At 37.4% G+C, this 144,179-nt stretch overlaps 1 protein-coding gene across 12 annotated transcripts; it reads left to right on the top strand.

Moving 5' to 3' along the window:
- The first annotated feature begins 28,676 nt into the window (after nt 1-28,676).
- Nucleotides 28,677-104,742, top strand: LOC147636788 (uncharacterized). Of its 12 annotated transcripts, XR_015266229.1 has the most exons (5): nt 28,677-29,074; nt 32,218-32,272; nt 68,680-68,780; nt 95,572-95,787; nt 96,008-96,244. XR_015266229.1 is itself a non-coding variant. In XM_086800321.1 (3 exons), exons 1-3 carry the CDS (start codon nt 28,956-28,958, stop codon nt 104,725-104,727), a joined length of 306 nt encoding a protein of 101 aa, XP_086656447.1. In that variant the 5' UTR covers nt 28,685-28,955; the 3' UTR covers nt 104,728-104,742. The 12 variants fall into 12 exon arrangements, 10 of the variants coding, with proteins under 10 accessions (XP_086656447.1, XP_086656448.1, XP_086656449.1 ...); XR_015266228.1 differs by lacking the exons at nt 95,572-95,787; nt 96,008-96,244 and adding an exon at nt 35,099-35,141 and having other exon boundaries at nt 28,730-29,074; nt 68,680-69,008; XM_086800321.1 differs by lacking the exons at nt 32,218-32,272; nt 95,572-95,787; nt 96,008-96,244 and adding an exon at nt 104,642-104,742 and having other exon boundaries at nt 28,685-29,074.
- The last annotated feature ends 39,437 nt before the right edge of the window (nt 104,743-144,179 follow it).

Below are 144,179 nucleotides of genomic sequence, written 5' to 3'. Positions count from 1 at the left end.
ATTTCTTTATGCATCTTTCTATTCATAAAATAAATTTTAATGAGAATAACACTTTTGAAATAAAAATGATTCCTTTATGCATCTTTCTATGCACAAAAATCAATTTCGATGAGAATAACACTTTTGAAATAAAAATAATTTCTTTATGCATCTTTCTATGCACAAAAATCAATTTTGATGAGAATAACACTTTTGAAATAAAAATAATTCCTTTATGCATCTTTCTAAGCATAAAAATCAATTTTCATGAGAATAACACTCTTGAAATAAAAATAATTCCTTTATGCATCTTTCTATGCATAAAATTCAATTTTAATTAGAATAACGCTTTTGAAATAAAAATAATTCCTTTATGCATCTTTCTATGCATAAAGATCAATTTTAATGAGAATAACGCTTTTGAAATAAAAATAATTCCTTTATGCATCTTTCTATGCATAAAGATCAATTTTAATGAGAATATCGCTTTTGAAATAAAAATAATTCCTTTATGCATCTTTCTATGCATAAAGATAAATTTTAATGAGAATAACACTTTTGAAATAAAAATAATTCCTTTATGGATCTTTCTATGCATAAAATCAATTTTAATGAGAATAACACTTTTGAAATAAAAATAATTTCTTTATGGATCTTTCTATGCATAAAATTAATTTTAATATTTAATATCAGTGATATCCATGCATATTTATAGGTGAATATGTACATGGAGTAATCAGAATATTTCTTTTAGATGCAAAAATGGTGGGTATTACTCTTTTTGGAATAACATAAAAACAATCTTTCTTTTCCACAAAATTCTAGAAAATTTTACCATAACCTCCTTTGTATGGCTGACCATTTCTCATTTTTATCATTCTTTAATTGACTTAAATTAACCCAAATTAGATTCATAGAACTCTAATCTACACAATTTTCTAAATTCAAGAGAGTAAACAATAAGAAGAGTTTAATTAATCCTTTAGTTAATCTTTCTAGGATTAAGAAAAGCTAGAATGTAAAGAAGAGAAGGGGGTGACCTTTTCATCAAGGCATAGTATTTGAATTTAATTCAATTTACCGCAAAACATAAAAATCAAGAAAACCATAGATTTAAAATTAAACAAGTAAGAAAATTAACTTACATAGAGCTTGTAAGCTCTACTTTGGCTTGAGGGATTGAGGGTTCTACCCTTGTTTGAAGCAACAGTGGCCACCAATTCACTTTGGAGAGGATCAGGCCAAAAACAATTGAATTATTAAAAATTTCAATGCTCAGGACAGGAGCAGAGTAACAGTGCATAAACACCATTAAGCTTTTACAAAGGGGAAAGGCTTTTATTTATAGGAAAAAGTGAGCCTCTAACCAAGAAGACTGATTCTAGAATTTTCCAGATCAGTTTGGTCAATTTTTGACCATTTTTGGGTCAGTTTAGCTTACTTTTTGGATCTAGTTGAAACAAGAGAGAGGAGAGATAAAAATATCTCATTACTTTTTAGTTTAAAACTCCTCCACACATGTGAAATAGGTGCCTCCTTCATGATGGGAGATCCCCACACTGAGGTGTCAAAAATGCATCATTTCCTCTAAATATCTCTTAATGTTTAACCAATAAACCTTGTACTCAATCAACTCTTCATCTTATGTGAGCATTTACTCATTTTTGGGGGTTTTTCTTTTATTTTTTAATTTATCTCCTTCCTAAATTTGGATTAATCTTATTGGTCCATAGGAACCTTAATTGGACCATAATCTATTTTTTTTTGAAAATATGGACCCCTTAGGCTAAGGTCCTTTTTACCTATTTTCAATTAACTCCAATTGCACATTGGAAAGTTCTTTTTGAATTTCTGTTTTAGAGGAAACCATTTTAGACACTAGGAGGATTTTTATATCTAAAAATATCTCAAATTTGAATTACCTCTCTCTAGACATTTTCTCTCTCTAGGCCAAAACACGGTAAAATAGGATCTTTCTTTTATTTCAAAGAGATGAATAATTATAAGATCAGAAGGGGAGGTTCTTATACCTGCACACCTTAAAAGTTGGAGGGAGGAACCTTACAATGCATAAGGCCTCATGCATGCTTTATGCATAAGCTTTAGCATAGCTTGCATAAGGCTTAGGGCTTGCAAGGAGCTTGCATAGCGGCATAGCTTGCATAAGCTTTTGTATGTATGCATTACTAATCTTTTCCTCACCCTTTTGTTAGTTTTTAGGTCCTCTAATCCTCTCTTTCAACATCACGAAAAAGAGATAAGTTCTTTCATATCTTTCCTCTATTATTATTGCACCCTTGGGTGCTGGGGATTTTTTTTGTAGGTTTGCGCATAAGCTTTATGCTTGCTCATGCATGCTTTATGCATAAGGCCTAATGCATAATGCTTTATGTAAGGCTTGTGTAACGGCTTGCATAACACATAGTGCTTTAAACATAATGCATAGTGTTTTAAGCTTATGCATAGTACTTTAAACATAATGCTTGCATAAGGCTTGCGTAGCAGCTTGCATAGCTTATGCATAGTGCTTTAACCATAATGCTTTCATAGCGGCTTGCATGTTTATATAGCTTGCATATAGCGGCTTGCATAGCGGCTTGCATAGCTTGAATAGCGGCTTGCATAACTTGAAACAACTGTCAAATAGGCAATCCCAAATACGACGCAACGTGAACGAAGGTAAGCCACAACCAGCCTGTTGTAGTAGCAAGGAGTGGAAGAAGGCCAAGAAAGATTATGAGGAGGGAAACAAGTGCACAACAAATGGCGGCTGCCCATACGCGACTAGAGAAATTTGGTCCATCACATTATGGATCGGGCTGAAAGAGTCTCTTTTGCGCTAAATTCGTAAGTGACATTATACTTTACTTCGCTCTTCTTAACAAAAAATTTATTTTGCTTATTTATTTATGTGATTTTATTTTGCTTTCTTAATAGAAAGCTGAGGTTGGTCGCTCGCACATGAGAGATGAGCTTTAATATCGCTATCACCACGATGAGGCGGCCACATGGGCATGGCTTATGCATACGGGAGTGATAGCAAGAGAGCCCAAGCAGCCCAAGATAGGAGGAGGAAATGTAAGTATAATCTTATCTTCAAGTCTAACACAATTCTCTTTGTTATGCTTATATTAATAACACCTTTATTAATAACTTTTGTTTTGTGATACAGAATGATGAAGACAGTGATAATGAGGTCGATGAGTACGATGAGTAGTAATCATCGTACTAATGTATACATTTTTTATATTAATGATGGGCAACCATTTTGTGGTTGCATTTCGTAATTGCTATGAGCATCTGGTTTTTTTGTACCAAGTATGGATAATTTTACAATTTAATATATTATTTTATCTTTTTCTTTCTTTGTCTTGTTAACATTTTATTTGTACTTATAAATAATTTTTTTGGCTATTTTATAGATTTTTATATACTTGACCTCAAAAATCACAAATAACCAAGGTAGGCCTCTTTTTACACGCATTTTATGTAAGGTGGTGGTTGTTGCATTGTCTATGTATTAATTCCCAGGGTCATTTGACTTAAAGAGCCGGGACTAGTTGTTTAATTTTTTTAAAATTTTCTTGGTTTGTTTATTTTTTTTGTCTTGGAGAATGAGATGATTCCCGGGGTCAATTGACTTAAAGAGCCGAGAAGTCTTCATTTAATAATATTTGATTTTTTTTTGGTGTTTTGAGGAATGAGATGATTCCCAGAGTCAATTGACTTAAAGAATTGACTTAAAGAGCCGAGAAGTATTCATTTCATAATATTTTTTTAATATTTTCTTTGTTTGTATAGATGTGGCATGGGTCCTCATTCTCTTGTCCCACACAGACCCATAGGTGCAGACTCTCATCGAGTCTCAATGATGATTTGCTAGGGAAGTAGAGGGCATGTTTGGCTATACTCCCACTCCCAACAAATAGTTGGCAGCCTATACAATAGCCCTTTACCATCAGGTCTGCCCAGCCCAACAGAGTCCCTTGCCAGGCACTTCACCTGACTTTACATTCACTCCTCATCCGTCAACCCCAGTTAGTGCTACAGCATCTCCTACACCTACACCTTCAAGATATGTGACACCTCACAATTATCATGGCTCTCATGAGAGTGGCAGTCATCATCATCCTAGGGAGGGTAGTCATGGAGATAGTGGCGGTTGTACCTCACGTCGCACTAGCACTGAGAATGGAGGTAAAGGAGATAGAGAAGATAGAGGATGCCTAGGGTAGTGCTTTGGGGGTGGGGATAGTTCTTCAGAGTCACCACCACATCATGGTGATATATCATATTATGATATCACAGATGTGGGTGACATAGTTGACGACTCTCGTGGAAGGATGTGGTAAACTACTTGCACCAAGTACTTTTTGCACACTATAAAGAGTGCTTTATACATTTTAAGAAGCAAAGGGAGAGCCTAGTGGCCGATTGCATTAAAGTTGTCCACAGGAAGTATCCTAATCCTCAACGACCAAAGATTTAATAGTAGATGGGCGCGCGACACAAAATCAAAGACATACTTAAGAATAGGAGGTCTCTAGTAAGGAGACATGCAAAGGGGGAGAAAGCCCAAATAGATGCCGATCAAAATGGACATGGTAAGCCATCTACTGCTCATAAGGGCAAGTGGAAGAAAGCCAAGAAGGATCTCTTATAAGGAGTAGTGAACCAACAACAAAGAGAAGCGCGGCGAATACAAATGGAGGGATATAGATCGTCGCACTTCGGATCTAGAGGTCGTGCATCATGGGAGGCCGAGTTTGTATGTATAGTGCAACTTCATGTCTTTTCTTTGTATGCCCTCTATTTGAGTTGTGTTATAAGTGTTGTAATGTTTGTCTTGTGCTGTAGCATGACATTGTGGGGAGATCCTACCCCACCAGAGACTGGCTACCATCGTCACCACAGTAGAGGAGATACATGGGATTACCTTCACGATGAAGGGATCATCTCCGAACGAACAATACAATCAAGCAAGGAGAACACCAATGCAGGTAATACTTTTTACTTTTATTTACAAAACATGTTTTGACCTTTATAATACTTTCTATTTTTATTTATATATATCTTCACTTTGTGTAGGCACAAGGTGGACAAGAAGACTCAGAGAGTGATGACTCCTCCGAGTAATCGCCTGCTAGTTTTTCTTCATGTTTAGTTTTGGTTTATGCAACTATATTTCTTTTTCAAGCCTCATGTGGCTACCATCATGTATGGAAAACTTCTTGGATATAAGATGAAATTTTTCATCTTCTTTATGTATCTATGTTTTTATTCAAGAAGCCTTAGAAAAATTTTTGGATATAAAATGTAATTTCTCATCTTCTTTAATCAATATTCGAAGTGTGTTCACAAATCTTTTTGTGCATATCTTTAATTTAAGTTTTTATGTTTATATCTTTGTTGATCTTGATTCGTCTATGTACAAGTAAGCAAAACCTTAAACCAGAGAGCTGCCTGTGCAAAAAATGCAGCTGTACATCTGCACATGCAGCTCTCTGGAAAAAAAAATAATTCCAGAGTACGTCTATATGCGCGTCTATTATGCAATATAGACGCACTTATAGACGCGCATATAGATGTTCTTATAGCCTCTATTATATACACATGTCGATAGACACGATTTTAGACGTGCTTATAAATGCACCCGTAACATTTTAAAACGTTGTTAAAATGCGTCTATAAACGTACCTACGGTCGCTTTTCTTGTAGCGTAGGAGTGGTACTAGAAATGTGCTTGTCCCGTTAGAGTATCCAGTGACATCCTTTTGTAGCATATTAGTGTCTTGGTCCATGTATGGATCCAAGTGTGTCATACTATTGTGGACCTCTTTTGCTTCTTTCTCCTTGGCTTGTATAGAGTTGCCGCTTCTTCTTCTTATGTGAATGGGACTCTTAGTCTGACTCAATTTCATCTTCCACATTTTTTAGATCCCTCATATTAAGATATAAAGAAACCAATCAACCCTATATTAAACAATAGGCTGGTAGAATTCAAGCCTTTATTCTTCCCCTTATATCTTGTACACTGAGGCTTGTTTTATTATGGATAACAGACGAGAAGTAAAGGAAACTTTCATGTGTGTGTTAGAAAAAGATGATGATGTGTATTCTAGATCTACGATGAGATCTTTGTGATAGTTTGCATGTATTTCATCTTTTTAATTTTTTCCACCGTGAAAAACCAAAGTTTTTTCATGGTGCTACAAAACTTATGTTTTAATCATTCATACCTCATGCTTTCTAGGCTACTATATCATCTTGGGGGGTTGACCTAAAAATATGTAAGTATACCACGTGAGTTAAAATGAAAGGGTTTTTAATTCAAAAATTTAAGGCAAATTTATAGAAATACATTTACACAAGGGGTTTTTTAATAGATTAAAAAAAACTGTAAGTCCAATGAAAAAGGGGTAATTTTATCTAGGAAAAATTTATAGGTAAGGGGTTTTTTAAATACCCCTTGAATGCACGTGATACGTAGGGTTTCTTAGTAGTGTACCCCCCAACTATATCATTGTAGACCATATGTCTATCTTTGAGATGTTTCGTGAAAATTTACTTTGATGATAAAGTAACTTGTTGTTTTTCTTATTTTTTAAATTCTCTATTACTTTAGGGAACATCTGAGGGTACTTTTGCATGCTTTCTAGAATATTTATAGCTTTTGTAAAGTGTTTGGAATTAACCATACATTGAGAGATATAAGAACAGGACTACCAGCTTTTTGGCTCTTTAAAACACTTTGAAGTTGATTTTGACACTTTTATAGGAATGGTGGGTAACATGATGTAATACAACAAAGAAACAGGGTCCATGACAACCCTCCCAAACTTTGAGTTTAGAATGAAATACCAAGTTTTTTTTCTCGGCATGAAAAACTATGAGAGTTAAAGACAAGATTTTAGCATGGAGGAATTTGTTATTTCAGAGGTTCAACTTTATGGTTATGTGGTCAATTGTGATTTTGGACCATTTTTTATATGAAAATATTTTGGCTTGAAAAACTAGTTAGGTTCTTCACGACATGAAAAATGTGATAGGTCTTTCATGGGAAAACATGTAAGGGTTTTTATTGATTTTTTAAACTTGTGAGTAATGTATGGGTGTTTTTATGTGATTTTACCCATGAAGAAGAGTGGTTCTCTGGGGGTGGTAATTTTGGATCAGTTTGACCTTACTATTATATGTGGAATTGCCATTTTTGGACATGATGTGTCCCAACATTACCCTATGCTTTACCCAAAATTGGTATTTCAAGATGCTTAAGAATAGCTGATATAATTAACACCTTAAAAACGCTTTTCTTAGGCAATCGAGATGGCCTTTATATTTCATGTGAGCTTACGAGTAATCTATAATAACTTCTAACAACTTTTGTAAGTAGTTCTTAAATGCAATTTCTTAAATGCAATGCACGTCAATTATCATTTTGAAACATGGCAGATCATTTCTTAATCAATCGAAAGGGTATGGCTCTATATGAGAATATTCCACCTATTTGTTGTAAAGCAATCTTATGTTGGTCTTTGCAGACAATGGAAACTTGATTATATCCCTATATAAACCATCTAAGAAGCTATATAATTCTTCTTTGACCACTCATTTTAAAATATGTTCTATGTATAGTGGTCTTTACATGTTACAGCATTAACATTCTTTAGGTACACACATACCCTCAATTTATTTAGGCACAATGATCATGGAGAAACTCGATGAGTCTAGACCCTTCTATGATAGTAATGGTATGTTGCAGCACATGTAATGGAATTGACCTTCTATCCATGTAAGAAATCCTTGAATTCCTTCGAGATATCAACCAATTCTTTTTCCTCTTCCTAGGTCAAGTCTTTCATATCCTTGTACTAAAGCAATCCTTGAATTCCTTCAAGAGATAAAAAAATTCTTTTTCCTCTTTTTATGGCCCTAGAAATAAATACTGGTTTGCGATCCTCACTCCATTATTTGCTAAGTCGATATCCTTAACTTCAATAGGCCCATCATATGATACGCCTTCTTGTCCCTTTTGGAGCATTGTGCTCTAAGATGAACTATAGACCTTTCATCAGTCATATATGATTTGAAATGGTCAAGAATCAATCTTACATCTAGCTCATCGTTATCTTTCTCAAATGAAGGGGGCTACATCTATTATGTCCCTACCTGTGTACTTTGTTTCTCTTGTAGGTATCATATCAATGGTGGTCTTAGTACATGCATCTAATTATCTCTAAAGTTAAAAGGAAGGAGGGATGTGCTGTTGGAAGCTGGGTGGGGGGCCAAGTCCCAAGAAGTCACCCATCCTAGTTTTGTTCACACCAATGTGCCTTTAACTAAAGGTTCCACAAATTATTCTAGTCATCCAAACTCCAAAACATTAAGGTGATGGAGGAACTCTGATCTATCCATTTTGTGGATTTCTCCTAGTGATATGCTTTAGCACCACTTTTCTCAACAATCCCCCCTTAGTGCAAACTTATCCACTTTTTCTAAGCTTTGATGAGGAGGTTGAGCTTGTTCATGTTTTCTTATCTCAAATACTTAACTTGGCTTCTTTAGTGGTGCAAAGGTCAAAAACCCATGGCACTGATACCATGCTAGAAATGGGGGGGAGGGGGAGAGTCCTAGAGAGTCACCCATCTGAGTTGTGTTGCTTGATGAAATCTTGGTCTTTATGATTTGTTGTTCCATGGTGGGATTTTCTATATAATCCTGAGAAAATAATAACCTTGAGAAGGAAATATCATCTTCATTCACAAACATTTGTGCTATCAGATCATCCCCTAAGTCATGATTAGAGCTAATCTCTTTCTCCCTTTTCTCAAAGATAGACTTAAGCACATTTAATCCTCTTCTCTTGGCATGGATATAGGTGCATTTCTAGCCCTTAATTTCTCTTTGAATTTCACTTGAAATTTTTATAATACAAATTTAGTTGTTTTTCCTACTTCTAAATTTCTCCTTTAGTGCTTGAATATTTATTATCGACTCCTCAAGGTGTGGCAGTTTTGTCGTTGTCTAGGTGATTCTTCCTTTTAGGATCCACCATCATTTCTTGCAATTACATGTCCTCTTTAATGGACTACGTTAATGCAAAATCTTTGGTTCGTTCATATGAACCATCTTAAATGTGGACCATAGTTTTGCCCTTCCCTAGTTTCTTAACCCACCTTCTTCTCCTTCGTTTAGAGGTGGAGATTTAAAACTAAAAATCTACCTCATTATTTCTCTATTGTCAATTTTGGAATGAGTTAAAACATTTCACGGGGTCACTATATACACATAGGTTGAACACTTATCATGTAAATAATTATGTTAAGATTGGTAGAAGTTCACACATATCCGCTTCATTATTTAGACAAAAAAAAACATGACTAGGTGATTCACTCCACATTTGGAACATGTATAAGCTAGAATTTTTACACAAGAGCTTGTATTTAGGTTGGCACACCTATCTTGAGTGGGCATTCGACCACTTGGTGGAGGTGGTTTAATTTTGACTCGCAACAAGGATATCCAATTTCTTCTAATGGTTCTTTCATTAAATCCTAATTGAGTAGTGCAAGATTAGGTGGAGGTAGTTTCCATGGTAATATTATGGTGGTATAGGTACGTTGGGTACTCTATACATACCCCTTGGATAGTTTTTCACATTTTGTATGAGGCTAGTAGCAACGCTAGCATGAACAAATGATGTTGGTATAGCCAAAGGTTGCCTTCATGAAGAATGAAGTTGAGCTATTTGTTATGGTCGAAGGAACCTACACATGGTGGTATCATGATTCCCTAAATACATATAATAAGCATAGTAAAACATTTGTCTCGATCACTAAGGTTGCCTTCATGATGGAAGTTGAGCTATTTGTTATGGTTGAGGGACCCTAAACACAGTGGTATCATGATTCTCTAAATACATAAAATGAGCATAGTAAAACATTTGAGAACTTAATGCTCATATGACTATGTATGCATATCAAACACCAAATAGATCTCTTCTTAAGAAGAAGTTTTCCTTGCGCAACTCTCTTACCTCTTTTAAATTGATATTTTCTAGCCATGCTTAATTTGTCAATGGTCATATTGTACTTTTTTTTCACATATTCAACATAGTCACAAGTCTCCAGATCCAAGAAGGCAGCCATTGATGGAGACTTTGTATCATCCGAATGGGGTAACTCCAACATGTTATCTTCAAATTCTATGGCTATTTTACAACATATATCCTCAGAAACTGGCGTGGATAAGAGTAGATAATCATGCATCTTTGGGTCTCATACTCTTTTATAGATTGTTGTGTTATATGGTCATATTGTTTTGGGTAAGGGAAGGTAGTGTGGATAAGAGTAGATAATCATGCATCTAAAGGTATCATACTCCTTTATAGATAGTCATGTCAGTGCTCATGTCATTATGTGTGCATATCCAACATTAGAGTCTCTCTCTTCTTGGGAGTAGAGAAGGATGTGGCACACAGTGGCTCTCTACAGTGGCTCTCTTACCTCTTTTAAGTTTGGTTTTTCTAGTTTGGCCATGCTTAATTTGTTGATGAGCATGTTTTCTACTTACTTTTCACGTATTCCAAAGTCATGATAACCCGAGATTTGAGAAATTGTAACCATTGATGGAGACTTTTTATCATCCGGATGGGGTAACTCCAACATGTTATCTTCAATTTCTATGATATTTTTACAAAAGAAGCTGGTGTGAATAAGAGTAGATAATCATGCATCTTTGGGTCTCACAGCACTTTACAAAAACATGATAATAATTGGTCATCATCGGTCAACATCTCTCAAGTTTTATGCAGAGAGTTTAAATGTTTTAGTCGAGAGACCAAATCTCCCATAGACTCATGCTCTTACTAATGTTATGGAGATGTGCCACTGGGCTGAGTGCAGTTACACTTTATCCTTAGGCTTTAAGGTTCTATACCATTGATGACACTTTCCATCTTTTCCCTAGTGACATTAATGTTAAGAAAATAGAATGAATCTCGCCTATCGGCAAACAAGGTTCATAAGTTGCCTCAAATATTTTTATCTGTTTAATTGAGTCTCCATCACCCAAAAATCTTTGTATCAATTTTGCAATATGATATAAATAACTTCGTTTGTGTGGATTTTGGTCAACCTTTTACATGCACAAGGTTACGATGAAGAAAATAAAGAGGTTTGGCTACCAAAGTAGAAGGGAGATAAGCCTATATCGCAAAACTAAAAAGAGCGATGCCACCAATGACTTCACAAAGAACACAAGAAAACTAAACCAAGTCAAAACTCTTAGGTTCCAAGATCCATAAGCTAGCTCCATGTGGAGCAGACTCATGCCAAACATAAGCAATCTATGAAGTCATGAATATGAAAACCATGAACCTCTAACGATGTGAAAAACCAAGAAATACTCATGTCCATGTGTATCTTCAGTTTTTTATGCCCAAAAAAATCATTAGGAAAATTATGAGCTCGTTGTGGGAACCTCTAAGTAGTTCCATGCTCTTTCTCTATCTAAAAAATGGGGCCACGAGGAAATTTGAGCACATCATTCCCAAAATTTTCGGAGTTTCTAGATTTAGAATGTACTCTTCAAGATCTCTCTACGGGTATATAACATGATGGGATTCTAACATAGGATAGTGAAGCTTCCCAAAAAGTGGTTTCAAAAGTGATGATGTGGCATGTAACGTTACATTTTGGCATCTTAAATGTTGTTTGTGGTGTATTTTGAGCATTACTACTTCAAAGTTGTCGGAGATTTTATATTTGAAATCTAGTCACCATAAGCTTCTAAATAACATGTAACATGGAGGGGTTCTGACATAAGATTCATAGGGTTCACCATGGCCACATTTTTTAGAGAGAAAAAGAGCATGAAACTCCTTAGAGGGTCCCAAAATGAGCTTAGAATTTCCCTAATGGCATCCAATAAGAAACAAAGACATACCTAACATGTAAGTAGGGTACACGACACAAGAAATCATTTCAAAGAAGAAAAGGCTAGGATATTCTTTGATGTGAAAAAACACGTGATATCCATGACCTTGAGTAACTTGAGCTTTTCACACAGAAAAAAATCGGCTCATTAGCTCAAGGGCAATAAAAATTGTACATGATGCTTTTCAATATGACATGGGAATTGAGGATATGAGCTTAGATTAACAAAAAATAGAATATTCTTTGACATGAAAAACAAGAAGATACTCATAAGAATGAGTAGCTGGAGTTTTTCATGCCAACAAAAGTTGCAAGGAAAAAAAATCATGGAGAAAGTGTTAGTGTAACATGAGAAGGCATAAGCTCAACTCAAATTCATAAAAATTAGAAGGTTTTTTGAAGTAAAAAATGAGGAGATACTCAGGATTGTGAGTAACTTGGGTTTTTCATGCCTTAAAAAGTACATCAAAGTGACTACTTGAGGTAGAAAAAGAATTTCAGAGGGTACGAGAAAGCTTTGCATGAGTTCAAAATGAACTAAAATGAAAATTTATTGGCGTAAAAATTTAGCTTTTTCACGTTTATGAAAAACCTATGTTTTCACGCCCGTGAAAAAACTTTCACGAACAAAAATCTAACCACTCAGATAGCTGACACATGTTGCTAGCCCCCTATTAATGGCTGAGTTGCCCATACTTGGCACTTATGGCTTATATTTAAACCCAATTGTTCTTTCTTTTAACGTATCTATTTTCAAATCTTTATGTTGCTTCTTGCTCTCCCTTGCCTGTGCATCACTTATTTCTCTCTATCGCTACCTCCATCGCTTACACGAAAGCTCCTTGACCACAGCAAGGTAAGGGTTCAACTCTTGGTCCTTCTATTCTCTTTGTACTATTGGTAATGTCTTATGTTGTGTGTTTGATGTCTTAATTTATTATGTTGTGTGTTTAATGTTTCTCAAAATTCAGCATGTCTTTTTATGATGTGTGTTTAATGTCTTAATGTCTTATGCTATGTGTTTAATGCTTCTCAAACTTCAACATTGCACACAATTGAAACTTGGGCTATGTTAATCTCCTCTCACATATGCCTTTATGTTTTACTATCCCTTCAACCTTCCTTATATATAGGCCAAAACAACTTGACACCTTGTCATTTTTGAAATGTTGAAGGGGAAACCCTAAAAAATATGCACCCTACTGAAACCCATAAAATCTCTACTTGCCAAATCTTAACTACAACCTGCATTCTTTAAGCATCATAAAACTACTCAAATAATATCTATGTGAAAACATGTCTTGGTCGTGAAAGATCCGATACGTTTCTCATGTTGGTGAAAAACCAAATTGGTTTTTCATGCCAAAATAGCCAACTCTGAAATGAGGGCAAGTGACCTCATTCGACCATAAGTAACCCCCAAAACATAAATTTGGTGTTCTTATCACTTAACTTTTGATGTGAAAAATCTCATATTTTCACACTTGTAAGAAACCATTGAATAGTTTTTCATGCCAAAACTAACCCTAGCCAAAAACTAACTAAAAAGTCTTGTAACCTCTTTAACACTCTCACTAACATCATTTTTGAACATAAAACTGCCATTTTTAGCACTAGTTTGGTAATAGGACATAAAAGTGTCCGTGGACATATTTATGTCCTATTTACTAACCAACTTTATGGAATTATTTAGAACACGTGGATAGTGAAAATCAAATGTTTTATTTTTCTTATCATATGGGATTTTTTTGAATCACATTGGTTACCTCTATTATTTTTAATTTCATAAGAATTCATAGGCCAAATTACTCTCAAAATGCAAAGTTTTTTGGACTATTTGGATCAAAGACTTTAATTAGCTAATTTCTCATTGCTTTCCATAGTTTTTGGATATGCATTGCTTCACAAACATATATATGGTGTAATACAATCCATCTTAGGCTCAAAATTCAATTAAAACTATAAAATTTAGGTCTTAATGAAAATTCTAATGTATTTAGCTGTCTCAAATAAAAATAACTTTGAGGATTTTTATAGCTAATCAAATAATCATAGACTAGGATCAAATCTTGTACATATGTAGTATACAATGTTATGCTTTTCTAGTACATTTTGTGAGAGTCAACCTATCCTTTAGGCACTTTGTTTTAGATGAAAGTTTACAAATTTTGCACCATATTTATTACTATAGAATAAGAGACTACTTCACGCATTTTTAAACATTTTGTAAGGCATTAAGTGGAATATCTGGTCATTTTATATAATAATAAATACTATTTTTATAAGTTTCTCACTATATAATCTAAATATATGCAAGGGTTCATATATGTTATCTTGTCATTAATACAATTTTGAAAGTTCAGACTATCACCTTGTCTTCCACTACAATAAAAGCAAGCAATAGCGGCACTTATTTGCGGTGTTTTACATTACACTGCTATAAGCATCGCTATAGGTGACACTATAAGTTTCACTATAAGCACTGCTAGGCATCGTTTATATATAAGTGTCGCTATAAGCAACGCCCAGTGATGCTCGATAAATAACTTTTCAAAACCGTGTGGTATCGCAACGATGACACATTTCTTTTTCCCCCCAAAGTATTTCCTCCACTCCTTTTTCTTTAAAGGACTGCACACTGACTCCATCTACTCCATCAATCTACCTCTATCCCATGAATTTGTACTTCCTTCCTCTTCCTCTTCCACTTCCACTTTTTGTATTCATCACTGCATGGCTATGGTGTGACCTAATGAAGGTATTCTTCTCTTATGCTGAACCCTAATGATTAATAGAGTACATAATGATATTAGGGTTAAAGTTTACAGTACTAACCTTCTTTTATTTTCTTCTCCTTCTCCTCTTTGTGAGCATGCTTAACATGTATTGGTCTTTTCTATGTCTCTTATTTTTTGTACGTAGAGTTCATTAGATAAGTTACTAATAATCACTTTTTTTAATTTAATATTTTATAGGTCTTGAACTAATCCTCGCCTTTGGCTTGACAATAAAGAGTTAAGCCCTCTTTTTTTGTATTAGGTTTAGCTAGTACACTAAGCTTATGCAATATATGCATAAAGCTTATGCATAAAGTTTAATGCATAGAGCTTAAAGCTTATGCATAGATCTTAAAGAATTAATATAGCTCTATGTATAAGGCTTAATTCATGCTTAAAGATTATGCATGCTTTAAGCTTATGCTTAATCTAGGATTTGAGACTTATCAGTTGTTTCTCTTTTATGCTTGCTTGTATGCTCTTTTGAATGCTTAACTTGTTATATTAATAGGATTTTTAAATAGAAACTTTGCTAATCTTAATGATTTTTGGGGCTATGTTTAGGGTTTCTTCTCCAAAGAAGATCAACCACATACAAGTTCTTCTCACAAGCATAAGAGGTAAGCCCCTTCACCTTTGTCTCTTGTCTGCTTGTTTTCTCTCTTGAATGATTAAGTAGTTATATTAATAGTTTTTTTAAAAATAAAAAAGTTCTTATCTTAATGCTTTTTGTGGCTAGGTTTAGGGTTTCTTCTCTAAAGAAGATCAACCACAGACAAGTCCTTCTCACAAGCATAAGAGGTAAGCCTCATGACCCTGATCTTTGTTATTTTTGCACCTTAGAGTACCAGGGATATTTTTTCTTGCATATGTTTTGCTTTTAGGCCTTATGCATGCATGAGACCTTATGCATGAGGGTTATGTACGCTGCTCTATGCATAAAGGCTCTATGCATGAGACTTATGTATTAAGCTCTATGCATAAGCTCTATGCATGAGCTCTATGCATGAGGCTTCATGCACGAGACTCTATATGTGAGCTCTATGAATAAATCTTAATGCATAAGGCTCTATGCATGAGGCTTCATGCATGAGACTCTATGCATGAGCCTTATGCATTAAGCTCTATACATGAGCTCTATGCGTGAGGCTTTAGGCATGAGACTATGCATGAGCTCTATGCATAAAGCTTAATGCATATGTCTCTATACATGAGGCTTCAACATTTAGGACTCTATGTATGAGCCTTATACATTAAGATCTATGCATGAACTCCATGCATTCGAGTCTATGCATTAATCTCTATGCATGAGCTCCATGCATTAGAGTCTATACATGAGCCTTATACATTAAGCTCTATGCATAAAGCTTAATGCACAAGGATTAATGCATAAGGCTCTATTCATAAGTCTTATGCATAAGCTTCATTAAGCTTTATTCATGACCTTATGCATAAAACTTAATTCATAGCTAAAAACTTTGATTTTTGTGGCTAATTTTAGGGTTTCTTCTCCAAGAAGGCTCTATGCATGCATAAGTCCTTATGCATGCATGAGCCTTATTCATTAAGGTTCTATACATGAGGCTTATTGAAGGCACATGGCAAGGAATGGAAAGACTCAAATGAAGACACAAGTGCAAAGTAATGATAACCAAAGTACTCACATGATATGAAAGCTTGATGTAGACTCAATGTGACACGTGGCATCCATAGCACACACTAGACTAGAACTCACAAAATAGATCAACTTGACTTCATGTTCTAACACCCCCCCATGAAGAAAAGGTGAGGGACTACTGGAATGGAACCAAGAATAGAGCATGACAATGATGGACTGCTAGTCTATGCACCCCATGTAACTCAGAGACTCATATCATCGCATGGCTACATGACCCGTTCATAGGTCTAGGGAATACACCAACATCCTGGAACTCAACCAAGCCTGATAAATAGACCCATCAAAGCCAATAGAAAGTTCCCCACATCCCCCTCCTGACTCCAGAACAGAATGGCAAGGATTCACACACAAAAAAATAGAAAAAGATTACATCATTTTAGGAGGACAATCCAAGGCTGAGTACCTTTATTGACTCAAGGACATAAGACATGATCATTATTACAAACATTTTTGAGCGACTACCCAAGAAGGAAGAGTACCCAAGCACACATAGAAGAAATCAGAAATAATATTTACGATCATCAGGTTCATAGACCTCTGGATGGAGAGAGAGATCTTGGATGTTAGTAGTGAGAGCATGGGTCGGAGTAGAGGTGTCATATTCTTTGTCTTCACTAGTTGCAGGCTGCAGCCCCAACCAAATTGGCATGTTCCTTGTTTTGTTGCTTGGCAAGCTTCTTGAAACATTGATCCTCGGTGTGACCAAGCTTCCCACTGTGATTGAGAGGTTTGAATTTACCTTTACCTTTAGAGAATAGTGCATTGGTGTGAGGAGTATATGTATACCTCTATTCATGATCAAGAAGCATGGCAACCATATCACCATAGGACATGTCCCGTGAGACACGAAGGGCAGGTATGATATCACGAAACTTAGGAATCTCCTCAACTCTCGAGAGGAGGACAACAACCTAATCATCTTCCCCTACAGGGGCCTTCAAAGTAGCAAGTTGTGTGATGAGAGATTCCATGTGATTCATATGTTCATTGGAGTGTCTTCATGCTTCATATTAAGCTTGAAGAATTCCTGTATGAGAAACACTTTGAAGTTGATGATTTTTTTGCCAAATAAGCGTTCCGACGTGTCCCACATTTCATGTGCAGTGTCATCAAAATCCAAATGATGAATAACTTGATCACCCAAACCCAAACCAATGAGAGCAAGAGCTTTGTCACTAAGAGACTCCCATTGTAGAATACGCTTGTCATCGGATGCTGGGTTCTTGTCTTTTCCATTAACAACTTCCCCCACTCCTTCTTTCATAAGTAGAAGACGCAACTTGGTTTGCCATGTAGGAAAATTCTTACCAGAGAACTTCTCAATAATGACACTTGATTTCGAAGGCTCCATGGCTGGAAGTAAATGCAAGAATAGCAGACAGAGAATAAGTGTTGAACTGAGTTGGATTAGTTACTTCAGTTTGTCGGGCAGCATCTCAGTGTGCACAAGCAAAAAAACACGAATAGTGGAGGTAGAAAAGACTCAGAGGAATAGGGCGTCAATGTTAAAGGTGGCCATGATCAGAACTAGCATGAAATGGCATGATGTTTGCTCAGGAAACCATGCTCAAAATCAGCATGAAATGATACTTTATTTGCCCAAGCTTTTTCATGCCATGAACAGGATGGGAATGTCGCGCAGTAGGAGAGCTGAAGATGCAGGCCACACTGATAGGAATGTCACATAGGAAATGGGCAGGATTGAAGCAAAAAATGGCGGGCAAATAAAGAGGGAAATGGGGCGGGCAAATTTAGCAGAGAATGGTGGGTGGAATCATGAGGAGCTTGTGGGCAGCTCCTTGTTGTTAATGAAGAGCAATGACTTGTGGGGGCAGCAACCAGTCGATGACCAATGATTAGGGGAAGGGCATCCTTCCAAGGAGAAAGAGAGAGAGAGGCTTCTCTTTCTTGGCCTCCCTCACCTCAATCCCTTGGAAGAGCAAGGAGGAAGGGAAAAAGCAGGCTAGTAACCTGCGCTCTGATACCACATGAAGGCACATGGCAAGGAATGGAAAGACTCAAATGAAGACACAAGTGCAAAGCATTGATAACCAAAGTACTCACATGATATGAAAGCTTGATGTAGACTCCATTATGTGACAAGGACAAGTACAACTCTCCTATAGAGCACACACACAAACACATAATAGTACCACTATGCTTATGGGATAAATCCCAATGTGACATGTGGCATCCATAGCACACACTAGACTAGAACTCACAAACTAGCTCAACTTGACTTCATGTTCTAACACTTATGCATTAAGGATCTTTGCATGAGGCTCGATATTGTATGATACTTATGCATTAAGGCTCTATGCCCTATCTTAGTGCATAAGGCTTATGCCTAAGCTTTATGTAAACATTTTATGCATGCCTAAGCTTATGCATAAAGCATAGAGCTAATTCATGCGCATAAAACATAAAGCTTATGTATAAGGATTTATACGTTCCCAAGCTTATGCATTAAAGCTCAATGCGTTTAAGCTTTATGCATTAAATATCAATGCATAAGTTTATACATAAAGCTCTATGTATACATAGACTATACACATAACAGATATGTTTTTTAAGTCCTCTAATAGATATGTATGTTATACACTCGTTATATACATAATAGGTTTCATACACAAAATGGGAAAAATTGGGGATAATATCCTAGTCTGTCCAAAATATTTCTTTATTTTAGCGTCGCTCAGTGATGATTATAGCGACGCTTATAGGCAACGTTTACAACAACGCTTACACCTCGACACTTTTCCAGTTCACTTTATAAAAGCCACACTATACGTGCCGCTATCCCCTCTTTCTATTGTAGTGTTCTAACTAAATTCAAATATTTAGATATGTATTCTTCACAAATTACTTTAGTGGATACATTGATTTATTATTATAACTAACGTAAATCACCATTTAAGATCACACTATTGTCATATTTTGGTGGTTAAAGACTCAACAAATAAAAAGAGATTCTAAGAAGTAAATTGAATTGAATTAATTATTAATGCAATACATTTTTTTGTCATGAAAAACCTAGCTCTCATCTCTTAAAGACTATGTAAGGTTTAGGAGATATTTATAAATGAGTCTAGATCATTTTTTTTCTTGCATGTAAGAACCTACCTTGTAAAAAATTATTCGGATTATAGTGTTGGATATACCACTACTTATGGTGGTTTTTCAATTATATTTAATGTTGTTTTTATCATTTTAATAGTTTTATAAAGTTTGCCACATTCATGAATTCGTGTCTTAGAAGAGAAATGCTAAAATACCGCTCCTATTCACAAGATATGAATTTTTTGGTAAACCATTGAACAGACATATTTATGTCCTGTTGAGCTACCAAACTAGTGTTAAACCATGATTTTCTCCTCAAATTCATGCATAAAAAGATCAATCTAGTTTTTCATACCCTTACTATTATTAACTGCATCATTTCATTAAGATTTCATTTCAACTCTCATGCATTACCTATGTAAGGAGATGAAAACTTTATGGTATGAATATCTCTAGATATTCACATTTATGAAAAAACCAATCTAGTTTTTCATGCTAGAAAAATTATGCTTAAATGACATAATATCCACTAATTAAATATTCTCAAAGATAACTCATTCATCTTTAGTACTCAAAAGTGCTTAATATATGCCATACATCTATCATTGAATCATCCTAATAATATTTTTCTTTTAATAGCTACCAACCATTTGGCATAAATATATGTGGATATTTATGGCTGTAAAAAAACCAAACTGTAGAAAGCTTCACGTAGCAATAACTTGCCTTTAAAAAGGAAAAGAAAAGAAAGAAGAGTGTGTAGACCATAAGGATCCTCCAACAAAAATAAAAACCAAAGATTTAGATTATGCATCTTTGGACCAAGAGGCTTGGGCAAGGTCAAGTGCTACCCCACCAAGAAGAAAGAAAAAAAGGTGTCATGGGCCTAAACTTTTCTCACCTTAGGCCATACCTATAAGATGTGTCTAGGACCATCATCATCAATAGGGAGGATCAATAGGAAGGTTAAAATAGCAAAAGGAAAAGTCTCTTTCTATTACAATTTCCCAAATGCCTACTTTTCTTGGGAGCACCTAAGGTAAGAGAGAAACTACAAGCTAGTAGCCAGATCATTATTTTGAACATCTACTAAAGGTCATCAATGCATATATCTATGCCAAACTCATCAAGTATTATGATAAAATAGGAGCATACAAAGGGTGATTATCTATGAGAAAGGAACACCCACACTCATCGCATTGAAAAAAAGTACTTACCCTTAGTATCATGCTAAAGGAGATTGTCTTCAATAATAGCGGGGTGAAAAACACCATGAGGAAGCTCAATTGTCAAATAAGGGTCATATCCATGATCATGCAAATCAAGTCGGTGTGGATATGTATAATAGGATTGAGCTACACGAGCTTTAGAAATTCCATATGAAGTTGTCAAAGGATAACTAGGCCTATTATCTCCACAAAGAGCTTTATACTTATCTAAAAAAGCAATCAAAACAAGGTGTTAAATTCCTATCTCCTCACAAAATTATTAAGCCATATCACAGGTGTGCTACTCCCCTTGGAAACCACACAAAAGGATGTCGTGGAAAATCTAGGGGAGGCCGACTAACTCAAAGCCAATACCAAGGAAGTTTTGCTAGGTTATGGATGCAAAGAATAAGATTGAGGGAGCAACGATGAAAACAACCCCAGTTAAGCCAAGTGCAAGGGAAACTAGGTCTAACCTGCTGACAAGCTATATCCTTACCCACAATCAAACACTCCACAAAAGGAGGCTAGAATCTTGTGAGGAAGAAGATCTAGAAATAAAAATAAGAATTTCTTGAGCCTAGTTACAAAAACACGGGCAATGGAATAGGATCTCAAAAATAGAAAACATGTATATCAAACTACTTTGATAAAAATGAAGAGCCATATCAATGGCATGAAAGATGATCTCGACACAAAAGTTGCGAAACTTATGGCCCATGAAGAGGGCTCCCAAAGGCTATAGGCACAAGTTAAAGAGAATGTGAAGGAGCTCCAAAATGAGAAACAAAAATTTGAACATAGACTACAACAAGAGGTAAGCAAGGTCCATGAATTTCAAGAGAAGTTACAACAGCTACAAAGGGACTTCGAGGCAAACAAGAAGCTAGCGAAGAAAAAAAAAAGATCTTAGTGTTACACAAAGATGAAGAGGTAAAAATATAAAGAATTTATTCTCTTGAGAAGGTATGGGAGGAGCTAAATAGGTAGCATGCATAGGCAATGAGAGAACACAATACACAACATGAAGGAGAGTAAAGAGAACAACTCACATGACAACTGAAATGCCACCAACAATAGCAAGTGGTGGAAAACATAACCACCTCTCTCCAAGAATCTAGGATAGAATAAAAACCAAGGAGGAGACACTTGAATAGATATTAACATATTTGGAAAAAGAGGTACACTATAGCCACATATGACAAGCTTTTGGAGGCATGGGCGACAATGAGAGAAGAAGCCATCACAATGCTCCTTACAAAAAAGGAGCAAATGATAGATTAGCTCACAATCAATGCAACAACTTTAGCCACATCTAGTAACACCTAATACATGATTAATGAACGTCATGGGCATGCCTGGCAATTCATTTGGCAGCCAGTGGCTCCTCAAGACCCTCCTAAAACCTTTACTTTTTTCTTTGCTACTATAACCCTCTCTTTAAAATTTGATATTAGCATTAGTGAGGATGTAACCAGGTTACCTTTTCCTCATATAATAGAGCTCTAATAGGTAACCAGGTTACCTTTTCCTCATATAATAGAACTCTAATAGGGATGCCAAACCTACTATAATCATGGCCATTTTTCACAATGATCTCTACCTTACTAACTATATGGCCATGTATATATATGCAATGCACCCTATAGTTCTTAATCTTAGGTCATCATATAGAGTATTGATGAACTCTATAATTTTGGATGATAAGAGATTTAAGAACTTTTTATGCACCTTTCCTCCACCCTTGCTAATTTTGAAACCCTTTCTAACTCTTTTTCTTGGTTTCAAAACTAAGGGTGGATTGAGGCCTATGATACATATACATATACAAGTCTTCATGAAAGTACTTTATACCATCCTTACAATATCTTAAAAATTTATCAAAAAATATATAAGCATCTAGAACAAATTTTAATATTAGTGGTATATGACTTTTCATTAAAACATATTGAATATCCTACTATTGTAATGGATAAAGAACAGTTAGATCTTGGTTCATTTCTAAATATTATTAAACCCCCTCCCCCCCCAAGCGTGATGATGATAAAGAGAGGAAAGGTGCATATCTATATACATATCCACTACGTAGGCCTCTATCCTCTAAACCCCTTCCATCTCATAAGGAGCCTATTAACAATGAGGGACAAACTAATATAGAATCTTCTTCTCTATAAAATGACTATCCCACTGATACACTAGCCCTCGAGGAGACAACGGCCCCAAATTCTACATCATCAAGCTACACGAGAGGTAAATTCTCAATATATTTTGTTGCTAGCTGACTATCCTATTGATGACGTTTTAGTGTAGCTATTGAATACAGATTATAAAGACTTAATCGGAATTGGAAACCCATTACTAAGGTCAAAGTTGTCCTTCAAGGTGCTCTTATAGGTGACTCAGTTCAACCTAGCAATATAATAATATTTTGAGTCTTATAGTACAACTCCTCACCACCTACCATATACTCCCTATCCAATCAAAGCAATCACCATGCTAGAATGGGGAAAGTTAATGCTAATGGAAAGGGAGGGTAATCGATGAGAAAATGTGGCAATCTCCACCAAGGTGGCCAAGCCACAATTACAAGATTTGCTTAATATTTGCCTTATCACATAAATGCTAGATTACAATTATTACATTTGGAAGGAGCACTGATGAGTGGACACGTAGTGGATATTCAAATAAGCCCATGCAAAGTAAAAAAGATTTTAAAATTCAACCAGAATGGAGGTAATAATTCCTTACCATTTTTGAGTATGACAGCATTTACATATGGTTGATTCTAACATAGTGGGTGCACTCGCTATAAATGCTAATCAAGAGGCAGTTCACCCCAGCCACTTTTACAACATAACAAAAAGGCATTCTCATGTTTGTTGTAACTTTCAACTTTTTGAGCCTAAAACATTTGACAACATAGAGAGAAAGCGAAAAAGGGCTATTATTATGGATCAAAACATGGGGGCAAATGTTGAATCTATCTATAGATATTGCATGTGACTGCTACCATTTATTCAAGCTTATCGTAGTTTGGTTAAATCCAAAAAAGAAGGCAACATAAATGTTTGAGAAGTAGTATGCTTTGATATGAACAAGGGACCTGAAGAGCAGGAAATTTTGTATTACTATCATCGTCTTCTTGCTACCTATTGGGTTACATGCATGTCACCTTTTAAGAAATGATAACTACATCTTTTTGATAACTACACCTTTTAAGAAATGATAACTACATCTTTTTGGACACCACTGACATACTTCAAAAGAGGTCTCTGTGCAAGCTGTAGTTAAGAAACAATCATAAAAAATTCAAGCTATGAGATATGCCTTTTAGGCCTTAAATGTTTTGAGGATAGAATATACATTAGGTAGGGGAATGTTAACCCCATTTGAGGCTTAACAAAGGCACTCCCTACTACAACACACATGGGAGTAGCCCCATAAATATTATGTAAACATCACTTAAAAAGTCGTATATATTATGAGAAAAGCTAGCAAATGACAAAGCTTAGTATATTAGGGTTAGGTCTGGGTGCCCAAGTGTGAATAAGGACCAATTATATATAAGCAAATTTCTCATAATGAAAAAACACATTCCCCCTTTGTGCCAATTAAGTTATGGATGTCTACTTACTCTTATCTTGTATAGAGAGAGAGAGAGAGAGAGAGTTGAGAGTTGAGGATGTGATTCTTGGTATGTGTTCCTCTTTCTCATTGTATGAGAGTGAGAGAAGTGATTCCTTTGAAAGGAGGTGTAGTATATCTTCTTGGAGGTGATAACAAGGAGGAAAGCATAGGAGCTTGGAGCGAAAAACCACTCATGAAGCCTCGAAGATATACATCTTGAGCCGAAAGCAAGGTTATTCCCCCACAATGGTTGTTCTTAATTCCACATTTGCTAGAAGGCTAGAGTTCTAGTAACTCTGTGAATGAGCTATAACGTTTTGGTTGTTAATCCCATTTAGTCAGGCACTCCCTACTACACACAGAAGTAGCCCAATAAGTGTTATGTCAATAGTACTCCAAAAGTTGTATATATTCTGAGAGAAGCTAGCAAACGAATATGCTTAGTAGATTAGGGTTAAGTTTGGGCTCCAAAGTGTGAATAAGGGTAACTTATACAATATAACTGAATTTATCAAAATCAACAAACACAATCCCCCTTTGTGCCAATTGAGTTCTACATGTCTACTTTCTCATATCTTGTTGAGAGAGAGAGAGAGAGAGAGAGAGGGTTGAGAGTAGAGTGTGTGATTCTTCATATGCGTGCCTCTTGATCATTGTGATAGTGAGTGAGAGTAAGAGAGGTGAGTCCTAGCAAAGAGGTAAAGTATCTTCTTGAAGTTGACAACAAGGAGGAAAGAACAGGATCTTAAATCTAGCAACAGAACAGGATCTTGGATTTAGCAACCACCACATTGGTGGAGATTAGAGGCTATGAATCTGGAGCTGAAAGCAAGGTAAGTCTCCTACTATGGTTGTTCATTCCATACTTTCTAGAAGGGTAGTATTCTAGTGAGTTTGTGAATAAGCTATAACATTTTTAAGAATGTTATTGTGCACTTTCAACCTGTTCTGTAAACATAATCACAAGATATTTGGGGATATTTCTAGTGGCCGAGCTTGTAACCCTTAAGCTCTCTAAGCTCCACACCTCCTTGGGGAAAACATTTAGTCACCATCTCTCCTGCGAGAGTGTTGTCACACCATTGCATTGGGACTACCAATCCTTGTCCCTCCTCTCACTTCACAACACTCATACAAGGTCACTAACATGCATTAGAGAAGAAGATTCGAGAGAGTATTTGCACAAGAGCAAGATTACATGGTAGAATGGAGTATATTATATTATGAGAGAAAGTGACTTATATATAAGGCCATAAGGGTTCCCACACACTTAAACTTTGGTGGTCGATTAGGTGACCAAGGCACACCAGTGGCCTATTGCTTGTACAAAGCTTAATCCTATATTACATGCATAAATTACATTCATGGAAATCCATTCTAGCTTGCCACATGCTCTTGTTGGAGTGGAAATGACCATAAATACTGTGTCATACCCTTTTGGGCACCCATATTAGTTATATATTTGGAAACCATTTCTTCATAGGTTGATCATAAATTATTTTGGTTTCTCTGTCTTTGTTATTTGATATAAATAAAATTGGAAAATCCTACTAACTCCAAAATGGGTTAACATTTACCCCTTCCTATTATCAATTGTATCCTGATCGAGTAGAAGACTGTGTTGTATGTAGAATTGAGAAGCTATTTTCATGATGCTTAGGTTGTTGCATGGAAGTGAAATGGTCATGTTTATCTGGAAGGGATGGAGAGGCTAGATAGTAAATGATGAAGTTAGTAAACGGGGTAGGGATTTTTGTTGTTGTTGCGAGTGATTACCTCTCTTTTCTTCTTCTTCTCCTTCTTCCTTTTTGGCAATCACAAGTAAGTTTACATTGATTATTTAAAGTTATTAGTTGTTCTAAGGCTTGTGAGAAATGGAGAAGAGAAGGTGGGGGGTCTAGAGGAATGTTGAAACCATCATCAGAACAAGAGAGTTTATCTTAGCTCTTCATTTGATACATTAAAGCAACACAAATGTAGCTTCTTGAAGACCATATTATTAGGGAGGGCTAGAGGTACTCACAAAGACCCAACATTTCCTTTCCCCCCCTCCACCACCTCAAAACATTGGGTGTGGGGGATTGAATGTATGAAGAAACCCTTGAATGCTTATATAGCCCTCCTTAAACATGGACATAAGGACCATAATGCATGTCCTACAAGCCCTCAAATATGTGTGAGAAACATGCCCACCAAAACACCCCATTTAAGCAAGTAGAATGGATTAGTTCTTTGTAGAGTTGACTTTAATACCACATCATAAGTGGCTATTTACCACTTTAATATAGTTCCTAGCACATCCTAGACAATAAAGTAAGAGGTGCATGATCATTGCTAGAAGATACATCACCTTCACCTTAGCTTTTCTTGTGTCTAAATGCCTGGTGTGGAGAGAGGATGTTTTAAGTAGGCCTTCGTAGCTTATATATCCCCCCTTCCACATGACTTTCCTTTCCTATTTACTAAATTTTCATCATACAACACTAACCAACCCCTAAACATGGGTCAAAAATATGCCTTTTTTGATTTGTTTTGTTTCACGCCTTTTTGCACAAGAGAGGGTTTCAAGATAAGGCTTAGTATACTTGTAGAAGCATGTATATTGATGTATGTATGCTAGTAAGAGATTATAAAGATATGTATATCATGTATGGAGGAGGGTTTTTAAAGAGAAAGTTCTCAAGCACCCCCTTGTTTCTAGGCATGTTACATTGTTACTACATGATTGTGGTAAATAATTAGGGTCTTTTTTAATGCAAGTCTTTAAGTAGTAAAAAGAAAGTACTAGTAGAGATGCACCATGTGATGTGTACTATTATTCCATAAAGGAAGAAATTTCAAATGTAGTGGCCCTCTTTATAAGATTAAGACACAAGGGTAATCATACTTTCTTTAAAGCCATGCGTTATCATGCACAAGAATGAATAATTTGAAATAATTGCACACAGCAGATGTATATGACTTTCTCCCTTTATTTATGCCACATATGTCTAAATCACTTTTAAATGCAAATAAAATTGAATATTATAGGATAGTGGAAACCACCTCATAAAGTTAAAAATTGAATATAATAAGATAGTGGAAAGCATCTCAAAGGCAAGTAGAATTGAATATAACAAGATAAACTATCTCATAATGTTAAAAAACAATCAAATATCTTGACTCATTGGTGGTTCATTCTCATGAAGCCAAGTTTTTAATCCGAATCTTAAATCAGCACTATCAAGTTTATGATTTTTAAGAATATATGTTGCACTCTTAAAAGGTTAGAGCGTCATGTAACATAACTAGTGATAGGATTCAAGAAATCAAAGATAGACTTAGTTTTTCATCAATTTTAGTCTAGCAGAAAATGAGTGCTTAAGATTCCATGCGGTACTGCTTCTCTTAACGATAATATAAATGTTGAAAAAAAGAACAAAGAATATCTAAGATCTAAGTCATAACCTACTTTATTCTACACACAAAAAAAGCTTGAAGGACAACATCTTGCACGAGGAGCACTACTCAAAAAGAGAATACCTTTTCGTTATTATCAAGAAAGGTGTAGAACCTCCTTATAGGAGTTACATCATGCTACAAATAAACTAGCATCTATTCTTATCAAAAGTGCCTTTAAAAAAATGCACGATATTGGTCTATGGTTTCAACCACATAATATCCAATTTATCAAACAATAAACCCATACACTATCAATTCAAAGCTAACTAAGTTTTAGTTCTCACACGAAAATACTTTCCTCGAGATAAGAATATTTGATTTCTTTAGAAGAAAGAAAACTGTGTCTTCTACTTTAGATTATCAAGTTTATTAGATGTTGGATGTGATTTATGGGAGGAAGTTCTAGGCTTATTGGATGTGATTTACTATGTTCAAGATTTGTTTATGGAGGAAATATATATCTCTCCGCTTGAGGACGTAAATAAGGGTTTTCAGGACATGCCTCTCTCTCTCTCTCTCTCTCTCTCACACACACACACACAATTAAATGGGTGCTAATAAATAGGATACCCATATTAAATATAGGTGAATTGGACATCTATACTAAATTTTGGTGAATAGGATACCCATTGCCATAGATAGATAACGGGGCCATATTGTAAATGCCTCAAAAATTGGCAAATGACTCGACTTGATGAAGTATGGCTTTCAAATCTCAAAAATTTAACACAAGTTTTTGTCACAATGTTGGTGCGATCCATTTGCCAAAAAATTAAAAAATCAAAAATTGTCCATAGGAAGACAAGGAAGGGGCGAGTAGAAAAGAACATATTTTGAGTGTGCATGTTGTCTTGTCTTACACAAGAATCTGAGCCGTGACCACCCTAATCCGGAAGTTCACATTTCACACACTCCTGTGTATGAAAAGGCCCTGATTTTGGGAGTCTTTGGAATAAAATATTGAACGGTCAAATCGGCCCATGTGAAGAGGTTGTTCCTTGACGCAGAGGTGACAGTCCATCTTTCCTTTCTCTCTCTCTCTCTACGCGCGCAGGGCATGCTTTTGGGCTCTCGCTTATTAGCCATGGCTGGTGTGCAGCACAAGGGGTGCATTCAAGAAGAACATACATACATACATACATAGAGAGAGGGTGCCGCTTACCTTTCTGTTTTGCTGAGTGCCAACCACATGAACGAGCGAGCAGCTTCCTGAGTATTATAGCCAGCCAGCCATGGCGGGAGGAAGCCCATGGCCTTCCGGCGCTTCGACCACCCCGCCGGTGACCTTCTCCAAGGCCTCCTCAAGAAGGCCTACGACCAGCTGGCGCTCATCGTCTTCTCCTCTACCTCCGACTTTGCCAGCCCCAGGTAGGCCTCCAGCCCTCCACGGTCCACCTGTAGATCTGCCGCTAAACTGTGTGTGTTTTGACGCTGCGGTGCGCATCCTTTGGCTTAAAATGGCAGTCGTTGTTGGTTCTACCTGTAAAGATCAAGTTGGTATATGTATTCTAAATCAACGCTTGACTGCGTTCACGACCTCATCTTATGATAGTAAATTAGACTTACAATGTTATCCTCCTTGGTGCGTTCGCTACCTCATCTTATGATAGTAAATTGGAAGATTAGACTTACAAAGAAGAAAAATGAGACTACTTACATGATAATGGAGGGGATTTAGAATTTCTAAGGTCATGTGTACGTTGCCTATCCATCTAAGACGCTAATTAAGAAAAAGATATGAGTGCATTTAATACAAAAGATGTCAAAAGTCATGTAGGAGAGTAGCTAGCTTATTGGGTGTGTTTAATACATTTAGCCTTGTCTTAGAAGAGTAACACTCGATATTACTACCCTAATTAATATCTTCTTTACGGTCCTCAAACGTAATGTAGTTTTAAAAAAAATCTTCTCTCTCTTGTGAGCTAAGGGGGAAAATCAATCTCTCTCTCTCTCTCTCTCTCTCTCTCTCTCTCTCTCCGTGTCTACCTCAACTGTCTTATGGGCTAAGCTTTTAAATAAACATATCTTTGTTGATCAAAAGAGCTCTTTATCTTTGTGCATATCTTCACTCCATGCATATTGTCTTCAACACATAAACATTATTTAAATAGCATGCTTTCTTTTATCATGTTGAATATCTTTCTATTAGAAACAAATTGCATACATTAATATAGAAATGCTAAACACAAATTATGACTCTTTTTGTAGGCAGCAAAAGGAGGAGCACATATAAGTTGTTTGTGAGATTTTACATGGCAAATCAAAACTATATCTAAATTGCGTGTCAATAGTAGCAAGAATGTAGGTAACCTACCATAGTTAAAGGTTTAAATGTAGAGGCAATATTGTAGACTAAGATAAGGTTTAATGTTTTGTGTATGTATAAGCTACAAATCATTATTCTTTATTCAGGATGAAGTCATGATCTTCTCTAGTGTCCAAGTAATTTAATCTAAGTCTTAAATAACATATGTAAATTGCATAGCATGTAGACTTCTAAAGTAACACACAATTGTTAACCTTATGAGTGCATAACTAAAAAGTCAAAATGTGTAAAGTTATGATTGTTTGAGGTTGTAAATGAGTATTTATTTAAGTTAAAAGAAAATTTAAGAACAAATATATATATACTCAGTTTAGAGATACATGTGGGTCTAATAAGTCACTGCAAGTATATCTATGTAACTATATAGTGAATAAAGGGCATGGTATAAATTTTTGGCTAAAGTTTATTTTGTCAAAATGTGAATAGAATTGATGTACAAAAACTAAAACTTTTTGTATATAAACAACTAATTGTTTTCTAAAGTTTCTTGAGTGATTTCTCTTTTATTGTCTTAATCTCTAATACATTCTTCTCTTTTAAAATACTTTTATTTATCATCGTAATTTAAAATAAACTTAGAATTTATCTAATAATATGATGAAGGTGTATTGAGTAGTCATCAAGAGTTTCAAATAGTTGTTCGCTAGTAGTAATTTTTAGTTAAACGGTAGTAAAACTATTTAAAATGAGTAATTAGTCTTAATCATATAATTCTTGTGCAAGTGGAGTTGATTTATAATCAAGATTATATTTTATTTTTCAAAGTTAAATAAATAATTTGATATTTTTTAATTACATATTGATTTGAAGTTAATATTAGTTGGATTTTTTTTTAATGAATTTTTTAAAAAAAAGTCATTTGATTCAAAGATCAATCACTTACTAATTGATTTTTAGTAGATAATTAAAAGTATTTAATGATGACCTTTTATCTATGAGCTTACTTATTAAAAGTATTTACATCTTTAAGTTGAAGCTAATTTTTTAATAAAACAAGATGAGAGACTTATTGAGACTCTAGTAAAAGAGACTTAAGATCTCTCTCTCTCTCTCTCTCTCTCTCTCTCTCTCTCCAGTTTATGTAGCAGGTCCTAATTTATTTAAGTGAATTGTGGTGGATTATATGGATCTTTTTTTTTCTTCATTGTTTGAGTTAAGAGACTCATCTCATTTGTGTGTGTAAATTATATCACATATTCTCACACACATGCATACGTATACCTACCTATAAACAAACATATAAACCTATAGCACTACCTAGCTATTTACATACATATATATATTACTTATCAAATCCCTAAATCTAAAATAAAACTTTAGAAAATATTTTTATTATTAATAAGATTTTCAAAGAAGATAATTATGTATGAGACATTTATGAATATGAAAGACTACACCTAGAAAACGTTGAATCATGGATAAGATATTAAGAAAAAGCTCAATCAAGGATAAAATATTGTAAAATTAAGTATTTATTTTGTAGCCTTAAGAAAATGATTATTTATATTTCTTTACATAAAGAGATTTCACTCTTGATTTATGTTATCATTTAAAAAGTTCTCTAAGATCATAAATGAAATGTGATAAACAATTAAGAAGTCTATGGGTATTGGGGATTCTTCCATTGAATATACACATTGTTTTCCAAGATAACTTATCATGATTCATTTATATACGTGAAATTGCAATGAAAAGTTTTAAATGTGTAATTGATACCAAGTAAAGCTCATGAAAACTCCAAGTGTGCCTTTAATTTAATCCAAAATGTTAATATTTTCTCGCTTTCATGCACATATATGAAAGGAATGGGACAATTTTTACACTCTTTTTAGTACTAATTGCTTGATTTCTTTAATAATGCATTGATATGTTTGGACCCCTTTTATTAGAGATTTTTTTTGTTATTATTTATTTGTAAAGAATATCATTTTTAGAACTGATCAATTACATGCTCATCTAGAGTATTCACACATATAGTCTTTCAATTTTTAAAACTTATCAACTATATGACGATCTAGAGTATTCACACATGTACTCTTTCAATTTTTAAAACTTATCAATTACATGCTCATCTAGAGTAATCACACATATAGTCTTTCAACTAAATGTTTCTGTCTTTAATTACTATTATATCTCATGCTTTCATGTTTAATGTTTCTTTTCATGCATGTGAAACCTTGGAAAGATATTAAGAGTTTGAAAGGACATAAACAAGTGGGCACATGATCCGTAATCTTGAGGTATGGTCACATTATTCAAATCTCGTCCATGATAGTGAGTTTAGGTTATGTGATAAGATGTTTATGGACCTTTGCAATTTTCTTTTCCCACCTCTTATTCGTCTCTCTCTCTCTGTCTCTCTTTCTACACACACACACACACATGCATGTATCCATAAACATGCATACGTGTCTATGTATGCACACATATTTTCATGCGTACAGATATGTATACACATAGATATATACACATACATATATACATGTATATGTATGTGTACGCATGTTTGTTTGTGTGTGTATATGTGTGTGTGTGTGTGTGAATATATTTTTATTTTTTTGTCTCTCTTTTTAACTATCCAAATTACCCTTATGAATGTTTTTAGCTAGTATTTCACTTTCTTAAAATTTGTGTTCATGGTAGTGAGCTTAGCTTGTATTATGAGTAGATGTTTATTAGGGTAACTTTTTATTTTCTTCATTTTGTTCCTTCTCTCTTTATATATGTGTGTGTGTTTACGTGTACACACACTCAATTGTATTTTTGTATATATTTATAAATATATAATTATATACAAAAATATGTATGTCTATGTATATATGTGTATATACATAAATATATATCTATATATATATATATATATATATATATATATATATATATGCACACACACACACACACACACACACACATATATATATAGTTATCTTTCCATATTTCTATATTTATCTAGATTTTGAACTAGTTATTCTTTAATACATTTTTAGCTAGATTCACTTTATAATCTAATACTTAGGGGTTTTTTTTTCAATCATCTCACTTTATCTTTTATTTATTAGGAATTGTTTCCATTGTGTATTTTATCACAAGTCAAGTAAGTACTTACAATGGTTAAAGTTTTTGTCACTACCATCTACTTTGCCTGCTAGCATCCTTGATTAAAACAAGTTGTGTATGTAGTACAAGTTACAGTGCCACATAACTAGTCATTTAACTCACATACCAATTTTTGCATGAAGATTTTAAAACAAGATGTATATGTAGTACATGTACACACTACTGCATAACTAGCCATTTAACTCACACACTTGGTCCCACATGAAGATTTCAATATTGTATTATGAACGCTTTCAAATATCTCACTTTATTTCATTGTATTGAGTTCTTATGCATGCTTTTAATCTCTTAATTTCTAGCTAAATATCTCTCTAATATAGTGACATAATTTTGACACTTGGTAATGCCTAGTGAGACATCCTTTAGTGTCATTTGTAAATGCTTGATTACTATGATGAAAATATATTGAAAATGATTGTGTCTTAAAGGTCTTAAATTTATTAGTTTATTTAAAATAACAGTTACTCTAATACTAAATAAAAAATTTTAAGGTATTAGGTGCCTTGCAATATGTATGTGATTATTAAGGGATGTGTCATAAATAAGAACCTTAATAGTTTTAAAAAAACTTTCTCGATAATTTATTCTTTTTAGGAGAGTATAACTTATTACACTTCTCTCTCAAGGTTTAGTAGCTAAGATTTTTTCCCTTTTCTCTTTCTCTTATGGCTATTGGAAATAAATAAAGTTTTATTTTACATGGATTTGCATCATCATTACACATATTTTTTTTAAAAAGATAAAAATATCTTATCACCAAAACTCATCTTACTTGTTGGAAGAAATACATAATTAGGAAAAAGATGTATGTAACACTATAAACAAACATGAGTCTTTGCAATAGAAGTGTACTTTGAAAATTTTACTTATTCTCATACACGTCGACACATACTTCTAAATTTACATTGTAAAATATGCAAGATTTTGTATGTAGCTATGCTTCATCAAAAAAATCCTTTAAGACTTAGTGCTTATACAAGTTGGCACATACTTCAAGATTTATATTAAAAGATATGTATGATCGGTATGTAGCTATGTTTCATGACAAAACTACTTTAATACCAGAAGTAGTGCTTAGACATGTTGTCATAGTTCAAAATGTATATTAGAGAATATATATAATTGGTATGTAGCTATTCTTAATTATGAAACTACTTTAAGAGTACCACCATACATAATTTGTAAGCTTATTAGCTAAATCTAAAATATATATTCAATGAAACGAACAAAAATTTTCTTACTCAAAATAAAAACAAGTGTGATTTTCTATATTTGCTAAAAGCCACTATTATTTACATGAATATTTAAAATAATAAAAATCCTTAAGACAAATAAGACTTTCACATGGTAGTATAACATTCTAAGCCAAACCATAAATCCTAACATGAGTATTTAATATCTTGCCTATGGTGCAAAAAAATTAAGTGTCAAACATCAAACTACATATTAAACAAAATCAAATCAAAATTAAACATCAATTGGTTGTGGTAGTTCATTTCTTTTTTAAAATTCTTTTTTCTCGTTTGTGGAGGAATTTTCCATGCCTACTGGATAAGGATAGCTTTCAAGGTTCCTTATGAGGAGGAGGCATGATCTCTTTAGATGTTTCTTGGAACTTCTTATTGCTTTTCAGTATCATAGAATCAACCTCTTGATATTCAATAAATAACTCCACATCACCTTTTATGTGGATCTAGATAAAAGAGGCTTGTGTCTTTTACTTCTTTGATGATATGCAATTTCTTCCATGTTTGACAATAGAAGCCACTACAGTACCTATTGTAAAAATGAATATATTACTCAAAAGAAATAATATTCATTTATAAAATAAATGAGTACCCAATCATCCTCAGTAGAGAAAAGATTCACGAGGTGGTTGATTAGGTGCTAAGGATTTTGGGATGGATTTACTAATGCTTTTGATCCATCACCATTTCTATGTTTTCTAGTGATTGTAGGGAAGGGAAATACATTTGACTATCCTTTTCTCAAGTACATCAGTCTTATCCTCTTTGTTCAATATTACTACCGTATTGTCATTATATTAAAGAAGCTCTTAAGGAAGCCATGCATATTGGTTTTGAATCTTCATAAATAGTAAAATTGCATGCAATACATTTTGTATAATGGCTAATAAGTTTATTTTTTTTAAATTATCTTTTTGTATTAGAGATTGATATAGACTTACCAAATTAATGTTTCGAGTCCATGAACCTTATTCTTGAGTAAAATTACACTAATGCTACTTGACAAGTTCCATGAAAGGAAACAAGTCTCCTGTAGTAACAAAGTATTTTTAGGATGCACATGCACATGGGATGGGCCTAGGCACATAGGCTTAGGGTCATTTACATTGTGGGATTAAAGAACATGGGCCTTGAGACTATAAAAGGCATGTGCTTTAGGACTATTGTAGCTTTGAACCTTTTAAAATTGCACTTTACTTTCCATTATACTTAGTGTTGATCCCTCAAGCTTTCCATCTCGAGCATTATGATTGATGATACACCTATGTCTCCTACCTTTTCCAGTGGATCATAGTGATGCATTATACTATCATGGGGATTAGCTTTTGATTTAGTGATGCACGTTTGAGATTGGGGATGATAATACTTCAGTTGTTTGATGAGAATACGATAGTGCATGAGTAGAATAGATCTGAGTTCCTAGTGCTAGATGAGTCGGGCTACTCTTTTAGGTCTTTTATTCACAGGGACATCTATGATTCTATCTCTACTCCTAGCTCTCATAGCACACCTTGTAACATGGACAGTCAAGCGTTGCAGATGAGCATAGCGAAGATGACTTTGTTTAGGAGAGAGGATTATGTATATGGATCTAGAGAGATTTTTATTTGATATAGATATCTACTTAGATCCATTGTCATTAGAGATGGATCTTTCTTGGGATCTAGGTCATATACTTGTCATAAAGGGGCATCATGGATTGGTATAGATCATTCTTTTAGGAGTGACCTTAGTGATCTTGGAGATTTTGAGTTTTGTGACTCTACTTACCTCTCATGTATAGACACTCTATCCGTCTCTCTGGTGATGATGAGGTAGACAGTGATCCTATTCATCATGCTTCTACCTTCATACATTACACACATATAGAGAATGTGGCACTTGAGGATGTAGTGCATGGTTCAGATCGTGCTTCTACTCATATCCATGAAGTGGATCCTACCTTTAATTGTTCGAGTAGTGCTTTAGTGGACGATGACATTGGTTCACACTTGATCCTGCAGGATGCTGACTTTATGCTATGTTCTTTTGGCTCTCATGAGTGTCGACACAAGACTATGTTCTTTGGGCCCGGGACATTTTTCTATGCGTGTATTCTATGCCACTTTGGGCAATTGGTTACCTACTATGTGGCATATCATTCTGATGCACCTATAGCACATCTTGGTCATGGTATACATGGTGGTTCCTTGGCCTCTCCATTTGCACACTAGATTGTCTTGGATTTAGAGTGCCTTGGATTTCCTTTTGATCCAAGCAGGATATTGTCTACCCACATCATCGTGTGGGCATCCAATGAACTTTCCATTCAGTCTGAGCAATGTCGAAGATCACATTTTGACAGTGGGGTGGCATTACTTCTTGTTTGACCCAAGTGGCCGCACACTCATGGCATGGGGAGATACAATCTATCCTTTCGACGTGGGTGGCACGAGATCTATGTCATTAATCGTGTGACTCTTCCAATTTCCATTAAATCTAGGAAGCCTCTACACTGTTTATGTCACCCGATCTTCATTTCCACACTTGGATGTATACGGACTATTTGTTTAATTTTTGGATTTTATATATAGCCTCTCAGTGTATGTGTATTGTCATGCATGACCACCCTTCGATTTGGAGGACAAAATCATGTTAAGAGGGGATGGTTTTTAATAAAGTGTTTTTAGGATACACATGCACATGGACTTAGGATCATTTACATGTGGGATTAGGGCACATGGGTCTTGGGACTATAAAAGGCATGTGCTCTAGGACTATTGTAGCTTTGAACCTTTTGACATCTTTCATCTATCATTACTCTTTACTTTCCATTTTCCTTAGTGTTAATCTCTCAAGATTTGTTTAATCCAAGCTAATTAGGCTAATCCATGGCTAAGCTAGATGTTACTTTCTTGGCGTATCATATGGCAAGAGCCAAATTTGGCCTACGTGCAAGAGCAACTGCAAACAGATCAGCTTTAGAATGCATTATTGTGCTTTTGAAGAAAGCTCTCAGTCCATCTCATTACAGTGGTCTATGGCTGCCAGTAGAAAAAGAGAGAAGAAGGGAGTTTGAAATGTAAAGACCTCAGTGGTGTTAAAAAGAAAGGATTTATTTTCTCTCTTTACCCCTTTACATCTTCGTTCTAGCCTAATTAACTTATTTTTCTTTAACCCATTCACACTAGGGTTGGACATTACACTTTTCTATTTACACTCCCCATCTACCTTGCTTATTTACCTTGGGCTTCTCACACGCTTTGAGTGTATTAGTGATACATTAGAATATCATGGGGATCAAATTTTGATTAGTGATACATCCATTGACATGTTTGAGATTGGGTATGATGATACTTTACTTGTTGATGAGCATACGACAGTGCATGAGGAGCATAGACCTAAGTTTCTAGTGCTAGATGAATCACGCTACTCTTTTAGGTCTTCTATCCACATGGATATCTAATGATTCTATCTCTACTCCTAGATCTCATAGCAATGTTGGTAGCTTTCACTTGGGTTTAGTGTATATATTTGGGCAGCCAAGCATTGCACATGATCATAGCAAGCGATGATTTTTTTGCGGTGAGACCTCAAAGTAGAGAGAGGATTATGCATACGGATCTAGAGAGCTTTTCATTTGATCTAGATATTGCTTAGGTCCATTGTTATTAGAGATAGATCTGTCTTGGGATCTAGGTAATATAGGGGCATCATGGATTAGTATAGATCATTCCTATAGGGGTGCCCTTAGTGATCCTGAATACTCTGAGGTTGGGGACTCTACTTAGCTTTCATGTATAGGCACTTTATCCATCTTTAGTAATGATGAGGTCTATGTTGATCTTATTGACCATGCTTCTATCTTGATGGATCACGCACACATAGAGGATCTTGCACTTAAGGATGAAGTGCATGGTTTGGATCATATTTATACTCACATCAATGAAGTGGATTGTGCCTTTGATTGTTTGAGTGGTGCTTTAGTGGATGATGGCATTGGTTTGCACTTGATCGTGCATGATGCCAACTTTGAGCTATGTTCTTTTGGCTCCCATGGGCGTAAACATGAACCAATGTTCTTTGGGGTCGGGACATTTTCCTATGGGTGCATTCTATGTCACTTTGGGGACATGGTGACCGACTATGTGGCACATCATTGTGATGCACCTATAGCACATCTCAGTCGGGTGACATACATGGTGGTTCTTTTGCACCGAGACCATTCCACAATCTTCTGAGGAGTGTTGATTACACTTGGTGGATACCTCAGATTTTGGATTCAAAAAGGCTTACAGTCTTTCCCTTCAACCCTGGTACTACAACGACATTAATATCGAGAATCAATGATGTATACCTTACCTATTTGTTTGATCTTGGAGGGTACATGACTAACTTCTCCATTGACGGTGGTTCCTTAGCCTCTTCACTTGCACAGATTGTCACAGGACCATTGTCCTAGATTTAGAGTGCCTTGGTATTCATTTGATCCAAGCCGGATCTTGTCTAGCCTCATCATCGTGGGAGGCCACTGACCTTTCCATTCAATCCAGGCATCGTCCGAGATCACCTTTTCACAATGGGGCAGTGTTACTTCACGTTTGACTCACGTGGCTATACACTTGTGGTGAAGGGAGATAAGACTTACCCTTTCGACTCGGGTGGCACGAGATCTATGTCCTTGATCGTGAAACCCTTCAGCTTTCCATTCAATCTGGGAGGCCTCTACATCGTTGATGGCATCATGATACCACCTCTATAGCTGAAGAAGAACACCATTGAGAGAGGAGTCTATCACAAGCACCATAGCCCAACAAAAAATAAATATAAAAGGCACTAGAACACCTAGCCACTATCCCTTGGTCCTCAATTGCCCTAATGGGATACGTCAATACCTTCTATCAACTTCCCAAATCAATCCAGCCGCTAACTTAGAATGTCCTCTAAGGCTAGCTCTCACTTCCAACGACTCTAATCTATCACTTAATAGCCTCTCTTGACCATAGTTGACATCCATCTGACTAAACTCCTCTCTAGCTGTGCTCACATTATGCCTCCAAAGTCCTTTGTATCCTGCCAAAAAGTTTCTCTTTGGAGTCCCAAAGTGTCCTCCAGCATCCGCTAGCCTCAAATCCTTGTCCTAAAGCCTCTCTCTCAGAATTAAGCAACTGACCTTTGTCTGACCATAAACTCTCTTGGCTGCCATAGACAAGTCAGTTTTTGTATGCCTTCTGCTTTCGAAGTTGGATAGCATACTGTAGTCCAAAATTGATCCTCTAGTATCCGCTTCGATCCTCCAGCATCCACGGACTTATAGAGATAGTCCCTAGACGTTCCTGATTGTCCTGTTGACCCTCCTCTAACCTTTCATTCATTTTCCTCCTGCAAAGTCAAATTGAAACTTCCCAAAATGTCCTCTGGCAGCTATAAACCCTCAAATGTCAATCAACTTAACCAAATTTCACCTCTCAACCTCTCTGTTGACTACTACACTGCCTCTGAAAGGATTGTTTCCTCCCAACTAGCCTAACTGACCTAGCTGACACAACAAATCTCTCCTTTAAGTCAGCTAACACCACAAGGATCTCAAGACACTTAAACACAACCAGAACCAATCCTCAAAAACTATAAGCTAACCACCACCAGTGTCAGATTTCTAACATAGACACCCTATAAAACAATAAGCCTTTTGATAATTGTCCTTAGACAGACCTAAAACAGTCAGCTATGCCTCACAATTGCTTCCTATCAGCCCAAATAGATTAGAACAGGATTCCAACACAACCTCTTGACTATTCTGATGTCTGGCTAACATAGAATTGACCCCTACTCAGGCTGACTGGCCCAACATAAACTCAATATTATACAAATCTTCACTTATTGCTTTGTCTTCCAAAGAGCTCCTTCTAGGCAACACAGAATTGAACCAAAACCAAAGAACAACTCTTTAATTCACACAACTTGATTATATGTATATTTTGAGAATATTATGCAACACCTAACAGAATCTGGGAGTCAAGATTAAGCAAATGAATGAAAACCAGAACAAAACAAGAGATCTCTCACACATGAGAATGAAAGAAACCAGATCTATGTTCTCAACTTCAACAAAATCATCAACAACTATATAAAATATCCAACAACAACCTTCTTCATGCTCTTCTACTGCAACAGCTTCATCATCAACCAAGTCTTCATATACTTTCTCTAGATCTTTCTAGACTATCATAACTCTGCACCAATATGTCTTTAATCTATATCCATTTACTATCTTTGAATGAATTTTAGCATCCAGCTATCAGCTTGTAAGTTCCATTCTCCTAGATGTGCAAAACTTTGAAAGGTCCTTCCCATTTGATTTGGAATTTTGTCTGGAAAGTGTTATCCAATTTGGTGTTGTACCTAAGCACTAGATCCTCCTCTTTAATATCTTTATCCTTCATTGTCTCATTAAATAGCTTAGCCCTCCTATTTTACTTAGTTGGATGTAGTGATCCAAAGCCCCTTTCCTTACCAGTTGTAGCTCTTGAAGATCCAACAACATCTCTTTATATTCATTTATGTCTTTCTCGTGATGTTTTAACAAAAATTACAAACTGGGGATTTCCACTTCAATGGGTATCAGGCCTTTCTCCCAAAAACTAGGTGGTATGGTGAAAATTTTGTAGCTTTTCTCCTAGTTGTCATGTAGACCCACATAGCTGAAGATACATGTAAGTACCATTTCTTGGGATGTTCTTCCAGACATTTGGTGAAAATTTTACACAACTCCTCATTGAACCTTTCAACTAGCCCATTACATTGTGGATAATAAGGGGTTGAAAACTTGTGTGTAACGTTGAATTTTTGCATAAGCTCTTCTACAATATGGCTTCAGAAACCAAGTCCTTGATCTGTCAACAACTCCCCAAGGAAATGCCAAATCTTGCACACAAATATCTTCAAAAACAGACCTAGCCACTTTCTTTGAAGTAATGCTTTTTACACATCTAGGCTTAGCCCACCAGGTTAAGTAATCTAAGATGTAGGTCCTACCCTTGACAGTTGTGGTTGGATAGAGGACCAATTGCATCTAAAACCCATTTCTCCAAATCTCCATATGAAATAAAAATTTTCCTGAACTCATGGTGCAACACTCTTCTTCCTTGTTCTCACATGTCTCAGAGCTTTTGCACCAATGGTAAACATCCTTCCTTAAACTGGACCACACATAACCTACAGTAAGAATCCTCCTCAGTTAAGGAAAAGTGCCCTCCACATACCCCTTCATGAAATAAATCCATTATGGCCAAGATTTCCTCTAGTTGGGACCCTTCTCAGAACCAAATCCTTGCCCTTCATGTAGAATTGATCGCTAACAATATTGTACTGCTGCAGAGCCCTCCTCATGAAATCATATTTACGTTTTCTGGATAAACTTGAAGGTACCATACCTGTGTGCAAAAACCTTTCAACTTCATGTGAAATCTCTCTTCCAACATAACTAGGGTGGGTTACAATTATGGTATATGCATCCAAATCTTTGCCTAAACTCCCTCTGTCTAATGTATCTGTAGCCTGGTTTTGTTTCCTCTTCACATGTTGAATCTGGGCCTCTTGAAATTTCTGCAGCATCCTTCTGATTTGGAAGCACCATTCCTTGAACTTGGGATTCTTGGACTTTCAAACATTGTGAAGTTGTCTATAATGACCCATAAATTGTATCCCTTGATGATAAATGTGCTAATTCTTCTCTTAAGGTACTGTTGGAGTCCATATTCTAAAGTGGCATACCCAGCTTCATTGCTAGTATACACTTGCAACTTAATACCTTCTTAATATACTAATGTACCTCTTGGATTTAACAAAATAATTCCTCCACTGGCAACCCCTAAGCTTCTCTTAAAGGATCCATCAAAATCCATGGTAAAAGCATTAAACATATCTCCTTTAGGGTCTTTTCACCTGGGTACCGTCTTCTTCATCAACTATCTCTTCCCTTAATAGCAAAGGATTTTGTTTGTATGTCAAAATATTTGCTAATGTAGTCCTTGTACTATACTCCATGTTGTTGAGATGTCAAACTCAACATGAGCTGACACTCACTTGGCACTTACATGACCGTTCGACATTTATATCACTGGCAGGTTTGGTAGTTGGTATCGACATATCTTTGCCAGAGATTCTTTAGCTGGACTACATCGACTAGTCCACATCTACCCACTCCACTTAGTGTGTTCACATTATAGACTACTTGTATATAATCTATTATGTGTGTTAGTCACTTTATCTTCTTTGTAGATATCTTTTGTTGTGTGAAGAAGAAGATGAATTTTTAGTCTCACCTTGTGTATTCTCTTCTAGGGTTTGTGTGAGTGTGTGTTGCAAGAGCTCAAGATCTCTTCTTCCCTGCATCTTTTCATGGTATCCGAGTGTGGTTTATGCTAAGGGTTGAGCGGCAAGCAAGAGAAGCACATGAACCGGTACAAGGGTAAGAGCTTCATCTACTCTTCCCCCTTTGTGTTGGCTACTACACCCTTGTCGGGAGCTCTTCAAGAGGAGTTTGGGAGGCACCAAAAAACGAACTCTGATTAAGGAGCTTTCTTCGTGGGAGGAGAGCTACAGGGGGCAACTATAATATCTATTGGACTTAAATTTTTGGGTCAAAATGCATTTCGGGCGCATTTGGACCTTTGTTTTTCAGTCCGCCAAGCGTTCACGATTATTGCGCGGGGATAAGTTTCGATTCTCTGCAAAACTCTATTTTTGGAACTGCATGAAGGTTGTTTGGTTTTGTAGACACTGTGTACTGCAAATAGGTCTCAAAGTTTTCATTAGGTGTATGTATACAAATTGAGGTCCTTGGTTGTGACAGTTTTGGTGCACTATAGTACCGCCTATAGAGAATACAGCAGTTTGTGCAGGTCAAACAAGAGTGTTGTTTTTAGTAAGTTTGTGTTGTAGATAAGATATTAAATGATGGAATAAACCAGATTATTGCAGAGAAGCTTGACAAGAATAACTTCCATGCTTGGAGGTTTAGATTGACCAACTTCTTGATGGAAAAAGGTTACTGGGACTACATTGAAGGTGAACATGAGGAGGCACCAGAGATACCGGAGATTAATCCAACTACTGCATATGTAAAAGAATTCAAAGATTGAAATCAAGGAGCAAGGAAAGTCATGTATTAGCTTTTTATCAGCATAGAGGACACTATGATTGGGCATATATAGGATGCCAAGTCACCTAAGGAGGCATGGGACACCTTGGTGAAGTTGTATGAAACTAAGACTAAGGTACGAAAGATTTAGTTAAAGAATGAACTTCATACTGTCGAGAAGAAAAATGTATGTGAATGATTATGCCTTGAAGATAAAGGGCATTGTGGAATCCCTTGCATCAATTGGTGTTATGATGATGATAAGGTGAAAGTGTGTGTCTACGTGGTCTCGAGCCACAATACAAGGCGTTCAAAATGTCTATTCAGACTCGGGAGAGCATTCCCAACTTCATAGATTTGGTGTTATCAATGCTGATCATTCAAGAGAAGACTTTGGGTGAAGATCAAGAGTCTCTCACAAAACAAAAATAGTTCAGAGCAGCAGGCCTTCTACACAAGTTTAGGTAGAGGAAGAGGTAGAGGTCGTGGACGTGGCCAAGGTGGTGGCTAAACAGGTAATCAAAAGTATGGTTATCACAGTAGCAACAATCCCAGGATTCACAACAACAACTCACAGGTGGAATAGGCTAGTTTAGAGGCAAGGGGAGTCAAAGAGGTTGTGGTAATTGGCAAAGGTAGCATAATGATACACAAGGTTGTTTTTACTGTGGTAAGCCTAGACATGTGTAGGCATATTGCTATAAGAAGCTGAGTGACATGTGAAATAAAAAAGTACATCAAAACAACTATGCATCCTCTAGCAGAAATAATGAGGATAATGAGAGGTTGTTTGTTATGCAATATATGGTTAATGATGTGTTTGAAAATGATGTAGCAGCATATAAATATGATGTATGATATGTTGATTTAGGTGCTTCAAACCACATGACAAGTCATGTGAGTGGTTTAAGAAAATGAAGAGTCTTGAAAGACCAGGTTTTGTTGAAACAAGGCATGGCACTGCTCATCGGATTGTCCATGTTAGAGATGTGCCATTGTTTATGGTGGATGGTAAGGTGAAGTACCTTGTCGATGTACTTCATATTCCGAACATTACAAAGAATCTACTTTCTGTTGGCCAGATGATTGAGCATGGTTTGCAGGTCTGGTTTAACCCTCATGGATGATGTCTGGATATGTAGAAGACTTTAAGGATAAGTGTAGGTTGATTTTAAAAGGAAATAGATTGGGAATAATGTTTACATTGAATGTAAATATGCTTGAAGTGAGTACTGCAATGTTTGCAAATGGTTCAGGAGTTATTGCAGATACAGAAGTTTGGTATAAGAGAATTAGGCATGTAAATGTACAAAAAATGAAGTCCATGCTGCAGACTAAAGAAATTATGAGAGGGTTGCCTAAGTTTAAAGTTGAAGGTATGCAGAAAGTATGTGAGGCATGTCAATTTGGAAAGAAAACAAAGCATGTATTTTCATATGACAGAAATGTGAGCAGGAATGTACTAGATGTTGTGCATTCAGATGTATGGGATCTTGCAAAGACTATGTCTATGGGTGGCTGCAAGTACTACGTAACATTTATTGATGACCACACCAGGAAAGTGTGGGTGTACTTTATGAAGGAGAAGAGTGAAGTGTTCACTCATTTTTAAAATTTCAGAGTGATGGTGGTTGAAAAATAAACAAGAAGCATATGAAGTGCCTAAGGTCAGATGGAGGGAGAATACTTCTCCAATGAGTTCTCTGAATTCTTGCAAAAGAATGGCATTCAGAGACAATTTACATGTAGATACACTCCTTAACAAAATGGATTTGCTGAGCGAAAAAATAGGCACATTGCAGAGATGGCACGAGCATTGATATAGCAGAGAAGAATATGCTGCATAACTATTGGACTCAGGCTGTGTCTACAATAATTTATATAATGAATAGGACTCCTACTCCTACTTCAGCCATAATGATGTAACGTCAGAGGAGAAGTTTACTGATAAGAAACTTGACTTGTCTCACTTGAAAGTTTTTGGATGTATAGCATATATGCATATGCCAGATGAGTTGCGTACTAAGCTAGATCCAAAGGCTAAAAAATGTGTATTTATTGAATATTCCCTTGATCAAAAGAGATATAGATGCTATAATCTTGCTACATGTGAGGGTAAGCAAGGACGTTGTATTTGATGAGATGAGTAGCTGGCATGTTGCTGAAAAAGATGCTCTTGGGGCTGATGTAAGTGGAAATGTGGCTGCACAGAATGCAAGTCAGCAACTACAGTCATTAAGTGGACTAGGAGAATCCTCATCTAGTGGTTCTGTTGATAGACCATGGAGTGGCAGGCTGCATCATAATACCAGTCTTGGAAATGTAGTTGGCACATCACATAAAGGTAAAGAGAAAAGGGTTGAGCTCCTTGGTATGCCAGATATTTTTGCAGGGCATTCTCTTGTTGATGGTGGAGAGTCTAGTGGCTTAGAGATGAGCCTTGATGAGAAGCTTGGGATTCTAGAAATGAGGACACCTGGTGTGAAGAAGGCTATGGAAGCCATGAATGCAAAGTTACAAAGATCTGGAAGAGTCAAAAACCCTATGCAGAGGTTGACTTTTGATGGTTATGTGGCACATCACTATGCTTATATGGCGAAAGTTGTGCAGGTTGTAGAACCCACATGTTTTGATGAGGCTATTTGAAATGTGTTGTATATAAATGAGACTTGGGATTTGGTGCCGTTTCCTTAAGGCAAGAAAGCTATTGGCTGTAAGTGGGTGTATAAGGTGAAACATAATAGTGATGGTAGCATAAGCAGGTACAAGTCTAGATTGGTAGCCAAAGGATATGTGCAGACACATAGGATTGATTATGAGGAGACATTTTTCCCTGTTGTTGCAAAGATGGAAACTGTGAGAGTTGTGATTACGGTGGCTACAGCTACAGGCTAGTTTTTACATCAAATGAATGTAAAAAATATGTTCTTGTATGGTGACTTGCAAGAAGAGGTGTATATGGATCAGCCACCAGGTTTTGAGGATATAGGTTACCCAGAGTAAAAAAATGTGTTCTTGCATGGTGACTTGCAGCAACAAGAAGAGGTGTATATGGATCAGCCCCGAGGTTTTGAGGATACAGGTCACCACCCAGAATATGTATGTAAGCTTTTTAAGGCCTTGTATGGGCTGAAGCAAGCTTCACAAGCATGGCATGAAAATATTGTTGAGTATCTTGTCACTATTGGTTTTCATATGGCAGATGCAGATCACTCTTTGTATGTAAACAAGAGTGATAAGGGTATTGTTATCATCATCATTTATGTAGATGATCTTATTGTTGGGGGTGACAACTTGGAAGAGATTGAGCATGTGAAAAGTCTTCTGAAAAAGAAGTTTGCGATGAAGGATTTGGGAGATTTGCGCTACTTTTTGGGAATTGAGGTCATTCGCACACCTGAGGGTATTTGGCTCTGTCACCACAGAGAGTATTTTTGGGACATGTTGTCCAAGTATGGCATGGCTGATTGTAAGTTAATCTCGGTTCCATTAGATCAAAATGGCAAGCTTAGCGCGGATGCAGGTTATGTGTTAGAGGATCCCACTATGTACAGGAAGATTGTGGAGTTTGATCTATGTCACAATCAGTAGGCCAGATTTGAGTTACACTATTGGCTTAGAGAGCCAGTTTATGCAAGTTTCGTACAAACCACATCTTGACACTGTGCGATGCACACTTCGATATTGGAGGGCCACTGTTGATTATGCATTGTTTTATGTAGTAGGTGTACCATTGGAGCTATATGGGTACATAGATGGAGATTGGGCAGGTAGCATCTCAGGCAAGAGATCTACCAGTGGATTTATGTTTTCATTGGGGATTTTTCATTGGGGAGTGCTGCTATGACATGGAGCAGCAAGAATCAGCCCATTGTTGCCTTGTCTAGCATAAAGGATCTACGGTGGCAGCGTGTGTGAGGTAGCTTAGTTAGGCAAGCTACATGCTGATTTAGGGTTGCATGTGGAGAGAAAGGTTGTTATATGTTGTGACAATCTTAGCAGTATACAGTTGGCAAGGAACCCAGTTCTCCATGCACGGACAAAACACATTGAGGTACATTACCACTTCATCAGGGAGAGAGTCTTGGAAGGCGACATCGACTTAGCCTACGTCAGCACATAGGATTAGGTCACTAACCTCTTCTCACGAAGGTCTTGGGAGAGATGAGAAGCTCTGCAAATTTCAAGATATGCTTGGAGTTCATGAGCTAGAGTTGAGCTTGAGGGGGAGTGTTGAGATGTCAAGCTCAACATAAGCTGACACTCTCACGAGGTGCTTGCATGACTATTCGACATTTATATCACTGGCAGGTTCGGTAGCTGGCACCGACACCTACAGCTCGACTACACCGACTAATCCACATCTACCCGTTCCACTTAGCGTGTTCACATTATGGACCGCTTGTATATACTCTATTATGTGTGTTAGTCACTTTATCTTCTTTGTAGACCTCTTTTGTTGTGTGAAGAAGAAGAATTTTTAACCTCTCACCTTGTGTGTTCTCTTCTAGGGTTTGTGTGAGTCTGTGTGTGCTTGAAAGAGATCAAGCTTTGTTCTCCCCTACATCTTTTCACTCCACTATGTAAGTGAATTGGAACTCTTACAACTCAACCAGCCATTTAGAAAATCTCTTTAATGGAAGGTCATATTGAATCAAATGGGGAAGTAAAGAGTAATGTGTCAGTATAGTGAAAGGCTTAGGAAGTGAGTAAGACCTGAATTTTATTAAGGCAAACACCACAGATACCATAACCAGTTGTGCGCTAAAATAATTCCTTTCTCTAATTGTCTTTGTTCTGCTGCTCACAAAATATACCAGCCTTATAAGAATGCTCTCTTCCTTGCTACAACCAACAACAGTACTGCACCTATGGCATCTTCTCCTACACTAGGATCTATAAGAATGCTCTCTTCCTTGCTACAACCAACAACAGTACTACACCTATGGCATCTTCTCCTACACTAGGATCTATAAAGAATTCCTTAGTCCAGTCTGGGGGCATAACAACTAGTAGTGTGCTCAAAATTTCCTTACCTTGCAAAAAGGCTTCATGTTCCTTGGCTTTCCACACAAAGAGGTCCCTTTGGGATGCTTGTTGTAGTGGGTATAAATCCTAAGAAAGAAGATAAATGACTCTAGACAGGTATCTTAGCTTAATTCTTAGGGCTTGTGCTTAATTTCTTAGGGTCTTCCATTCTACCAAAAATATCCACAATAAAATATGTGGTATTTTTGTAAAAATTTTCATTAATGCTTAATTTAAGCCACAAAAAATAGCATTAAACTCACTGAATTCCCTCGCAACGTCGATTCGTCCATTGAATAGTAGTAACATGTGTTCCAATTGCCATATCAACGATCCACATGCAAATCATCAACACAAATCAACAAAATAACATTTTTATTAGTAAATATTAAAATTTACTAAAAAAACCAAAAAATACAATAAAAAAGAAAAATAACAACAATTAACTAGAGATTGCTCTGATACCATTGTTAAAACCCTAAGATCTCTCTAGATAATTGTTATGCATAGACATGCATAAATCATGCATAAACTCATCCACCCGACCGAGCAAGGGATGCACACATGAAATATAATTAAATACATCATACCTTTACCTTGATTTCCCATACCATCAAGAGGTATAACTCCAATCCAATAGTATGTAGCTATAGTGTGTATGCTAGGTGAGTAGTTATGATACTCTACACAAGACACCATAGTCTAAGCCTCCAAGCCTCCCTTGAGTGTGCCCCATGCCCCTATTATATAGGAGGGCTCTCAAGTGACTCTTGACTCTCCATTTCCCATGTGTGACCCTTGGATGCCTGACCCTAACCTTAACCCTTAAGGTTAGTCCTAACCCATGCTCCCATGCTCGCAAGCCTAATGTGGGTTAGCCTCCTAGTATATGCACACATAATGTGCATATAACAGGTAGTAGCTATACTATTGTTGGTTGGCTTGGGGCCACTCATGCTTGCAACCTTCTTCAAGGGAAAGAGAGTTGATCCTTCTAACATACCAATAAGACTATTATGTCCACCACCACACATAAATCAAAGAAACATAGCTACATTTTAAATGGGGCTCATGCTTGCAGCTTCTATAATAACCAAGAAGACTATTATGCCCACATCACCACCCATAATTTAAATAAACACACAATAAAGACTCCCTTTTCAAGTCCATATCATATCCTTCATTCTTTAGATTCGTCTTCAATGCAAGGGCATTTTCTCTAAGCCCTCCCATCTTAGAAAATGGAAACAATTTTCTCTTAAATAAAGACTCCCTTTTCAAGTCCATATCATATCCTTCATTCTTTAGATTCGTCTTCAATGCAAGGGCATTTTCTCTAAGCCCTCCCATCTTAGAAAATGGAAACAATCTACATAATGGAATTTTGGGACATCAAGAACCCTACACTTAGAGATTATATAGTGTCATAACATACTCTTGAGTCCCTTCATTTCCTACACAAGAAACAATGGAGAGATTTTTCCACTCACTTGCTTTCACGCGGTTGTGGTTTTGAACTTTCACCAACACCTTTTTATCTTTGTAGTTTCTTCTTTGCATTGGGAACCATGAAGACCTATTAATTAACATAAATCCATGGCATACAAGGTCATATAAAAGAGTTCATAATTATCAATTTTTTGAGTAATAAGGTTAGTGTGCTTTTATGTCACTACAAATATATAAAGTGCTTAATTTCATTATGTTTGTATTATCTTAAAGACATTAGGTTAGTAAAAGTACTTCATTATGTTGATAAAAGCATTTTATTATGTTAATAAAAATATTTCATTATGTTAGTGAAAGTAATTAGGTTTGTACAAATTGAAAAGTTAGTCTCAATTAAATTATGTTGGTAAAAGCATTTTAAATTTGAGAAGCTATAACAACCTCTTACTTTTAATGAACTAATAAGTCCTCAAAATATTGAAGCCATGATTTTCCCATTTGAGAAATGATTGAAGAACCCTCTTATGGCTACCAAGAGACAATGAATGTCATATGTACGCTTAATAAAAAACACAAATCTCCAAGAAAGTGTACCTTGTACCCCACTACTAGAAGGGTCGCAATGGACATTAATGAGGACATCCGTTGTATCTCCCAAATGACATGCCTACCAAGTTGAGTCGAGAGGAGTTAAGAGTTTAGCACATGCCTACCAAGTTGCAAGTTAAGAGTCGATCACTTTCCTACGCTTCTTATTGAGTCAAGAGTTAAGAGTTGATCGCCCGCCTGTCAAGTTGTGAAGAGCTTCCAAGCTATCTTTGATTTGGTGTAGAAGATGACTAGGGGGTACGTGAAGTTAATTAAAATAAATAATAATAAAATGACGGTGACAATATTATATATGTCCAAAGTAGTATGACAATTAAAGTATTTATGAAATGTAAAGGATACTGTTTTATTTAAATCTATAAAGATATATACATAAAAATGAAAGTCTTTATGAAATGTATAAAAATATATTTTTTCATAGAGAAGTATAATTATTTATTAATGAATTTGTATATTTGTCTTTAATTTATTAAGAATTAGTTATAGATTTGCTAATTAGTTTTCATGAAAATCATATTATATAGCTATAATAATAATTAAAGTAGATTATTTGTTATGGTAGATTAATATAAAGTAGATACATATAAATCCATCAATTTTTTTAAAAGTATTTACAAATGTGTTTATAAATATCTATATACAAACAATATAATAATATTTGTTTATGATTATGTTTCATAAGTAGTATATATTCATTGAAGCAAGAGACTTATATTTGTAAATTCAAAAAAGAAATCAAGGTTCTAGCACATGAATAAATTGGACTTAGCATTCACGAGTTTTGAATTGAGATATAAAATAAAGGTTTTGGATTTCAAGGAGGAGTAAAACTTTGAAGGTGTCCTCATGATTGAGATCTCCTATATCACGTTCTCCATGTTATTAAGGTTCTTTTTATTATTGAATCTATGAATCATGCATGGTATGAAAACCATGATTGTTGTTCTCTAGCTCGTCATTTCTATTTGTTCACACAAAGATAGCCTTGTTTTTATTTCAATGTTGGTGACTTTGTTGCAACAAACCATGTCATTTGTTGTGGTTTCCTTTATTTACATTGCCTTTGAACCATCTCCCAAAACACTTTCTATAATGTGTGATACTCCACTCTTTGAGTTAGTAACACATGATTTAAGGATTTTTTTAAATCTCAGGGCTACAAAATTTCATATACAACAAGTATGTGAACATGATAGGTCAGAGAAAACTCCTCTTTTGAACTCGAAAAAGGTCTAACTTGGATACAAAATAGATGGCTAGGTGCATTGAAAGTTCCATATTCTATTAAAAACTTCACATTCAACTTACAACAACTCATTAGGTAGGTTTGAGCCACGTCTAGGAGTTAGCATCCTAAGGAGTCTACTTATGACACAATGCACCATCCATATAAAAAAAGCCATGGACTCATCTGTTGTTGAGGACCAGCAAGGTCAGTCAACCAGATCCATGCCCGGTTTCAGAAAACAACTCTTACCCCTTGTTCCAATATCTTCCACGACGCACATGTGGGTATCTTCGGCGACCCAGAGCCGACCCCAAGCACTGTATGGTCAGCACCCTCTAGGATCCTTCGCAGGTCACCTAGCGCTTCACTCATAGGCCGCTTCCTTGGTCCCTCATCCACCATACCAGAAGCTTACCATTTAAATCGAACCGAGGCTGGTCAAGACCTTGGCCGATCTTGCTACGCCGATCTTGCTACGCGAGACGTCCTCCGTTGACTCTCCGTCAGCTGTTGTAACTTAATCAGTTAGGTCTCCACGACATTCACAAGACGATCAAAATGCTTTCCCAACATTCTTGACATAAAACAGTCATTTACAAACAGGTCACAAATACAGTTTCTATAATGAACTCTCGTCTTTCCACATTATCCCTCGTGAGTCCACATTACTTATTCCACATTCAATTCATATGTGTACCCATTCTCATCCAATCACATCATTTTCCATCTCATCACATCAGATTCATTCACATCACATATCATTCATTCACATCCCATATCATTCATTCATGTCCTGATTCACATGCCATCACATCTCATCCATTCACTCATATCGACGTCACATCCTTTCACATACACATTCGCATTCATTATTCCATCTACACCTCCATATTCGTGCATCCACATCCATATCCACATCTATACATCCACATCCACATCCGCATTCACATTCATACATCCACATCCACATCCATATCCGCATTCACATTCATACATCCACATCCGCATTCATACATCCACATCCATATCCACATTCATACATCCACATCCATATTCATACATCCACATCCACATCCACACATCCATTTCCACATCTACATTCATACATCCGTATCCATATCTACATCCATACATCCATTTTCACATCCACATTCATACATCCACATCCACATTCATACATCCACATCCACATCTACATCCATACATCCACATCCACATCTACATCCATATATCCATTTTCACATCCACATTCATACATCCACATCCACATCCATACATCCATTTTCACATCCACATTCATACATGCACATGCACATCCACATCCATACATCCACATCCACATCTACATCCACATCCATACATCCACATCCACATCCACATCCACATCCATACATCCACATCCACATCTACATTCATACATCCACATCCATACATCTATTTTCACATCTACATTCATACATCCGCATCCATATCTACATCCATACATCCATTTTCACATCCACATTAATACATCCACATCCACATCCACATCCACATCTACATCCATACATCCATACATCCATTTTTACATCCATATTCATACATCCACATCCACATCCATATATTCATATCCACATCCACATTCATACATCCACATCCACATCCATACATCCACATCCACATCTACATTCATATATCCACATCCACATCCACATCCACATCTACATTCATACATCCACATCCACATCCATACATCCATTTTCATATCTACATTCATACATCAGCATCCATATCTACATCCATACATCCATTTTCACATCCACATTCATACATCCACATCCACATCCACATCTACATCCATACATCCATTTTCACATCCACATCTATACATCCATATCCACATCCATACATCCATATCCACATCCACATTTTTACATCCACATCCACATCCATACATCCACATCCACATCCACATCTACATTCATACATCCACATCCACATCCATACATCCATTTTCACATCCATATTCATACATCCACATCCACATCCACATCCACATCCACATCCACATCCACATCCACATCCACATCTATACATCCATATCCACATCCACATCCACATCCACATCCACATCCACATCTATACATCCACATCCACATCCACATCCACATCCACATCCATACATCCACATCCATATCCACATACACATGTATATCCCTTCTTTCATATATACATCCGTATTCACATCCGTGTACTTCCCATCTCATCCTTTCACATATCCTCTCAACCCTTTTCTCATCTCATTATTCACATTTACATTCACATCCACATTCATACATCCACATCCACATCCACATCCACATCCTCTCAACCCTTTTCTCATCTCATTATTCACATATCCTCTCAACCCTTTTCTCATCTCATTATTCACATTTACATTCACATCCACATTCATACATCCACATCCACATCCACATCCACATCCATACATCCACATCCACATCTACATCCATACATCTATTTTCACATCCAGATTCATATCCATATCCACATCCCCATTCATACATCCACATCCACATCCATACATCCACATCCACATCCACATCCACATCCATACATCTACATACATCCACATGCACATCCACATCCATACATCCACATCCACATCCACATCTACATTCATACATCCACATCCACATCCACATCCATACATCCACATCCACATCTACATCCATTTTCACATCCATATTCATACATCCACATCCACATCCATATCCACATCCACATTCATACATCCACATCCACATCCACATTCATACATGCACATCCATATCCACATCTATACATCCAGATACACATGCATATCCCTTCTTTCATATATACATCCGTATTCATATCCGTGTACTTCCCATCTCACCCTTTCACATATCCTCTCAACCCTTTTCTCATCTTATTTTTCACATTTATATTTATTTCCATTACACCACATCTTATCACATCCTATTTTCATCTTATCACATTCATTCACATCCTATCGCATCCCATACACACATCCATTCTCATCCTATCATAGTCCATACACATCTTATCACATCCTATTTTCTTCTTATCACATCCAGTCACATGCTATTACCATTTAATAGCTTTTTCTCGATTGATACTGATAATAGGACTTTTTCTAAATTTCAGCCAATTGCTTGACCTAATTAAAGATTCTTTTTATGACAACTAGTTCCATATTCCTTCTCAATTCCTCAATTGAATTATATTCAATATTCTTCTTTTGAATAAAAGAATTCATGGGATTTGTAGGGATCAATTCTACCCATATTTTCTCTTATGGTAAAATAATCATAAATCAAATTTATACTAAAAAAAATTCATCTTCTTCCCATTTAATTTCTAGGATCCCTATTACCATGCGAATTTCTCTTTTTTCATCAAATATTTCTTATAAATAAAATTTATTTAAAATATCCATTATTTCAATATGCTAGAAATTTCTCTTGTCCATCTAAATGATGGAATACCAAATGCAATAGGAATTCCTCTTTTAACATTTAATTATTTCTCATAGATAAATAAATTTATCTAAAAATTTATTTTTAAAATTAAATAAATTATCCCATAATTCCAATATGATAGGAAATTCTCTTTTTCCTATCCAATGATGGAATTCCAAATGTAATGGAAATTTCTCTTTTAACATTTAATTATTTCTCATAGATAAATAAATTTATCTAAAAATTTATTTTTAAAATTAAATAAATTATCTCATAATTCCAATATGATAGAAAAATCTCTTTTTCCCATCTAATGATGGAATTGTAAATGTAATGGGAATTTCTCTTTTAACATTCAATTATTTCTCATAGATAAATAAATTTATCTAAAAAATTATTTTTAAAATTAAATAAATTATCCCATAATTCCAATATGATAGAAAATTATCTTTTCCCATCCAATCATGGCATTCTAAATGTAATGGAAATTTCTCTTTTAATATTTAATTATTTCTCATAGATAAATAAATTTATCTAAAAATTCATTAATTATGCATAAACTTAAAAATCAATATTTCTATGATTACAATGAGAATCAATCAGTTTATCTAGGATGATAATTCCTAGAATATGGTAGGAAGTTCTCTTTTCATACTTTGAATGAAAATATTTTATGTGTAATTTTTACAGAAATTTCGCTATAGCTTCACTGCTATTATTGATAAATCTCAATTTATTCTAAAAGAATGAACTTTAACATTATGGATATGATTAGAATGATCCCTAATTGGATCATTAACCCATTATGGATTGAATCATAAATTTTTATGAAATAATTAACTTAAAAGCTATTAATTTGGCCTCCAATTAAACAAGCATAGAAATTATTCTTGGATTAGAAAAAAGCTTCATGAGAAGCTTCATTTGGATTAAGAATAGGTCATGGGAATGACCATTCTTTGAGTGAGAGAGAGAAATTACATAAAAACTATTAAAATTAAGCATAAATAAAAATTTATGTATTTCCTTACTACCATTCGTGAAATTAACTTCAATAGCATTAAAAAGCCATTCCAATTAAGCTTCTCAAGCTTGAGAGGGGTTGAGAAGAGAGAAACATTGAGAAATTATAGAAAAAGATCAAAATTCACTCTTTACCTTATAAATTGCTTGATTCTTTGATCACGCTAAAGGTCCCCAACCAATCAATTAGTTTGGTATGTTGATGGAGCCACCAATGGAGATTGAAGAAAGAGGGAAGCTCCAATTTCTTCAATTTGGAGAGAATTTTAGAGATTAGTAAAAATTATCAGTATTTCAGCATAATACTAGCATAGTATAGTTCTCCTATTTTTTCACAAAGGCTAAGGATCTATTTATAGGTGAGGGAGGCCTCTAGCCAAGTCCAACTAATTTCTAGAATTTTTCAGGTTCAGTTTGGTTGAATTTGGACCTGGTTTGGTTCCCTTTTGATTTGGTTTGATCCAAGAGAGAGGGGAGATAAAAATATCACAATATTTTTGAGTTTAAAACTCATTCAAGCGTGTGAAGTAGGCATCTCCTTGAAGGGACTCCCCTTCCTTACACATGTGTCAAAATGGAATCATTATACCCAAAATCTCTTTTTTTTTGTAATACTTATAGTCTTTTACTAATAAACCTTGTACACATAGTCAACTCTTCATCTTATGTGGGCATTCACTCATTTTTGGGTATCTTCTCTTACAAATTGGATTTATCTCCTCCCCACATGAATTGATCCTATTGGCCCATAGGAACCTTAATTGGACCATAATCTAATTTTTTTTAAAAATCTAGACCTTAGGCTAAGGTCCTTTATACCTATTTCCAATTAATTCCAATTGCACATTGGAAAGTTCTTTATGAATTTCTGTTTTAGGGGAACCCATTTTAGATACTAGGAGAATTTTTATATCCAAAAATATCTCAATTTTAGACTACGTCTCTCTAGATATTTTCTCTCTCTAGATCAAAACATGGTAAAACAAAATCTTTCTTTTATTTCAGAGAGGGGAATAATTATAAGATCAGAAGGGGAGGTTCTTACACTTGCACACCTCAAAAAGCTGGAGGGAGGAATCTTACATCCTACCCCACCTAAAAAACGCGAGATGTCCTTATCTCGCAAACTAGAGGACAACTCTTTCCCTTAAGATCCAATTGATTCTAGGGTTCCTTATATTCTGGTCAACCCAACAGAATCCTGGCATAAAGATCCCTTATATAGAACTTATCATCAGATAAATCCACATCTACATCCACATCCACATCTACATCCATACATTCATTTTCACATCCACATGCATACATCCATTTTCACATCCACATTCATACATGCACATCCACATCCACATCCACATATACATTCATACATCCACATCCACATATACATTCATACATCCACATCCATACATCCACATCCACATCCATACATCCACATCCACATATACATTCATACATCCACATCCATACATCCATTTTCACATCTATATTCATACATCCGCATCTATATCTACATCCATATATCCATTTTCACATCTACATTCATACATCCGCATCCATATCTACATCCATACATGTCCATTTCCACATCCACATTCATACATCTACATTTACATCCACATCCATACATCCACATCCACATCTACATCCATACATCCATTTTCACATCCATATTCATATATCCACATCCATACATCCATATTCACATCCACATTCATACATCCACATTCACATCCACATCCACATCCACATCTACATTCATACATCCACATCCACATCCACATACACATCCATACATCCATATCCACATCTACATCCATACATCCACATCCATACATCCACATCCACATCTACATTCATACATCCACATCCACATCCACATCCACATCCACATCCATACATCCGTTTTCACATCTACATTCATACATCTGCATCCATATCTACATCCATTTTCACATCCACATTCATACATCCACATCCACATCCACATCCACATCCACATCCATACATCCACATCCACATCTACATCCATACATCCATTTTCACATCCATATTCATACATCCACATCCACATCCACATCCACATCCACATCCATACATCCACATCCACATCCATACATCAACATCCACATCTACATTCATACATCCACATCCACATCCACATCCATACATCCACATCCACATCTTCATCCATACATCCATTTTCACATCCATATTCATACATCCACATCCACATTCACATCCATACATCCACTTTCACATCCACATTCATACATCCACATCCACATCCACATTCATACATCCACATCCATATCCACATCTATACATCCACATACACATGCATATCCCTTCTTTCATATATACATCCGCATTCACATCCGTGTACTTTCCATCTCACCCTTTCATATATCCTCTCAACCCTTTTCTCATCTCATTATTCACATTTACATTTATTTCCATTATATCACATCTTATCACATCTTATTTTCATCTTATCACATTCATTCACATCCTATCGCATTCCATACACACATCCATTGTCATTCTATCACAGCCCATACACATCTTATCACATCCTATTTTCTTCTTATCACATCCAGTCACATGCTATTACCATTTAATAGCTTTTTCTAGATTGATACCGATAATAAGATTTTTTCTAAATTTCAGCCAATTGCTTGACCTAATTAAAGATTCTTTTTCTGACAACTAGTTCCGTATTCCTTCTCAATTCCTCAATTGAATTATATTCAATATTCTTCTTTTGAATAAAAGAATTCATGGGATTTGTAGAGATCAATTCTACCCATATTTTCTCTTATGGTAAAATAATCATAAATCAAATTTATACTAAAATAATTCATCTTCTTCTCATTTAATTTCTAGGATTCCTATTACCATGCGAATTCCTCTTTTTTCATCAAATATTTCTTATAAAATAAATTTATTTAAAATATCCATTATTTCAATATGCTAGAAATTTCTCTTGTCCATCTAAATGATGGAATTTCAAATGCAATAGGAATTCCTCTTTTAACATTTAATTAGTTCTCATAGATAAATAAATTTATCTAAAAATTTATTTTTAAAATTAAATGAATTATCCCATAATTCCAATATGATAGAAAATTCTCTTTTTTTCATCTAATTATGGAATTTTAAATGTAATGGAAATTTCTCTTTTAATATTTAATTATTTCTCATAGATCAATAAATTTATCTAAAAATTTATTTTTGAAATTAAATGAATTATCCCATAATTCCAATATGATAGGAAATTCTCTTTTTCCCATCCATTGATGGAATTCCAAATGTAATGGGAATTTCTCTTTTAACATTTAATTATTTCTCATAGATAAGTAAATTTATCTGAAAATTTATTTTTGAAATTAAATGAATTATCTCATAATTCCAATATGATAGGAAATTCTCTTTTTTCCATCCAATGATGGAAGTCCAAATGTAATGGGAATTCCTCTTTTAACATTTAATTATTTCTCATAGATAAATAAATTTATCTAAAAATTTATTTTTAAAATGAAATGAATTATTTCATAATTTCAATATGATAGAAAATTCTCTTTTTCCCATCCAATCATGAAATTCCAAATGTAATGGGAATTCCTCTTTTAACATTTAATCATTTCTCATAGATAAATAAATTTATCTAAAAATTTATGAATTATGCATAAATCTAAAAATCAATATTTCTATGATTACAATGAGAATCAATCAGTTTATCTAGGATGATAATTCCTAGAATATGGTAGGAAGTTCTCTTTTCATACTTTGAATGAAAATATTTTATGTGTAATTTTTACAGAAATTTCGCCATAGCTCCGCTGCTATTATTTATTCTAAAAGAATGAACTTTAACATTATGGATTTGATTAGAATGATCTCTAATTGGATCATTAACCCATTATAGATTTAATCATAAATTTTTATGAAAGAACTAATTTAAAAGCATAAAAAAGTTATTAATTTGGCCTCCAATTAAACAAGCATAGAATTTATTCTTGGATTAGGAAAAAGCTTCATGAGAAGCTTCATTTGGATTGAGAATAGGTCATGGGAATGACCACTCTTTGAGTGAGAGAGAGAAATTACATAAAAACCATTAAAATTAAGCATAAATAAAAATTTATGTATTTCCTTACTACCATTCGTCAAATTAACTTCAATAGCATTAAAAAGCCATTCCAATTAAGCTTCTCAAGCTTGAGAGGGGTTGAGAAGAGAGAAACATTGAGAAATTATAGAAAAAGATCAAAATTCACCCTTTACCTTATAAATTGCTTGATTCTTTGATCACAGTAAAGGTCCCCAACCAATCAATTAGTTTGGTATGTTGATGGAGCCACCAATGGAGATTGAAGAAAGAGGGAAGCTCCAATTTCTTCAAGGCTAAGGATCTATTTATAGGTGAGGGAGGCCTCTAGCCAAGTCCAACTAATTTCTAGAATTTTTCAGGTTCAGTTTGGTTGAATTTGGACAAGATTTGGACCTAGTTTGGTTCCCTTTTGATTTGGTTTGATCCAAGAGAGAGGGGAGATAAAAATATCACATTATTTTTGAGTTTAAAACTCATTCAAGCGTGTGAAGTAGGCGCCTCCTTGAAGGGACTCCCCTTCCTTACACATGTGTCAAAATGGAATCATTATACCCAAAATCTCTTTTTTTTTTGTAATACTCTTCATCTTATGTGGGCATTCACTCATTTTTGGGTATCTTCTCTTACACATGGGATTTATCTCCTCCCCACATGAATTGATTCTATTGGCCCATAGGAACCTTAATTGGACCATAATCTAATTTTTTTAAAAAATCTAGACCCTTAGGCTAAGGTCCAATATACCTATTTCCAATTAATTCCAATTGCACATTGGAAAGTTCTTTTTGAATTTCTATTTTAGGGGAACCCATTTTAGACACTAGGAGAATTTTTATATCCAAAAATATCTCAATTTTGGACTACCTCTCTCTAGATATTTTCTCTCTCTAGATCAAAACACGGTAAAACAGAATCATTCTTTTATTTCAGAGAGGGAAATAATTATAAGATCAGAAGGGGGGAGGTTCTTACACTTGCACACCTCAAAAAGCTGGAGGGAGGAATCTTCATTCTACCCCACCTAAAAAACGCGAGATGTCCTCATCTCACAAGAGGACAACTCTTTCCCTTAAGATCCAATTGATTCTAGGGTTCCTTATATCTTGGTCAATCCAAGAGAATCCTGGGATAAAGATCCCTTATATAGAACTCATCATCTGATAATAAGTCATTCAGAACATATCATTCATATCTTTAACACAATAATGGTCCTTTAGACCGAAAAATTTCTTTCTGACCACGGAAATTTAAGTCAAGCAAGTCCTCAATTTGTCATCCAATTAACTTGATCCACCGGGTCAAGTGTTAACAGTAGCAATCTGACAGCACAATCTACTAATCTCATAGTGATTTGCTGAAGTCATTATCATCATTCCAGTTTACGAACATTATCACAGGCACTTGTCCTATTCATCCTCATTGTGGTTTTTGCTCAGCTTAACGCTTTTTAACCAAAATTCAAGAATCATCTTTTTCCAATCAGAATCCAAATCAACTCATCAATTCTCAACCAGAATTTTAAAATCATATCAACCATATTCAAATTCAACCATATTAACCAATTTTAAAATCATATCAACCACATTCGAATTCATCATCTGGATAGCATTTTTGCTTATAATTTCAAGGTCTTAGATTTACTCGTATATACTGCTAGTAAAGAGCTGCAGTTATACCCTCGGTATATACGGGTAGTCACAGTCCTTGGATTTATAAGGTAAATACCATCATGTCTAGGCCTCAAGCAAGTCAGGGATTTCTTGCAATTGCGGTACTTTCATCTGAAGACCCAATTACTAACTTATGAATTTCAGTCTGAATACCAATTTGTATGAATTTCATCACACAATTTCAACCTTTTACTGTTATTTCATAAATTTTTGACATTTTTGGCTTCTCAGTTGATCCTCATTAGCCAATTCGCTCTGATACCAGCTGAAAGATCCCTGGCCCCTCCGCGCAACAGATTCGGGGATGCTAGCAATGGAAGAAGCACTCCTTGCGTGGTGCAGGTCCTCTCACTCGGGGCCTCGCCCACCACACGGATATCCGGACAGGAGACTAATCCCTCGGTTCTTCAAAAAACCAAACCCTGAACGAAAAACTTTCCTTGCCCAAAAAGCACGGGCGATTCCTCCAGGATAAGTTTACTCTAACGTAGTCAAGGTCATTACTAACCAAACTGATCCGACCAAACCTATAAAGACACTCGGTCAGATCAAGGAAGAAACTTACACTTGGATCATAGAGATCAACGCTTTTTTTCCCATCGAGAGGCACAGCTGTTGATTCTTATCCATAGAACAATTACTATTTGGGATTTACTTCATCTATCGTATTATAACAGAATTGAGTCTTATTTTACGGATCCATCAGTCCCATAGTCCCATGGGTTAGCCAACCGCCCAACCACTGTAGTGATGGGATCCAATTTAGAGTTTGGTTAGGTTTTGTCCTGGGTACGAGGGAAAAGAGTTCCCAGGCCCCCTAGCCGGATATTCATACAAATTTAACACCAGTCATGCCACTTACACATATGAAATGGCCTTTTTCACATATTTAGCCATCTTTAAAATAATCGTTTAATGAAACCCTAGTATCACTGATCACAATCCTCCAAAATATTCGGTTGAATCTTAATTTCCAATCATTCCTTCATCAGAGTATCTATGGCATCATTGGCAACCAGAACGCTCACTACCTGTCCACTCAGGGGTCTTTTCAATAGTTCCTAGCAAGAAAGCTGGAGAGGGGGAGAACGAGAGAGAGAATTGGAAGAGGGGAGACAATAGGGGCCTGAGAGAGAGCAAGAGAGTTGAAGGGGGAGAGTTGGCGCGGGTGTGTGTGTCACCTGTTTAATAAGAGAGGGGGTGGCGAGAGGGTGCATGAGGGAGAAGGAATGAGAGTAGGTAAGGATGGAGAGGGGTATCCATAGGGGGATGGAGAGGCTATGAGGGTTGAGAAAGGGAGAGAGCACGTGAGGGGTGGTGAGGGGGTGGCTAGGCAAGGGAGTGAGGGAGAGGGGATGAGAGAGAGGAGGGGGGATTTTATAGGAGAGAAAGGAGAGGGAGAAAAATGTGGGGGTTCTAGTTATGACTAGCACTTGTGAGGCTAATTAGTGGAGAAGGCAACACTAGAGCTAGTGTGAAGATTAATGGGGTGGGTGGTTGGAAAGTTGTTGGCCACCTCCTCTATTATACACACATATATATATATATTTATGTGTGTGTGTGTGTGTTGGACACCTCCTTTATTATATATATATGTATGTATGCAGAAGGGGAGGTCGTCACATATGAGAAAATGTAAAATTTTACATCCTTCTCCCCTTAAAGAAATTTAGATGTCCTCATCTTGCCACAATAGGTAGGAAAAATCTTGATACAACTTAGACTCATCTACCCAAGTAGCATCTTTTGCCCTCGCATGCACATGTAATTTGTTCACATGGTGACATAGGTTTGTTGGGAGTGTAAGTCCAAGAGAGGATGACTATAAATAATCATAGCATGTCCATGATGTAGGGATAATGGGAGATAAGTGAGTGTATATAAGATGGTGTTAAGAACAACTCATGGTTGATCATGCACATGGGGATGACGCAGCACTGGTGTGTATATCCAATGTCTAAACATAGATGTTAGTCTACTTGGCATAGGGGGAAGATGCCACCAGCCGGGAAAGGGCCAAGGGAAGCTAGGTAGTTTTGCTAATTAGGGGAATGCATGGTGCACAACAACATGGGATTGAGAGGGAAAATGACGTGGAGCTAAACACAGGAGGAGAGAGCTTGAATTCTGAATGATCAAAGAAGTTGGACAACAGGGGATGGAGGAATTGGATGTTCAAAGAGGCTGAATCAAAGAGAAATTGAAGAGGAAGCATTACTATGAGAAGGTGTGGTGGAAGTATAGAAGGATTTGGACATTTTGAGCATGTGGGATCCAAAGCCAGAGTAGAGGTTATTGAGCAGATGAAGGCCTAGAAGAATTCGAGGACCAAAGCACATATAGGACACTCTTGAAACTTGGCTTTTTCCCTAGGTTCCAACATGGTTGAATCGATGTCAGCTCTGCTGTGATTTGAAAGATTATAGTTGGGAATAGATAATAGACAGCTTCCTCCTCCTCACTTGATTCAAGCTCCTCAACATTGAAATCATAATTCTTGTCATCATTTTTTGTCTTTCCTTTAAGGGTTCAATTTAGGAGAAAGTGTTGCTGAATCTGTCAAAATTGGAGTTCAATTTGGTTGTTTAGAACAGCTTGTATTTGAGGTGTTGATGTTTGAGCAGGTTGTGGTCTACTATAAATTTTGGATTTTGAGTTTGTGAGTACTATGATCAGAGTGGAGTGAGTGTTTGATTATACAGTTTTGATTTCATTAACTGAATGGATTCAATTGGAATTTAGAGATTGAATAGTGTGCTAACCATAGAATGGGACTTGGTTTATACGATCGGTTCAAAGAGGTTCATCTGTGAACATAGTTTTTTAAGTTTAAGAGTTCCATGTTTTAGTTGGACAAAGTCAGGTAAGAGATACAAAAAACTGCTGGATGATCTACAACTTGGATCAAAATAACCTGAGGAACTTAGAATTTCAGACCTGAATTGAGGTACTGTATAGAAGTAGAGTTTGTCCAACTGGGGAACGTTTAGTCTAGGTTGTTTTGAAGCTAGAGGGTGGAGTGGAACTTAGATTTTGGGAGATCAAGGAAGAGTGATTCGCTGGATCAAGCACCTCTGAAGGTTAGCTCTATATGCTTGGGGTTTGTTTTGTGTTTTGGATCTAGGTACGCTAAGGGATACAAGGGATAGGTTACTTTGGACTGTGAGGAGGGGAGCCAACCTAGGGCAGATTTGTTTTTAAGAGGAGTGGGAAGAAAGATAGGGTATATTTGTTATTAAGAGGAGTGGGAAGCAAGACAGGTTTGGATTTGAGTAGGGAGGTTGATATAGAATCAAAAGGTGGTCAAGGTGTAGGCTATCATCATGGGGTTTTTTGCTGAGTTGTTTTAGGGTGGATAAAAGTATATGGGTCTAGAGAAAGAGCAAGGTATTACATCCATTTCTCCAAAGAGGTAACAAAAGTTTGTTTGGGCCTTTTTTTTATTCAGAAGGGTTCAGAGGGTAACACTTGACTTGTTAAGTGCTTCTTGAGTAGGTGATTTGTGATCCCCCATTTCTTGCAATCTCACTCTTGTGTGGTATCTGGTGTTGTTATAGAGGTCATCATCCAGAGCCCTCACAATGTCAAGTGAAAATTAGTCTTGGGTTGTTTTTCTAATTACCTCTTAGGATAGTAAAAATTCCATTCTAGTTTGTTGACATTGGTTGGTAATGGTCCAAGAAGTATTTTGCCCAGGCCTTTCATTCGACAATTACTCTGACTAGAGCTGACAAACATCGTGACAAAAAGTCACTTGCATAGTATAAAAAGAAGTGTCCCCTTCATCGTCTTCTTACTATGGAGGACCTTTTGAGCTCAGGCTTGTAACTACTAGAAAGAACCCTTGCTTCGCCTCTCGTGGTGGGTTACAACGATGGCAACTGCCCTGACGTTTATTCCAAGTATTTCTAGAGTCGGTTGCCCTAAGTGAGGAGTACTTAGTTTCCCCAGACATATCACTAAACATATTACATGAGAATGGTTTCCCCAAGTGAGGAGTACCTAGTTGCCCCAGACTAATCACTAAATGTATTACATCAAAATGGTTTCCCCAAACCAATTTTTTCGGAATGGTTTCCTTAGGGGGAGTTCCCTTATTCACAAATTCATCGTCAACATCATTCACACTTTGAGACCGTGTTTGTCAACATCTTTATAAAACCAAAATAGATAATCCCATATAAGAGCCATTCACCTTTCTGGAAGTCCTATCACTGCTCTATAATTTTGCTTACTAGCCAACAATTCAGATCTTGTCCTAGTACTTAATAGAACAATGGCATTGCCAAGCCAAATCATAGGAGGTCTTGGGAAATCACATGATAGGGTTAGGTACAAATTAACTCCTAGGAGGAATCAAGTCATGTCCTGTGGTAGACCAACTATGAACCCCATTATTCCAATTTTGGTCATAACTTAGGATGGTTTAACTAGGGTGATCATCTCATTTTGTATCAACTCATCTTACTTTCAAATACAAAATCAGTTTAAACTATTCTCCAAGTAGTCAAATAATTATGAAAAGGTTTTGAGTTAAGATTGGACTTACTTGCAAAGCTGAGTCCATATAGTAGAAAAAATAAAGAGAGCTAACCTGGATGCACGTAATAATTGCTTACAATATTCATTTTCACTCATATGTTTCCTTGGCATGGTCTATCTTTTCCCTTGTCCTTTCACATCACCCCACCTTGTACTTGAATTGACAATATCAGTTCTCCTCCTCTTAGTGATCTCACAATCTTGAGGTTTAAGGTTTGTGAATTTGTCTATCTCTTTTGGTAGTGTCCCACCTAGCTTTGGATTTTTTTACAGATCCAAGTCTCTTAGATTTGACACTTCTCCTATGAGGAAGGATTCCCATTACTTTCTGATTGATGAGAGCAATTGGACTTGTGTGCCCTTGACATGACACATTATCCCAAGCCATGGGCTCTTGCAAGGTTCTGTTGCCATGTCCCCCCATGATGAAGGATTTGAAGACCAGGCAGTGTGGAAAGCCATGAGTGCATTCACATCTTACTATTATGTTTGACTGTGGAGAAGGAGAAACATAGTGAGATGGGAGTTGAGGTGCAAAGAAACACTACTATATCTCCAAAAGGTCTTCTTTATTTCGATTTTTCCCAGTCAAGAACGTCACTCTCATAGCTTCAAGCTTGTAAGACATGCATGTGTGTGTGTGTGAGAGAGAGAGAGAGAGTGCGAGAGACAAATTGTGAGGGAAATAGTGAGAGATGGAGAGAGGGAGATAGAGGGCCAGTCCACCAGAGAGAAAGGAAGGAAAGTGAGAGAGGGTTGAGAAAATAAGAGAAGTGGGGTCAGAGGGACAAAGTGAGGGAGAGAGCCAGGAGAGGGGGAGATCAAGAGAGAGAGCGGGAAGAGGGGAGTTGATAGATGCCTGAGAGAGAGCGAGAAAGTTGAAGAGGGAGAGGTTGGCGAGGGGGTGACAAGATGATATACTTTGAATTTTGTTTCTAGTTATGATACGCTAAATAATTCCGATTAATTTTTGTTTTTTCCATCTCAATAGAAAATTCACTATACATTTCTAATTATTTCAAATCACTTTAGAACCTCCTAATTCAATAGAAATGGAACCTGCCAATTCGAGTATTAGAAATTTATCAAGTTTTTTAACTTAAGCTCCATCTATTCTCACATTATCTTCTTTATTGATAGGTCTAGAAAAGATGAAAAATATGAATAACCTTACTTACCTCCTATCCATGAATAAGGGTAACAACACCTGATTGAGTATTATAAACTACAATGTTACCTTACTTATTTATTATCCATAAGTAAGGGTCAAAACATCTGATTGACTATTACCTCCTCAAAAAGAATAACAATGGCTATCTTATGGATCAATGTTAGTCAAGCCTCAATATTACATTCTCAAAAAGAATAACAATGCCCATCTTATGGATCAATGCCATTCAAGCCTAAGTTGTTCTCTTTTATAACCTTTTCTGGATCAATTATATTCAATGCTTGATAAAATATCAAAAATGGAACATCTTCACATGTGTGATGTTTCTTCAGCATGTACTCTATTTCTTATTTCATGTGGTCATTGAGTAATACATATAAAAGTATGTTCTGTTAATGTTTTATTTAAATATTACCTTCTCATAAAGAATAATGGTGGTTATATATTTTTTGGCTTGATGCCATAAAAAGCCTCTTTTAGGCTTCATCCCATAAAAGAATAACGGCGGTTATCTTTTATGGCTTGATGCCATAATAGAATAATGGTGATTATCTTTTATGGCTTGATGCCATTCAAACCCTCTTTCTTATTGTTTATAATCTTTTGTTAAGCACACATTCAAAACTTAAAAGGTAGGAATATGCTTTGAGATTTAGGAATATGCTTTGAGATATAGGAATATGCTTTGAGATATACTTGATATGTCAACTACATGTTATGTTTTGAGATATACTTGATATGTCAACTACATTTTATGTGCCATCACAAAGTTGGACTTCAAGAAAATAGAGGCTTTATGTATGTGTGGGCATTTCTCCTTAATAATTCTTCTTTCCTATTTTACAGCATTTTGATGGGTGAAGGCCTCACATCTTTACATCTCAAAGACCTTGGGATACTTCAATCAAAGCTTCAAGTTGTAATCAGTAAGATAAAAAGAGCAAAAAGTGAGTATATTCAAATTATGTTGAAAGCACTTTATTGTTTTAAAAAACTATATTATAAGGCGTGCCATAAACTACAAACTCTCTTATGTTTAATACCATTTAGATGAAAATGGTGGAAGAAGTTCAAGGTCAAGATCTTTGCAAGAAGATACATTTCTTATCTTTCTAATATACATTGACCTACTTTGTTTCTTTCAATAATATGTTGATATTTACATGTTTCATATAGTTACTAGCTCTTTACACAAGTATACGAAACAATGAAATATTTTTTATTGGGATCCCAGTGATGTGGCATTAAAAAAAATGAATACTAGAATAAAAGTCAAATCTTCTTAGCATTATACTCACACGTACACACACACACACACACACACACACATACACACACACACACTAAGAGTGCATGGGCATATATGCACACACACATGTGTGTGCGTGCACCCATAAATACATACTGGAAAGCAATATTATAACAAGTTCTAAATATACTATATAGTATAGCATACTATATAGCATATATGCACACACACATATGTGTGCGTGCACCCATAAACACATGCTGGAAAAGAAATATTATAACAATTTCTAAATATACTATATAGTATAGTAACAATACTAGGATGTTTGGTCTTTTACTAGATGAGATGATAAAAATAACTATACATATTGGAATGCAATATTATAGAAAGTTATAAATATGGTATGTATCAATACTAAGATGTTTGGTCTTGTACATAAATCAACAACTATTAAGTAATGTTTATTCTAGTGTGACACAAAGTTGGGGTTTTGACTTCGGTCACTTCTTAGAATCAAAACACACTTGTATGAAACCTCACAGTCTCCTCACCTCCCTTTCTCTCCCCTAGGTTAAGATAAGGATAAACACATCAAAGGTGAGATCATAATTTGGAAGGAAAGATGAAAGGCTCAAGAAAAGCAAGAATTTCTATCAGTCTTGCAGCTCCAAACAAGAGGCAATTCTTTGTTTGAAGAAAATCTTCCAACTCAGGATTATGTGAACGGAAACCTACGGGGAATGTTGGTAAGGTTCATCCGTTTGAATTGGGTAATTTGGACATAACATCTTAAAGTAAAAGAATATAGCAATCACTTACAAGAGGATAAGATACATGGGATTTGCTTTTTGATAAGAGATTAAGAGGAATTAATTATTATTAAGAAGAAATAATAGCCAAAAGTCTATAAAAATAGAGATACACAAAGAATTGCAATTTTAAATCCATCTAGACTGTACAAAAGACGATTACATAGGTACGTAGAGCTTGAAGAGAGCTTTGCGTCTATATAAAAACTTTTGAAAATGGGCAACCGAGCGAAAAGTTATGAGCATTTTACTACAAGAATATAAAACTGCTAAAAGTTAGCAACTTTGGGAGAAATTCTGATCATCAATGAAGTAAAGGATAAAGAAATTAGTTACATGAGTGGAAAGATCATATAAAGAGCTTCCTAGCCATATGATCAATTTTAGAAACCAATACCCGAGTGATGCAGTTGAAATTTGGGTATTGGACCACAAAAACTGCACTTCCCTCTCTTTGCATGAAACCTCAATTTTCACATAGCCTCTTGCCTTTCATCTCCTTCATGATTCAAGCTAGAGAGTAAGGGTTAACATTGCTCACAGACTGCTGGGGTATCTACTCCTCCTTCATGCGTAATATTGCACTACAAGTTGTTTGCCGTCTATCCAATGTCAATGCATAAACATAAATACTTAAAACTCAAATGCATAGTTTATGCATATTTGACAATTCATCCTAGACCGTGACACCATATCATTGCAAGTTTTTTACCATCTACCCATGCATAAACATAAAAACTTAAAACTCATATGAGCTTCTAGCTACTATGGGAGAATATGATTGCTCCCTTATGAGATGGGCATATGTATGTACTTAGTTACTTAGCTAGCATGGTTGTTTTTTCTTGGTGAACTAAGATCACAAAAAAAAAGAATGTTAATGTAAAGCTCCTAATATGCATTCGAAAAAAAAAGAAATGTTAATGTAAGCTTCTAATAAACATGCATATAGAGCATGCATAGCTCCAATATGCATACATATAGAGCATATAGAGCTCTAATATGCATACATATAGAGCATACATAGAGCATATAGAGCTCTATGTATGCATACATCCCAATGTGTACCATTAACAGAAAGGGTTTAAGGTTTACAGCTTACCTCAAATAGGAAGGCTAGGGTGTTGAGACCAAAACAAAGAAGACCTATAATCATAGACTAGAGTCAATGCATAGGCATAGAAGAAGACATATAATCATAGACTATAGTCAGTGCATAGGCATAGAAGCCTCTTATGCATTCTATAAGCATGCATATTAATTGGATCACTTTTCATGTTGTATGTATGCATATTAAAGCATACATAGAGCATGCATAAAGCATACATATACATGCGTGCATATTAGAGCACACATAGAGCATGCATGGCTCTAATATGTATGCATGGAACATATGTATTCTCTATGCATGCATAGCTCCAATATGCATACATAGAACATATGTATTCTCTATGCATGCATAAAGCATAGCTCTATGCATGCTAGAGCTTTGCATGCTCTATTATGCATTCATAGAGCATACATATGTATGTATGCATATTAGATCTATGTGTATGCTCTGATATTCATGCATATTAGAGCATACCCATGTGTATGCTCTAATATGCATGTATATAGGCCTCTTATACATAATATCTCTATGCAGAGAGGCCTCTTTATTCATAGAGCCCTTTATGCATACACGAAAAAAAATCTCCTATAGCACCATTACTAGAGATAAGAATCTCATGTTACCATACGTTACAATGTAGCTAGCACTTCATGTAGTTAAAATTTCATTTCTTGGCACCTCCATATCCCTCTATTGGCAACCCTCACGTGCATCTATTATCTCCCTCTTCTCATATCTCTCCTTGGAAAACCCTCACCTTGTCTCCCTCAATGCTCATCTGCCTCTTTTCATATCCCTCCTTGGCAAACCCCTCATCTCCCTCAAACTCATCTCCCTCCTCTAAGAGATAATTCGATTTTCCTCTCTCTTCTCTCCACAAGCATGCAACACATATGTAATGATTTCTCCTTTCTTTACTAATAAGTAGGGCATTGTAAGTTTATGTTTTATCTCACCTAATATTTGAACTTTTTATTTTTAGAGGATATTTTCACATAAGGTGAGAAAATCTCTCCTCATAAGGTGAGCAACCCTCTGTCACATTTTTTTTGAAATAAACATCCAAAGTACTCATAAGTATAACATCACCTATATCATAGGCAAAAGCCTAAGTAATTTATATAATTTTGATTAGGTGTAAACACTAAACACTAAATAGCATGGTATTATTATACTTTCTTAGTTTGCATTCTCATTAAGTTTTAAAAATGTAAACAATGGCTAGATATGATAAAAATGAATACATTTTTTTTCAAGATATTGAGAAGAGAAGGAGGAGGAGGATTATGATAATTCATGTGTATTGAATCTGTATGTTTTTTGTAAAACTAGTAGCTTTTTCTAATCTATAATTTGCAATAAAGAAAAATTACAAATAAGAAACCATGCAACCTATGAAATTGTATAAGTAATATACTTAATGGAAAAAAGATTTGATAGATTATTTATACTAGAAGTATGGTTAATGAAAGAGATCTTGATTATTTCTTTTATACTAAGAGAGTGAAAATTGTTGTCTACAAATTTGTTATCAAGAGAGTAAAGGAGATCAAAAGAATGACTCCAAATAACACTACTACTTGGGTGAACATTACACACTTGAAAAACTTTAGGTGGTGTGAATAGTTTGTGCATTTCAAAATTTTGAGAATATTAATTTATATATGATCATAAATTATGCATATTCTTAGGAAGTAGTATGAAGTCCAAATGGTTATTACCTTTTAAATTCTTACCAAAAGAATATTGGTCTAAGCTAGGATGTGATATTTGAAGAGATACCACATCAAATATAGAGGTTTCCCTTTATCATACAACAAGTAAATCACCATGGGCCATAACCTAGTGGTACTATGGATATCCTTGTCACACCATTTTAAAACGAAATGGACTTTGGAGATGAATCATGTGGATCTTGCTAACTGTATCTTGCCAAGCTTATGGAAGGAGGAAAAACTCTAGCCATCAAGAATGAACCTTGCAAATTTTCAAGGTCTAGACTCAGTCAAAGGAGAAAACGAGGTCTCAATATTAACTTGTGAAGAACATAACTATATTATAGATAAAGCTAAATGAAGCTATCTCCTTTGCAAAAGATCGACTTTTGTGACTCACATTGGGTAAGAAATTTAGACATTGTACATGGTGTTATTTATCTTTTGGTTCATAGTGTGTTTTTTGGATAACTAGGAAGAATTCTATGAAAACTCTCTTTAATTGAGGTTGAGTAACATTTATGGCTCTATTGCTCATGGGAAGTTACATACGAAAAGAAAAATTGATCAATAATATGTTCGCATGTACAAGTAATTAGCCTTCTCCAAGCATTTATTATATATAATGGATGTTTATAAAAAAACAATCCTTACTACTTATCACCATGTACTCATTTTTAAACTTCTTCATTATTTAAGTACCCTTCATAAGAATATGCCATGTTTGAATAGAATAGATTCTCAATCCTAGTGCTAACACTAAAGTGAAGTCTGAAGACTACATAATATGCTAAAGCTCCATACGATCTTGCTTTACAAGTATGGCTACACATGTGCATGTGCATATATGTGTGTTCACAAGCATATAAAATTGTAAGTGTTAGCATCCACACATGCTTGTGGATGCATGCACATGAGTACATTCACATGTGCATGTGAGAGCATAATGCTAAGAGATTTAACATTTTTAAAAAATAATTCCACATCTTTAGGGGCCTAATAAAATTATATTGATTTTTCTCACATACTTGTGTAAAAAACTATTGCCTTTGTGAAATATAAAAATATTGAAATATTATTAAAAAAACATGAAATAAGTCAACATACATTAGAAAGATGTTGATAAGTACACCTTCTTGCATAGAACTTGAGCTTAAATTTTATACCATTTGCATTCAAATGGTATAAAACATAAGATATTTTGTAAAGTTTTGCACAGTGGTAATCTTATTTTATAGTATTTTAAATAATAAAGTGTTACATACTCACTTTTCTCTCTTTTATCTTATTGATTTCAACTTGAAGCTTTGATTTAAGTCTCACCAGGTTTTTGAGATGTAAAGACATGAGGTTTTCATTCATCAGAAAGCTATACACAAAAGAAAGAAGACACAATGAGGATGAAGGCCTATAAATACATATCGACATATTATGAGGAGAAATGTCTACAAATACATGTAGCATTATGATATCCAAGGTTCATCAACTAAGGTACAAAACATGTACTTGGCATATCACAAGCATATCTAAAAATCATTAGTGTATCTCAAATTATTTTCCTATCTTTGTTGTATTTGTAAGTAGTCAATTTGTTTTGTCAATACATGTGTTTCATGTTTCTAGTACTATCACATATAAAAATAATTATCATAATGAGGGGATTATTATTCATAATGAGGAATTTAGTATTCATAATAACCTTCATGATATCTTTCCAAATATTGGAGGCAAACTAGCATAGATTTATCTTAACTTCATTGTTGGATATAAATTATTACTTCTGAATCATATTCTCTAGAATGATAGTGACTTCTTTCATCTCTATTTTTTGTGCTAGTAAAAACAATTTCCTAAGTTTATATATTTATATATATATATGCTTCGTTAAAAAATCCTGTCTTTTCTTTTTTTTTTTTCTCCCTCCCTTTGCTCTACTCGTCGCTAGATGATCTGGAACGTAAACGTTCTTTGTCGTTTCATTCCACCGGCCATGCTGCCGGCGGTGAATGCGTGCCTTATTTTTTTTCGTCCGCATCGGCCAGCCATGCTATTCGGCCACATCTTCTTCCTCTGTGTTGGCGTTGACTCCTTCTCATACACACTGTTTCATACCCCCCCCCCCCCCCCTTCCCTTGTACTCCTATAAAGTGTCACCCAGCCCCACTATGGCTGGTGGCACGTACGGCTCCCTCCATTTCGTCCCTAATAGCCCTCCCCACTCACTCGCCACGTCCAACCAGCCCCCTCGCTCCCTCTGCTCACACCCACCCCCTTGCCACCTTCATCTGCTAGCGCACGCCACTCATTCGTGCCATCCAACCCCCTTGCCTTGTCATCTTTTGCTACCGTATATCCCCCCTCACTACTCATTCGTGCCAGCCAACCCCCTCGCCACCTTTTTCTAGCTTCCCCCCCTCACCACTCATTCTTGCTAGCAACCAACAACCTCACTCTCTATGCTTCGCTCATGCGTAGCCCCTCACCACCCTCGCTACTACTCACCCCATCTCTCTCAGCCCCCCTTACCACTGGTCTTATACTCCGTTGCTAGTGAACGCCCTCACCACTCACATACTCCCCCTCCATCGCTAATTCCCTCACCCACTCATGGAATTCTCGCTCCGAGATTCTCTATCTTAGTCTCCTGCACACTCCCCCTCCATCGCTAATTCCCTCACCCACTCATGGACTTCTCCCTCCGAGATTCTCTATCTTAGTCTCCTTCACACTCTCTCTCAATCTTTAGTCCCTCTCTCGCTCTCGCTCTCCCTTTCCCTTTCCCCCTCTCTCTCTCTCAATCAATCAATTTCTTTCATCGTTTCTTCCATTTTTCACTGCTAGGATAAAGAAAATAACTACAACTTGATATGAACTATATTTAAAACCTAGTGGTTGAAGAATAAACTGAGAGATTAGAGGTTCTATCTCCAAGAGTTTCTCAATATATTCTACGTAAGAGAGGATCTCCACTCAACTCCCAAGCCATCTGAGTTACTTCTCGGTAATAAGCAAAGGCTCAACCACAATAAAGAATAATGGCTTGTGAAGGACATGCACAATGTAGAGGACATGGGTGTCCAATGGTAGTTGACTGTGATGAGGATACAACTGAATAGCAGTAGCTCCAAATGTCTCCCAAGGAAGTGGAGGACCAGCTCACATCCCCATAATCACAAATATTGCACCTCCACCTCAGCGTGTAAATGGGACCAACCCTAGAAGTTCTTGATTAAGAAAAGGGATTGTCCAATGTATCTAACTAGATAATTTTTCTTTAAGAAAATAGAAGAGGTTATCTCTCTTATGTGAGAATTTTTGTTGCATGGATTGTTACGCGAAATGTGGATATATGATTAGGACAAGGCCAATAGTATATTCTAAAGTTTTTGAAAATAAACTAAGGGACGTGTTTTTCTTAGGGGTGACCATTTCAAAGTGATCATTCTTGGACAAGTGGGCAATTCCCTACCCAGGGTAAAAAAATCTTGAGTATTTATGGGGTTGGGGCAACTTCTTATAATGGTTAACCCACCACAAAGCAGGGTGAGGGCTCCTTCGAAGATTGCAAACCCGAGCTTGATAGGTTTCATGTTAGTATAGGTGAGTGAGGGGACATTTCAGCTTACTAATATGTGATAATTTATTACCACAACGGTTGCAATGCCTAGTTTGTATATGTAACTTGGTGCTCCAAGGAATGTTTTCCAGATTGTATTGTAATTGAAGCTTATGATTATATATGTATCATTTTTCAAATGATTTGTTGGCATTAAGGGATAAAGGAAACCATGAAGGAAATTAAATTAAGGAATTTCGTTATGTGATGCATATGTACCAATAATGTGCTTAGTAATTAAAAACCTCATTGATCGTATCCTGAATCTGAAAAGTGGGCCATAGGGTGGACCGAACTAGTCAAAAACTTTCCAAAGAAAAAAATATAGATAATATAGGTCATACCCCCAAGATCATGAATATATTCGTATATCGGATAGTCAATAATTAGCTCCCGATTAGGCGATCTTCATAGAAAGTTTGGTAGTGACATCCCTCTTTACCTTGAAGGAAGGAAGGGTATAGGAGGTATCTTACAGGTTGTATCAGAGCCATGTTAAGAGTACAGAGAGAATTAATATGTGACATTTGTATTAGAGTTATGATGTCATATGAGTATTGATTGAACAGTAGAAATACTCAAATTAACCTTCGACCAGTTAGTAGTCAAACCAATTGATGAATGAAGATCTTGGGCAAGTCACTTTTTAGACTTCTATCGACCGCCAGCATCAAGGATGAAGTTTCTATCGTTTCCCTCTTCTCGTGAATATATATTTGTTGCTAGTAGAGTTGAACAAGTTTATAGATGCCAAGCTATTCATCCTTCAGATTTTAGAGAAGCTTATGGTACTAAAATACTTCTTATTCTATGGGACTCTTTTCCCAGATCAAAGTGTCATTGATGAAAATGGAGACTCATGTTACACATGTAATCAGATCACTCACTTCATCCCCAAGCATAGGATTCATTGTTGTGGTGGGTTTCACTCGTTATTTTAAGGGATCTCTAGTAGGTTTCATCTGGGATTTTCAAGAATCTCTAATTCCACCAAAATCTATGCCTTGGATCTTACAAAACAGCCTCCCAAGTTTGTCATAGGGTTAAATAACCTTTGCGAAAATATTGTAAATCAACACGCAACCTTCATCACAAAATGTAATAAAACATAAAAAATATCTTTTTGACCTCTTTATTTTTCCCCAAGTTTGGTATTAAAGTGTTTTCTCTCTTTTCACGCCAACATGATGAAGAAGCTGAAAGGAAATTTGTGCTTAAGCAGATGCAACTCTCTTCCTTCTCAGGAGAAGGAAAAGATGTGGTAAAGGTGTAGAGGCATGGATAGATTCCATGACTAACTATTTCTCTCTTGTTGGTATTAATAAAGCCAACTAATCTATGTTGGGCCGTTCCACTAATTGGTGATGCTAAGCTATGGTGGAAGGAGTCATGTGTAGAGAAAAGGGTGTCAAGAAAACACTCTCTCTTGGGAACAAAACAAGGGAGTTATTAAGGAAAGGTACTTCCCTTAGACTTTAAAACCATGAAGATGAATGAGTTCTATAGCTTGACCTAAAAGAATTCATCAATGGATGCTTACTACTCCCACTTTGTTAGACTCAAAGAAGTATGCTCTAACTATGACCTTGGCTCAATCCATTAGCCGATTTGTGCAATGCTTAAACCCTCGCCCAACCATCGGCTAGAATCCATGTAGCCGACCAGCCTTGAGGATGAAGTTTTTTGAGCTAAACCTTTATAGGAAGAGACCTTACCACGAGTCATCCAATTCAAGGTGACCATATGGAATTCACCCTTCGACCGAGATCAGTGGTCGAAATTCACTACCACTCTTTCCTCGCCCATAGACTCTATAGAATGATATGCATGGCAAAGTGGAGTGTGCCACGATTGCCATCAACCACGTCATGTTGTGCTGAATTCCCTCATCTCCCCAAGCCTCTAAACCTTTCAAAAATATTACCTCCTCCAAACTTTCCCAAGAACCCACAAACTAATCTAGCGAAAGAACTACTTCCATTCAACAACCGATTCAAGTAAGAAATAGAGTTCAAGTCCCTTGAAATATCAAGGACAGGGTCGTGGAAGAGGAAGAGTTGCTATGATTAAATATGAGGTAGCAACCCTTGAAGATGAAGAGGAGGCTAGAGCCTAGGCTTATGCTGGACAAAGCACCAAGGTGAAAATCATAATTTTCAGTGTCTATACACCAACATCCCATCATGGTAAGCATTTTAAATTGTTGATTGATTGTAGAAGTACCCATTTACTTCTTTCACCAAACTGCATCCGACAGTTAGGTCTTAATCAAAAACCATCCACAAAAATGGTCATTGAGCTAGTTAGTGGGGCAAGGAAGTAATTTCCCAGCATACCATAGGGGATCTAGAGTTTGATCTCAATGTGGTAAACCAACCAACTGCTACTTCCATGTGATCTCAATGTGGTAAACCAACCAACTGCTACTTCCATGTGATGCCCCTTGATATTTATGATGGTATTCTTGGAATGGATTGGCTAAAATAAAAAAGGGTGGAAAAATCTCATTCAAGGATGCCATAAAGGAAGAAGTAGTCAATCAAGACTAGCACAATCTCAAGGGTCGTATATCAGTATAGACGCACTTATAGATGCGTGTATATCCGTGCATATAGCCATGCATATAGTTACGTAAATAGCCGCGAAAACCTCTCCAGATCGCAAATTTTCCCATGGCCCCTCTCTCACTTCCATCTCTCTCTAGTTTGTGCGGCTATGTTCTCATTCTCTTGTAGTGATCACCCTTCAATCGACCGAGATCAATGGTTGAAATTCACTACCACTCTTTCCTCGCCCATAGACCCTATAGAATGATATGCATGGCAAAGTGGAGTGTGCCACGATTGCCATCAACCACGTCATGTTGTGCTGAATTCCCTCATCTCCCCAAGCCTCTGAACCTTTCAAAATTACCTCCTCCAAACTTTCCCAGGAACCCAAAAACTAATCTAGCGAAAGAATTTCTTCCATTCAACAACCGAGTCAAGTAAGAAATAGAGTTCAAGGCCCTTGAAATATCAAGGACAGGGTCGTCGAAGAGGAAGAGTTGCTATGATCAAATATGAGGTAGCAACCCTTAAAGATGAAGAGTAGGCTAGAGCCTCGGTTTATGCTAGATAGAGCACCAGGGTGAAAATCATGATTTTCAGTGATCTAGACACCAACCTCCCATCATGGTAAGCATTTTAAATTGTTGATTGATTCTAGAAGTACTCATTTACTTCTTTCACACCAAACTGCATCAGACAATTAAGTCTTAATCAAAAACCATCCACAAAAATGGTCCTTGAGCTAGCTAGTGGTGGCACGGAAGTAATTTCCAGCATACCATAGGGGATCTAGAGTTTGATCTCAATGGTAAACCAACCAACTGCTACTTGCATGTGATGCCCCTTGATATTTATGATGGTATTCTTGGAATGGATTGGTTAAAATAAAAAAGGGTGGAAAAATCTCATTCAAGGATGCCATAAAGAAAGAAGTAGTCAATAAAAACTAGCACGATCTTAAGGGTCGTATATCAGTATAGACACGCTTATAGACGCGCATATATCCATGCATATATCCGTGCATATAGCCACGCATATAGCTATGTAAATAGCCACGTAAACCCCTCCAGATTGCAAATTCGCCCATGGCCCCTCTCTCACTTCCATGTCTCTCTAGTTTGTGTGGCTATGTTCTCATTCTCTTGTAGTGATCACCCTTCAATCGCGACCGAGATCAATGGTTGAAATTCACTACCACTCTTTCCTCGCCCCATAGACCCTATAGAATGATATGCATGGCAAAGTGGAGTGTGCCACGATTGCCATCAACCAGGTCATGTTGTGTTGAATTTCCTCATCTCCCCAAGCCTCTTAACCTTTCAAAATTACCTCCTCCAAACTTTCCTAGGAACCCACAAACTAATCTAGGGGAAGAATTTCTTCCATTCAACAACCGAGTCAAGTAAGAAATAGAGTTCAAGGCCCTTGAAATATCAAGGATAGGGTCGTCGAAGAGGAAGAGTTGCTATGATCAAATATGAGGTAGCAACCCTTGAAGATGAAGAGGAGGCCAGAGCGTGGGCAGAGCACGAAGGTGAAAATCGTAATTTTTAGTGATCTAGACACCAACATCCCATCATGGGTAAGCATTTTAAATTGTTGATTGATTCTAGAAGTACTCATTTACTTCTTTCACCAAACTGCATGAGACAATTAGTTCTTAATCAAAAACCATCCACAAAAATGGTCATTGAGCTAGCTAGTGGCAAGGAAGTAATTTCCCATACCATAGGGGATCTAGAGTTTGACCTCAATGGTAAACCAACCAGCTACTACTTGCGTGTGATGCCCCTTGATATTTATGATGGTATTCAAATGGATTGGTTAAAATAAAAAAGGGTGGAAAAATCTCATTCAGGGATGCCATAAAGGAAGAAATAGTCAATGAAGACTAGCACGATCTCAAGGGTCATATATCAGTATAGACACGCTTATAGACACACATATAGATGCGCATATATCCATGCATATATCCGTGCATATAGCCATGCATATAGCTGTGTAGTAAATAGCCGCGTAAACCCCTCCACATCGCAAATTCACCCATGGCCCCTCTCTCACTTCCATGTCTCTCTAGTTTGTGCAGCTATGTTCTCATTCTCTTGTAGTGATCACCCTTCAATCGACCGAGATCAATGGTTGAAATTCACTACCACTCTTTCCTCGCCCATAGACCCTATAGAATGATATGCATGGCAAAGTGGAGTGTGACACGATTGCCATCAACCAGGTCATGTTCTGTTGAATTCCCTCATCTCCCCAAGCCTCTTAACCTTTCAAAATTACCTCCTCCAAACTTTCCCAGGAACCCACAAACTAATCTAGGGGAAGAATTGCTTCCATTCAACAACCAAGTCAAGAAAGAAATAGAGTTCAAGGCCCTTGAAATATCAAGTACAGGGTCGTCGAAGAGGAAGAGTTGCTGTGATCAAATATGAGGTAGCAACCCTTGAAGATGAAGAGGAGGCCAGCCTGGGTTTATGCTGGATAGAGCACCAAGGTGAAAATCATAATTTTCAGTGATCTAGACACCAACATCCCATCATGGTACGCATTTTAAATTGTTGATTGATTCTGGAAGTACTCATTTACTTCTTTCACCAAACTGCATCAGACAATTAGTTCTTAATCAAAAACCATCCACAAAAAATGGTCATTGAGCTAGCTAGTGTGGCAAAGGAAGTAATTTCTTAGCATACCATAGGGGATCTAGAGTTTGATCTCAATGGTAAACCAACCAACTGCTACTTCCATGTGAGGCCCCTTGATATTTATGATGGTATTCTTGGAATGGATTGGCTAAAATAAAAAAGGGTGGAAAAATCCCATTCAAGGATGCCATAAAGGAAGAAGTAGTCAATGAAGACTAGCATGATCTCAAGGGTCATAAGTTTTATATTTGGGATAGCAATCAAAGACTCAAAGCATGGATGCAATGCATACAAGAATGTAAGTTAATGCTTTCACATTGAATGAGTTAAGTTAATAATTTGATTCTCTTTTATTTCTCCTTATAATGAGTTAGGTTTGTAGGTTATGAGCATGTACCTCAAATGTACATGAAGGTTGTTTGCCACTTCATCGATGTGGAGAAAAGAATACAGGGTGAATTGTTGTTGGCTTTGAGAGTCACTAATGATGAGTAGGTGCCTCAGTCTCACTTTAGTTTTTATTGCTTGTCACATACACAAGTATTCATATTTTAACATTTGGTATAGGATTACTCGTGCCCATGTGGCACCCTCATTTGCACATGAGGTGTTCCTCTTTCAAAAGTTCGGTTTGGCATATAAGAAATCTTTTTTGGAGCAGTTGATAGATGAGGAAAGGCATTGGGTTGAAGTTGAGATGTCTCTAGAGCATAGGCATGGCCCTACTGTATGGTATAATGCACTAGCTAATTGTCCTTACTCTAGTTTGGAAGATAAAATCTTTATTGATATTGTTTTGATCATGGTTCCATTTCACTTCCATTATTACAACTCATGTTTATTTCCATCCTACATAGGAAGAGTTCTTTTAATCATTGAAAAGGCCACTTCAAAGTTGGATAGGGAAAGTATGACACTCGAGGAGTTCACATATGCTCATATCAAAGAGGCTAGAGGGGTGGAGAATGTCTTTCAAGACAAAACATACAAATTGTTGCAGATTGCAAACCCTACCAAAAATGGTGATGCATTTTTCCAATTCACTTATGAATATGATTGGAACAAGAAAAATTATCTAGTGAGGGACAAGATACTCACCCTTGCTCAGTCTAGAGCCTGATAGGTGAGATTGGAGGGTTAACATGTGGTGCTTATGTTTGTGTTATGTTTGTCATGTTTTTTCCCAACAACATGCGATGGTCCATTTTTGCTTGTTGTGATGTTGCAAGAAATCTACCATTTTGCACATGATGATTCAAACTAATGTGAAATATGAAGGTTACATTAGAAATTTTCGAGGAGGTTTTGAGATTGCGCAAAATTGAAAACCTATCTCAAGAAGGAGACATATGGGCATTGCATGTGTGAAGAGAGTCTAAGTATTATTTGAGGTCTTATTAGAGACATTAATATGAGAGGCTTGTTGCTACTTGAAGGTTTTGTGGAGCGGTTAAATGATGAAAGGGATAACCACGTAGAAGATGCCTTCCTTGACATTGTAAGAGATATGAAGCCCATGGGTGATACATCTAAGCAACTAGAGATTCAACTATTTGCTAAGAGAGGATTGTGTATAGGTAAGGGGTGTTTTAGTTTTCCATCATGCTCTAGGTCTCTTCTTTATGCATCACTCTAATTGACATGTATGCTAGGTGAGTGGGTACATTGCTGAGGGCCTTGAAATTAAATTCATGCCCTCCACAAATCTGATTATGGGCTAACCCCAATAGTGTGGAGTGCATGTATCCTCAACGCTTTTAGAAGCATGATTTTTTGAGGTGGGATATGAATCTATGCCCTTGGTGGTTAGACTATCCACTTCGAATGAGGCATTCATCCGAAATGAGCTCTATGCCCATGAGTAACTCTGTCTCAACTAAATCTCATTATGTATCTATGGTGGGTCTTGTGCTTAATCTCGTCTACATTCCTCATTAGATTTTTCATACATCCATCATGATTTTACTCCCTCGTGAGAGTATAAACCCATTGAGGAAAAAGGTTCAACAATGCTGCAATGACCTATGATTGACCACTCAAAGCATGGAGTGGTAACATGGGTGTAGGAGCACCATCCATGAGCGGAGAAGGGCAATATTTTCATGAAATCTTGTTAGCTTCTAATTCTTGTTTAGTATGAGTTAATTGTGATTTAGCAATTCATATTGGTCTATATACCATGGCCCCCTTTTCACACATACTTATTAATGTTCACCCTACTTGGCCTTTGGCCCATAAGCCTATCTCCCTCACTTACATTTGGCCCCTTGGCCTAATACAACTTATGCTTGGCCCTTGGCCTCCTATGTACAATTTCTATCCACACACCTCTTCATTACAAACCATCCCCACCCAAATATGTTTCATCCTGAAAACATGCACAAAGTAAAACCATAGTATGGATGGTTTGCATAAGCATCAAAATGAACAACTTCACACTTCTTTGCCAAAACTATACAAAAGAGCATGATTTGAGCCTTTGAGACCTCCAAAACTTTGTGTAATGCTGCCCAACTCACTGTCAATCATGTCTAAGAAGTGTATATATCAATTGCATCCATTTAAGCCTCTCTTATGCCTCGTAAATAGTAAATTACAACAAGCTGTTTTTCACTGTTTTGACTCAAAAATCCACCTTAGATATATCAAAAAGGTATTCCATCCCCTCCAACATAGAGGTGTTCTTCTATATTGCTTCATCTTAAGGAAAACCTTTGACAAGGTATTCACGAAAAGTGTGGTTGCGTAACACCTTCTCTCTTTCTCCTCCTAACACCTTCTCTGGAATGTACTCCACCATGCTATATTCACTCATGGGTGGATGCTCATCCAGTACTTGCACCTCCAGCCTAACACAAACCTTCATATGTGATACATGAAAGACATCATGTATCCTTGTAGTAGATGGAAGTATCAATTGATAAGCCACTTCTTCACAAACCCTTCTCAATACTTTGTATGGCCCAATTTAATGGTGTGCAAGCTTTGTGTTGGTACTACCTTTGAGAGATCCATATCGAGTCTTAGGTGTTGTCAAGAACACAAAGTCCCCTTCTTTGAATTCCAATGGTCTGTGGCGGCGATGTGCATCTTCATAATGCTTCATCTTCTCTTGAGACTTCTTGATGTTCTCTTTGCATGTTTGCAAAAGTGTTTGCGTTCTTTCCATTTCCTCCCTTACATGTAGATTTGCATTCTCTTTCTTGAATTCTACGATCCGTACATGCACCTTGTAGCCATACATAGCCTTACAAAGCGACATTACAATACTACTTTGATAGGTGTTATTGTAGGCGAACTCTTCCAAATGCAACCAATTATCCCATGCATGTTGCGTTTCATAGAAATAGTTCCTCAAGTAAGTCGTCTCAAGCCACTTATTGACCCTCTCGATTTGACCCATCAGTTTCTGGGTGATAGGTTGTGCTAGGAGTCAACTTGGTACCCATGCTATCAAACAATGTACACCAAAATGTGCCAATGAACTTCACATCTCCATCACTGACTATTTTTTGAGGCATACTATGCAACTTGAACACATTTTCCATGAATTGGTGTGCCACCATAGATGTCGAGTGTCTCACTTCTGTTGGTACAAAATGGGCAACTTTTGTCAACAATCAATCAACCACCACATAGATGCTATCCCATCCCCTCTTGGTAGAAGGCAAGCCAGGCATTGAATCCATAACAATATGCATCCATTACCCTCCGGAATAGGTAAGAGCTGAAGCAATCTATCGGGCTTGTGTGTTGTATCCTTGTTGAGTTCACAAGGCATACACTTAGCAACATACTCTTTGAATTCCCTACATTGACCTTTCCAATGAAATCTCTTTCTTATGCCATTGTAGGTTTTGAAAAAACCCAAATGTCCCACCATGGGATTAGAATGCATCTCATCCACCATGACCTTTTTCTTGAAGGATGAGTGGGGTATAAGATACACCCTTTCTTTGCGATAGAGGATACCATTTTGTAACCGAAAATGAGGTAAATCATAAAAACACCATGCTGTTATTTTTGCACTATTTGTGAAGCCTCATAATCAAGTATGTATTCCTCTTGAATCTCCTCAATCCAATCATTATGCACTTCTGTGATGTCTGATATAATGAACATGCCCATATTCTAGAAAGTGAATTTGCCACCACATTTTCCTTTCCCTTTATATATGTGATCTCAAAATCATATTGCTGAAGGGTAGCCAAACACCTTCTTTGCTTAGGTGGTGAAAGATTTGATTGTGATAAGAATAATTAAAGAACCCTATGGTCACTTTGCACATAAAACTTTCTTCCATAAAGATAGTGATGGCATTTCTTGATTGCATGTAAGATTTGGTCATGCACATGCATCCCCATATCCTTGTCATCAAGTTTGTGGACTTCATAAGAAATTACCCCATGGTCTTGATACAACATGGCACCAATGCCTCTTCTACATGTATCTGCTCTATTAGTGAAAGGCTTGGAGAAATCCGAGCATATCAAGATAGGTGCTGCAGTAAGCATTCTTTTTAGCTCACCAAAACTCTTTTGTGCTGTAACATCCCAAAAGAATGCATCCTTCTTCAACTTATCCGTCAAAGGAGCTACTATATGTGCATACTTCTCAATGAACCGATCATAAAATGCTGAGAGACCTAAGAATCCCCGCACTTGAGTGAGATTGATGGGAGTAGGCCAATTCTTCACACATTCCACCTTCTTGGGATCTACCTTTATGCCATCAATGTGTACAATGTGACAAGGTATTCCACCTCCTTTTCCATGAATGTACACTTGGTTTCTTTAGCATACAATTGGTTGGCTCTCAATGCATCAAATACTTCCTTCACACACATGAACTAAGTGCTCCTTTTAACTCTTTCTATACACCAATATTTCATTAAAAAAACACCAATACAAACTTGAAGAGGAATGGTTGTAGCACTTTGTTCATCAATGCTTGAAAATGAAGGAAAATGGAGGTAATGATGCATTTATGGGGGCAGATCAAAGCATATGTATGCCATTAGTGATGGGTGATTAAGAATATGATTAAAATGAGACTAAGCTAATCACACAAGCATGCGGAGGGCATGAATCAAATACGAGAACTGATTTTTCACTCCCAAAGGTGTCGTTTTATAGGCCAAGAGTACATCCTTAAATATAGGAGAGGTGCCCTAATTTTAGGAGAGATGGAGAGATGGAGAGGAATGTGGAGAGGTAGAGTTATTGTAGGAGAGGTGGAGTGAATGTAGGTGGGCACTGCCTCAATTTTCTCCCTGATTCTCTACTGAGGAGGGTGCCCTCTTTTCACCTCTTTGACTAGACTCTTGTGCCTTTTACAATGTTGTAGTTACATGGATAATAACCTTTGAACCTTGGGTTTTAATCTTGTCTTTATGTTTGGGTTATTTCCAACACCCTCCTAGTATAATCCAAACATGAAAACAATGACTTATAACTAACTTTGCCTAACAACAAATCCTCCTTGATACATTGAGATAGAGAACCCCCTTAATCACAACATAGGGTACATAGGGTGTGTGTACTCTTCTCTTACAAACTTCAAGGCATGGATTAACAACAATAAGTGGGTATACACAACAAAGAGTTAAGCAGCCAGCAACACAACAAGAATTACTCAACAACTAGTGCTCCCACAGACATAAGGCATAGCCAAATATGACTTAGATAATGTTTTAAAAGGCATAAGAGTCCTCTACATCTTCACACACTTGAGCAAGGTTGGTTTCTTCTACAACAGTGTTGACTTTCTTCTTTCCTTTCTTCTTGTCCTTGAGATAGCACCTTTAAGATGAGTGATTTGTCTTTCCACAATGCACACATGGATTGTTGGTGAAGCAGTCGTTAGTAAGATTATTTGTTCTTCCATAGCTTGCACACTTTTTCTTCATATTGTTAGAGGAGACAACATAGGCACCTCTAAAGTCATCTTTGACAAGCTTCTTCTCTTCTTCTTGCAAAGAGTTAATCACACTTTCCAAAGAAGGAATGGGTTACTTCTCTTTAAAGCATAGTGACTATTTGATTGAAATTTGAAGGCATAGCCTTTAACAATATGGCAATGACATCTTCTTCATATACTGGAGCCTTCACATACACAAGTTAAGTCAAAGACTCTTAAGTCTCTTGATTAGTAAAGCCACGCCTTCACTATATTCCATTTTAAGCTCATACAATTGAATTTTAAGACTAATTTTGGAGTGTTTAGCCTTAGCATTAAATATCTTTTCAAGTGTGTCCCATGCCATTGCAGTAGTGTTATCATCATCAATGTAATGAATGTAACCATCATCAAGTGTAGTGATTATGATGCCCAATGCTTGCTCATCTTTGGATTGCAATGCAATAGTGGTTTCTATAATATAATAATAGAATTTTCATCTCCATCATCAGGTTGTGGTTTTACAAGACTCCATAGATTCTTCTTCATTAAGTACCCCTTAATTTTGGTTTGCCAGGTGTGGAAACCTTGGCCATTAAACTTATCTGGCATTTTAGATGAAGCCATGAGAAGTTCTTACCATTGAGATAAACCTAGGGCAGTGTATAATCTCCTACAATTGTGATTAATGTAAGTAATTATCCCAAAACCCCAAATACATTGAGATAAGCACCATGTTTTGTATATGCAAAAAACTATATGACTTTGGTGGGTACAATTAGGGGTAGAAAATGAGAGTAAGAGTCAAAATTGTTTACATAAACATCAATAGAAACTCTCTAATGTTGGGTTAGACCAAGAAATGGTCACTAAACATTTCAATTATAAAGATTAATTGCTTGTTTTTTTGAGGTAAGTTCAATGTTGGCATGTGCGGGGGTTACTCTGATTTGGAGTGCTCAAATGGAGTACCAACAAATAAGAAGGGAAACTTGAAGTGAGGCTATATAAGGCTTTAGAAACACATGAATTAAATATTTAAAACTTGAATGGATAAAAAAACCAAGTATTTAAAGATTAATTGAACAAATCAAGAAGTTCTTCTTATTGTGGTATTCTGTAGAAAACAGTCGATTGATAATATCCCCTCTGTAGCCTGTGTGGTTGATCCTTTTGAGAACCCTTTTAGGGATACAAAAGCCCCCAAACAATTCCTCCAATGACTCAGGGATACAAAATCCCCCAAACAATTCCTTGAATGACTCACTCTATAGTGAGTTCTGGACTCTGCAAGCCAACGGTGTCGATTTTTGAAAAACGCACAAATCTGCTGCACCGCATGACGTTTTTGAGCAATTAAAGAGGCTCGACTATGTGCCATGATGTGATGAGAAAGCGCCTAAAATTTTAGATCACCAAAATATTAAGTGTACATAGAGATCAAAGCCCACCAAAGCAGTAATAAAATCTTAATGATCTATTCATAATGAATTATGTTGTAAAAATGATTAGAGGAGTGTAATTACGGTACCAAGGGATCGCCTAACTCTGATACCATGAAGTAAAATGGCAGTAATGATGAATTTATGGTGGATCAAAGCATATGTATGCCATTAGTGATGGGTGATTAAGAATATGATTAAAATGAGATTAAGCTAATCATACAAGCATGCAGAGGGCATGAATCAAACACGAGAATTGATTTTTCATTCCCAAAGGTGCCTTTTTATAGGCCAAGAGTACATCCTTGAATATACGAGATGTACCTTGATTTTAGGAGAGATGGAGAGGAATATGGAGAGGTGGACTGAATGTAGGTGGGCACTGCCCTCTATTTTCTCCCTGAATCTCTACAGAGGAGGGCATCCTCTTTTCACCTCTTTGACTAGATTCTTGTGCCTTTTAAAATGCTGGTTACAACGATAATAACCTTTGAACCTTGGGCTTTAATATTGTCTTTATATTTGGGTTATTTCCAACAGAAAAGTGGCGAGTGCATTATATAGCCTAAACGACATCACCATGAAATGATAGAGACCTCTTTCAGGATGAAATGTCATCTTGTGCTCATCCCCCACTTTTCATTCTTATTTGGTGGTAATTGGACTGCAAGTCAATCTTGGTGAAGAACTTGGCACTCTTAAATTCATCTAAGAGATCATCAATTCTTGGGATTGGGTACCTATTCTTGATGATGATTTTATTAACATCCCGATCATCTATGCACATTCTAAAAGTCTCATCCTTCTTCTTCACCAATAAAACGGGCGATACAAATGATGATTGACTCGGTTCCACCCACCCTATATCTATGAGCTCTTTAACTTGCTTTGCCACTTCATCTTTCTCCACTTTTGATAATCTATGTGGAGGTTTATTGACCAGCCTTGCATTAGGATCTAACTCAATGGCATGATCTACCTCCCTCATTGGTTGCAAGCACTTGGGCATATGGAACACATCTTCATACTCCTTAAGCAGCTTCTCCATGACCACATGTGTAACTTTGCTCTCTTTCTCATTATCCTCATGTTTACAAAGCTGAAAAACGTACATATAGCCACTCTTTTTCAATTCTCTCTTGAAGTTGAGTTGTGTGATATTGATCAAGGTTAAATTTGAGGTGCCAAAAACCATGCAATGTAATGGTCTCCTTTCCATGCATAAACCTCAAAAATCCTTGTTGCAAATTCATAGAGAAGGCTCCAAGATTTGATAGACAATCACACCGCAAAACCATTTCAATCGACCCCATATCTAGCACCAACAATTCAGCTTTGCAAGTGTAATCCTTTGAGAGCATCAATTCCACATTTCTACAAATCATTATGAAATCCATGTTATCCTCGTTTGCCACTTCAACTTTTCTCTTCATTGTTGCTAATTCCTTCGGGTACAACTTGAGATTTCGCCAGTAAATTATAGTTCACAAAATTGTGTGTGCTACCGCTGTCCACCAACACAAATGCAATCCTTCCCTTGACCGTAGCCTTGAATCTCAATGTATGTGACCCTTTGCAACTAGCATAGGATTTGTTGGATATGGAACAAAGAGTAGAATTGTGTCCATATGCAGTTGTAGCACCCAAAGTATGTAGTAAGCCATCATTGTAATAAAAAAGATCACCAAGAGAACCATTGGGATCAAAAGGAAACTCCCCTTCCAGGTCTAAATAATGGTCGGCATCCACAAACTCATATGGCTCATCAAGTGGCTCTATTTCTTTGTCCTTAGTCTCATCCACCACTTTTGACTAAACCATATTAATTTTGACATTGCAGGCTTTGCACTCCTTCCAATGCTCTTTGTGATACTTTCCACCACATTGTAGCATAGGTTTTTGTCCCTCATTTGATTGATGCGGTCTTCCCTCACAAATTTGGTCTTGGTAACCCCATCACTGGTTGGATTTTCACCCACTTGTTGTGAAGGCTTTTGAGAAGTATTCTCACTTTTGAAACCACCCGACCGTAGTGTATGGTTTGCCACCACTACCATAGATGGTAGGAAATTTAGGTACATTGGGAGTGTTAAAAGGTGGCTTTGTGAAAGCATTTGACCCAAGAAATTTAGGTACATTGGGAGTGATTCACCCATGTATTTGTATACTTTTCCTCATATACCTTGACCAAGATCATTGCATCCTTGAGAGCTGTTGGTCTTTGTGCCTTCATATCCATTCCAATTGCATTCTTCAAGCCCTTGATATACTTCACTATTTTAAACTCTTCACTAAACCATTCAACATGAAGCATAAGTTCAAGAAACTTATGTGTATATTTCTTCACACTCAAGTATCTTTGTTGTAGATTTGTTGTAGATTGTCTCATTCACAAAACATTTTATCTTTTTGCATCTTGGAAGTGAATGCTTCTCTCATATCTGCCTTGAATGCATCCCAACTTGTGACCTCATAATCTTGTGATTGGAGATGCATCCACCATGCATGAACATACCCTTCCAAGTGTAAGGTAGCAAAGTAAACCTTTGCTTTCTCACTTCAAGGGTTTATCTCAAAATAGAGATCCAATTTGTTCACCCACTCCTCAAAGATGTCATTGTAGTACCTTCATCACCACTAAACTTTGAAAGGATAATCTTTTACAGCCTTGATTCCATCTCCATCCCCATGATGGTCACCATGCCTATGCATAGGCTCATCCATATAATCATTTTTATCCTCAAACTCACCAACAAGATCTTCCTCAACAACATGAGGTCTTGAAGCATCACCTCGATGAGTATTCCCCTTGAATGGAACATGACCATCACTCCTTGGGAATTTTGAGCCTTCATTCCTTGGGTTTGGAAATGCATGAACCTTTCCTTTGCCTTCATTTGGTGTGTACGGAAGCATTGGGTTGCGCATAGCACCATAAGTAGAATGAAAACCTAGGTGATGGTTCTCTTTGTCTTCAACATGAGCTTGTCAATGAACATTATGAGATCGTGCACCCTTATCTTCATCCTTTCTCTTTATGTCATCATGAATGCCCCTAATCTCTTTCATTATTGGTTGCATCATTCTTTTAACAAGTGGTTGCATCATGGATTCCATCCTGCTTTCTCATCATCATCATCATTTGTAACATGTCATTTGTCATAAGCGGGAATCGCGGGGGTGCATTTTCTCCTCCCAATTGATTTGATGCATTGGCCACATTTTCAAAACTTGGCCCCATTTTCACATTATTTGTCTTATGTGTCATATTTTCATTGTCGTTGTCCCCTTGTAAACTCATGTCCTCTTCATCAATCACCTCTACATGATATTCATTCACCATTTCCCTGTCTTCTCTTATATCTTGAAGTCCCATCGCTTGCTTGGATGGATGCCCCTTGGCATAATGGCTAGTAAAAGGTTCAAATGGTGTCGAAAATTGTTGATCTAGGGCTCTATGGATAGCTCTTGTTGCATTGTATCCAAATATTCAATAACAAAAAATGTTAAGATAGCCCTAATATTCTTTGTTTTAGGCTTTGTACAACATTGTTGAAAATAGTAATTTGGCTCCAAAACCCTAATATGAAGTTAGAATTTTTTCGGCAATAGATTTTGGAAAGATCTTAAGTGGTACTATCCCTAAACAAAAATCCTGTTGCTTGACTCAAAGTGGAAGTATTCTCTGTTTTGACTTTTGTGTGTTGACCAAGCATGCAGTACCTAATTCCAAATTTTCTTGTGTCATTTGGTAGGTCTCAGGGAGTACTATAAGTATACCCAATCACTTTTTTGAACCTTCAAAACCCCTTGGACTAAATTAGGGCTTTATGAATCTAGTGAAACCCTAAATAAGGCCCACTTCTGGTATTTGATTTATGCAATCATTAGCTTGTTTCAAAGCTCTGGAGAAGAAATTTGTAATGCGATGTAGAGACCTTGTCACTTGCCCAAAACCCTGATGATTGAATTAGGATTTTTATTACATCCACACATGAATTTCGGAGCAAAATCGAACAGCATCCCCTTTGAAATTGGGAAAAATCTCAATGTAATGAAGTGTTACAACACTCATGCACTCATTGCCAAATTGCCCTAATGTCCAATGAAATCCAATTGCATGTGAATTTGACCATTGTAAGTGTCTTTTTGCATGCCAAAATCACTACACAATTGTCCCAATACCTCACCCATGCATCATTTTGCCACAAGATTTCTCTTGATATTGTCTTGAGGATGTACGTCGGTGGAGCATGTTGAAGCTTTTCGATTTCCCCGGCCAAGCTCTTTACCCAAGTTTACAATCCAAGGGAAAAGTTTTGGGCCATTTCTTCCCCACCATGTACCTTAATCCCTCACCGTATCACTTTCCTATGGCACTCATGGCACAGTGAGTTCAAGACATGCTCCCCACGGTCTCTCCTCCATATATCGGGGTACCCTCACACATCACTAGTATGCTAGAAATAGAAGGTGTAATGCAAAGTGATGTGGAGAGTGAATGAACTATTTAAACAGGTGGTGAGATCACTTACAAATTGATTTTAAGCATGACTCATGCTTTTACAATTGTTCATACATTCAAGTATGTACGCATGGACCATCAATCATCACTAATGATTCAACACATCCAAAGTTAAATCTAATAGTGATTAGAAACGAAATTTCTCAAAGCCTTTTCTTTGATGCTTACCATTAATAATCTTAAAATCCCCTTCATAGCATATGTTTGCCAAGATTTTTGCACATTTGGCATACCATTTACATGCATTTGAGAATTTGAAGCATCCAATAAGCAATAGCAAGGTAAATAATGCTTCCAAAAGCTTGAAATAAACCACAAGGCTCCACAAGAGGATGAAAATGATTCATTCTTAGCAAAATCCAAACTTGAGAGCAATGGTTGATTAATTGGCCATTTGGTAAGAAACTTTGCTTAATTATGTCATCATTAATTGGTTCGCTTGGAAGAAAACCCCAAATCTCAAGTGTAGATTCAAGAAATCCAAGAAATCAATCAATTGATGCAATAAAATGTTTATCAATTGTTCAAATGTTACCAAGAAGCCACAATATTGAATGTTGGTTGCTAAATGATCTTGCCTTGATGAAAAACATGGGCCTTGTAGCCTTTTGAAGAGTCCATGGCCCTCAAATCTAATGAAATAGGTCTCCAAGATGGTAGAAACTGATAGAAGATGCCATTGCTAAGCTTAAGAAAGCATTTAAGTTTGTATTCACACTAGAATGGAGTCCCACTTCAAGAAAATGGCACCCTTCTCTATAGAAAATGGGCACCCTTCTCTATAGAAAATGTCACCCTTCTCTATAGAAAATGGGCACGGCCTATTGTTGCCTCTCTAAACCATAGATTAGGAGCTAATTATGCTCAATAGTATCCCCCTAATGTTGCCTAAATGATAGTATTCAAAGGTGAGATGATGCAACCAAGAGCGATGATGAAACGTGGGTTTCCTTCAAGCACATAAGGGCTGGAAATTTATCTAGAAAACCATGGTAAAATTTTGGAGAAATAGGATCAATAGGAAGCTCTGATACCACTGCCATGAACTATGATTGACCACTCAAATAATGGAGTGGGAACATGGGTTTAGGAGCACCATCCATGAGCAAGGAGAAGCCTTAGGGCAAGATTGCCAAAAATCTTGTTAGCTTTTAATTCATGATTAGTATGAGTTAATTCTGATTATAGTTCACATTGGCCTATATACCATGGCCCCCTTTTCACACATACTTATTAATGTCCACCCTAGTTGGCCTAGGTCCCTCACTTACACTTGGCCCCTGCCCTAATACAATGTATGCTTTTGGCCTTTGGCCTCCTATGTACAATTTGTCTCCACAGTCATGTGTCCACCGCTTCATTACAAACGCTTCATTACAAATGTGAAGAAAGACATTAGGGAAAATGTGGACTCATTTTTGGGCCCTCTAAGAAATGCCAAGTCATCATTCTATTACGAAAAGGGGGATCATGGATAACTCTATCCATAGTACCTCAAAACTATGTCATGTAACATATCATTGGAAAGATCTTCATGAGAGGATTCTAACACACCAACCTTCGACGAATTTGGAGTTTTTATGCTCAAGTTATGGCCTTCCCACCAAAAAGTAACCTCAAAATTTCCGTAGTCTCACCCTCATTGGTCCTTATGGAATATTCCCTAGAATCTCAAAGAGATTAAAAGGCCCAAAAGTGAGTCCAAATTTTCCCTATTGGAACTTCGGGTGGTCACTTATGCACCAAATTTATTTTCCATTTCTCTCGGACCATATACTTGTGTTTTGTTCAATTTATTGTCATTTTTAATGATACAAGAGTTGAATAATTAAGACATCAAAGGGACAACCAGCAAAGGGAGAGCAGGAGCAAAAGAGCATCGGATCCATCGATCACAGGGTTAGGTGGGGAGTCTAAACCGGTGAGTACAATGTAAATAAGAGTAAGCAACTCAACCCTACAATGATTTCATAAACTAGATATAAAAAACTCTCTTCTTACTATTTGTAGGCCCCAGATTCTATACATATATCACTGCCATGCTTACAAATGTGGTCAACTTAGTGGGTGGTCCAGACAATGAGATGTACGTGTTTAGTTGGGTGTACTTACTTTTCTTTGTATTAGTTATAAATGCCACATCTAACTTTGTATGCATGTTCTTGTGATTCAGGATTGAAGCATGGTTGGAAAAGATAAATAAACCATCTCTCTCTCATGCTTGTGAGCCTTGCACACAAAAGTGGTGAACTTTGTTTGGGCAGACTTTCCAACTAGCTTGCAAGTGGAGTTTGTAGATTTAGAAGAATTTTCCCCTTGGAACAAGTTCTCCAATGAGTTGGCATGGGGTGCAACAGAGCTTGCAGTCGGCTTTTTATTGCCGATCAAGGTTGGTTTGTTACTTGTTGCCTAGCATCTCATTTTCCACTTGTTCATGAGAGTGCAACCAAGAATGGGTTGGCATTGTGGTGCAAAAATACTTTGTTATATGACCAAGGTTATGTTCGACATGGCAAGAGGGTAAGAGTAGCCTCTATGGTTATGTTTGGTATGGCGGGAGGGTAGGATGTCCATGAAAGACATGATAATGAGTATGACCTTCATTTCAGGTATTGATTTGACATTGGGAATATTCTCTAGGAGGGAAGATTTCCCTATGCCGACCATGCATCCTGTTCGTGGTGCTTAAGTGGATCCCAGGAGCTTTCCACTAGCAACTAGGAGTGTGCTCATGGAAAGTAGGCATCTTACGTTTCCAAGGACCAAGGCGGCATGGACATATATACATGGGGGGGCTGAGAGAACAGGTATATTCTACTGGTGAGACTAATTATTCATGATTTATCCATCCATGCTTGTTCTCATGCTTTATCCATCCATGCATGCTGGCTCTCAATCTTATGACATTTGATAAGAAGAAACTTTGTTTTTATAGGTGTCTTATCACTACATTCACAGAGGTTAGTCAGAGCATCATTGATTTGTTTGCAGGTTGTGGTGGGATGGGTAGAATGTTATAGTCAGTACTACACAATCACTACACATAGGCATTGTCTATGCATTGAGCATGATGTAAATGGTTATGATGCACTTTTGTGAGGGGCCTTCACTCTGAACCTGACAGATAGCCGCATGTTTGACATGCACATGATCTATGATTACCATTGTATATATCATAAAGAAAAGACCATGATAGTGCACAGCATACCTAGTCAAACTTTATGTATATTTATGTTTTGTCATGGGTATGTATAGGGGCTAGGGTTTTTCCCTTGTACTCCCCAAGGGTTTTTTCACCTAAAACCAGAGACCCTTGTGTGATATATATGGCTAACATCATCATAATAGGGCTCACCTATATATACCTATTTATAATGATAATCTATCTATTTTTGGGAGCGAATCTTGGCTCTCTCTATCTACATGTGATGTAGCATATTGGTTTCAAGTCATCTACAGAGGACCATGATCTTTATGACATTTCATGGATGTTTTCCTTATTTATAACATTTACTATGGTTTTGTTCCTTTCACGAATGTTTATGACTTTTTCTGTACGTGATGTCACCCATATTCTTAGTGAATGGGCTCTTGAAATTTCCATTCTTAGTGAATGGGCTCTTGAAATTTCCATGTGTCAAGGAATGTCAACAACACTTTTGTATTTTCATTGTATGGACTCTTATTAATTTCATGTATCAAGTAATATGCCAATAATAGAATGAAACTTATGTTGACATTTGAAACCTCCAGACTTGTCATATGGTGTTATAGAAGATAAGAATGTTTTTGGGGAAAATGGGAATGGAAATATTGTTCCCTTCTTTGGATTCTAGAGTATAGGATGGTGGGTTTTTTGGGGAACAAACCCACTAGTTGGATACACAGTCTCTCTCTTTGTAAAAGCAACCTAGATCTAACTCTACTTCTCAAAAAGCTTCAATACTTGTTGTGCTCATTGTCAACACCTTCTTCCACACTTTCAACAATGTCCTAGATGGTCCCTTTCTCATCCACCCATTCCCAATAGTTATTGCCACACCTCTCTACTATTAGGGGTGTTTCTATGCCCATTTATTGACTCAAAAAAGACTACACCTTGATGTGTAGTATAAAGAAAGAGAGAGAGAGAGAGAGAGAGAGAGAGAGAGAGAGTTTTGGGAAATTCTTGAGGAGGTACTATAGGGGGCTAAATTAAATCACAGTGAAGAATAAATATCCAATCCCTAGGATTGAAAAACTTCTAGATCGACTTCACAGAGCCCGTCTTCACACAAATTGATTTGAAGTCTAGCTACTATCAGATTAGGGTCAAGGAAGAAGACATCCCAAAGAAAGCATTTAATTCTAAATATGGGCATTATTAATACATCATGATGTTTGGGTTGACTAATGTGGGCATTTAATTCTAAATATGGGCATTTAATTCTAAATATGGGCATTATTAATACATCATGATGTTTGGGTTGACTAATGCCCTAGTAAAATTTAACAGGCTCATGCAAGATATATTCAGGAAGCATCTTGACAATCATGTTTTGGTGTTCTTTGATGATATTCTGATCTACTCTAAGGATGAGAAAGAGCACGAAGCCCAAGTTAGAGAAGTTCTAGAAATCCTAAGGGAGTATCAACTCTTTGCTAAAAAGTGTAAGTGTACCTTCTTTCTAGAAAAAAATGAATATTTGGGATTCATTGTCTCTAAGGATGGGATTTCAATAGACCCGGCAAAGGTACAAGATATAGTGGAATAGCCTTAACCATCCAACATCAAGGAGATTCAAGCATTTCTTGGAATCATAGGGTGGTATACCAAATATTTACTCAAGATTATGCAAAGATAGCCACACCTTGATTGAAGATATTTAAAAAGAATACAAAAATAGTTTGAACTAAGAAGCATCAACAAAGTTTTGATAAACTCAAGGTGTCTCTCACAACTTCACCCATCCTTCAACTGTAAAATTTTGATGCACATTTTGAAGTAGTCACTAATGCTAATGGATTGGCTACTGGTGGAGAAGGAAAACTAGTAGCTTACACTTGAAGGAAACTCAAAGATTACGAGAGAAACTATGCTACTCATGGTCTAGAACGTTTGGCTATAATTCATTCTCTTAAGTTATGGCAACAATACCTACTTGGCAGAAGGTTCATGTTTACTATAGATCATAAGAGCTAAAGTGGATTTTTATGAGAATTTGACTTTAAAATCAAATATAGACAGGGCAAAGCTAATGTAGTTGTAAAAGCATTGAGTAGGAAGTTCTTTGTGTAATCTCTATGATAGTAACCCTTTACTTATGGAAGTGAAGTACAATGCAGCCTCCTTAGATGAGTACTTTGGGCATAATTTACAACTCTTGGCCCAAACAACTCACTCTGAGAAAGAGAGTAGGATAATCAAAGATTACACTCTTTTGGATTCTTATTCAGCCAACTAAGGCTGTGCATACCAAACATTAAAGAGTTAAAAGATCAATTCCTACGTGAAGCTCATGATATGCAACATTGGCCAGACATCCAAGATATGTGAAGATGTTGAATGTTCTACTACAAACGAGTTTCTCTTGGCGAGGATTCAAGAAAGATATACTCAGGTATGTCACACAATTCTTATCTTATCAAAGGAACAAGGATGAAAGGCCAATTTCACCCCTAGACATTCCTCAAATGAAGTGGGAATGTATCAGTATAGATTTTTTTACAATCCTTCTTTCTGTATAAGGGGGTCATGACTCTATCACGATGGTGGTGGAAAGGCTAACAAAAGTAGCCCATTTAATTTCTCTCAAAAACACCTTCAAGGAAATGGACATTCTAAGAATATTCATCAAAGAGATATTCAAACTGCATGGTTTGCCACCAAAAAGGATTGTCAGTGAAAGGGATACAAAGTTTACTTCTCGGTTTTGGACTGATCTTTTTAAGGGGATTGTAACTCACTTTAGCATGGCCTCTCATCGAGAGGTAGATGGTCAGACTGAAAGGGAAAATCAAGTCATTGAAGACACTCATGGCTTATTAGAATGCGAGCCAAATCTATGGCTTCATTACCTGCCCATTGGTAGAATTTACCTATCACTCAACTATCACAAGAGGATAGGTATGTCCCATTTTAAGGCTTTATATGGTCAAGATTGTATAATACCATTAAATTGGTTTGATCTAATGAATAGAGTAGAAGCCTTTAAACAAATGAATAGAGTAGAAGCCTCTAAACAAATGCTCTGGATTACATGGATCAAGAAATGAAAGTTTTCCGGAAGGAGATCAAGGTTGCCTAAGACATACAAAAACATTATGCTAATGTCAAAAGATCTTTCTAAGGGTACATCCAAAAAGAAGCTCTATATCTTTAGGAAAGTATAAAAAGTGATGCCCTCCATACTGTGGACCTTATGTCATCACCAAAAGAATCAATGACCAAGCCTATGAGCTATTGCTACCCCCTCATCTAAAAGTCTATAATGTATTCCATGTAAACCCTTTGAAAGCCTATGTATCTAGTCTTGACCATATCCTAGATGATGATAAAATAGTCATACCATCCCAAAGCACTTAAGAAATTCAACCAAATAGAATCCTTAGTTCTAGAGAAGGGACTCTCGAAAATAGAGTCATTAGGGAATATTTAGTTCGTTTTTGGAAAGACTTCCCAAGAGAAGATGCTACCTCGGAAGATGTACCTAAGTTGTATCAACATTTTCCCTACCTCTTTTTGAGAGGAGGAGACATCTCAATTTCTTTAAGGAGAAAATGATGTAAATTTTTGTTAGAAACCCTTTAGCTTTATTTCTAAATTTTATTTTATTTTCTAAAAAATAAAGGAGGTGGCGACCAGCTCCTTAGCGCAGCACCCCCCCTTCATCATTAGTCCTCCCTCTCTCTCGCTGGGTGGTGGACCTCCGGCCAGATGATATGGAGCATAAACGTTCTTCGTTATTTCATTCCACCGGCCATGCTGCTGTAGATGCATGCCTTATCTTTTTCCTCCCCACTGGCCAACCACGCTATCCGGCCACGACTTCTTCATCTGCGTTGGCATTGACTCCCGATCCCTATTATGTGCACCATTTTAGACCCCCCAGGTAGTTGACCATGATGAGGATAAAATGAAACCTCAAATAGCGGTAGCTCCAAATTTCTCCCAAGGGGAGAACCAGCTCACCTCCCCGTTACCATGCAAATATTAGGCCTCTACCTCGTCGTGTAAGTGGGACTAACTCTAGAAGTTCTTGATTAAGAAAAGGGATTGTCTAATGTATTTAACTAGAGAACTTTTCTTTAAGAAAATAGAAAAGGTTATCTCTCTCATGTGAGAATTTTGCTGCATGGATTTCTATGTGAAATGTGGATGCAAGATTATGACAAGGCCGGTAATATATTCTAAAGTTGTTGAAAATAAAGCAAGGGACGTGTTTCTCTCGAGGATAACGATTCCCAAGTGATAGGTCTAGGGCAACTCGGTACTCCCCCACCTAGGTGTTGGGCCACGGGCATCGGACAACTCCCAGACTAGACAACGATTGAGCCGAAATGCCACCGGAACATCAGAGACGATGCACTTAACACTAGTTAAGTGCATCAGAGATGATGCACTTAACACTAGTTAATTAGGTAATTACTTTTGTAAATCAGCCATGCTCAGAGCACGAGGGTATCTTTGTACCACTCTACTATGATTGCGCGTTAAGCAGTATAAAAGATGTAATCAAAACTCTGTACAAAGGCTATTTATATTACTTCTCTTTTGTGAATCCAAGGAGATCTTTATGTATCATCTTTGGATATTTGTCGTGTTTGTCTGTCTTTTTTGTATACTTGTCTTGTTTTTTATTTCCTATGAATCTGTCAGTTAAGTCCAGTATCTTTTGTTGCAATCCAGATTATACGCAGGAGATGATCAGTCTTAAGTAAACATTTCTGCTTGTGCAATCTCCTATAAACCGATAAGTTGTTTCTTCATCATCCTATGCATGTCTCGTATTAGAATGGTGTATTGCTATATGCATAACTAGAGGCACTCGTCAACAAAGTAGGTTGATCGGGGTAGCAGTAAACCTCGACGAGACCACGATGTGTCTTGCTGCCTATTTCACTTACTGCTTTACTTGATTCTTGATTCCTTTATGCTCGAATCAATGCTTCATGTCATCACATGAACTGCGCTACTCGGCATGGCTCGAAGCTCAGGAGCTCCAGTTTGCTAGACCCGAAGAAGAACCGGAAGAAGAAGGACCAAAAGAACTAGAAGAAACAAAACATGAATCAAAAGAAGAACCGGTAACTCCACCACCACCACCACCACTATTTATACCACCACCTCCCCGCCTTCTACACCCGCCTTCTACATTACAACATGCTTCAGCGACTAGCTGTCACAGTGAAGTATCCAAAATTCTATGGGAATTCCTTTAAGGATGCAGATGCCCACATCCTTCTCTTTGACAGTGCATGGCGCATGAACGTTCCCATGGCATGGTGGATTAGAACCTCAAGAAAGCTGTTTTTCTCTCAACATTACAAAAAAGTGTCGCTCCCTCGGTTGCTCAGTAGTACGAGTATGCTCATTTTCCCACATGCAATGAAATCATAGATGCCTTTCTTCTCAAAGATTCTAGAAAGATAAAACATCAGTGCATGTGCTTGATAAGCTCTGCCGGATGAGCCAGAAAAGCCTTACGGTTAAAGACTATGTTGCTAAGTTTCAAAAGCTTCTCCACACACTAGATGCAACCAATCGACTCGTGGAGGAGATCCTTAATTCCTATTTTATGAAGGGACTAAACAAGCAATTATAAAGGGCGGTAGGCTGGTGCCAATCTCACGAGAATGACTCTGGTTGAATCAGATCTCGGGAGAGAGCACGTGTTGGTAGGTTTTTTCAAGAGTAAAGGCAAGACCAAGAGGAAGAGGAAGAGGAAGTCCAAAGGTCTGCTTCTCACTCTTTGGAGGAGGAGGAGGATGATTCTGATCACTCAACTTCAAGTGAGGAATCGAAGGAGGAGGAGGAAGATCGCAAGGCAAGGTCGAAGAGCAAGAAGGTAGGAAAAATAACCAAGGAGCTGCTGGCTATGGCCATGGATCAGTTGACTAGTGAAGGAGCAAAGTCCCCTCCCAAAGTTCAGTGAGGCACTTGGTGTTCAAGGTGTAAGAATCATGGTCATGGAGCCGAAGAATGCGGCTTAAACAAGATCTGATGCACCATTTATAGAACCGACACACACACTAGAGAGGCATGTAGAAACAATGGGAGGAGAGCCCCTCAACAACCTATAGTCCAAGCCCTAGTGGCGGCGATAGTTCAACACATCCCGCCAATGGCTCCATAGGATTCATGCCAAAGGCCACCATTCCATCCACATGGAAATTTTCCTCACAGGAATGTGCCCAAGGCTCAATGAACCACTTTTGCATGCTTCTATTGCCATGCTCGAGGTCATTGCAAATTTATCTATATGAGATTTGGAGGAATCATAGCGACGTAGTGGAAGGAGCCAAAGCTTCAATATCACGTCCGTCGGTAGTAAATGCCATGGAAATCCAAGATTTAGACGAGAAAGAAGTAATTAGGATGACCACAAAGGTGGCAGAATCATAAGCCATGGTGCCGGTGACAAGATCCATGCAACTCGAGACTCCAGAGGTGGGAAAAGAACCGACCTTGGATAAGTGGGGGAAGCACAAAGTTGTCACTTGGTAGGAGAAAAAAAAGGTATAAATAGAGGTGTTTAATTGGGTGGAAAAGCAGCAAGCCTGAGAGGCGCTACGAAAAATGGACTAGAAAGGCCCAGGCTAATCTTCCGAGAAAAAAGACGACGTTAGCGTACCACGGATGAACCCAGATCATGGAGGAAAACTTCCCTCGCCCACAGCGAGATGAGAACCAAGAGAAAGGTGTGGAGACACTGTGGCAGCAGGAGAAAGGTGTGAAGGCACCGAAGGAGGAGGAAAGATGAAGCATTTTAGGATTAATTTTAATGACATTAATTTTAGGATTAATTTTAATGACATTTTAATCAAGTTTGGACCAATGGGAGGGGGGGAGTGAACATTCTATCCACTAGCTTTAGGATCTAAATTAGGTATATTTATTGATATACTTTAGGCTTGTCCTCACATCACCTTTTTTATCTAGTAGCCCCACTAGTATCACTTCACCTCCCTTGGGCCCTGGAATCTGCACAGCCAAAAAGTAGCCCTAAAAATTAAATTTTCCCCTCCAAAAATGTGATTTTATCCCCTAAAATGTGTTTCCATATTATTCTATAGTGAAAAAAGGATTCACCAAGCTTCCTAGCCCCTTTCTATGCTCTTAAACTAATTACACCTATAAACCATTAGTCCTAGAGCTCTCTAATCTTGCATGTAACCTTCTAATCTCTTTCTATTCTTTGTTATAAGCTTGTAATCTCTCTTCAATCCTGTTATATGTCTTTAATCTCTCCTTAATCTTGGAGCAAGTTTCAAACCCTCTTGCAAGTTTCCATATCTTTATTAATCTTGCTATAACCTCTATAATCCCTCTCTAATCTTGCATATAGCCTTCTAATCTCTTCATAATCTTTACTATGAGCTTGTAATCTCTCTTCAATCCTCTTGTGTGTCTTTAATCTCTCCAGGTTAATCTTGTAGCAAGTTTCTAACCCTCTTCCAAGCTTCCATATCTCTACTAATCTTACAATAACCTCTTTAATCCCTCTTCTAATTACTTGTAAATCTTGTTGCAAGGTTTAGTGTCTCTATAAGCTCTTGTCTAATCCTCTAGTAGCCTTCTAACCTCCCTATTCCTCCTCTAATCCCACTTAAGTCACTTTATCCTCTTGTAAACAAGTTCTCAGCCATGGAAACATCGAATAGGAGACCTAGTGATTCCATCTCTCAGTATGTTCTTAACAACTCTAGGAATGAGCAAGGTATGTGGGTTGGAGAGAGATTCAGAGTTAATGATTGGTTTACTTAGAGCCACACTCAAGAGGGCCACACAGAGTCAAATCTTGTGGTGTTTTGGAACATGATTGGAAGGGAATATTGCTAGCTTTCAAGAAAACTCGAAATGAAGTCATGGTGCAGTGGTTCAACATGTCTACATGGCTTCAAACATTCATCTTCCTCATCAAATGGAAAAAACCAAGTTTCCTTGTAATTTTAAGTATTTTGTTACTAATGTGGTTCTATTCAAATCATTTTATTATATCCTTGTTGTTCACTTCGTTTTTTTAGTGGTTTTGTGTATGCAGACATATTCCCATCAAGTTATATAGAGGAACAACCATTGAAGAGCATAACACGGACCTTCAGTGCTTTCCATTCCACCAATAGGTGAGGTTTTATTTCCCAACAAGAACCCTAGGACACTTCTTGGCAGTAGAATATTCTTTTTCACACACTCTTACATAGTTCCCTCTAGGCCTCATTAGGCTGTATAGAGTGGCCAATCCCATACAAATGGAGTGTAGATGTGTTTAAACAAAATATGATTAGTGATATCCAATCCTCTTTAAACAAAATATGATTAGTGATATCCAATCCTCTTTAAAATTTACGAAGCCCTCTTGGTAAGTCCCATTCATCGTTTTGTGCACGTGTTTTGTAAGTCCTTGCCCACAAGCCACTCCAGCAATGTTTATTTGCAAATAATTGCAATCTTAGAAGATGAATGGTTTATTTGGAAATGCATGGGATATAGTGGAAGGGGTGCATAAGGGAGATGTATATTATTGCAGAGTTGTGATTTCAAGTATCACACTTTGATACTTGAAAGCATGCTCATTGACAAATTTATACATCTAATTCCACTACAAGCGATGGATGAAGAAAAAGGGGGAGTGGATACCATTGCAGTCATGTGAGGGTGTTGATTCACCCATAGAACTACCACTCAAACTACCCAATGGCACCATTGACCTTGTCAACGCTAGCAAAGAATGGAAGCTAGCAGATGTTTGAGAATACCTACTAATCATGGGATTTGAGGAAGTACAAGATGCAAGCTTGAAGAAGATAGAACGTCGAAAGCTATTAGCTTTTTCCTATTTCATTTTTGTGTTGATTTTTCTAACCATCCATGCTTTGGTGATATTTGTTGATATGTGTTCATGTAGATTTCATGGTTTGTGATTCTTGGAGGTACGGGGGTGTGGAATTACAATTAGGAGTGTAATTGGGTAATGTCAATGTAATTTTTTTTCATTGTAATCCAACTTTTCCCTTTTTGATTGATAATGTAATGAATGGCACGGACTATTTGGATCAAAGCTTGAATGATCACAATAAGTTCAATTTGGATACGTTTGTACAAAATTATTATTTGGTTATGTTTGATTAAATATATTACTTGGATTAAGTATTTTAATTAAAATGAATACGTTTAATAAATTATTTTGGGTGGTCGACCCTTTTTCATTAAGTATGAAATTGTCGATTTCAAACCTTGATTTTTTCTATAAATAGGGAACCTCCCTCATTTTCGTCATTTGTATCACTAGCACTCTCGTTTGCTAGTATATATTCCCTACATCTTGGCTTGCACTCTCATCCCAATCCTAATGGATCATTCCATGGCGTATGAGAACTTTCTTACATTCTTAGAGAGGACTAAGTGGGCTTGCCAACAAGAGATATTTCACATTTTCTCTTGCACCATTGACTTCGAAGCAACTATCCTCCTCACCGAACATGACTACAAGAAGCAGACCTTGGAGTACGCAGAACATACATAAAGCTCTTTTCTATTATCATCCCCGACAGTAACTCTCTGGGTCCCTTGTGCGAGCTTCTACACTACATCAACAAAATTGATTCAAACTATCCTAAGAGATTGCGTAGGTACCAAGAAGTTGTACAAGAAGATGGGCACTTCAAGGCGCTCTCCACTCAGGAAATGGTTTCTCTTGGTAAGGGAAACATGAGCACAAACTTTTTGTCATGGATCTCAACATTCATTCTCATGTTGAATAAACAAGACTCCAATGATGAGGTTGATGTTGGTGGCGACATTGCCCTGGTCGATTTAGTTAAAGGCAAAGAGGTAGATCCAAATCCGGAGCTCCTTGATCAAGTGGTGGAGCAAGATCTGGCCTTGTTTCTTCTTCAACAACATGAAGAGGAAGAAACAGATGAAGGTACCACCTCATGGGCCAGTGGAGAAGTTCATCTTAGTAATGGTAGTTGTGGATACACCCGTCGTCGTAGATGAGGCCGATGAGATAAGGGCAGCACTAGATATGCCCGAGTTAGCACTAAGTATGCTTAGCTCCATAGTGGTAGATGGAGAGGAGTTTCTCTTCTTGCAGGACTTAGAAAAAATGTTTAAAGTAAAGCAAGATGAGTGCTTATCTCTCCTTACCATTGGGCTAGATTTTCCACTTGACAACAATAGATCCTCTCAATACATGGCGGACCAACTTGTACCAATTAATGGTATGGTATTAGAGAGTGTTGTCGAATTTGTTCAAGGGAAAATACAAGAATCAGAACAGGGTCAGGTGCCTGAGGAGGAATTCAAAGAAGTACAAGCTAGCTTGCCCCAAGTCAGCTTGGTGCATTCACCTCCTCAACAATTGGAGGAACACAAGTTGTCAATTAACATTGAGCAGCCAGATGTGATAGCATCTGATGAACTACACTCGGTAAGTTAATAATCCCCAGTTTTTTATTCCTATTCATGGCATGACTGATTACTAAAATATGGTTTGTATGTAGCATGTCATGGAGTTGGATGCCTTGGCACATCGTAAGGGTGGCACAAGGGATCTCTTTGGAACTAACTCAGCATTGGCCCATTGCATGGGCCATATTCCAACTAAAGAAATTATGGTTATCCAATGCTTTTAGGGTCAATGCATGCTTGGGTGTAGCCATTTTTGGTGAGGTTCAAGGCATTTTTTGTATATAGGTAACTTGCCCGACCCATAACTTATGCATTGCTCAATGGAATTTAACAAACTTGGTATCCAAGTAGTAGTACACATTCCAATCTTCAATATGAGACCAAAAAAACACAGAAGTAAAATTTATAATCTAATAATTAAATTGTTACAAGTTCGATGTGGCATGTGAGGTATGTGTTCTAAATAACATATGTTATAACACTATGCAAAAACATCAAAAATTTGTTCTGCACATACATGCAGCCAAGTAATCATTCTAAAGTACAGTACATGAGCTTCTCCTCAACCATAGGACGCATCCAATTGAGAACATCTGGTATGGTTTAAGGGACCTCCAATGTTGTGCTAAAATTTTGCATACCCATTCAAGGGCATGCTCCATAACTTTTTTTTGGTTTATTGAGAACCTAAACGGATTGAAAAAATGGAATCCACACTAGTGGGACTAGTGCATGATGGTCTTAAAACACTGATAGTTGGTGATATTGGTATCTTGATTCACCTTGGAATGGAAGAAATTGAAAAAGTTCAATTTTTACATGTGCAAAGATCTTTTAATAAATCCAACACTATTTACAATTTTTCAATAAATCCAACACTATTTACAATCTTTTAAAAGAAACTTGCACTTGGATCATAAAGATCAACGCTTTTTTCCCCCCATCAAGAGGCACAGCCATTGATTCTTATTTATAGAACAATTACTATCCGGGATTTACTTCATCTATCGTAATAATAGAAAGGAGTCTCATTTTACGGATCCATCAGTCCAGCCTACCCCATCCAGTCCCATGGGTTAGCGAACCACCCAACCACTGTAGTGATGGGATCCCATTTAGAATTTGGTTAGGTTTTGTCCCGGGTATCAGGGAAAAGAGTTCCTAGGCCCCCTAGCCGGATATTCGTGCAAATTTAACACCAGTCATGCCACTTACACACCCAATATGAAATTGCCTTTTTTCACAGATTCAGCCATCTTTAAAAACAATCATTTAATGAAACCATAGTATCACTGATCACAATCCTCCAAAATATCCGGTTGAATCTTAATTTCCAATCATTCCTTCATCGGAGTATCTATGGCATCATTGGCAACCAGAACGCTCACCACCTGTCCACTCAAGGGCCTTTTCAATAGTTCCTAGCTCATAGTACCCGGCAATATAATCACTTACAAAAATCAAATGGAATCTCCATTAAAGATCAGCGAGATCAACCAACAGATCCATATAAAAGAGCCATGGACTCATCCGTTGAGGACCAGTAAGGTCAGTCAACCAAATCCATGCCCAGTTCCAAAAAACAACTCTTACTCCTTGTTCCAATATCTTTCACAACGCACGTGTGGGTATCTTTGACGACCCAGAGCCCGAGCACCGTATGGTCAGCACTCTCTAAGATCCTTCGCAGGTCACCTAGCGCTTCACTCATAGGCTGCTTCCTTGGTCCCTCATCCACTGTGCCGGAAGCTCACCATTTAAATCGAACCGAGGTTGGTCAAGACCTCAACCGACCTTACTATGCGAGACGTCCTCCGTTGACTCTCCGTCAGCTGTTGCAACTTTATAAGGTAGGACTCCACGACCACATTCTCAAGACAGTCAAAATGCTTCCCCAACATTCTTGACATAAAACAGTCATTTACAAACAGTTCACAAATACAGTTTCTACAATGAACTCACATCATTCCAGATTGTTCCATATCAATCCATATTACTTAACCCAAATCCAATCATATGTGTATCCATTCTTGACCAGATACATCATTTTCCATCCCATCACATCAAATTCATTCACTTCACATAACATCCATTCCAATCTTTCTTAATTTACATTACGTCTCATCACATCCATTTCTCATTACATCTCATTCGTTCACATCTTATATTATTCATTCACATTCTGATTCACATGACATCTCATCTCATCCATTCACTAATATCGACTTCAGATCCATTCACATACATATTCGCATTCATTATTCCACATACACATCCACATTCACTTTTACATCCATACATCCATTTTCACATTCACATTCATACTTCCACATCCACACCCACATTCATACATCCACATCCACATCCACATCCACATCCCTATCTACATCCATACATCCATTTTCACATCCACATTCATACATCCACATTTACATCCACATCCACATCCACATCCATATCTACATTCACATTTGCACATCCAATTTCACATTCATATTCACACATCTACATCCACATCCTCATCTACATCTACATTCTTACATCCACATCCACATTCATACATCCACATCCACATCCACATCCACATTTGCATTCATACATCCACATCTATATCCACATCCATACATACACATCCACATCGGCATTCATACATCCACTTCCATACATACACATCCATATTCATACATCCATATCCACATTCATATTCATACATCCACATCCACATCCACATCCAGATCCTCATTTACATTCATACATCTATATCCACAACCATATCCATACATTCATTTCTACATTCCCATTCATATATCCACATACGCCTTCACATCCAGATCCTCATTTACATTCATACATCCATATCCACATTCATATTCATACATCCACATCCACATCCTCATTCGCACATCCAGATCCACATTTACATTCATACATCTATATCCACAACCATATCCATACATTCATTTCTACATTCCCATTCATATATCCACATACGCCTTCACATCTATTCTTTTACATCACATTCATTCTCGCCCTACCTTAACCCATATGCATCTTATCCCATCAGATACACTTCTTACCTCATCCCATACGCATCTTATCACATCCTAACTCATCCCATACGCATCTTATCACATCCTATCACATCTCATACGCCTCTTATCACATCCTATCACATCTCATACGCCTCTTATCACATCCTATCACATCTCATACACCTCTTATTAGGCATAAAGACAACTTTAGTAGGAATAACACTTTTATAATAATCCTTTTATGCATTTTACTATGCATAAATTCCATTTAAATGAGAATAATACTTTCGAAATAAAAATAAATCTTTTATACATCTTTCTATGCATAAATTTTCATCTTAAAGAAATTAACACTTTTAGAATAAAAATAAATCTTTTATGCATCTATCTATGCATAAAATCACAATTGATAAGAATAACTCTTTTGAATTAAAAATAAAATTCTTTATGCATCTTTCTATGCATAAAATCAAAATTGATGAGAATAACACTTTTGGGTTAAAATAATTTCTTTATGCATCTTTCCATGCATAAATCCAATTTAGTAGGAATTACACTTTTAGAATAAAAGAATTTCTCTTATGCATCTAATTTATGCATAAAATCCATTTATGATAAAAATCTCACTTTTAATATAAAAAAATCTTTTATGCATACAAATTATTTATGATGAAAATCATTCTTTTAATATAAAAGAATTTCTTTTATGCATCTAATTTATGCATAAAATCAATTTAGATGAAAATCTTACTTTTAATATAAAAAAATCTTTTATGCATATGTTTATGCATACAAATCATTTATGATGAAAATCATTCTTTTAATATAAAAGAATTTCTTCATCTAATTTATGCATAAAATCCATTTATGATGAAAATCTCACTTTTAATATAAAAAAATCTTGTATGCATATGTTTATGCATACAAATCATTTATGATGAAAATCATTCTTTTAATATAAAAGAATTTCTTTTATGCATCTAATTTATACATAAAATCATTTATGATAAAAATCACACTTTTATAATAAAATATTTCTAGTATACATTTTTCTATGCTAGAATGAAAATAACCCTTTAAGAATACTCATACGATGGGAATTACTCTTTTTAACATAAAATTTAATTACTAGAAATCCTCTTTTTCTTAATTCATCACTTATGCATAACATAAAAATCAATTTCTCCATGATTACAATAAAATTCTTTCAATTAATCTAGGATGATAATTCCTAGAATATGGTAGGAAGTCCTCTTTTCATGCTTTGAATGAAATTATTTTATGTGTAATTTTTACAAAAATTTTTACCATAGCTCCGTTGCTATGACTCATAAATCTCAATTATTTTAAAGGATAAAGCTTAATATTAAGGGAATGATTAGAATGATCCCTAATTGGATCATTAACCCATAATGGATTGAATTATCAATATTCGTGAAATACATAAACTAAAAGCATAGAAAAAAGCCATTAATTTGGCCTCAAGCATAGATTAATCTTGGATTAAGGAAAAGCTTTATGAAAAGCTTCATTTGGATTGAGAATAGGTCATGAGAATGACCATTTCTTGAGTGAGAGAGAGAATTTACATAAAAACCATTAGAATTAAGCATAAATGGAAATTTATGTGATTCTTTACTACCATTTATCAATTAACTTCAATAGCATTTAAAAACCATTCCAATCAAGCTTCTCAAGCTTGAGAGGGGTTGAGAAGAGAGAAACATTGAGAAATTATAGAAAAGATCAAAATTCACTATTTACCTTACAAATTGCTTGATTCTTTGTTCACGGTAGATGCCCCCAACCAATCAATTGGTTTAGTATGCTGATGGAGCCACCAATGGAGATTGAAGAAAGAGGGAAGCTCCAATTTCTTCAATTTGGAGAGAATTTTAGGGAATAGTAAAAATTATCATTATTTCAGCATAGTTCTGGTATAGTAAAATTCTCCTATTTTTTACAAAGGGCTCAGGTTCTATTTGTTGAAAAATAGGTATAGGGAGACACACACACAGGAGCAAGCCCTAATGTATATTGCAAACCCTAACCATAGAGGGAAGCCATCTCCCTACTCACAAATGCATAAAGCCATAATCCATAATACACAAGACACACTATGAGTTGTGTCCACACACATCTAACCCTAGCTAATATCCACACACTATGACCAGCTGGACGCGGTCATTTATGTCTCACACATGCTGCTACCTAACATGCCAGCACATAGCATAGCTGGCACACACTGACATCGAGCTTGAATCTCAACAGCCCCTCTCAAGCTCATGATGTACTGCCATAGATGAAGATGTAGATGAACTTGGGATATCAAAGCTCTCAAAACTCCCCCTCAAGCTCATCCCATGTACTCCCAACATAGTACGGAAGTACTCAAACTTCTCCCTGCTAAGTGGCTTTGTAAAGATGTTAGCCACCTGCTCCATCAGTCTTCACATACTGTAGATCAACTGTACCATCCAGCACCTTCTCTCTGACAAAGTGATAATGGACCTCTATGTGTTGGTCTGCGCATGAAACACTAGATTCTTGGCCAACTGTATGCTTCTCATGTTGTCACAATGAATGACAACTTTGCCATCAATAGGCTCACCCAAATTAGCCAAGAGATTCTTTAACCAAACTCCTTCACATGTAGCAATGGTTGCACCCCTGTATTCAGCCTCTGTAGTACTAGATAAAGCAACAATAGGTTGCTTCTTGCTACTCCAACTCACCACAACACTTCCAAGTGTAAAGGCATAACCACTAGTAGACCTCCTATCATATGAGCTACCTGCCCAATCAGTATCTATGTAGCCATGTATATCCAAGCCTTTACCACTGTCATAAAGTAGACCATAATGTGCAGTGGTCGCATAATGCGTCTCACTGCATCCAAATGAGGTTTTCTGGGGCTCTGCATAAACTGGCTTACTAGCCCCACAGCATAACTTAAATCCGAGCGTGTGATAGTCATGTAAATGAGACTACCAACCATCTTTCTGTACATAGATGGATCATCCAACTCCTCACCAAAATCAGCCCGTAACTTCACATTCTGCTCCAAAGGTGTACTCATAGGCTTACACCTTGTCATGCCATATTTTGCCAACATATACAATGCATATTAGTGTTGCACTAACCATGTACCTGCATGGTCTTTGATCACTTCAATTCCAAGAAAGTATCTCAACTCACCCGTCTTTCATGTCAAACTGCCCACTCAATGCTTTCTTGACATGCATCACATCTGTACCATGATCACTTGTGATAATCAAGTCATCCACATAGATGACAAGTAAGACAATCCCATGATCTGTTTTCTTCACATAGAGTGAAGAATCTGCAGTAGAAACTTGAAATCCAAGGGAGATAAGATATCTGCTCATCTTATCACTCCGAGCATGAGGTGCTTGCTTTAAACCATATAAAGCCTTCTTCAATCTGCATACATAAGTGGGATATCTTGGGTGTACATACCCTTCTGGCTGTGCCATATAAACCTCTTCTTCTAGATCACCATTTAGAAATGCATTTTTCACATCCATTTGATGCATTTCCCAACCATTTGCTGCAGTCATAGCAATGACTGCTCTTACTATTCCCATCTTTGCCACTGGACTAAATGTTTCATCATAGTCCAAGCCTTGGGTTTGTGCATAACCCTTAGCTACCAATCTTGCTTTATGTCGCTCAATGGAACCATCAGACTTGCATTTCACTTTGTAAACCCATTTACAACCAATAATATTTTTGTCCTGTGGTAATGCAACCAAATCCCATGTGTCATTATGAACCAATGCGTCCATCTCAACGTCCATTGCTTTCTCCCATACATGCTTTCCAATAGCTTTTGTATAGCATGTAGGTTCCACATGCTTCACCAAAGAAGTCATATATGCGTAATGCATAGCAAAATCACGATATGTCAACTTGTCAACTGGACAGGTATGCCAAGTTCCTCATCCAAACTCTCTGAACTTGATGAATCATAACCTGTAATTCCAATTCCTTCAACCTTCTTTTTGCCTTTATCCACAGCGCTACTCCCAGTGCTCACACTCTCATGCCGCCTCAAGCATCCGTACAGTGCTACTCTCAGCCTCTGCTGGCCCAGACATAGAAATAGAACTAAAACTTGCTTGTGGCAATTTCACATGCACATCAACATCAAGTGAATCAATGACACCCTCATCCTTTGCTTTGTACCAAATAGCAAGCTCATCAAACACCACATCTCGTGAGATAACCACTTGCCTAGTTTGTGGATTGTAACATTTGTATGCCTTTTGATCCTGTGCATAACCAACAAATACACACTTCTCTGCCTTAGGATCCAACTTCCTCCTTCTCTCATCAGGCACATGTACATAAGCTATGCATCCAAAAACTTTGTGTCCAATGTCTGGCGGCCTAAAACCTATAAGCCGCATCTCTGGCGTACTTCCATGAATGGCTGCTGTAGGTGTCTTATTCAATATATACACTGCAGTAGCACATGCTTCTGCCCAATAATAATCTGGCATGCTCTTTTCATTAAGCATCACCTTGGCCACTTCACAAATGACTCTATTCTTTCTCTCAACAACACCATTTTGCTGTGGTGTATACCTGCAAGTCAATTGTCTTCTTATACCATGCTTTCTCAAGAAATGCTCAAAAGCATGTGAGGTGTATTCACCACCTCCATCTGTCCTCAAACACTTTATCCATGAACCATATTGCTTCTCTGCAAAAGCTTTGAAATCCATAAACTTTCCCAACACTTCACTTTTCTCTCTGAGAAAGTATATCCATGTCATTCTGCTGAAATCATCAATGAATGTCATATAAACTGCCTTTAATAGATGGGTTTTGTGCAGGACCCCATACATCGCTATGTACTATCTCAAGTGGCCTGCTACTCATGTTGCCTTCTCTAGGAAACCGCAACCTTGCCTGCTTTCCAAACTGACAGGCTTCACAAACATGCATATTCCCATCATACTTGAATCTAGGCAGCCCACTAACAATGCCTCTTGCCTGCATGTTCTTCAACCTTTGTATATTCACATGTCCAATCCTCTTATGCCACATATCAATGTCCTGTACCACATTTCGGCTTTTAGAGAACATGGCTAATTTTAACTCAGGAATTCCAGCATCCAGCTTAAACAACCTGCCTTCTTTCTTTCCTTTAGCAATGACTCTACATCCATTTTTGAAATCCTCAACGAAGCAACCATGCTCGTTGAAATGAACCTGTAATCCCTGTTCCACCATTTGACCAACTGAGGCCAAACTTTTTGTGATAGAAGGCACATACAATACATCTGACATAGACTTTGTTTCACCATTGTGCATAACCAATGGTACACTTCCAACATGTGTAATGGCATGCTTGGTATCATCTCCTGTTTCCACATAGCCTTGCACATCCATAGGCTTCATATGCTCAAACCATTCACCATGACAAGTCATATGGTTTGATGCTCCAGAGTCCATATACCAAGTGTCATCATTTTTAGCATTTGTCATCATAGATCCCACAACATGTTTCATGGCAAACAAGTGATTTGTGCTGCCATCATTACTGCTTGATGCATAATTTCCACCACCATGTTGTGCATAATGTCCACGATGTTGTGCTCTACCCCCTCTCAAATCATTCTGTTTGCGAAAACAATCATGTGGTGCCATATGGCCAAATTTTCCACAATAATGGCATTCCACATCTTGCATAGATGTTTGTTGGCCTTGCTAACATCCTCTACCACAAGGATTACCTCTGCCTCTCTGAGGTGTATATCCACGACCACCTCTAGCACCATATGAAGGCTGAAAATTCTGTTGTGATGACCTGTCTTGCCATCCACGACCATTACCACAGCCATGTGATGTAAATCTCCCCCTACCTCTAAAACCTCTTTGCGAATAGAAAGCCTGATTTTTGGCATTATCATCATGCCTAGTAGATGCATCCTGAAAGGAGTCACTGAGTTTGATTTCCTCAACAAGCAAGAGTGAAACCAACTCATCAAAGTCTGGTAAACCTGTACTCTAAACCGAGATGGATGTATCAAATGACTTATACTCCTTGCCAAGACCACGCAAGGTAATGCCAAGACCACACAAGGTAATATCATCAGCAGGCATGGGGGAATTGATTGTTGCCAATGCATCTGCATACTTCTTTATCTCTTGTATACATAATCATGGATGCTCCTCGGGGGGGTCACTCGTATAAATATGTAAGTATCACGTGGGCTCAACAGAAGGACATTTTAAATATTTAAAACTTATAGAAATATATTTACAGAGGGGATTTATTTATTGTATTTTAAAAAAAATTTACAGATTTGAATAGGAAAGGATACATTATATTCACTAAAAAATTCACAGATAAGGGACTTTTTAAAATAGGCCTTGAACGCACGTGATATAGAGGATTTACATATAGTGACCCCCCTGAGGGATAATCCTTCTATTCCGCTTCACATTATGTATCTGTTGTCGCAATTGAGACTTGCGAGCACTCGTGTCTATATCAAACAGCTTTACCAATGTATCCCATGCATCCTTGGGATTCTCAGCATCATGTATGTGTATGAGAATAGCATCCGAAATACATATAGACAGATAATGCAACACTTTGTATGCTCTTTCTAACAATTGCTTATGAGCTATAACCTGCTGCTCTGTAGGTTGTCGGGGTAGTTTCAGCTCTGGCTCTGCACCTGTAATGAGATTCTAAAAACCTTTTCCTTTCAAAAAACTTTTGATCCTGTACTTCCATGCTTGGAAGTTCTTCCTATCCAGCTTTTCACCCACAATTTGTACTGGATTATCCGACATATTTTCTCAATGCAATACACCTTCCGCACACGTCCACATCTGTAAACGAGCCTTCCTCAGCTCAACCACACTCCAATGAGTGTTTCAGATACTCCAAAGTAGTCAACAAACTTCAATTTTGATGTGGAAAATCAACCTGTATGCATCCAAAATGAACTGGCTCACAGAGTCCAAGATACCCTGTTTTGATGCACTTTTCAAGGCTTCAAATTGCAATGTAGTGGTGAAATCAAGTGTGCATAACTTGCATTGACACCTAAACAGCCTCAATGTTGAATATCAACACCATCCAACATGCATACATATCAATTTTGTCAAACCCCCTTCTCTGTTTTGAGAAAAACCAGAAAAACCAGTAGTAGATTTGCTCTAATTTCTTCAATCCTTGTCCAAATTGAGCAACCAGGTATTCATTAGCTTGGCAATGATGTCCACTAACTCCATGTAAAAGAAATTAGACCAATTGTTTAAGACGAGTGAGTAATTAGTCGATTAATCACACTCTGTTTCACTACAACCAGTAGACAGCCTGTTTAATCAGCTCATTTCCAGCTCCATTAGGCATAATTGATCAATCCAATCATATAGCCTCCTTCTCAAGTGTATGTAGCAACTAATTGCTAAGTCAATTATGAAGTTAACCAATCACATCAGTGAATTTGAGTCCTCCACTTATCAAAAAATTAAAAAAGTACTCTGTTTCTCTGTCCAGCCTGCGTCGCCTGCTGTAGAGGGATTTAGGAGTGTTTATGTTGCTAATTGATGATGTAATTAAGTACCCAACGCACCTAGGCATGTGTGCAATCCATCAATGCTCTGATTTTTGCCAAAAACTTGCTCCAAATTCATCAAAATTTGACCTCTTTTTCTCTATTTTGTGAGAGCTCAAAAACCAGTAAATTTCACACATTCAAATGCATCAAAATTGCTCCAAAATCAATGTAGGGCTTGCACATGAGTTGCTAATACATTCTTCCTTGTCACATACATGTTTGTTTGCCAGATTTGCATCTATATTCACCATACATCACCGCTTCCAAGCTTTAATGGAAAGCTTCCAAAAACCAAAATTTTTCCTTTGCTTTGGGCAACCCTAATTTGCTTTGTTTCTGTCTGAATCACCTGCAATCCGCTCAAGAATGTTTAGTAGACCTTACCCGGTAGGCCAAGCTCTCAGATCTGATAGAAATCGGTGTGCTCCAAGCTTCACAGCTTCTTCTCCCTCTTCTCTCACTCACTCATAAACCCTAATAAACAGCACAAGGCTCTCATACCATGTTGAAAAATAGGTAGAGGGAGAGGAGACACACACACAGGAGCAAGCCCTAATGTATATTGCAAACCCTAACCATAGAGGGAAGCCATCTCCCTACTCACACAATGCATAAAGCCATAATAGATTTCAGTTTGGTTGAATTTGGACTAGATTTGGACCCAGTTTGCTTACTTTTTTATTCAGTTTGATCTAGGAGAGAGGAGAAATAAAAATATCACATTATTTTTGAGTTTAAAACTCATTCAAGCATGTGAAGTAGGAGTCTCCTATTGGAATATGTTGGAATTTATGATCAATGTCATGGTCTAAGGTTAAAGCACTCAATAAAATGTAAAAGGACCATGTAATGAGAAGAGAATCCAGGTGAATGTAAGGGTCAAACCCCACTTGAAGTAGGCGAGTTTCAGAAGATTCCATGGAGGCTATATTCTAGGGAGCCATGTGGGGGGAGATAGCCTTGGATGCTCTTGGTGAGATGTAAGCAATGATGTCATTCAAACATGTACTCTTTGGCTATAAAATGGTGGCCCTCCTAATGAGAAAAACACGAATTCTATTGCCCCATTCATGTTGTTATTATGCTGTGATTAAGTCTCCCTAATCATGCTTAACTAGTGCTTAATTACTAGCTTATGATATGGCTCATTTCCATCCACCATAGCTCATCCATTGAGTATGAGATCAAGCTCATTCATACATTTAGTATTCTAACATCTCCTTGAAGGGACTCCCCTTCCTTACATGTGTCAAAATGGAATCATTATATCTAAAATATCTCATTTTTTAAGTAATACTCATAGTTTTTTACTAATAAACCTTGTACATAGTCAACTCTTCATCTTATGTGGGCATTTACTCATTTTTGGGTATTTTTCTTTTACAAATTGGATTTATCTCCTCCCCACACATGGATTGATCCTATTGGCCCATAGGAACTTTAATTGGACCTTAATCCAAAAATTTCTGAAAATCTAGACCCTTAGGCTATGGTCCTTTATACCCATTTCCAATTAATTCCAATTGCACATTGGAATGGAAAGTTCTTTTTGAATCTCTATTTCAGGGAATTCATTTTAGACACTAGGAGGATTTTAATATCCAAAAATATCTCCAATTTGGACTATCTCTCTCTAGACATTTTCTCTCTCTAGGTCAAAACAGGGTAAAACAGAATCCTTTTTTTATTTCAGAGAGGGGAATAATTATAAGATCAGAAGGGGAGATTCTTACACCTGCACACCTCAAAAAGCTGGAGGGAGGAATCTCACAGCAATGCAAGACACTTTTGAAATGTATGCGGAGGGAGAAACAATGAGAATACATATAAGACTCCTTATGGAGCAGCATCAGGAAGAAGCAGATGCAGATGGACGCATTCGAACATTGCCATCAGAGCAAAGAACATGAGCTGTGGGGCCAATCGATTGGTGGGAGAATTCACGACAACAACATCAGGCCATTCAGATGAGTACAAGTCTCATGTCATTAGAAGCTTTACCTTGCACCCTAAAAATCATAGAGTGACAACCCTGCCAACACCTCAGGAGATGCACGTGTAGCACAAGAGACACTACTTTCTAACCTGAGAGATGGCCTACAGAAAGTGAAAGGGGTGCACAGGTTAGATCAACTAGCTGCAAAGAGGGCGACATTAGCTATGCTGGTATCCCCTGAAACAAAGAAACGGCTTGGATGCACAACGTCGAAGATGTTGTCAATCAGAAGGTCCAACGTTGCTCCAGCGGTTGGACGTAGAGAAAAAGTAATGCAGGATGATCCAGAATCGAAAAGTTTGTGGGCTTCAATAGAACGCAAGAAAAGGAAAGATAGCCTAACTGTGGAACTCACTGTTAGAGTGACATCATTCTGGCACGAGAACATAAGAGTTTCTCCAAACATGTAAGATTCCTCCCCAGCCTCTCAGGATGTCCAGTATCTTCCCCTGTAGTCAAATCCCTCTTCAAAAATATAAAAGATCTTGTTTCTACCAGTTTTGGCCTAGAGAGAGAAAATCTTCTAGAGAGTGATAATTCAGTTTTTAAATATTTTTGGATGGAAAAATATCTCTTCTTATTAAAATAAGTTCCCCCGAAACAGAAGTCCAAAAAGATTTTCAGAAGGTGCATTAGAAATTAAGTATAATCTGTTCAAAAGGCATTATCCTGGGGGTCAAGATTTTTTCAAAATTTTAAATTAAAGTTCCTATGGACCAATAAGATTCATCCAAATGTAGGGAGGAGATAAATAGAAGAATAAAAGAAAAATCCCCCAAAAATGAGTAAATACTCACATAAGATGAAGAGTTGACTAAGGACAAGGTTAATAGTTAAAAAAGAGAGATATTTAGATGAAATGATGCAATTTTGACACCTCAGTATGGGGGAATTCCCCTCATGAAGGAGGCGCCTATTTCACATAAGCACCAAGAGACTTGAAAAATCCACACTGGGTGCTAATTAATTACTAACCCAAATATACTTCGATCATGACAAAAATTTACAAGCATGTGGGGGTGGGCCCTGCCCACATGCTTGCAAAGTTTGGTCCCCATCGGAGCATGTTTGAGTACGATCCTATGGGGAAGGCCCGGATTTTCCATGGCCTCTTAAGCACCAAGAGACTTGAAAAATCCGCATTGGGCATTAATTACTAATCCAAACATGCTCTGATTGTGACCAAACTTTGTTAGCATGTGGAGGTGGTCCTCCCCATATGCTTGCAAAGTCTAGTGTCCATCGGAGTATGTTTGGTTACGATGGTATGGGGAAGGCCCGGATTTTTCATGGCCTCTTAAGCACCAAGAGACTTGAAAAATCCACAACTGGGCACTAATTACTAATCCAAACATGCTTCGATTGTGACCAAACTTTACAAGCATGTGGGCGCGGGTCCTCCCCACATGCTTGCAAAGTTTGGTCCCCATCGGAGCACGTTTGGGTAGTACGATGGTAGGGGGAAGGCCCGGATTTTCCATGGCCTATTAAGCACCAAGAGACTTGAAAAATCTGCACTAGGGGCGCTAATTACTAATTTTTCCATGGCCTCTTAAGCACCAAGAGACTTGTAGAATCTGCACTGAGCGCTAATTACTAACCCAAACTCTGTAAGCATGTGAGGGTGGGCCTCACCCACATGCTTGCAAAGTTTGGTCCCCATCGGAGCATGTTTGGGTACGATGGTATGGGGAAGGCTCGGATTTTCCATGGCCTCTTAATTACCAAGAGACTTGAAAAATCCGCACTCTGGGTGGTAATTACTAACCCAAACATGCTTTGATCATGACCAAACTTTGCAAGCATGTGGGGGTGGCCCCCCCCCACATGCTTGCAAAGTTTGGTCCCCATTTGAGCATGTTTGGGTACGATGGTATGGGGAAGACCCGGATTTTCCATGGCCTCTTAAGCACCAAGAGACTTGAAAAATCTGCACTGAGCGCTAATTACTAACCCAAACATGCTCCAATCATGACCAAACATTGTAAGCATGTGGGGGTGGTCCCCCCCACATGCTTGCAAAGTTTGGTGCCCATCGGAGCATGTTTGGGTGGATGGCATGGGGATTTTCAACAAACAATATGATAGCCAGTGTTAAAAAAATAAAAAAACCAAGAAGATCAACTTAAATGTAATGATACTCAATAATGAAAAAACTCATAATGATATAAACATCAAATAAGTACATCAAAAGGTGAGCTAACGCAGCTACTCTGGGTTTAGCCACTATCTCAAAAGATCAAGGCATAATGAAAATGAGCTTTCCTAACTATTCTGAGGTTAGTCACTGCCCATAAATCTAAGTGCAATGTAAGTGAGCTAACCCAGCTAGTCTGAGTTTAGTCACTATCAACAGCAACCCAATCAAAATCGTCATCTCTGACTGCTGGTCAACGTGCGTGTCGAGGCTGCTGTGCACGTCGAGGCGGCTGTGCCGGCTGTGGGGGTCGTCGAATATTTGCGAGGAGGTTTGCCTCAAAGGCAAGATCATGAGCTGGTGTCGGTGTACTCGGGAGCTCACGAGTCCCATAAGCTGATATAGCCCTCATCCTCTCTCTACGTCGTGCTATTGCAAGATGTCTCTATCTATGTAAACCCAAAATCTATAATTAGTAATGGTACGTGTCTACCACTCTGCGCATGTAAGCTCCTCTCTGTAAGGACACGCACTGCTCATTAGAAGCAGCACTGCTGCACCATCACCCGCCGAGGTGCCACTAGGACCAACACCACCCACACACTCGTATGCTATGATATGTCTCTCGTGAAGGACTCTCTGGTATGCATGTGCAGTCTAGTTAATCTCTGAAGGCACCTCAAGCTCCTGATCTCTATCATTGGCGGTGTCGAGTCCCAAGTTAGTATAGCTGAGGTAAAATCAAGAGGCCTGATAGTCCTAGCATCTACTCGAGCAAAGCCTGGGTGAAGATCGTCAATGTCCAAAACTCTGTATGTCGCTAGGTCGACGCGTACGCGACAAGAGGGACATGCTGAGAAGCGTACTAGCTCCTGGGTGATGCAAGACAAATGGAGAAAATGTCCACATCCTAAAGCATATCCACCAATATTGTCAATGTCCTCAATACAGAGAGTGCAGCAGGCATCACGGAGGAATGGTGGTGCATCTTGAGGGGAGAGGTCGTTGAAAAACCTCTGTAAAGGCAAGTAAGGCACTGTTCAGTCTGAGGATCTGTGGAACTCCCGAACATGCAACATCAACTGCTCTGCCCTATGCTGTGCAATCCGCTCCATAATTATGTGCTGCTGTGCCTCAGCTCTCTAGAACTCTCTACCTCCGAGCCTACGCAAAAAGTAAAGCATAAAAATAGTTGATTAGTCTCTCTCATTAGGTATTACTTAAAGAAATTTATAACTTAGCACCTTAATTATAACTCCTTTACATACAAGAGAAACCTACCTACTGGATGTCAGACTCTCTCGCATGCCATGCCTATGCAGTAGCTGCCTCTGCCGTCTACAATATGCAGCTCTAAGACGTTCAATCTCCGCTCTCGCCTCTACCAACTCCTAAGTGAGTCTCTCAGTGGTAGGTGTGGGACCCTATGTGACACAATCAACCATGCTGCTCATGAAAGAATATAGAAAAGTATATATAAACATGTAAACAAATGACTAAATAAACTTAAGAAGTAATAAATATGTAAATACCTCGACAACTGTCATTGGTATCAATTGTGAGAACAAGCGCACCATGTGCTTGGATGCTCTCCGTGTGTGGTACTCCATACGTCGATGCCAACCTGGGTGCCAAGAGCCTCAACTGTTGACATAGGCACAAATGCCGGATCTGTAGGAGCTACATGAAGGGCTGGTGGAGGCCGCCTACCTTGGTCCTGGAGATGGCCTTGGCCAGCAGAACCACCACCAGGCTGATGGCTAGTGTAATCCACCTCCTCCCCTAAGACAAACTCCGCATATAATTGCTTTGAGAAGTATATGGAAATTTGGCGGTTGTTTAGCATCCTCCCATATGCAGCACCATATCGACTATAGATATGTGCCGCCATATGAGGATGCAAACACTGCAAAATAGTAAGGGGCTTTCCCACCCCAGGCCTCATCCCACGGCTGTCGAGGAAAATATCTAAGTAGGATCCATCCCTAATTGGACCAAGATCACAGACCTAACGATATGTCAGGCCATGTGACACAGGAGTAGTGCGATGGCGGGCTATCCACACATCTACATAAACAATATCGTGAAGGCTAACGAAGGGACGATAGCATCACCTCCATGTAAGATTCCTCCCCAGCCTCTCAGGATGTCCAGTATCTTCCCTTGTAGTCAAATCCCTCTTCAGAAATATAAAAGATCTTGTTTATACCTATTTTGGCTTAGAGAGAGAAAATCTTATAGAGAGAGATGATTCAGTTATTAAATATTTTTGGATGGAAAATATGTCATCTTATTAAAATAAATTCCCCTGAAACAGAAGTTCAAAAAGATTTTCAGAAGGTGCATTAGAAATCAAGTATAATCTGTTCAAGAGGCCTTATCCTAGGGGTCCAAATTTTTTTGAAATTTTAAATTAAGGTTCCTATGGACCAATAAGATTCATCCTAATGTAGGGAGGAGATAAATGGAAGAATAAAAGGAAAATCCCCCAAAAATGAGTAAATACTCACATAAGATGAAGAGTTGACTAAGGACAAGGTTAATAGTTAAAAAAGAGAGATATTTAGAAGAAATGATGCATTTTTGACACCTCAGTATGGGGGAATTCCCCTCATGAAGGAGGCACCTATTTCACATGTGTGGGAGAGTTTTAAACTCCCAAATAATGAGATATTTTTATCTCTCCTCTCTCCTGTTTCAACTAGATCCAAAAAGTGAGCTAAACTGACCTAAAAATGGTCAAAAATTGACCAAACTGATCTGGAAAATTCTAGAATCAGTTTGCTTGGTTAGAGGCTCACTTTTTCTTATAAGTAGAATCCTTCCCCTTTGTTGAAGCTTAATAGTATTTTTGCACTGTTACTCTACTTCTCCCCAGAGCCAAAAACTATGAATTTACTCATAATTCATTAGTTTTTGACCTTTCCCTCTTCTAAAGATTGGTGGCCACTCTTGTTTCAAACAAGAGTAGATCCCTCAAACCATCAAGCCAAAGGAAAGCTCTCAAATTCTCCTTGTAAGTTGGAGATTCTTCTCTTTTCGATTTCATTTTATGGTTTTTTATGATTTTTGTCTTCTTTAGAGTGAATAATGATGTTATGCCTCATTGAAAAGGCATCCCCTCTCTTCTTTAGTAAATCCAACCCTTCTTTATCCTAGATGAATGATTAATGGATAGAATCAAGTTTTTCATAATGTCTTTCTTAAATAAGTAGAAAATGTTTACATTAGAATGATTTAAATACTCTTGGTGAAATTCTAGTTGATTTTAGAGAGTTAAAATTTGAAAAATGGTCAGCCATACAAAGGAGGTTATGGTAAAATTTTTTAAAAATTATGTAAAATAAGTTTTACCTTTTATTATTCAAAAAGAGTAATTCCCATCGTATATGTATTCTTAAAGTGTTATTTTTCATCCTAGGTATAGAAAAAAGCATACTAAAAATATTTTTAAAAAAGTGTTACTTTCTTTAGAATTAAATTCTATGCATAGAAGGAAGCATATTGAAATTTTTATTTTGATTATAAAAGTGTTATTTTTATCATAAATAGATTTCTTTGCATAAATATATGCATAAAGATTTCTTTTTATATTAAAAGTGTGATTTTTATCATAAATGATTTTTATGCATAAATGGATGCATAAAAGAAATTCTTTATATTAAAAGAGTGATTTTCATCAATTTTGATTTTATGCATAAATAGATGCATAAAGAATTTTATTTTTAATTCAAAAGAGTTATTTTCATCAATTTTGACTTTATGCATGAATAGATACATAAAGAATTTTATTTTTAATTCAAGAGTGATTTTCATCAATTTTGATTTTATGCATGAATAGATGCATAAAGAATTTTATTTTTAATTCAAAAGAGTTATTTTCATCAATTTTGATTTTGGGCATAAATAGATGCATAAAGAATTTTATTTTTAATTCAAAAGAGTGATTTTCATCAATTTTGATTTTATGCATAAATAGATGCATAGAGAATTTTATTTTTAATTCAAGAGTTATTTTCATCAATTTTTATTTTATGCATAGAAAGATGCATAAAAGATTCATTTTTATTTCAAAAGTATTTTTTTCATTGAAATTGAATTTATGCATAGATAGATGTATAAAAGATTTATTTTTATTTTGAAAGTGTTATTCTCATTAAAATGGAATTTATGCATAGTAAAATGCATAAAAGATTTATTTTTATTTCAAAAGTATTATTTTCATTGAAATTGAATTTATGCATAGATAGATGCATAAAAGATTTATTTTTATTTTGAAAGTGTTATTCTCATTAAAATGAAATTTATGCATAGTAAAATGCATAAAAGATTTATTTTTATTTCAAAAGTATTATTTTCATTGAAATTGAATTTATGCATAGATAGATGCACAAAAGATTTATTTTTATTTTAGTAGTGTTTTTCTCATTAAAATAGAATTTATGCATAATAAAATGCATAAAAGGTTTATTTTTAATTCGAAAGTGTTATTTTCCTTAAAATTGAATTTATGCTTAATTAGATGCGTAAAGAATCTTTATATAAAACAAATTAGAATGCTCTTACATTCTATAAATAGATGTGATGAGATGTGATAGGAATCGGATAGATGTAAATGGGGATGGATGGAAGTGACATGAATCAGATAAATGAAAATGGATGAATGGATGTGATGTCCTGTGAATTAGGATGTAAATGAATGGTATAGGATGTGAAAGAATGTGATGGCATGTGAATCGTGATATGAATGAATGATAAGGGATGTGAATGAATGACGGCATGTGAATCGGATGTGAATGGATGATGAGGTTTGATGTGTGAATAATGTAGATTAATGTAGATTGATGTATGGATGATGTGGTTTGATGTGTGAATGATGTAGATTAATGTAGATAGATGTATGGATGATGTGGTTTGATGTGTGAATGATGTAGATTAATGTAGATTGATGTATGGATGATGTGGTTTGATGTGTGAATGATGTGGGTTGATGTAGATGGATGAATGGATGATGTGGATGTGGATGTATGAATGTGGATGTGGATGTGAAAATGGATGTATGGATGTGGATGTGGATGTGGAAATGGATGTGTGGATGTATGAATGTAGATGTGGATGTGGATGTATGAATGAGAATGTGGATGTGGATGTATGAATGAGGATGTGGATGTGGATGTGGACGTATGAATGTGAATGGGGATGTGGATGTATGAATGTGGATGTGGATATGGATGTATGAAAGTGGATGTGAAAATGGATGTATGGATGTGGATGTGGATGTGGAAATGGATGTATGGATGTGGATGTGGATGTATGGATGTGGATATGGATATGTATGTATGAATGCGGATGTAATGCATAAAAGATTGTTTTTTATTTCGAAAGTGTTATTCTCCTTAAAACGGAATTTATGCATAAATAGATGCATAAAGAAATCTTATATCAAAAATAAGAATTCTCTTGTATTCTATAAATAGATATGAGGATGTGAAATGAATCAGATAGATGAAAATGAACGAAGAATGGATGGAGATGTATGTATGTGAAAGAATGGATGTAGATATATGTATGTGAAAGAATGGATGTAGATGTATGTATGTGAAGGATGTATGGAAAAGGAAAGATGTATGTGTATGTGATAAGTATGGATGTGGATGTATGGATGTGGATGTATGAATGTGGAGGTGGAAATGGATGTATGGATGTGGATGTGGATGTGGAAATGGATGTATGGATGTGGATGTGGATGTGGATGTATGAATGTGGAAGTGGATGTATGGATGTGGATATGGATATGTATGTATGAATGCGGATGTGGACGTGGATGTATGGATGTGGAAGTACGAATGTGGATGTGTATGTGGAATAATGAATGCAAATGTGTATGTGAAATGATGTGACGTCGATATGAGTGAATGGATGAGATGTGATGGCATGTGAATTGGGATGTGAATAAATGATATGTGATGTGAATGAATCTGATGTGATGAGATAGAAAATGATGTGATTGGATAAGAATGAGTACACATATGAATGGAATGTGCAATAAGTAATGTGGATTGATGTGGGATAATGTGGATAGACGAGAGTTCATTATAGAAACTGTATTTGTAAACTGTTTGTAAATGACTATTTTATGTTAAGAATGCTGGGGAAGCATTTTGACCGTCTTGTGATTAAGGCGTGGAGACCTAAGTGTTAAAGTTGCAACTGCTGAACGGAGAGTCAATGGAGGACGTCTCGTGTAGCAAGGTCGGTCAAGGTCAGCCGATTTAAATGGTGAGCTTCCGGTGGATGAGGGACCAAGGAAGCGGCCTATGAGTGAAGCGCTAGGTGACCTGCGAAGGATCCTAGAGGGTGCTGACCATACGGTGCTCGGGCTCTGGGTCGCCGAAGATACCCACACGTGCATCGTGGAAGATATTGGAACAAGGAGTAAGAGTTGTTTTCTGAAACCGAGTATGGATCTGGTTGATTGACCTTGCTGGTCCTCAACTGATAAGACCATAGCTCTCTTATATGGATTAGTTGATTGATCTTGCTGATCTTCAACGAGGATTCCATCTTGACTTTTATAAGTGAATATTTACCGGGTACTATGAGCTAGGAACTATCGAAAAGGCCCCTGAGTGAGCAAGTGGTGAGCGTTCTGGTTGGGCCAATGATGCCATAGATACTCCGATAAAGAAATGATTAGAAATTAAGATTCAACTGGATACTTGGAAGTTTATGATCAGTAACACTATGATTTCATTAAATGACTGATTTAAATACATTTGAATATGGGAAAAAGGCAATTTCATATTGGGTGTGTAAGTGGTGTGACTAGTTTTATGTTTGCATGAACATCTGGCTAGGGGACCTGGGAACTCTTTTCCTTGGTACCCGAGAAAAAACCTAACCAAATTCCTAATTGGATCCTATCACTACAGTGGTTGGGTGGTTGGCTAACCCATGGGACTGTGGATGGGGTTAGGCTGGACTGATGGATCTGTAAAATGAGACTCAATTTCTATTGTGGTACGCTAGATGAAGTAAATCCCGGATAGTAATTGTTCTATGGAGCGTTGATCTCTATGATCCAAGTGCAAGTTTCTTCCTTGATCTGACCAAGTGACTTTACGTTCGGTTGGATCAGTTTGGTCAGTAATGACCCTGACTACATTAGAGTAAAATTTTATCCTCAAGGAATCGCCTGTGCTTTTTCGGGCAAGGGAAGCTTTTCTAAGTTCGGTTTTGGAAGAAACGAGGAATTAGTCACCTGTCCGGATATCCGTGGGCGAGGCCCCGAGTGTAGGACCCTGCCCCACGGCGCAAGATGTGCTACTTCCGCTGCTAGCACCCAGAATCCGTTGTGCAGTGGGGACGGGGATCTTACAGTTGGTATCAGAGCGAATTGACTAATGAGGATCAACCGAGAAGCCAAATATGTCAAAAACTTATCAAGAAGCACAAAAAGGTTGTAATTGTGTGATAAAATTCATACAATTTGATATTCAAACTGAAATTCGTAAATTAGTAATTGGGTCTTCAGATGGAAGTACTGCAATTGTATGGAATCCTTGACTTACTTGAGGCTTAAACATGATGGTATTTACCTTATAGCTAAGAAACATGACTACCCGTATATACCGAGGGTATAACTGTAGCTCTTTACTTGCAGTATATACGAGTAAATCTAAGACTTGGAATTATAAGCATTAATGCTATCCAGATGATGAATTCAAATGTGGTTGATTTGATTTTTAAATTCTGGTTGAGAACTGATGAGTTGATTTGGATTCTGATTGAAAAAAAATGATGCTTCTTGAAATTTGGTTGAAATGTAATAAGCTGAGCAAAACCACAATGAGGATGAATGGGACGAGTCCCTGTGATGATGTTCTTAACTAGAATGACGTTAATGACTTCAGCCAATCACTATGAGATTAGTGGATTGTGCTGGACAATTGCTACTGTTAACTCTTGTCTAGTGGATCAAGTTAAGGGATGATAAATTAAAAACTTGAAAAATTGAAATCCCCATGAAGGACTATTCAAATGGAAAAAATTAGTCTGATGATGGACCGTTACTGTGTTAAAGATATGAATGAGATATTCTGAATGAATTATTAAATAATAATGCGTTCTATATGAGTATCTTTATCCCTTGATTCTGTGGGGAGCCGACCTATTTAAAGAACCTCGGAATCAGTTGAATCAAAATTCGGATTGAATCATAAATAAAGAGACTTAAGAAGAATTTTCGTATTGATAGGAACATGGACCGAGGGCGTCGTGGTAGAAATGTTAACCCCCAACTCGTTGAAGAAGAGCTCGACCTGGATGTTCGTAAAACTCTTCATAGTTCGTAGCCTGGACCTTTCAAGGGTGAAGGGGAAAACTTGGGCGAGGCTGTGGAGAAGTGGATTGAATCAATGGAAGAATACTTCGATGTCACCGGGTACAATGAGAAGAGAAAAATGGCTCTTGCAAGGCTGAAGATAGTGGAGACAGCTAGAGTGGCATGGAGAAACCACTGCGAGACAAACCGTCTCGACCGAAATACCCAAACCTGGACCGATCTCAAGGCTTACCTCAGAAAGGTTTTGTCCCCCAGGCTTTCTTGAAACTAAGATGAATGAGTTCTTGGAACTAAAGCAGGAAAGCCGGACAATTGAAGTGTACCATCAGGCTTTTGACCTTCTCCTTAAATATTCTCCTCAATTGGATGAAGAGTAGCTGATGGCCAGGTTCATTCGGGGAATGAACGAGCCATTGGATACTTTAGTCAAGAATGCCAAACCTATTTCCATGGCCGAAGCAGTTCGGATGGCGAAGGATTTCGCCAAAGCCTTTGATGTCAAAGTCCAGCCCCAAAGACCTTTCAAAAGGTTTTTATTCCGAGAAGATGATTCCAACCTTTCTCCGCCTAAGAGATATCAGGGTCAAACCCAAGATATGGGAAGTTCCAGAATGGAAGAAATGTCCGTTTCCCGAAACTCAATCTCCTAGATTTCAACTTCAGAAGTTCCACCCTTGAACAAGAGAGTGAAATGCTATAACTATCAAGGATTTGGACATCGCAGTATCGATTGCCCAACTCCTTTTGGATCGAGGTTTTCAAGGCAGGAAAATCACAGATCAAGATTCCAGACTCCCGCCCCTTCCGTCCAGAGTAATCAGGGTTCTATCTGCCAAAATCAGGGAAATCCTAGAGGTAGACTCTCTATCCAACCTGTAGTTTTTTCAATCCAAAGTAATGCAAGACCTCCACCTCAGAATAGGGGAAGTCAATGAGAGTTGTTCCCAAATCGGCCATCCACTTCCAAGGTAGTAACGCTGGAAGTGATTGAAGAAGAAGAAGAAGATGAAAACCAATCAAACATTTCAATGAGGTAATTTTTTCATGTCACCCCTCCACCATGACGAGTTTTCTTGAAATAGATTCCCTTTGCCCTATAATGTGACTTGTCCATCCCTTGGGTGCTCCATATATCGAGGGAACCATACTTTTCCAAGTAACATTGAGCATAAACAACATGTTGGAAATAAGCAACTACGTGAATGATTATAAATACATATAGATTGTAACAACTTGATAATAACAAAAAAATACCATGTAATGGGTGATTGATGTTTCCTTCCCACTATTAATGACCAGTTGAGTAAACTCGATGAGTGTTGTCTTGAATATGCTTCCTCGTTCAACGTTGGTAGTATTCAACATCATGATCTATACTATCTTGTCAAAAAACAACCCCAAACCTTTGCTCGCTTATTATGCTCGCTTATTATTACGAAGACATGCATCCTTGTTTCAATCAATAGTACACTTGCATAACTCTTTCCACAGTTCCCATCTTGCTTTGGAGTTTTTCCCCGATATGTTATGCAAAAAACGCCTAGCCTTTACTCCAATCATTGATACTTGTTGCACCACAACGTGATTATCTCCAGACATCTTTGCATCTTTCACTATTTTGACGTTGTCTCCATGCACCCCTAGCGAGTTGAGTAGATCCTCCACTTTGGAAATGACTTCCATGGATTGAGCAACCCACTTCATAGTAGTGAATGCAAAGTTAATGTGCAATTTGAGCAACTTATCAAATATTCTTATCACATGACATGTAATGTACGTAAGTGATTTTTTTTCACATGGGAATAATGGGATTCCATATAGGATCCTTCGCATCCCTATTTGGCGGTGCTTCCAAGTTGCATGACATGACTCCATCAATCCATCACAATTCATCTTCCTTCTTACACTTTTGCTTTAATTTCTTGATGCATACATAGAGGGAAAGGAAGTAAAGAGGTAGCACTTGTGTCACAACCAAGCATACATTTGATTGTTTTTAAATCTCCTCATAAATGCCAATCCACTACAAAGGTACCCACACCTGGAACTTCAAGTTGTTCACCATTTATTTGTTGCTTGATGACCTCAATATTCAAAGGACATCTTTGAATCATCCAATCTAGCATTTCATGGTTCGCCTTTGGCACCTCAAAAGATCCTAACCACCAATTGTCTTTTTCCAGATTGAACACTGAAAGAAGGCACCGTGTCCTTGTCCTTTGCATGTGCCATTTCCTTATTCATGAGTGTAAGTCCGATTCTTTTCAATTTGCATCCTTTGACAATTTGACACTCATCTATCTTCAATACAAAAGAGACCACTCCCATAGCATCTACAATCATGAAGCAACACATGATTAGATATACGTGCTATTTGATTTTTCACCACATGAATAAGAAAGTTTAATTCATACTAACCTTCATGAGAGACTTTATGAAATTTGATCATTGCTTATTTAAGTCTCTTTAAATCCATGAAAATTTTGTGAAAGGTATTGTATCTACTTTGATATCAACATGGAAATACTTAATACTTTTATTCCCTCCACATGAAAATACTCACCGACAAGCGATCTTACCTGTGCATTGTTTGTCTTCTTTGCCAATGCAACTTTATACGAAGGTGGAAGTAAGTGGATTTTGATCCCTCACATGTGAAGAGAATCCTTTGTGATGGCATGGATTGACTCATAGCCTTTGTGTTTTATACCTGCTTCATCTCACAAGCACTTTGAATATCATTTGCACTCAAAATCCCCTCAATGTCCTTCATGATACCTTTTGTCAAAACTTCACTAAATCCCTTGTAATTGGAGTCACAAACAATAGCCAACATGTCCTTCTTTCCTAATGCAAGATTTCAAGATTTCAAAAGAATTTGGGTATGTGTTTGTGAATTCCCCACCGTACATCAATCAACAAGTTCCTAAAATATAAATGTTGAAGAAAAGTGTTAGTTGTAGAACTCTTATTAAAACTAGCACCACCGCCTATTACAAGCCTATCAATTTCTAGTAGCTCTCTTTGGCATTCCCTTGCACCAACTAGGATTTTCTTCAAATGATCTAATTTGATTCTAAGATTATTTAATTCTTTCTCTTATTCCTTGGTTTGTATCTCCAGGTCTTTATTCGTATTCTCTAAATTTGCACTTATTTTGTTAAATCTTCAATATTTGATTGAAGATGAAAATTTGATGTGTATATATGTTGCATGTGGGTGGTTGCAAGATGAGGGTACTCACTTTCGTTCACTCTCTCTAAAATTGGGACATCCACGAATCTCGAGCGGGGTACCTTGATCGTGATATCGCCATCAATTAAAACACGACATGTGCCTCCCAAGACTAAAGAGACATATCTCGAACAAGATACCAACTAATGCCACGCTAGCAGGTCCGGGTTTCCAGTCATCATCCATGTCACCAGTACAAGTCACCGCCACCACACTATCTCGATCGAGATATTCCTGCCACTTGGATCCACATCAATGCCATGGTGTATCCCCCTAGACACATCCCTCAAATGTACATTCATCAGTATATTTGACTAGCCCATCTCCACAGTCCACATATCTCGAAAGAGATATTGAAATAAAATCTCGACCATTGAAATATCTCGTTTGAGGTATAGAGATGCAATCTCATCCGTCCACATACCTCGTTCGAGGTATAGAGATGCAATCTCATCCATCCACATACCTCGTTCGAGGTATAGAGATGAAATCAAGACCGTTTAAAAACCTCGAACGATGTTCGTCTACAAAATTTGAGCCATCCATTCACGCACAGTTCAAGATGCGATCCCAACCGTTTAAATATCTCGATCGAGGTATTAAATGAATCTCGACCATCAAACATACCTCGATCGTGGTAATGACTTAAAATCTAAGCCGTCCATGTACCTCAAACGAGGTACTGAGTTCAAATCTCAGCCCCATCGATCCTTCACCAACCCTTAAATTAAGTGCGTATCTTGGTCGTTTGTCTCACTAACCCTAAAATTCAGAGTGTACATCTTGCAAACCCTAAAGTGCATGATGCCACCAACCTCATTCGAGGTTATAAAACCGGAAAAGTTTTTTTTTTGCCTCATTGTCAGAAGTTGTTTTAACTCTCCTTACTTTCTTGATTTGGATTAGCATTAGTGGGCCCATTAGCATTGTTTTATAGCTTCATTAGTGCTACTTAGCACTAAGCATTGGACCTTTCACATTGGACCTTTGTGTTAGGCTTAGGTTTTAGCATGGAATCACGCGAGGAGGGCCACAAGGATGGCCGCTCGTCTATTGTGGACCTCATCGCAAAGATAGACCGTTGTGGCAGACTTGGAGTGTAAGATCCCCGTCCCCACCGCGCAACGGATTCGGGGTGCTAGCAGCGGAAGTAGCACATCTTGCATGGGGCAGGGTCCCACACTCACGGGGCCTCGTCCACGGATATCCGGATAGGTGACTAATTCCTCGGTTCTTCCAAAACCGAACTTGAAAAAACTTCCCTTGCCCGGAAAGCACAGGTGATTCCACCAGGATAAAATTTTACTATAACGTAGTCAAGGTCATTACTGACCAAATTGATCCGACCGAACCTAAAGTCACTTGGTCAGATCAAGGAAGAAACTTGCACTTGGATCATAGAGATCAAACGTACCATAGCAGAATTGAGTCTCAGATTTAGGGATCCATCATCAGTGCAGCCTAACCCCATCCAGTCCCATGGGTTAGCCAACCACCCAACCACTGTAGTGATGGGATCCAATTTAGAATTTGGTTAGGTTTTGTCCCGGGTACCAGGGAAAAGAGTTTCCAGGCCCCCTAGCCGGATATTCAGGCAAATTTAACATTAGTTATGCCACTTACACACCCAATATAAAATTACCTTTTTCACAGATTCAGCCATCTTTAAAACAATCATTTAGTGAAACCATAGTATCACTGATCACAATCCTCCAAAATATCCAGTTGAATCTTAATTTCCAATCATTCCTTCATCGGAGTATCTATGGCATCATTGGCAACCAGAATGCTCACCACCTATCCACTCAGGGGCCTTTTCAATAGTTCCTAGCTCATAGTGCCCGGCAATATAATCACTTATAAAAATCAAGATGGAATCTCCATTGAAGATCAGCAAGATCAACCAACAGATTAAATTCATTTTAAATGAGAATGACACTTTTGAATTAAAATTCAATCTTTTATGCATCTTCTCATGCATAAAAGCAAAATTGATGAAAATAACTCTTTTGAACTAAAAATAGATTTCTTTATGCATCTTTCTATGCATAAAATCAAAATTGATGAGAATAACACTTTTGGGTTAAAATATATTCTTTATGCATCTTTCCATGCATGAATCTAATTTAGTAGGAATTACACTTTTAGAATAAAATAATTTCTCTTATGCATCTAATTTATGCATAAAATGCATTTATGATGAAAATCTCACTTTTAATATATAAAAAAATATTTTATGCATATGTTTATGCATACAAATCATTTATGATGAAAATTACTCTTTTAATATAAAAGAATTTCTTTTATGCATCTAATTTATGCATAAAATCCATTTATGATGAAAATCTCACTTTTAATATAAAAGAATACCTTTTATGCATATGTTTATTCATACAAAATCATGATGAAAATCACACTTTTAATATAAAAAAATATCCTTTATGCATGAAAATCAATTATGATAAAAGTAACACTTTTATAATAAAAATATTCTTTTATGCATGATAATCAATTATGATAAAAGTAACACTTTTATAATAAAAGTATTCTTTTATGCATACTTTTATGCATGAAAATCAAATATGATAAAAGCAACACTTTTATAATAAAAATAAATTTCTTTTATGCATACTTTTATGCATGAAGATCAATTATGATAAAAGTAACACTTTTATAATAAAAATATTCTTTTATGCATACTTTTATGCATGAAAATCAAATATGATAAAAGTAACACTTTTATAATAAAAATAAATTTCTTTTATGCATCCTCTTATGCATAAAAATCAATAATGATAAAAGTAATACTTTTATAATTAAAAAAAATCTTTTATGCATGAGAATCAAATATGATAAAAGTAACATTTTTATAATAAAAATAAATTTCTTTTATGCATCCTCTTATGCATAAAAATCAATATGATGAAAGTAAATCTTTTGTAATAAAAAAATATACTTTTATGCATTATTTTAAGCATAAAAATCCATAATGAAGAAAGTAACACTTTAATAATAAAAAAATTATCAATAAGTATCTTTCATAGAATTTAATTCTATTGAAAATTATTATTTTATAAAAATTAATCAATATGCATCTTTTAATGCATGAATGAAAATGACACTTTTAGAATACTCTAACGATGGGGATTACTCTTTTTGATTAATAAAAGATAAATTTTATTTCATAATTTTTCAAAAAATTTTGCCATAACCTCCTTTGTATGGTTGACCATTTTTAATTTTTAACTTACTAAAATTAATTAGAAGTTTACCAAGAGTATTTAAAACATTCTAATATAAACAATCAAAGAGAAACATTATGAAAAACTTGATTTTATTCATTAATCATTCATCTAGGATAAGAATGGTTGGATTTACTAAAGAAGAGAGGGGAATGCCTTTTTTCAATGAGGCATAACATCATTTGCAATTTAGAGAAGATAAAAATCATAAAAACCATAAAAAACCATAAAATGAATGGAAAAGAGAAGAATCTCCAACTTACTAATGAATTTGAGAGCTTTCCTTTGGCTTGATGGTTTGAGGGTTGTACTCTTGTTTGAAACAAGAGTGGCCACCAATCTTTTGGAGGAGGGAAGGTCAAAAACTAATGAATTATGAGTAAAATTCACTGTTTTTGGCACTTGGAAGAGGCAGGGTAACAGTGCAAAACACTATTAAGTTTCAGCAAAGGGGAAGGCTTATATTTATAGGAAAAAGTGAGCTTCAAACCAAGCCAACTGATTCTAGAATTTTCCAGATCAGTTTGGTCAATTTTTGACCATTTTTTTGGGTCTGTTTTGCTTGAACGAAGTCGATGACGAGTCTAAGCAGGTTTCTTACAAAGTTATCCGCGATGGCAACGGGAATGTTAAGGTTTCGGTGTAGCAGCTATCTTTCGATTCATTCTCTTTTTTCAAGGTTTTCATAATTGGACGTTAAACCCATTCCATATGATGGGTTCTTGGTGCCGCCCTTTTATGCGCCTACCCCCACATTCTTGCAAAGTTTGGTCACAACAATCAGAGCATGTTTGGGTTAGTAATTAGCACCCAATGCGGATTTTTCAAGTCTCTTGGTGCTTAAGAGAGACGATGGCAAGTCGAGCCTTCCCCATACCATCATACCCAAACATGCTCCGATGGGGAGCAAGCTTTGCAATTATGTGGGGGGGGGCCTCCCCCACATGCTTGCAAAGTTTGGTCATGACTGGAGCCAGGTTTAGGTTAGTAATTAGTGCCCACCAGTGTGGAATTTTTAAGACTCTTAATGCATAAGAGGCCATGGAAAATCCGGGCCTTCCTCTTACCATCGTACCCACCAATGGTGGGGACCAAACTTTACAAGCATGTGGGGGGGAAGGGGGGGCACCCCCACATGCTTGCAAAGTTTGGTCATGATCGGAGTATGTTTGGTTATAGTAATTAGCGCCGAGTGTGGATTTTTCAAGTCTCTTGGTGCTTAAAGAGGCCGTGGAAAATCCGGGTCTTCCCCATATTATGGTACCCAAACATGCTCAGATGGGGACCAAACTTTGCAAGCATGTGTGGGGGGGCACCCCCACATGCTTCCAAATTTTGGTCATGATCGGAGCATGTTTAGGTTATTAATTAGCACCCAATGTGGATTTTTCAAGTCTCTTGGTGCTTAAGAGGCCATGGAAAATCCTGGCCTTCCCCATACCATCATACCCAAACATGCTCCGATGGGGACCAAACTTTGCAAGCATGTGGGGAAGGCCCACCCCCACATGCTTACAAAGTTTAGTCATGATCTGAGCATGTTTGGGTTAGTAATTAGCTCTCAGTGCAGATTTTTCAAGTCTCTTATGGTGCTTAAGAGGCCATGGAAAATCCGAGCCTTCTCCCCAAACCATCGTAATTATAAACATGCTCTGATGCGGAGACCAAACTTTGCAAGCATGTGGGGAGGACCCACCCCCACATGCTTGCAAAGCTGTCACAATCAGAGCATGTTTGGATTAGTGATTAGCCCCTAGTGTGGATTTTTTAAGTCTCTTGGTACTTAAGAGGCCATGGAAAATCCGGGCCTTCCCCATACCATTGTACCCAAAGATGCTCCGATGGGGACAAAACTTTTCAAGCATGTGGGGGGGGGTCCACTCCCACATGCGTGCAAAGTTTGGTCATGTGATTGGAGCATGTTTGGGTTAGTAATTAGAACCGAGTACGGATTTTTTCAAGTCTCTCGGTCCTTAAGAGGCCATGGAAAATCCGGGCCTTCCCTATACCATCGTACCCAAACATGCTCCATGGGAACCAAACTTTGTAAGCATATGGGGGGCCCACCCCACATCCTTGAGTGCAAAGTCTGATCATGATCAGAGCATTGTTTGGTTAGTAATTAGCGCCCAGTGCAGATTTTTCAAGTCTCTTGGTGCTTAAGAGACCATGGAAAATCCCGGCCTTCTCCATACCATCATACCCAGACATGTTCCGATGGGGACCAAACTTTGCAAGCATGTGGGGAGGACCCAACCCCCCATGCTTGCAAAGTCTGGTCACAATCGGAGCATGTTTGGATTAGTAGTTAGCGCCCAGTGCGGATTTTTCAAGTCTCTTGGTGCTCTTGAGGCCATGGAAAATCCGGGCCTTCCCCATATAATCGTACCCAAAAATGCTCCGATTGGAGACTAAACTTTACAAGCATGTGGGGGGGGCTCCCACCCCCACATGCTTGCAAAGTTTGGTCATGATCGGAGCATGTTTTGTTAGTAATTAGCGCCCAGTGTGGATTTTTCAAGTCTCTTGGTGCTTAAGAGGCCATGGAAAATCCGCACTGTACCCAAACATGCTCTAATGGGGACCAAACTTTGCAAGCATATGGGGAGGACCCACCCCCCCCACATGTTTGCAAAGTTTGGTCATAATCAGAGCATGTTTGGATTAGTAATTAGCGCCTAGGTGCGGATTTTTCAAGTCTCTTGGTGCTTAAGAGGTCGTGGAAAATCTGGGCCTTCCCCATACCATCATACCCAAACATGCTCCAATGGGGACTAAACTTTGCAAGCATGTGGGCGGGGCCCACCCCCACATGCTTGCAAACTTTGATCATCATCAGAGCATGTTTAGGTTAGTAATTAGTGCCCAGTGCGGATTTTTCAAGTCTCTTGGTGCTTAATAGGCCATGGAAAAATCGGGCCTTCCCCATTCCATCGTACCCAAACATACTCTGATGGGAACCAAACTTTGCAAGCATGTGGGGAAGGCCCATGGAATATCCGGGCCTTCCCCATACCATCGTACCCAAACATGCTCCGATGGAGGACCAAACTTTGCAAGCATGTGGGGAGGACCCCCCCTCCCCCCCCCCCACATGCTTGTAAAGTTTGGTCCCCATCGGAGCATGGAGGACCAAACTTTACAAGCGTGTGGGGGGGGAGGGGGGGTGGGTCCTCCCCACATGCTTGCAAAGTTTGGTCCTCCATCGGAGCATGTTTGGGTACGATGGTATGGGGAAGGCCCGGATTTTCCATGGCCTATTAATAAGCACCAAGAGTCTTGAGAAAATTCCCATTAGGAAGTGAATGGGGTCTTCTTGGGCCTTTTAATTTGCCCAAGCCTAATCAAGGTGATTAAGGAATAGCCAAATGGGGGGTTGCCATGTGGACTGAAATGTTGGGTTTGTAAGAGAGGTGTAAGAGTGGTCAAAGGGTGCACTTTTTTCCCCAAAAAGGGGGGAGGCAATTTTACAATTTTCGGACCTCCATAACTTCTACATACAAGCTCCGATTTGAGCGGAGATTATAGATCCGTGATCTACGCACCAAGAGCTTTCCATAGATATGCTACATGATATGGTTTTGTCCGCTAGATTTTAAATTCCATTTTCCCCACATGATTGCAAAGTGTTATGCATGTTTAGGTTAGTAATTAACACCCATTGTGGATTTTTCAATTCTCTTGGTGCTTAAGAGGCCATGGAAAATTCGGGCCTTTCCCATACCATCGTAGCGAAACATGCTCCGATGGGGACCAAACTTTGCAAGCACGTGGGGAGGATCCACCCCCACATGATTGGAAAGTTTGGTCACAAACAGAGCTTGTTAGGATTAGTAATTAGTTCCCAGTGCGGATTTTTCAAGTCTCTTGGTGCTTAAGAGGCCATGGAAAATACGGGCCTTCCCCTTACCATCCTACGCAAACATGCTCTGAAGGGTACCAGACTTTGCAAGCATGTGGGGGGGGCTCCCCCACATGCTTGAAAAGTTTGGTCATGATCGGAGCATCTTTGCATTCATATTTAGCGCCCAGTGTGCAGAATTTTCAAGACTCTAGGTGCTTAAGAGGCCATGGAAAATCCGGGCCTTCCATATACCATCATTCCCAAACATGCTCCGATGGGGACCAAACTTTGCAAACATGTGGGGAGGACCCACCCCCACATACTTGCTAAGTTTGGTCACAATCGAAGCATGTTTGGATTAGTAATTAGCACCCAGTGCGGATTTTTCAAGTCTCTTGGTGCTTAAGAGGCCATGGAAAATCTGGGTCTTCCCCATACCATCGTACCCAAACATGCTCCGATGGGAACCAAACTTTGCAAGCATGTGGGGAGGGGGAACCCCACATGCTTGCAAATTTTTGTCATAATCGAAGCATGTTTAGGTTAGTAATTAGTGCCCAATGCGGAATTTTCATCAAGACTCTTGGTGCTTAAGAGGCCATGGAAAATCCGGGCCTACCACATACCATCGTACCCAAACATGCTCCGATGGGAACCAAACTTTACAAGCATGTGGGGGGGCTTCCATTCCCACATTCTTGCAAAGTTTGGTCATCACCACAGTGGAGTATGTTTGGTTAGTAATTAGCGCCCACCAGTGTAGATTTTTTATGTCTCTTGGTGCTTAAGAGGCCATGGATAGTCCGGGCCTTCCCCATACCATCGTACCCAAACATGCTCCGATGGGGAGGACCAAACTTTGCAAGCATGTGGGGAGGACCCACCCTCACTTGCTTGCAAAGTTTGGTCACAATCAAAGCATGTTTAAATTAGTAATTAGCACCCAGTGCGGATTTTTCAAGTCTCTTGGTGCTTAATAGGCCATGGAAAATCCGGGTGTTCCCCATACTATCGTACCCAAACCTGCATAGATAGGGACCAAACTTTGCAAGCATGTGGGGGGGCCTACCCCCACATGATTGCAAAGTTTTATCATGATAGGAGCATGTTTAGGTTAGTAATTAGTGCCCAGTGCAGATTTTTCAATTCTCTTGGTGGTGCTTAAGAGGCCATGGAAAATCTGGGCCATCCCTATACCATCGTACCCAAACATGCTCCGATGGGGACCAAACTTTGCAAGCATGTGGGGAGGACCTACCCCCACATGATTGTTAAGTTTGGTCACAATCAGAGCATGTTTGGATTAGTAATTAGCATCCAGTGGGGATTTTTCAAGTCTCTTGGTGCTTTAAGAGGCCATGGAAAATACGGGCCTTCCCCATACCATCGTACCCAAACATGCTCCGATGGAGACCAAACTTTGCAAAGCATGTGGGGAAGACCAACCCCCACATTCTTGCAAAGTTTGGTAAGAATCAGAGCATGTTTGGATTAGTAAGTAGCGCCTAGTGTATATTTTTCAAGTCTCTTGGTGCTTAAGAGGCGATGGAAAATCCGGGCCTTCCCCATACCATCCTACCCAAACATGCTCTGATGGGGACCAGAATTTGCAAGCATGTGGACGGGGGGCTCCCCCACATGCTTGCAAAGTTTGGTCATGATCAGAGCATCTTTGCATTAATATTTAGTGCCGAGTGTGCGGAATTTTCAAGACTCGTGGTGCTTAAGAGGCCATAAAAAATCCGGGGCTTCCATCCACCATCGTACCTAAACATGCTCCAATGGGGACCAAACTTTGCAAACATGTGGGGAGGACCCACTCCCACATGCTTGCAGAGTTTGGTCACAATCGAAGCATGTTTGGATTAGTAATTAGCGCCTAGTGCGGATTTTTCAAGCCTCTTGGTGCTTAAGAGGCCATGGAAAATCTAGGTCTCCCCCCATACCATCGTACCCAAACATGCTCTGGGGACCAAACTTTGCAAGCATGTGGGAGAGGGGGGGGGCACCCCCACACATGCTTGCAAAGTTTGGTCATGATCGAAGCATGTTTCAGTTAGTAATTAACGCCCAATGCGAAATTTTCAAGACTCTTGGGGTGCTTAAGAGGCCATGGAAAATCCAAGCCTTTCACATACCATCGTACCCAAACATGCTCCAATGGGAACCAAAATTTACAAGCATGTGGGGGGGCTTCCATTCCCACATTCTTGCAAAGTTTGGTTATGATCGGAGCATGTTTGGTTAGTAATTAGCGGCCCAGTGCCGATTTTTCAAGTCTCTTGGTGCTTAAGAGGCCATGGATAATCCGGGCCTTCCCCATACCATCGTACCAAACATGCTGCGATGGGGACTAAACTTTGCAAGCATGTGGGGAGGACCCACCCTCACATGCTTGCAAAGTTTGGTCACAATCAGAGCATGTTGAACTTAGTAATTAGCGCCGACTGCGGATTTTTCAAGTCTCTTGGTGCTTACAAGGCCATGTAAAATCTGGGCCTTCCCCATACCATCGTACCCAAACATATTCCGATGGGGACAAGAATTTGCAAGCATGTGAGGAGGACCCACCCCCACATGCTTGCAAAGTTTGGTCACAATTGAAGCATGTTTGGACTAGTAATTAGCACCCAGTGTAGATTTTTCAAGTCTCTTGGTGCTTAAGAGGCCATGAAAATCCGGGCCTTCCCTATACCGTCGTACCCAAACATTCTCCGATGGGGAAAAAACTTTGCAAGCATGAGAAGGGGCCACCTTCACATGCTTACAAAAGCTGGTCATGATATCGGAGCATGTTTGGGTTAGTAATTAGCGCCCAGTGCGGATTTTTCAAGTCTCTTGGTGCTTAAGAGGCCATGGAAAATCCGGGACTTCCCCATACCATAGTACCCAAACATACTTCGATGGGCACCAAGCTTTGCAAGCATGTGGGGGAGGGCCCACCCCCACATCCTTGCAAATTTTGGTCATGATCAGAGCATGTTTGGTTGAGTAATTAGCGCCCAGTGCAGATTTTTCAAGTATATTGGTGCTTAAGAGACCATGGAAAATCCGGGCCTTCCCCATACCATCGTACCGATGGGGGACCAAACTTTGCAAGCATGTGGAGAGGACCCACGCCCACATGCTTGCAAAGTTTCGTCACAAATCACAGCATGTGTGGATTAGTAATTAGTGTCCAATACGGATTTTTCAAGTCTCTTAATGCTTAAGAGGCCATAGAAAATCCAGACCTCCCCCATACCATCATACCCAAACATGCTCCAATGGGGACTAAACTCTGCAAGCATGTGGGCGGGGCTCACCCCCACGTGCTTGTAAATTTTAGTCATGATCAGAGCATTTTTAGGTTAGTAATTAGCGCCCCGTGTGGATTTTTCAAGTCTCTTGGTGCTTAAGAGGCAGTGGAAAAACCGGGCCTTCCCCATACCATCATACCCAAACATGCTCTGATGGGGACCAAACTTTGCAAGCATGTGGTGGGGAAGGCCCATGGAATATCTGGGCCTTTCCCATACCATTGTACCCAAACATGCTCCGATGGGGACCAAACTTTGCAAGCATGTGGGGAGGACCCACATGCTTGCAAAGTTTGGTCATAATCCGAGCATGTTTGGATTAGTAATGGGGACCAAACTTTGCAAGCATGTGGGGAGGACCCACCCCCTCATGCTTGCAAAGTTTGGTCATAATCCGAGCAGGTTTGGATTAGTAATTAGCGTCCAATGTG

Source organism: Cibotium barometz, chromosome 7, assembly GCF_041138505.1.
Source record: "Cibotium barometz isolate CiBa-2024 chromosome 7, ASM4113850v1, whole genome shotgun sequence".
Lineage (NCBI taxonomy): Eukaryota > Viridiplantae > Streptophyta > Polypodiopsida > Cyatheales > Cibotiaceae > Cibotium > Cibotium barometz.
Note: the sequence above shows the minus strand (reverse complement) of the source record. Positions and strands in the feature narration are given on the sequence as shown.

What these genes read in the sequence shown, in the direction of transcription:
- LOC147636788 (XM_086800321.1), top strand. Translation starts at nt 28,956, where the DNA reads ATGGCCTTCCGGCGCTTCGACCACCCCGCCGGTGACCTTCTCCAAGGC. An exon ending in TCCGACTTTGCCAGCCCCAG is followed by an intron (nt 29,075 to 68,679) that starts GTAGGCCTCCAG and finishes CCTATTTTACAG; the next exon opens with CATTTTGATGGGTGAAGGCC. An exon ending in TAAGATAAAAAGAGCAAAAA is followed by an intron (nt 68,781 to 104,641) that starts GTGAGTATATTC and finishes TTGTGTATGCAG; the next exon opens with ACATATTCCCATCAAGTTAT.